Source organism: Cynocephalus volans, chromosome 4, assembly GCF_027409185.1.
Source record: "Cynocephalus volans isolate mCynVol1 chromosome 4, mCynVol1.pri, whole genome shotgun sequence".
In the NCBI taxonomy this organism is placed as follows: Eukaryota; Metazoa; Chordata; class Mammalia; order Dermoptera; family Cynocephalidae; genus Cynocephalus; species Cynocephalus volans.
In genome coordinates this window covers 63409602-63536719 of record NC_084463.1, presented here as the reverse complement: position 1 = coordinate 63536719, position 127118 = coordinate 63409602, and the positions used below count along the sequence as shown (strand labels likewise).

Genomic DNA, 127118 nt, shown 5'->3' with positions numbered 1-127118 from the left:
CGTATCTATCTCTATATCTTTTTAGTTGTCTTTGTGTCTACCTATGTATTCCTTTATCTATCCTCAATGCTAAGTGTGAGATTCACTTGCCCTGGAGCAATAGGAAGGATTTGGAGCTTCTGCCCAGAATAAATGCAGACACTACAAAAGAGGTAGTACCCAAAGTCATAAAGCACTGATACTACGGAGGAGTTCATTAAATTAGTATAGGTAAGTTTTTTTTAATATTCATTTCTTTGAAGTTAGTGAGAAGTCTCATTGAGAGCTAACACATATATACACATATAGAAATATTGCTGCCTACATGATTCTGCCCACTCCCACTTGTGGGAATAGCGAACTCCTTACTTCAGGGAGTAGAGAAAATTAATCAGGATTCCAGCAATTTTCTCGAGGCACCTACCTTACCTCTCAAATATTCCCCACCCTGGATTCAGTGCAGGAGTTCCAAAGGACAGTTCCACAGAGAAGGGAGGAGTCACAGGCTAATAGGTGTCCTCCTACCACCTCTGGCAGGTAGAAAATCAGGAATGCAAAGTTTCTTGCTTCAGGAATATTTGGTTTAATCCAATGTGGCCCCCCCAATCCAATCATCTCATTGTTTATCCAAAGAGCCTTAATTGTGTGAAGTTACTCTGGGGGTGGTATTGGGTGGTGCGGGGGGATAATGGCTCAAACTTATATTCTCTCAGGAGGGCTGCCTCCTCCCATGTTTATGGACCTGATATAGAGAGTACTGCTTCAAGTTCCCTTCTTCCCAACCTGTTCTACTTTGTATGGAAGAGGAGAAGGAAGGAATAAAGCAGGGAAGTAAAAACGGGCAGGAGGAGGTCCTCTCCCTTTCACATGGATGCCCTGGGCTTTTGCTGGAAAGCTCTCTGTTCAACCCTTTGTGCATACACTAAAGCTCAGGTGGAGTCTGAGTCTGAGGTGTCCCCTGAGGAAGATAAGCTGGAGCCTCAGACCCATGATCTTCATCTTCATCCCCACTGCTGGTGTCTGAGGAGTTCGTCCTTTGTCCTCTTTCCCACCTTCCTTCTTATTCTCTTCTGATCCCTATGAGGGATGAGAGTTGACCCAAAAAGTCTCTGATGAATCTGCCCCTGGAGCCTGCACTTCTGTAAGCCCTCCTTGCAGGACTGTGCTGATGGAGACTGCAGATCTGTCCATCCCAACTTGGGGTTCAAGCGTCCTGTCTTGGATCTGTTCTTATGCTTAGTAGAAAAAGACACTTTTCATGCAGAATATTCCTCTTGAGACAAACCTCTGAAGCAGAGGTCCAGGTCCACCATGTGCTATTTCTGCAGCTCCTCAAACAGGCTCTTAAAATGTTCCTTCAGGCTTTGTGGGATGCACTGCCCAAGTTTGCTCATCTCCACCATATGCATAAAAGGGTACATAGTTCAACTCTATACTCAGGCACAAATCCTGGTAGGACATGTGGTATCCATTCATGGGGGACTTCTTGGGTTCTCTATGGAATCACATCTTATTGGAAAAGTCATAATTTTCTGAAAAGGACCTTTTGGTTCATACACATTCCTAGAACTTCTGAGCTTTGGTTAAGTGCCTTTTAGGGATAGCATATTCTTAGAGTTCTGGGCTATATCAGGGTGGTCTTCAGTGAGTTGAGCCAGTTTTTCCTCAAACTCCTGTTTCTCCTATAAATCTTGAATATATTTCAGTTTGTATTGGGAACTCTTTGACAGGACTTTGGTCAGCTTGCAGAACTGAGCTCAGAGTACATTTGGGAGTACTGAAAAGTGAGCAGTCAAGGGCTTGCTTCTTAGAGGAGTCCCTGTTTTTCCTCCTTTTTTTAATGAATTATTAATACATTTCTTAGCTTCTAGGACTAATTCTTTTAAAGTGCAGGACTTTCTCAAATTCTGACAAATTTCTAAGCATTTGAATTTTGCCCATTTCTCCAGAAAAGTCTTTAAAAGCTATTTTTTCCCAGTCCAGAACCAACTGGGTTATCTTGAAGTGCTGGTTGTCATCAGATGGCAAGTTATTCTCCATGCATTCTAGTAGCGTCAGGATGTCCTCTTGGGACCAGCGGTTTTGGTTTCTAGGCAAAGCCATTTCCAGGCCTTTGAGCCACTTATAAGCTTCCAGTGATGTAGGGAACTCAGCAGGAGCTCAAACTTCTTCACTCTCAAGACTGAGCAGGTAAATTTTTTGAGATTTCTATAGTACATGTAGTTCTATGTTTCTGAGGAGAAATAAAATGAAAATTACCCGTCTTCATTGAGATGAATGAGAAAAATCACACCCCACTTGTGATGTCCCTTGTATAATTAATTTACCTTTAAGAAAAAAAAATTGCTTTATTTCTGAATTTCCATATGCTTCATTTTAAATAGTTAAAATCCTCATCCCCAGCCCACCCAGCCTGTCTTCTGCCAGATCTCACCAGAGCCTATCTGAAACAGAACTGAATAAGACAAATGCCAGGGCACTCACTCAAGAAACTTAAGATAACAAAAAGGTCCTGGGGATGGAAAATGAGAAAAAAATGGCTAAATGGGGAAGGACTTTCACTCTACAGTTCTGAATGTGACCACTTTCTAAGTGCAATCCAAATGACCATGACTGAAGGTGCAGTTGAGAAGCTGGAAACAGAATGAGACAAGTCTAAGAGTTCCTGCTTTTATGGGTGGACTGTGAGCCTGTAGTAAATGACTGACATATAGATTATTCAAGACCCTGTGTACGAGAGTGAAAGCTTTCTGTAGTGATTGATATTTCTTCTTTCAAACAGAAAATATTTAATGAAAACCAAATAAAATTGCAAATGTTCTATAGTTAACTGTTCCTCATGCATAAGCCTCAGTGAAAGTTTTCCCTCCTCCAGAAAATTCCTCCAAAATACCTGTCACTTACTGGATCTTGAACACATGGCAGATCTGATGGCTACAATCTTCTTACCAACCTTGGCTTTTCTAGTATAATATCTCTGGCACATGTTTCCCCAGATCACTCCCCAAATTCTCATAACTCCTTCAATGATATTTTAAAGATAATCTTCTACTCTAAAACAAAGCCTCATATAAGCCAAATTGTGTACAAATAAAACCAGATCTTGCCTGAATAGCAGATGAATAAGAGGAATATAACAAGGAGCCTTCAGGGAGGAAAGAAAAAAAAAAAGAAGCAAAAGAAGGGAAAGAAAATATCAGACTTAAGAGCAAAAAGGAAGATGAACTTCTGAAAATGAGCTTCTGAATATCCGAGAAGAGTATTTTTGAGAACTATTTGAAATTTTCAGTAGAGTATGAAAGGATATAGCCTTTGTTTTTTTTTTTTTTTTTTTTTTTTTTTTTTTTTTTTTTTTTTTTTTTTTTAAAAGATGACCGGTAAGGGGATCTTAACCCTTGACTTGGTGTTGTCAGCACCACGCTCACCCAGTGAGCGAACCGGCCATCCGTATATGGGATCCGAACCCGGGGCCTTGGTGTTATCAGCACCGCACTCTCCCGAGTGAGCCACGGGCCGGCCCAAGGATATAGCCTTTGAATGCCATTAAAAAATATTCTTCAGAAGAGCAAAGAAATTCTTTATAATAAAGTCAGAGAAATAATAATGAATGTGCCAGAAAATTATAGATTATAATATTCTGAAAAATTAATTGTATTATTCAAGTCCATATTTGAGGTAGAAACAGGGAATAAAAATAGCCCAGATATTATACTTTGATGTGAAAAAGGATTTTGAAGATTATTCCAAAATAAAAATCTTTTAAAAATAAGAGTTACGAAAGAACAAGCCTTTTAAATAAATGAAGTGAGGAGGATTGAAGAGAGAGTGAAATTAAGTTATTGAATTCTTAAACTAATTTGTTTCTGATTTTTTAAAATCAAAGTCCTTAGAAAAATTATAGCAAAATGGAACAGAGAATAATTCAGATAAAAGTAACATTTATATGAGAAAGGAAAAAAAGAATTGAAGCCAAGTTGTGTTTGAATCAAACGTATTGTGTTTATGATCACATCTTTCAAATTGCTCAGGGGAAAATGTTCTTTGCTTTAAACCTTCAATATTTTGTAAGTTATTATTAGAAGTATAATAAGATGTATTCTAACTCAGAAATGGGGGGAATTATATAACATTGACATAGATGTGGAATATTTGGATTCTGAATCTAGGTAAGAAAAATCAGTCTTTCCAATTCTAAAGTTTGTGATGATGCATGTAAAGCAATGGAAATGAAAGTACAGTTGTGTTTGTTATGTGGTACTTTTATTAGCTAGGCATTTTTCCTAAATTTCAGTAAGTTGAATAGTGTCCACCCCATTGTTTTGGAATAGAGACTTTGCAGATGAAATAAATTTCAAAATCTCCAGAGGAGATTATCCTGGATGTAGAGTGGGACCTAAATCCTATGAATAGTGCTCTTATAGGATAAAGATGAGGCAAATTTGAGACACAGACACCAGGAAGATGTGAAGACAGAAGCAATATGGAGTTATGCTTCCACAAGCCAACGAAAGCTAGGTGTTGCCAGCAGCCATCTGAAGCAGGATAGAGGTATTGGGTGGATTTTTCCTCACAGACTCCAGAGGGAGCCAACCCTGCTAACACCTTGATTTTTAATTTCAGGACTTGAGAAAAGAGAGAGAATAATTATTTTTAGCCACTCCATTTGTGCTAATTTATTATGGCAGCCTTATCAAAATAATTACAAATGTTTTATACTTATTTTCTCATTTTCCTCCCCCTAATTCTATAAGGTGGGTTTGTTATTATTATCTGTGCAGTATACCAATATTTATGAAGCAAATGTATTTCACAGGGCCTCCAGAGCCCTGCAGTTTCAGGTTTAGCCTAACTTCTTAAAAGTACATATAAAAATGTCAACCTTGCAAAAGACAGGAAAATTTCCCCAGGCTAAAAGTCTCTGTTATAAGATAAAAAAAATTGTAACACAGCAAGGTTGCTGGCTCAAGGACAGACAAGTTACTGATTAATATGTAAAGATACTGGGAAACTGCTATAGGGAAAAACAATGTTTGCTAAGATCAAGCTTTTGTTGGTGGATTGACTTAACCCTTTGCAAATTGCATCATGGAATGTCCCTTTGCTTGTTACCAGCCTCTATTGTTAAACTATTACCCCACCTATGTTCTTTTTCTGTAACTTCCTGGTCTGGAAAATAAATGTGGGGGAGAACCCCGACTCATGGTTAATTTCCCAAGGAAGGAATGCCTTGCTCTTGAGGGTTCTGGGAGATTAACCCCATTGGGGTCTCTCACTGCTCAGAAGAGATGGGCTTTGAGTAATCCTTTTGCAGCTCCATCACCCAGGGCAAGAGAGGTGACAAATCCATGGGAGGCAAAGCAACAATTATCCTATTACAAGATGGGGAAGTTGGGACAACTAAGCAAGTTTACATAAACTCACAAAGTTACAGAGATGGGAAAAATATTATTAAAAAGATAAGACTTAAAAAAAAAACACTCAGATGACAGTACTTTGTAAAATAAAAATGCCATTAGGCAAATTAAAACTTCAGTAGAATGTTAGGAAAATAAAGTTGAGAAATTAGATTAACAACTTAGATTGTAAAATAACTGTTATCAGCATAAAAGGAGGAAACTAACTCATGATTGAAGATATTGTAAATGAAAAGTCTAATCATAATGTTATGAGCAAGGTAAAGAAAACCAGCATGGCTAAAGACCCCCAAGATTAAAAATTGTAGAAAGCTATTGCCACACTAAATCTGAAATGGCAAAAATTCTCTAGATGAATTTGAGGGACCAACTGATGTGTATGGTAATCTGGAGAAAACATTTTTATTATAAAGTTTGAGGGTGCATTTGTGACAGTTTTAGTGAAAGCTAGAAAAATGAAACTTATCAACTTCAGGAAAAATAAATGTATTAAGTAACTGAAAATACAATCATAGTACATCTCATGGCTCATCTATGATCTCATTTTACATACAGACAATAATTGATAGAATATTGATTCAATCAAAAATATGACAGAAAAAACGACATTGGATTATGACACCATCATGATGATGAAACAGATAATTCCCAGCATTTTTCTCTGCACAAGTAACCATATTATAACTATTAAAAAGCAAAGACTGCTAATCTGGGACCACTAGAGCTGGGGGAAGAGGAGAAGAGACCTGCAAAGTTTGCAAAGGTGCAAGAGGCCACAGTGTGAGGGTACAGAGATGGCACTTATTGTTCTGAGCCCTGACCACTTCTGGGCCACTCTGATATGGAGGCCTACAGTAGCTACAGCATAAGCATTGATGCTGAAAAAAAGCCACAGTGGCACCCTTTGCATATATCTGCTTGAAGTCTGCAGAGGAGAAGAGAGTTTCAGAGTGCCACATACCAGACAACAGGCAATATAAACTGTCGGCAGGATTCCCTAGGGCCTGACTAGGAGTAAGCAGATGCAGCTGACTGGAGAAAGGAGTCACCCAGAGGCCAGTGAGTTATCCTAAGGGATGCATATAAGGCCTGTCCCATGGGATGTGCTTGGAGTGCAGGTAAAAGGCTGGCCCTCCAGGAGAGCATTAGACTCATCATGGGTAGCTAGCTGTTCTCAGTGGAAATCTGTCACGTGATAAAACTGCAGGGGGGCACAACCTGAACAAAGACTCAGTCCCAAGTGGAATTCCCACATAGTCCAGACTGAGAAGTGATTAACAATTTGCACCAAAAGCCTTTCCCAGAGAATTAGTGCCAAAGCAGCAATTTAGCTCAAGCACAGAGCTTAGGTTCTTGTCCCCACAGGAAGTTCCACCAACTTGGGAACTAACCACAGGACAGCACATCAATTTCAATATAGAGTCTAAGTGGTGGTGGTAATTATTCAACCACCATAGAACAGGAAAAGGGGAAAAAGGGGGACAGATTGGAGACAAATCTCTGATATTAACCTGTAAAGATCTTACACAACCAAAAATCACCTATAAATCCTAGAAGACATAGCAGTTTCCTCAAATACCCAGGCATCAACCTAAAGACCCAAAGATCAAGTAAGAACACAGAAATATGTTGCCACCAAAGGAAACAAAGCTCCAGCAACAGACACAAAAGAACAGAACATCTGTGAAACAGACAGAATTCAGAATAACCCTCTTCAGGATGTTCAGGGAGTCACAAGAAAATAAAGATAGAAAATTGAGTGATATCTGGGGAAAAAAATTCAGGAGTAGAATGAGAAACTTGATGAAAGAATAGAATTTATTTAGAAAAAGCAAACAGAAATTTTAGAAATAAAGAATACATTATGTGAATTGAAAAACTTGATAGAAAGCTCCAACAACAGACTTAAACAATGGAAAGAGTCAGATAAAACACACAAAATTATCCAATCAGAGGAGAAGAAAAAAGGAAAAAATAAGATAGAAATACAGCAAATATGTGATGCTCTCAAGCAAAATGACATAATTGGCACACCCAAAGGAGAGGAAAAGGAAAAGAGGTAGAAAGTATATTTAAGGAAATAATGGTTGAATGTTTCCCAAGTATGAAGAAAGATGATATCATCCAGGTACAGGAAGCTCAGAGGTCCTCAATCAAATTCAGTCCAAGAGGAAACACCCCAAGGCACATCATAATCAAATTCTCAAAAACCAAAGACATGAAAGAATACTGAAAGCAGCAAAAGAAACCCATAACATTTAAGGAGGCCCCAATACATCTCTCAGTGGACTTCTCAGTGCAAACCCTACATTCCAGGCGAGAATGGAATGATAAATTCAGAATGCTGAAGGAAAAACCTGTCAGTCAAGAACTCTGTTTCCAGCAAAACTAAGCTTCAAATATGAAGGATAAATAAAGTCTTTCCCAGACAAACAAAAGCTAAGTAAATTTATCAACACTAGACCTGCCTTACAAGAAATGCTAAAGGGAGTTCTTCAATCTGAAAGAAGACAGTGCTAAAGAATAACAAGAAAACATTTGAAGGTGCCTAACTCATTATTAAAGTAAGTTCACAGACAACATCAGAATACTCTAGTATTGTAAGGGTGGTGAATAAAGTGCTTACACTCTTAGTATGAAGATTAAAGGACAAACCTAACAAGCCACTAACATATACAACCAGCATATAAAAGGTAGGCAATATTAAAAGATGTAACTTGAAACAGCAAAAACAGGTCCAAAAGTAGGGGAGAATGATGGCAAACCACAGAGTTGGCTTTGACTTTTTTTCTTAGATATCAAACTTGAGTTGTTATTAATCTAACATAATTTGTTATAACTGTAACATGTTTTTTGTAAGCCACATGGTAACCATAACACAAAAACATAGAAGAGACATACTAAAAGTAAATACTGATAAGTCAAAAGTTAAAGCTAGAGAAAACCACTCAACCACAAAACAAAACAGTAATACTAGAAACAAACTAAAATCTACAAAACAACCAGAAAAAAAAGCAACATCAAAGTAACAAGTCCCTGTATATCAGTAATAACCCCCAATGTAAATAGATTAAATGTTATATTAAATTAGATTAAATGCTCCATTAAAAGACACAGGATGGCTCAATGGATTATAAAACAAGAACCAAAAATATGCTGCCAAAAAGACAGTCACTTAACTAATAATTACACACACCAGCTGAAAGTGAAGGGTGGAAGAAGATATTTCATGTGAATGGAAACAAAAAAAGAGAAGGAGTAGCTATACTTATATCAGATAAAATAAAATAGACTTCAAGACAACAAAAGTGAAAAAACAAGTTAAGGAAGGTTATTATATAATGATAAAGGGATCAATTCAAGAGTACATAACAATTCTAAATATACATGAACCCACACTGGAGCACCCAGTTGTATAAAGCAATTGCTATTGGACATAACAAGATAGACTCCCCCAACATAATATAGTTGGAGATTTTAGTGCCCCATATTCAGCAAACAACAGATCATCCAAAGAGAAGATTAACCAGGAAACATCAGAATTAATCTCTACTACAGGCCAACTTGACCTAATGCATTTATAGAACATTTCATCCAATAGTGATAGAATACATTCTTCTCAGCAGTATGGAACATTTTCTAAAATTGACCATATGTTATGACATGAAACAAGTCTCAACAAATTAAAAAAAAAATCTGTATATCAACTTGAATGACCGCAATGGAATAAAACTAGAAATCACCATCAAAAGGGAAATTAAATAAAATCCTCCTAAACAATGAATGGTTCAAAGAAGAAATCAAGAAGGAAATTAAATTTCTGTAGAAAAGTGAAAATGAAAACACAACATAGCCAAAAATAAGGGATACAGGGAAAGCAGTTCTAAGAGGAAGGTTTATAGCAATAAGTGCCTATGTCAAAGAAGAATAAAAACTCCAAGTAAACAACCTAATGTTACACCTGAAAGAGCTGGAAAAACAAGAGCAAACCAAATCCCAAATTGGTAGAAGGAGAGAAATAAAGATCAGAGCACAAATAAATGAATTAGAGATTAAAAAACATTACAGAAAATGCATAAAACAAATAGTTATTTTTTCAAAAAGTAAATGAAATCAATTTATCTAGACAAAGAAAAAGAGGACTCAAAATCAGAAAAAAAGGAGACATTAAAACTGATACCACAGAAATACAAAGGATCATAAGAAACTACAAACAACTATGTAAACAAACGGTAAAATCCAGAAAAAAATGTATTAATTCCTAGACACATAAAAAACTTATGAAAGTTGGATCATGAAGAACCAGAAAACCTAAACATACCAATATCAAGTAATGAGACTGAAGCACTAATAAGTCTTACAACAAAGAAAACTCCATGACCATTTGGCTTCACAGCCAAATTCTACCAATTAAAAAAGAATACCAGTTCTTTTCAAACTCTTCATTTACTTGGAAGAGGAAGGAATATGTCCAAACTCATTTTATGAGACCAGCATTACCCTCACACCAAAACTAGAAAATGAGACAACAACAACAAAAAAATAAAACTACTAATGAACACAGACACAAAAATACTCAAAAACACTGGCCAATACAATTCAGCAAGATATTAAAATGATCATATGCCACGATCAAGTGGAATTCATCCCAGAGATGCAAGGATCGTTCAACATAAGCAAATCTATACATGTAATACATCACATCAACAGAATGAAGAAAAAAAAGCTATATGATAACTTCAATAGATGGAGAAAAAGCATTTGATTAAATCCAACACTCCTTCATGATAAAAACACTCAACAAATTAGGTATAGGAGAGGAATGTATCTCAACACAATAAAGCCCATATACAACCGACTCACAGCTAATACCATACTGAATGGACAAATATGGGAGGTTTTGAGTTCTGGTCAAGATGGCAGAGTAGTCGGTTCCTGATGTTGCTGTCTCCCACAGAGTAACCAACTTGCAGCTATTGAGGAGCAGTGACAGGGTACCTGATATCTGCGCTGGAGTGGGCAGGAGCCACGCACCGCAGGACCCCAGTTCAGATTGCTCCCCAATGCATAGAAAAACTTTAAAGCTTCTGGGCCCACGTGCCCTGTGCCTGCCAGGCCAGAGAAGGCAGGTAGGGTAGGACTTCCAACCCAGGCCAGTCCTGCTGTAGGGAGAGACTTAAGAGACTTTGGGTTCCCACACCCCAAGCCAGCCAAGCTGGAGAAGGCAGGCAGAGCAGGACTTCTGGCCCTGTCTGGTCCCTGCCTCTGGGAGTGACTTAAGAGGCTCAGAGACCCCACACCTGGAGCCAGCTCAGCCAGAGAAGGCAGATGGAGCGGAACTTCAGGCCCAGCTAGTTCCTGCTGCCCAGAAGCGGCAGTTCCTTCAGGATCAAAGCCAGAAATCAGGGTGAAACGAGTGAACTGAGATACCCCCAGCCACAATGACAAAACACCAAAGGAAAGATACCAGAAATATGAAAAAATAAAGTACATCACCACCAAAGGTAAACAATAACTCTCAAGTGCTAGATCCTATGGAACAGGAAGTCTTTGAAATGACAGACAAGGAATTTAGAGCAATTATTCTAAAGAAACTAAATGAGATACAAGAAAACTCAGTTAGACAACACAATAAAATGAGAAAAAATATACAGCATCTGAAAGAAGAAATGTACAAAGAAATCAACGCCTTGAAATAGAATGTAGCTGAGCTTGTGGAGTTGAAGGATTCCTTCAATGAAATAAAAAACACAACATAGTTTAACCAGCACACTTGAACAAACAGAAGAGAGAATTTCTGACCAGGAAGACAGGCTGTTTGAATTATCACAGGCAGACCAGAAAAAAGATTCAAAAAATTTGAAGAAAATCTAAAAGAGACAACTGATAACCTTAAGCGCTCAAATATCAGAATCATGGGTATTCTAGAAGGGGAGGAAAAAGGAAATGGCATTGAAAACATATTGAATGAAATAATACCAGAAAACTTCCCAGGTATAGGGAAAGTCACAGATTTCCAGATTCAGGAAGCCCAAAGATCACCAAACACATTCAACACAAAAAGGTCCTCTCCAAGACATGTGATAATCACACAGACAAAACTCAAAGACAAAGAGAATATTAAAAGCTGCAAGAGAGAAGCAGCAAGTCACCTGTAAGGGAGCCCCAATCAGAATAACATTAGACTTTTCATCAGAAACCCTAAAAGCCAGAAAAGAATGGGATGATATATTCAAAACACTAAAGGACAAAAATTGCCAGCCAAGAACACTTTACCCAGCAGGACTCTCCTTCTGAAATGAAGGACAAATAGTATATTTCTCAGACAAACGAAAACTGCAGGAGTTTACTACTACACGACCAGCCCTACCCGAAATTCTCAAGGAAGTACTTGGTTTGATACCACAAAAACAACCATCACTGCCATGAATACACAAGAAAGAACAATACCTATCAGCAAAACAAAAATGTTAACAAAAGAGAAAAAAATAGTTTATCACCCCAAGAAACTGACAAATACAGAAGACAAACAGAAAATTGGAAAGAAAGGAACAAAAGATACATAAGACATCTAAACAAAAATCAGTAAAATCTAGGCCATAGCAGCATGGTACTGGCATAAAAACAGACAGGTTGACCAATGGAATATATAGTTCAGAAATCCACACATTACTGCCAACTGATTTTTGACAAAGATGCTGTCTTGGGTTGAATGTCCCCTCAAAATTTAATTCCCAATGTAACAGTTCAGGGTGGGAAATACTATTATGGAAATTGAAAGTTGAGGCCTTGAAAAGGTGATGAGATTGTAGGTCCATGCAGTAGTGAATGGATTAATAATCATTGTCAGGGGCGTGGTTCTGAGGGCTTTAAAAGGAGAGCAAATGAGAGGTTCAGCCCCCTCTCCCCCCTCTCCCCCCTCACCCCCTCCCTCCTCTCTCCCCCTTCTCTCCCCCCTCTGGGTCACTGATGCTACTACCAAGACCCTCACCAGATGGGTTCCCTGGACTTTAGACTTCCCAGCCTCTGAAACTGTAAGGAATAAGTTTTGCTTTCTTTACATATTACCCAGTTCCAAGTAATTTGTTATAAGTAACAGAAATGGACTAATACAGGTGCCAAAAATATGCAATAGGAAAAGTACAGCTTATTCAAAAAATCATGCTGGGAAAACTGTATGTACACATGCAGAAAACTGAAACTAGACCTCTATCTCACCATACACAAAAATCACCTCAAATTGGATTAAAGACCTAAATTTAAAGACCCAAAACTATGAAACTGCTAAAAGAAAACATGGGGGAAACACTATGCGAAATGGGAGTGGGAAGTGCTTTTTTGAGCAAGACTACAAAGGCACAGGCAACTAAAGCAAAGAATACATAAATGGAACTACTTAAAACTAAAAAGCTCCTGCGCAGCAAAGGAAACAATCAGAGTGAAGAGACAACCTACAGAATGGAAGAAAGTGTTTGTAAACTACACATCAGACAAGGGGTTAATATTCAGAACATTCAAGGAACTTAAGAGCAAAAAATAAAACAAATAACCCAATTAAAAAATGGGCAAAGAATCTGAACAGACATTTCTCAAAAGAAGACATGCAAATGGCCAACAGGCACATGAAAAAAAGTGCTCAACATCACTAATCAGAGAAATGCAAATTGAAATCTCAATGAGATATCCTTTCACTCCTGTTAGAATAGTGACTGAGAATAGTGACTATTATAAACATGACAAAAAAATTACTGGCAAGCATGCAGAGAAAAAAGAACCTCCTACATTGCTGTTGGGAGTACAAATTGGTACAACCACTGTGGAAAACAATATGGAGCTTCCTCAAATAAATACAGACCTACCCTGCAACACAGCTATCCCAGTACTGGGTAAATATCCGAAGGAAACGAAAACAATATATCAAAGAGACACCTGCACTCCCATATTCATCACAGCACTTTTCACAATAGCCATGAGAGGAAATCAGCCTAAATGTCCATAAATGTATGAATGCATAAAAAAAGACTGTGGTATATAGACACAATGGAATACTACTCAGCTATAAAAAATACGATACCTATCATTTGCAGCAACATTGATGGAACCAGAAACCATCATGTTAGTTGAAGTAAAGCACAAAATGACAGATATTGCATCATCTCATTAATATGTGGAATCTAAAAATGAAAGTTGTTCTCATGGATGTAGAGAGTGGAATTGTGGTTACTGGTGGTTGGGGGCAGGCAGGAGGAAAAGTGGTGGATTAATGGGTACAAAACTATTATCTACACTAAGTGAATCATTGTGCAGTATATTCATGTACTGAAGCAACATACTGTACCCCACAAATATGTACAAATTAATGTTAGAATATTTTGAATAAGAAATTATAAAAACAAACTAAAGGCTCTGGAAAATGTGTATGACATAACCCTACCGGGAAGATGAGAAAAAGAAGCAGAAATATGTGTCTAAGAAAAATCAAACACTTAAGGAATTAAATGTCATTTCTCACAAAGTCACGAACTTTTTTTATACTAAAAAGTATCAGAATAAACATGCAAGGTTACTTCAAAAAGTCTGTGGAACGACAGAATTAAAAGATAATGCAAACCTTTCAATGAACTTTTTAGAATGCTCTCATGCTATTTAAAATCATATACAGTATGATTGGGACTGTTTTCAGAAGATATGTATAGATGAAGATAATCTCTCTCTCAACAGAAGGTCACACATAGGGACAAATAAAACATCAAAAGAAAATTGCCATTATGAAGAAATGTGCAGTTGCTACGTGAGCTAATGGAAGAAATCACTTGTCTATGTTATTTCCATTTTGTCTTCTTCACCTGTACACAGAAATACTCTGTTTACCACCCATGGACAAAACAAGGTGGGAAAAATGATTATACATATAAAGACACACTAAAATTAATCACCAAAATGAGTGACCCAAATTAGCCACTTTCAATGCTTTATTTTGTACTCTTTAAAAACCCGCACCATTTACCCCAATACAAAATAGTTATTATTATGTCAATCTTGGTTAGACTACAACCTTTAGTTCAATACTCTTGCTTTTAAATAACCTTAATGTAAAGGGTATCTATTGATGAGAGAAGAGCAATATATTCTACAATCATATCACACTTGCTATCAAAAGATCATCCACTTTAGGAAATATGTAAACCCCAAGTTAAAATGACAACCAGTGTTATCTAATATATTGTGCTTATAAAATAAATAACTGGAAGTAATCAAAATTCCCATTCTGGACCAGAATGAGTCCAGGCGATTCTCTCATTCCTGTTACTTTGCTGTGGTAACCAACGCCACATTTCCACAGCCATCACCAATTTCTGGATTGCTACTGAGCACTTTAATGACCAAGGCTGCAACCTGAAGTTTCAGGAAAGTTAGTACTTTTCACATTCTACAACAAGAGTTTCCAAGGAAGTTAAGATATCACGCCAAAGAAACTACATGATATCTAGGACTTTCTCTCTAAAAATTCACAATCTGTATGTATAAGGAATAAAAATAAAAGTTACGTCATACTATACATTTAAATAAAAAGATAGAGATTAAATTTTTCTAGCTCAAGAATAAACTGAAAGTAACTACATAATTTTTATTATCTTGGCACATTACTTCTGCTTGGGAAGCTCTTAAGTATACTGAGAGTCGAATTAATTCCTCTATTTTTTATTTTCAAGGGAAGAAAGTAGGGATTCATCTACTCAGAAACCTGTACTTGCCTGATAATTGGCCTCATCAGCATTTGTAGCAAAATCCACCCAAAATACATCGAACAAGGTCTGGGGTTCTGTTTTCTCTGGGCTCTCTGGATGGCAACTGCAACTTTCTGAGGTCTTCGCAGGCCAGCCAACTCCAAATGACTCTGAGCACAACACACTTTGCTTTTCAAACCCCTTTATGTGAGGATCCTTGTAGCCACGGTGTGATGAGTTTTTTCAGCAGGTAGGACCAGCTGAAGGACCTGTCTTCTTCTTATTGATTACATGAACTCACTAGTGCTGGTTTATCCCCATCATTGATGTTTAAACAACACCCACTTGGCAAATTCTGGTCTGAGTTTCTAGAATTTCACATTCTGCTTGCATGCTCACTCTCACCTGTGACAATATTTAATATGATGTATGAATATATGTCCTTCTCTTCCTTGATAATTTCTGCCCTCTCTACACTATGTTCTAAAATAAATACCACAGAACACTGTTGTTGGATCCTATGGTAAGAATATGTTTGGTTTGGGAAATAATCACCAAATTGTCTTTCAAAGTGTCTGTACCATTTTGCATTCCCACCAGCAATGAATAAAAGTTACTGTAGCTCCACATCTTCCCCAGCATTTGGTGTTGCCACCTCTTCATATTATTAGATGTCAATTAGTACTTGTTAATAAATTATTATTAAAAAAAATACATTAAGATAAACACCATGATAATCCGGAGTAAAAAAAAAAATCAGGAATTCCAGTTGTGTTTCTTTTCAGAGCTTGTCTTTTAGCAGAAACTGTGTTCTCTTTGCACTCTTTCAAGACCTATTTTAAAATATCCTTAGTAGATAGAATATTTGAAAGCATAGGAAATTTCACAATACAAGGAAGTTTTTTTTTCATAAGTTAGAACAAAATAGAAGGTGGGATTTCTCTATCTTCCTCTCCACAACTTCACAAAATAGAGGACAAATAGATCACAAAGTAAGCAATAAGCAAGCTGTATGAAAATCACACAGAAATGATACAGTTCAAGTATCATCTTAAACTAGGGGGATTCAGGCAAGCTTCCCATTTGAGAAATGCAGCAGAAATAGATACTTTCTGACAGAAAACTTGAAAGCAAATGTAGGTGGTAATCCTTTTAATTTAAATTTGGTACTACCAGACAGGCTTTGAAATCTGTCTGGCCAAGCCCCATTTTAGAAGAACCTTTGTCAATGTTAGGATGTCTTGCCACTTAAAATAGTACCTCTCTGAAATACAGTAAGTTGTGATTCACTGTACATTCTCCTGAAAAGAATGTGTGAAATGATAATAAAGGAAGAAGAAATATTTGTTCTGACTGCTGTTGTTACAAACTTTCTGATGACCATGCCTATTTTTCTTAGAAGTTACCACACCTCTTTCTTCAGAAAGCATTAAAACAATGGAATTGGTGTTTTTGTTTGTTTGTTTTATTTTTGATCAAAGCATGATTTATTATACATAATTTGGGGGGGGTACAACGTTGACTACAATCACCTGTGTACGACATGTGTTGATCAAATCAATGTTCTAAGACACTATCCCCATTGAGTAGATTAACACAGGAGAGTAAAAATATTCTGTGAAAAAACTCTAAAGATCTGATAATAACTGATTGCACCTGAAATCAATTAGCACCACTTACGGATTTTTACACCAGGTTTGCTTAAAGCAGTGGTTCTCAAATTGTGGTCACCAGATCAGCAGCATCAACTGGGAACATGTTGGAAAGGTCAAATTCCAGAGACCCACCTCAGAGTTACTGAATCAGGCACCCTGGAGGGGAGCCCAGCAACATGTTTTAACAGGCCCTCCAGGTGATTCTAGGTTTTGCTGTCCTATTGCATGGCTTCTAAACTGAGCTACAGCTTTATGTTATATATTACACATAACTTCAAGTAATAGTACACACATACCCACACCTTTAAACACACAGATACATAAATACATATAGAATAAAGTTGAGAATTTTTTATTCAGTCCCGTCTAAAAGGCTTTTGCTTCTCTCTGGGTCTAATGCCAAGACAATGATAGTCTACAATCAAGAACTCAGTTATGATGTGTATGTATATTTTCCATGTTGCTGCAAATTGTAGGATTTTATTTTTCTTTTTATAGCTAAATAGTACTCTATTGTGTATATATGCCACAGTATTTTTTATCCATTCATCTACTAGTGGGCATTTAGGTTGATTCCATGCATTGGCTATTGTGAATAGTGTTGCAATGAACATGGGAGTGCAGGTGTCTTTTTGATATAGTGATTTCATTTTCTTTGGGTATATACCAGTAGTGGGATAGCTGGGTCATAAGGTTAATCTATTTTTGTTTCTGTGAGGAACCTCCATACTGTTTTCCACAATGGCTGTACTGATTTACATTCCCAGTAACAATGCAGGAGGGTTCCCTTTTCTCCTCATCCCCATCAGCACTTGTTATTTTCTGTCTTTTTGATAATAGTCATTCTAAATGGAGTGAGGAAATACCTCATTGAGGTTTTAATTTTCATTTTCCTGATGATTAGTGGTTTTGAGCATTTGAGTTCCTTATATATTCTGGATATTAGCCTCTTGTCTGATGTGTAGTTTGCAAACATTTTCTCCCATTCTATAGGTTGTCAGTTCATTTTGTTGATAGGATCCCTCGCTGGGCAGAAGCTTTTTAGTTCGATGTAGTCTCATTGGTGTACTTTTGTTTCAATTGCCTGTGCCTTTGTAGTCTTGCTCAAAAAAGTACTGCCGAGTCTCATTTCATGTATCACCCCTCCTATGTTTTCTTCTAGTAGTTTCATAGTTTGGGGTCTTAAATTTAAGTCTTTAATCCAATTTGAGGTGATTTTCGTGAATGGTAAAAGATAGGGGTCTAGTTTCAATCTTCTCTTAATGGATATCCAGTTTTCCCAACCCCTTGTGTTCAAGAGACGATCCTTTGCCTACTGTATATTCTTGGCACCATTGCCAAAACTCAGTTGGCTGTAAGTGTGTGGATTCATTTCCAGGCTCTCTCTGTTCCGTTTTTCTATTTGTCTGTTTTTATGCCAGTAACATGCTGTGTTGGTTATTATATCTTTATAGAATATTTTGAAGTCAGGTAGTGTGATAGTTCCAACTTTGGTTTTTTGTTTGTTTGTTTGTTTGTTTGTTTGTTCAAGATACTTTTAGCCATATAGGGTCTTTTGTGGGTCCATACAAATTTAGCAACAACAACAAAAAAGAATGTTATAGGTATAGCAGATTATTTTAGACTAATAATAACTTAATTTTGGTGTCTAAGAAAAAAAAACAACTCTATCCTTTAATGTCATTACCCCTTTACCTTTTGAAATTCTGTTGTTTCAAGTTGCATCTTTTAATATCTTTTATATAATTGTTGTATTTGTTGTTGTCTTCTGTTTGCCTTTAGTTTTCATACTAAGGATATAAGTGGTTTATTCACCACCCTTTCAACTTTATGTTCTCTATGTACTTACATTATTCGTGAGTTATGTAACATCAGATGTTTTCTTGCTGCTCTTTAGGCCTCTCAGCAAGGGCAGGAAATAAAATTTTCTGCCTGACATGGCCTGACCCATCTCAGATGCTAAAGGAGAGAAAAGCCAGGAAGTCCCAGTTCAGGGAGCTCCTTGGGTCAACTTAATTTATAACTTGCATTACAACAAAACAAAAACAACAACAATGGTAAAAATGAGAAAGAAAGAATTTTTTAAAAAGAATAACTCATATTCCCACTCTTCTACAATTTGGCAATTAAATATAGATGACCTTTTTGTTCTTATATATTTCTCACCAAATGACTCAGCTATGGGAATGCAATATTTGGAAAGAGTGGGAATTATTGTCTGCTCTTTCAATCTTCAGAAATAAATGTATATATACATTTCACATGGAAAATCTACTAAGTCTTTAAAATTTTGATTTTTGAAGGTGATCTTAGATTTCAAAAGCACAATCTCTCTCTCTTGGGGGCCTACAGATAAAAATCTCAAGGGCTTTATTTTCCAATTCTTAACCAATTTTATTAGCACAATTATTTTCTCATTGAAGTACAGAAGTGTGTATTTATTAAAAAAGTAATATATTTTTTAAAATATTAACTAGTTTTTTTTAGGGATGATATTAAAGCAATTTTATTTTATCCTTTTTTCTGTATTTTATAAAATGTTAATGAGAAGACTGTGGTATTTGTGTAATCAGAAAATAAAATATATATTTTTTGGTCCCACTTATTTGTAAGAAAATAGAATGGTTGATCCTTACAGTTTTCCAGGCATTTGGGGCTAATTTCTAGCCCTGCATAGAAGACAGACCTCTATGTTTCCTGAGGAAAATCTACACCAGATTCTACAAAGGTGATTCTATAAAGTGATATAAAGGTAAGATTCAGTTTTGAGTTTCACGTTCCTTTGAACTTTTCTCTGGTAACTACTGCTATCATCCAGGTGAAAATAAGGTAGGGCTCTTTGACAAAATTATTCTCAACAAACCCTTATCTGGTATCTTTTCCAATAAATCTAGAAACTTGAGATGCTGAAACCAAGCTCTGGGAAAAGTTCTGGGTGGTTGGGAGAAGCCAAGAATGAACAATGCTTCAATAATCTGGTTTAGAAATTTCACTTTCCTCACCTTCAGCACATGCTTTTCTGCAGTATCCTGACTTGAGGCTGCACTCTAAGGAATACCCCATGTTCGGCAACAACCACATAAGAGCAGACCAGGCAGAGCCCTCCATCCATATCCTGTGTGTCACAGAGAAAGCTTTTCCCTCTGCATCCTCCACAAGGCTTCTTCTCATTTGGGTGGCCTTTTTGAGAACTTCCCCTTTTTATGCAGATTAATATCAAAAATGATTTTGCCCAGTATTTACTAAATATGATTTGTAGATGCACAAACAAAAAGAACCTAAAACACAAAAATTATACCAAATTGGATGGTGCAATGTGGAAATATGGGCCTTCAATTTCCACTATAAGTATACCGTGCTGGTGGTGAGGTGAGAGGAAGTGTTGGAAAAAGCAGCTGCCCTGAGTTATCCTGGGCTTCATAAACCATCAGAAGGACCAGGAGACCATGTGGCTTTTCCCAGAATGGCAGTGTTACATGAAGACAGCACCTGGTGTATTATTCAGGGTTCTCCAGAGAGACAGAAACAAAAGTATATGTCTGTAATAAATATATAGCAGTGGATTTAGTAGGGGAATTGGCTCACAGGATTGTGAAGGCTGAGGAGTCCCACGATAGGCCATCTGCAAACTGAATGCCCTTTAGCGTGGCTCAGTTGAAGTGTGAAAGCCTCAGAACAAAGGAAGCCAATGGTGCCGTTGGTTTAAATGCTAGAACACAAGAGCTGAAGAGTCTTGAGTTCTGATGTTCACAGACAGAAGAGCTGAATGTATCCCAGTTCTTGCAGATAAAGAAAGATTCATCTTTTCCTCTGTTTTTTTTTTTTTCCCCCTCTCAGGGTCTCCAGTAGATTGGATGGTGCCCACTCATCTCGAAAGCACATCTTTCCCACCTAGTTCATTCAGGCCCACGTGCTAATGTCTTCTGGAAACACCCTCGTAGACACACCCCAAAATATTGCTCTACCAGCTTTCTAGCAAAAAGGGATGCTGTATATAAGGGAAATTTTAGCAACATTAATAAAGCTCACAGTTCTACCTTCATAATCCATGAATACTCCTATTAGTTCAATCACCCTGGGCACATAATGCCATAAAAATGGGGAGATGGAAAAGACATTGCAGTGAATGTCCTCCTTAACACATCCAAGAAGAAAGAATCCCTCCTTCTCGTCTATCTTATCATAACTATTCTTCTCTTTCTAATAATCATTACAGACACCAAAAGACAAATTCCAAGAGTCCCCCACATCCACCTCCCAGTAATGTCTGCCAGAGGTAAAAGTCTGCAAACCCCACGCAAGAAAACATCCAGGTTTTGGAGAGATATAGGATGCATCATGAGGATCACATCCAACACTAGTCCTTCTCAACTCTCCAGATAGGAGGACTTGACTATTGACTCTTTGAGGATCCAGAGAAACATCCACTCAAAAAAGAAAAAGCATACATAGACATATATGTAAATAATGAAAATTTAAAGCCCTGAGATAAAAGTTGTTCTACCAAAAGGTTAATTTCCTGAAAAATATAAGGTTACAACAGTGAGAATAGCTTAGGTTGTAATATCTAATAAATTATAGGGATGATGAAAACATCTACAGAGCAAACAAATCCCTAACCAAAAATATTGAAAATTTTTGAGAATTCAAATATTGAGAGTCAAATGTAAAATCAATCTCTTTCAATTCAGTTTTCAAATCAAAATAGCCAGTAGATTATCTCCTGAACTTTCTTTTTAGTTATACAGGTTAGTATCAGAAAGACATTTCTTATTTCTAAGTAATAGTGTCATCATTTTGAATGAGATGTGAAGATATTCCCTTATCTAAGAACCTCTAAGGGAACTGGAAGAAAATCTATATGTCCATATGTGCATTTTTAAATAGAACATGCAGCTTTTTATATTGTAAGCTGAAATTATTTTTGTTTTTATTACTACTTTAGTCTATAAGAAATTCCTTTTACGTTTTTACATTGTAACTCATATTTTTTACATTATATGAATACAATCTATCCACTGTGAAAAAAATTAAAAACAAACAAGCTCTAGCAAGCTATATATCCCCCCAAAATTGCTTAACAATTCAAAATTAAATATACTGAATAAATGTATAATTTTGTATGTAACATTGAGAAATTAAGCTGAAATCTGATCACTGATCCATTTATTAAAATTTTCATTTTCTATGTGTCATTCCTTTTACTAACTGTATGACTCACTACATATGAACCTGGGTCATATTTATGTTTTGCACTATCATTAACTCTTGATATTGTAAATCTGCCTGTAAGGACATACTCAGTTAAAGGATTGCATAGTTATATGATTCATTTCTGAAAATATCTAAAACCATTAACAAAGGGGAAAATATTTCTCACGGGCTCCTAACAATAAATACTAGATCACGGGAATACAGCCAATGGGTTGACACTCACCTTGGAAGTGGTTGAGCCCGTCCATCAGTCCAGTGATAGGCCCCACACTGATCTCTGGATGCAAAGGTTGGGGCGTGTGCACCAGCACTGATGTACTCCTGCAAGGACAAAGATGCAGGGCAGCCATAAAAAATATTATTCTTATATATAAGAGACTTCATCAGAATACTTTTAATGCACTAATTTTGAAATTTAAAAATTACCACCTTGTCAAATTCTTATTCACAATTCCTGAATTTTTAAGTATATTGCTAAAATGTCAGCATTTAGTCTAATTGCTCCTGCTATTGCCCAGAAATCTGTAAAGATCCTTAGTCTCTTATGCCCTTGAGCATATTCAGGAATGAAATTCTGGTGTCCATTAGCAAACTTCGCTGAAATCTCCATCTGGAAATGAGGGGTTCTCTGAAGACTGGTGTGTCTGTTGCTATCTTCACAGGGTAGAAATTGCGGAACTTCTCCAGACAGGGAGATCTGCTTCCTAAAGCAGAGCTTTCCTAGAGGAAAACACAGCTGTTAACACCTTAAGGGTTTGTTTCATCTATTTTTCAAAACTTGTGCATATAGAGTCTGTTGATATACTCTCTTTCTCTCTCTTCCTTTCTCCCCAGCATCTGCTGGCAACCTCTGTGAGGTATTTGACTTTTTCACCACCTACAAAACTCAGCGGTCCTCCTTCATACGTGTAGGCTTTGGAGAACTAAAAAAAGTCAGGAATGAAGGGACAATTTTTTATCATTTTGTTTGTTTGTTTTTGCAACATTTGTATTAAACCTGCCAAATAAAATCACTCAGCATGACACTAAAAAGATGTATACCTGGATGGGAGAGGGGAAAAGTAGATCCAGGCAGATATTGAATTAATATCCCAATAAATTATGCCATCACTTTAGTAGATCCTGCCTGATATTTGGGGAAACTCTGAAAGATCATTTGCTGGAATCCAGGTACACACTCACCTGTGCATTATGTCTCCAAAAGCCCGTGAGAAGAAAAATGGAAACAGTGCTTTTCACAAGATACCTCTTCCACTAGGTCTGGGGTAAGATTGTGAAATGGTTTCAGAAGTTTTTATTTCCCCACTGTCTTTCTTCCTGGGAAGCATTTTCTATGTCCTAACAACAACAACAACAACAACAACAACAACAACAAACAACAACAACAACAACAACAAGAAAATCAGTCTACCCTACTGTCATAAATTAATGTCCTGGTAAAATCTGATTTTTGAAGACATTCTCAGTGTGAGACAAGGGGGAGGAGGCCTGGGGAGTCTCTGTGCTCTGCTATAACTATGAATAAGTTAATCAGCCATCGTTCCCAGGCCCTAACTAATTCCAAAGTTGGTATACCCCAAAATGATAGTAATGCAAGCCTAGATTCCCAAATTGCTCCATCTTTCTATGTCCATGAGTTAACCTAAATGTCAATAAACAGCTTATTCTTTTTCAAATTTTCAAAAAGTCAAAATATATTATTAATTTTTAGGTGGGAAGTATTTCTTGAGGATGTTACCTTAACCATTCTACAAAATTCTGTTGTTCATGGATAAAGTAGGAGGGATCTCTGGTTTGTAGAATCCCTTAGAGAGGCAATGTCCTTGAAACTAAGTAGCTGCAGTTTTAGAACGATGTTTTTGGAAACAAATGATGAAAATAGAATAGGAGATGGATTTCAGTTGAGACAGAAAAATAACTTCACATGAATGTTCAACATCCTGATACCCCATTTGTCAGTCATTACCTGGAACAGCTCCATATCTGTTTCCTTCAGTTCCTCATATGTCCTTAATATCTCCCTCTTTGGAGCCATTCTGAATTTACTTTCCTTGAGTTGTTAAAAAATGTCCTTGCCCTCCTTTCATAGTCTCTCTAACTGATGTTTCTCCTCTTCATGAAGAATTGCAGGCATCTTCTGACGTTCAGCTTTGGTTGCTTCTCTCCTTAAACTCATAACCCTGCAATGACACTGGGTTAGTCAAACCATCAACCTATTTCTCCATCTCCTACGGAATCTCATTGATTCTGTTTTGTATCAATTATTTTTAACCCTCCAAAAAAATTTTATTCCAATTTTTTTTGCATTAGGATAAACATAGTTTTATCCAACCAATTACAGTCACTTAATTCATGATAAAGTGTTTTCTAAGACAGTCATAAAGAAAAATTAACTTCATTTCTTACTTGCAACCCCTATGTATGGAAAGGAAACCCAGTTCACGCTTGATAGATGGATTTTACAGCTATAGCATCTGGACTGGAATCTATTATTTAGCCCTTTTTCTGAGATTTGGGGCAAGGTACTTTAAACCATTTTATATGTGGTGACCTCAGACTAGCCTGTTCCTTTCCATGCATTTCCTCCAGGCAAACCTGTTCTATTAAGGCTTCAGTTACCATCTCACCTCCATTATCTCTCTGATCTCCTTTCCTTCAATTCTACTGTTACTCCATTCTGCCACATAGACCTCACGGTGGTTCCTTAAACCACCTTCCTACTCATGTTCCCAAATGCAATAACATTGCACGGGCTCTCTTTGCCACCTAGAATTCTCCCGCTGTGTACATGCTCATGATTGCCTTTCTCTTCAGGACTTTGTTTCAATGTGAATTTTCTATTGAGAACTTTTCTGACCCCCCATCTAAAACTCAACACGCATTTCCATGACCTACTCTTCTGTACTTTTTGTCAACTTCCCTCCTTTATTATTCTTCAAGAAACGTATCATGCTCTAACATATCATATATTTTTCTTATTTACATATTGACCATTTGCCTTTATTTAACCTTGTTAGGGCAAGGATATTTTCTGTCTTGTTTACTGTTACATTTTCTAGGTTAACAGTTGGCATAGTCTTGGTGCTCATAAAATATTTTTAATTAATATTCATTTAAATTATCACATCCTCAAGATAACCATCTACAAAGAAAAAATCACTTATTTTTAAAATTCTTTTCAAGTACTCAGAGTTCTCCTTATATTTATATATCCATTTCCATATTATGGCATGTTTACATGTACCCCTCAACATACAAAACCACATCTCTCATCATATTCCCCCACCACACATGATATGTTATTCAATTATAATTGCTTAATTTCAGGGTGTCCTTAGATTTGAGCCACTGCTCCCTCTGCCTGAGATTTTTCATCCATTTCCAAATGCTGTTTGTTCACCAGCATTCAGATCAATCCTTACCCTGCCTTTGAAGTTTCACTGGAATCTTCGATGCCTCCCAAATATCTCCTATACCCAACATTTAACCCATCCCAGCATATATGACAGTCTGTCTGATGCCTCATGTAGTTGTTGGTGTATAAGTACCGCGTTGCTTTACCTGGGAATAAACTAGCATGCTTTCGGTGATAACTGTGGCTTAGCTAGAAATTCAGCACTAGCCTCCTAAGATCTGGTTGTGGTAGTTTCCATATTCAGGTTTCTGTGATTTTCACAAGCTTTTTGCCATAAAGAGTACATTTTTCTTCATAGGCTTCTCCAGCAAAATAACCATGAATTGGAGTGCCATTGAAAAGAATAATGTAACATTCATACCCTAACATATGGAGGGGGTCCAGAATGAGAGAAAAACCAGCCCCATTGAAAATAAAGAGGTTTTAATGTTTCCCTTATTTACTTCAGATGTTCGTCATATCTGGGAGGCTTGAGGCAAAGGAACTCCAGAACAGACATTCTGAAAGGACTACACTAATAGAGTCCTCTGATACCCAAGGAAACCGACCCACAGGAATTTTATTTGTCCTTTACAGAAATGGATCTTCGGAGGCATCACTTGCCCTGTGTTCCTCAGCAGCCTACTAAGATACAGTGTCTGTGAATCTTGTGCTCCTGAGATTGACAGGAGGGCAAATAGTGTAGATTTTTGTCCTCTTCACAGAAGATCTCCTTTATCTCCTTGTGGGTCTTACACATATGTTCCTCAAAACTCAGGAATTGCCAGAGACTGGCTTTTCTGGCAAGGGAACCCAGTTTCTTCATATGAATATTGGTTTTAAGTCTCTCTGCTATGCTGATCTCTTGCATTCACAACAGTGAGCAGGAACTGAGATGTCTTGCCAGCAGAGGTAGAGACATGGCCTGCAAAAGCTGCACCCACAGCCCATGGTGACTAAGTCAATGAAGTACTTCATGCAGATGGAGCATGTGAGACCCTTCTGGAAGAATGCAAGATTCTGGGATCCATGTTTCTGAGAAAGAAGTAACAGGTCATTTCTGGGCCTGGGTTGGCGAGAAGTTTCTGAAGTTCTGTGTGCATAGTGATGGCTATACCCTCTTTTCTTAAAAAATGCTCCTTAAAGCAGGATACGCTCTATTTATTCTAGGACATAAATGAAAAACTGAGGCACAAGGAGAGCTGTCAGCTTTATAGCAGACCTTACTCTGACTACAAAACTTACCACCCCTTCCACTCCAAGTTGTCACTCCCTAAAAGAATTCACATTTGTTCAAGTATTGATTTCTTGGATGTGGATATAGGATTTGGGTTGTGGTCCTAATTGCTCTAAAACAGTCATAACTGTCCCCATTATTCTTTCCAATAAGTGATAATAGATTCGGGAGTGAGTGAGAATCTCTATTTTGGCCAATGAAATATGAGAAGAAGACGGTCAGAGGGTTCTATAAAATGTCCTTAGAGAGAGGAACACAGAAGCACAGCTCCTTAAAACACAAACAAAACAAAACAGAATACAAATCAAACCAATCTAGGTTCATTCAAATAAAAAAAAAAAGATAGAAATTGGGGTCATTTATCTTCCTGGGGATTAAATTAACTTCTGCCCGGTGCAATACAAACTCTGAACTGACTTTTTAAATTTTTTTTTAATGAACATATATTTTTATCACAACCCTAACTGGTGGGTACTATAAAGTATTATAATTCTGCTTCCTGGCAGAAAAATTGAGGCAGAGGGTTTAAGTAACACATCCCTCTAAATTTGTTTTAAAAGAGTTTATTTATTTATTTTAATATGAAATATATATAATCACATTTCAGCTGCAATATTTATTTTGGCAGTTCTACATAGTCAATTTTACTGTCCTTTCTTTAATAACACTGAAGAATTTAACGAAAGAACCAAGAATCTTAGAATTACAATTAGATTTGACAGGCCAGAGTCATTGTCAGGAACTTATTAATAGTTTAATAAAAGGAAAATCTCAAATCTAATGACAACGTGCCACACACATAAAATTATTCCTTAAAGTAACAATTTATTTGGTCTAACAATCAGGTTCTGATTTCTAAATTAGGATATTTCGGGAATCTCCCAATTTCCCTTCTAGTCACTGTTCTACATTTCTCATTATTATTTTAGGAATTTAAAATCAGTCCACCCAGCGGTCCTGCGGATGTCTCCTGCTTCAGCAGAGCTTGGACGGAACAGACCGGGGTGCTGCTTCCTCTCTCCCAGCTTCGGACTGCCCTCCAATCTCCTCTTTCATTCACAACCTCTGGCACCATGTTCTTGGCCACCTCCTGCTTCAGGAACTAATGAAGAGCATTTTTTGTGGTGAGCTCCTTATTGACAACCAATCACCAGCTCCCAGATTCGTCACAATTATTCCACCAAGGTGGAGGCCGCAGTCAACCGCCTGATCTATCTGCATCTGGGGCCTCCCACACCCACCTCTCTCTGGGCTTGTGTTTTCACTGTGAAGATGTGGTTCTGGGGGGCGTGGGCTACTTATCCTGCGAGTTGACTCAGGAGAAGCGGGAAGGTGACGAGCATCTTTTAAAGATGCAAAACCAGCGCGGTGGCCCGTGCCCTCCTCCAGGACATGCAGAGCCGTCCGAAGATGAGAGGATAAAACCCTGGATGCCATGGAAGCCACCATAGCCCCGGAGAAGAACCTCAATCAGGCCCTTTTGGATCTTCATGTCCTGGGTTCTGCCTGCAGAGACCCCATCTCTGTGACTTCCTGGAGAGCCACTTCCTAGTTGAGGAAGTGAAACTCATCAAGAAGACAGGTGACCACCTGACTAATCTCTATAGGCAGGTCGGCCCCAGCGCCTGGCTGGGTGAGTATCTCTTTGAAAGGCTCTCCCTGAAGCACGACTAGGAGCCTTGTTGGGACAATGGAATAATTTCATCAGGCCCCTTGCCTTAGGTCTGGTTGGGGGTGGTGCTGGGCATTCTTTGTAAGCAAGTTGTGTGTGGGTGGAGTTAGTGTGCACATGTGCTGAGTGCCACCTGGCTGGTGTTGACTGCCTCAGGTGTCTGCCCTGCGCAGCCATGTACTCCATCCTATGGCTCCAAGAACTGTTTTTGCTGATCACCTAGCTCAGAGACCTGTGAGTGAAGGGTTTGTGACCCAGTCTGTGAATGCACAGGAGAAGTCTGTGAGCTCCAGACCCAGTCCTAGCTCAACAAGCCTCCAGAGCCCAACAGCCTTTGAGGGGTCTTTCTGCGTCTTCTGGTATCAAGGCTCCTGCCTGGGCCTCACCTTCCAGCCACTAGGCAGCTTTTTAACCACCCTGGAGCAGCCCTTTCCTAAGCCTTGGACCAAATGGAAATAAAGCTTTTTGCAGGAAAAAAAAAAATAGAAAGAAAGAAATTAAAATCAAGCCTAAAAGCTGAAGATTATGAAGGGAAGCATTTAGAATATTCAACAATAACGTCTTCTTAGTAAATTCAAAGTACCAATATTAATATACTAATTACATATGTGTGTATATGTATTAACATGAACTCTATGTATTCACTATACATACATACCTATAGCAGCAAACTCTGAATATTTTAGAGACTTTGCTGTAAAATTACATGATTTTGATAACTATCTTCTGAGCCCTAACAATATATTAAACAACCACAGAATATACAAAATAGAAACAATTAATATCCTAATAATCCATAAAATGCTTAGTAGGAATATGAGTTACAACTGGTATAATTTAGTAAATTTAGGATAGTAGGACATTTTTAGTACACAAGTTTATTAGTTTTTAAATAACAATAGAAGAAATTTCCTTGATAGTAGGCTTGATAGATAAGCTTACCCCAGGTTCAATTAATGATTTCTGCACTGATTCTTCCAAAACATCTGTTAAGTACAGCATAAGATCAGGAGCTCACTTGACGCAATAGTAACTTTCACAAAACTCCCCAGTGCGGCCAACTCTAGGTGCAGTTCTTCTCTGGAGAAAAATGAACTTGTCTCTCATAGGTCCTTTTATTAGACTCTTTGAAGATCACACCCACCTCTTTAAAGCAATTATAGTCTCCAGGCATTTAGAAAGGTACTATTAGGTTTATGCAGTGTTAGTAACACACCTCTGCACCATTGATTAAGTTGACACTACACTTAGTTCTAAAAACCAAGGTCTAAATGGTGCATCTCACACATAAATACTCTCATATTAGATGTATGCCAGTAATTAACTAAGATTCATTTAATAATGTTTATTGAGTTTCTTTCGAGAGACACACATTCCTCTAAGTGTTCCTCTAATACATCTACAGGATACTCCTGGAGTAGACCAACAGGGATAAGTCCCTAAACCTTAAATTCTTTTCCCTTTCCCGCACTCTAGGAGAGATCATTGATTAACAAATTAATCCCGTTCTCTTAGGGGTTGGTATCAAATTTACAAATATTTTGCCAATTTCATGGATGAAAAAATGAAATTATGGTATTATTTCAATTATTTTGTCTTCATTATTAATTAGAATTAGCTTCTTTTCCTGTTTATCAGAACTTTCATTTTCCTTGTCATGAATTAGCTCTTCATTGCCCATTTTTCTATTGGGCAATCTATTTTTTTCTGCGTATAAGTACAGGTTCTTGATTGCATTCTGCACACAAATTCTTTTTAAAACAAGTATGACATACAACCCATTCTTCTTGTTCATTGTCCTTACATCCTATAAAGTGGCCATAAGCACTGTGTTAACCAATATTGAAGCATCGCTGCTATAGCTGAAATACGGATTCCATTCCTATGAGCCTTTGGCTACAACATTTTCATCCTTCAGTCAATACATAACCTTATTTTATTTGGGTTTCTGTTTAAAGACACCTTATTTAATACATATTATTAATTCATTCACATTGAACTCACAGCCAACAGCACTGTAACTCGGGCCTTCACAAAGCTTATGTGACACACGTTATTTTCATAAAACACATCACAGACTTCTTGTGCTTAGAAACACTAGACGCTTCAGCTCTACGTTTGAGGGCCATTTTAAGCAATGAAATCAACAAGAAAAAGTGCAAAATGTGGCACCTGATATACTATGAAAATGACACTTGTTTACAGCATGAAAGTTGAAATAGGAAGGCAGATCGTCACCATTTTCAAAATTAGCTGGAAACATGCCCCTAGCAGGACTCAAATTTTTGCAGCTCTGTGCATATCCATGAATAACCAAGAAAGTCCTTTGCATATTGGTTTTTACAAATAAATGGTAGTGAGTAGGCAAATACAGAATTTGAATATTGCGGGTCGACTGTTTTTTTCTTTGTATGCCAGATTTTTGTGTTTTATGTGAAAATCCAAAAAAAGAAAACAATTTGGAAAGAGGCTATCCAAATATTTACTGAGACAGTAGTTTTTTGCCAATGGAGCACACAACCTTTGGTTGAATTAGCTTCATCTGTTGCTTATAACAGGATAGTAGAACTGGGTAATTTATAAAGAAATGAAATTTATTTCTTACAATTTTGGAGGCTTGGAAGTCCTAAATCTAGGGAAAATATCTGGTGAGGGCCTTCTTCCTGGTGGGGTGACTCCCTACAGCCACCAAGAGTATCATATGGCTAGAATAAGAGTGAACTAATCTTCTCACTAGCTCTCCTTATAAAGCCATCAGAACCACACCCATGACCACCCATTAAACCATCAATGGATTAATCCACACACAATGGCACAGTCCTCGTGATCTAATCACCTCTTAAATGACCCAGCTTTCAAATACCAAAATTGCATTTCCCATCCTCTTAACCCTGTTACAATGGAGATCAAGTCTCTAATACATGAACTTTTGGGGGACGTATTTGGCCTGTAGCAATGATCAAGACAGTCATAACAGTGAAAATAAATTTATTGGATCAAGGTGCTGGCATTTGGTGAGGGTCTTCTTGCTCTGTCATCTTATTGTAAGAGGCTGAAGGACAAGACAGCATGATCCTGCAAGGGGGAGAGAAAGGCAGAGAGGGAGAACTCACAGCCCCAGTCCTTTTTATAATCGACATGAATCCATTCATGAGGGTAGAGCCCTCAAGACTTAATAATGTCTCAAATGTCCCATATCTTAAGACTGTTGCATTGGGGATTGAGTTTCCAATACATGCTTTTTGGGAGATACATTCAAACCATAGCACCCATATCCCTACATATTTATTTTTCTCTCTTTCTCTAATGGAAACAGTGCCACAGTATATATCCTTGTATATAAATCCTTGTGCACATCTGTGGGAAATTCTATAGTTTTGGTATTACAGGGTAAAATGTGTGTGTGTGTGTGTATACACTGTTAAATATAATTTTTCTTAGGAGAATAATCTGGACGAGGCTCCTGCATTAAGCCTAATAGAGTTTAACCACAGTAGCTGAGCTTTAGTTAATTATATAGGAGGCTCTGTAACCAATTAACCAATTAAGCTGTGACCAATAAATTTCTTCCTACCCTGAACTCCCATTTTCTGTAAACATTGTCAGATCCCATGATTGGTTAGAGTTGTCTGAACCTGCAGTGGTTCTGAGATCTGCCCCATCCGCAAGTCATTTTGTTTGATTTGCTTTATTTCTTCCTGCTTTTCTGTTTGTTTTATTTTTCTTTGCTTAGCTAAAATTAAAGTTTAAAACTTGTCCCTTAACAACACTCAAATGTTTATAAATTCCTCCAAATTGCCCTTTCAAATAGTTTTCATGTTAAGAATAATGAATACTTACTAATTAGTGGATAAATTCCTTTGAAATTCTGAGGTGATTGAATTTAGCAGAGTGAATATTTGCATTAGGTTTATAATGGGATTTAATGATGAAAGAATCAGGGTGTGTTGGTTGTTAATTAGCACATGGGTCAAGGGAAGGCGTGGGTATATTCAGAAGCCACAAATTTGACAGAATAAAAACAAAACATCACAATTCCATTTTAAATGTCTCTTTACTATGGTTTTATCCTCCATTTCTGCTCCATATCAAACAGCTAAAGCAGTTGCCTTGATCTTGCACCCTCTTCCCCTCTCTCTCGCTGCTCTCACTCTCTCTCCCCCTGCCATTTCTGCTTCTCCCTTTTCTTTTCCCCTCTCCTCTTGTATTTCATCCAGATTATTCTCCCACTTTTCAGTTTTCAGGTAGGTCTTTGTAGAATAACTTTATGTCCAACTATATGCAATACTTGCTCCTTTTCATGCATTCACAACACATACTACTCCAAGAAAAGTTTTCCCATTTTCTCAGCTAGCCGCATTGCTGACTCAGCCGCCCAAGTTTCTTCTATGCCAATCTGGTGAAGTTCTCAATTCTGACAGAATTATTTTTTTCCAATAAAATGTAAACAAAGGACACAGGTGTTGCAGGAACTTTTGATTTAACCACTGCTGGGATCTGGGGGCCACAGACTGAGGGACTGCAAATGCGCACGCATCACCTCTAAGGCACTGCACTCAAGAGGCAGCATAAGACGCGTACAACAGTAATGTAAGAGGCAATGATTATTTTTTAATATAGTTTAAACATAGACACTTCTGCCTATTTGTTTAAGGAATCTGAAAATTTCACTTATGCCCGATCTGACTCACAAGCTCTTTTCTCTGTGTAAAGACCAGCCACATAGGAAAGATGGGAGAAACCTTTGTTGTGCTCAATAACCCAAATATATTGAAGTTCTGAAACCAAGAGTTCTGTATTTGAAATTAGAATTGAGGAAAGCTATAGATGAAAATAAAATAATGTTGATAAATCAGAGATTTTCTTAAAGCTTGATTTTAATGAGGACATTAAAGCCAATAAATCCACAAAATTAAAGCAAAATGTTAAAATGGCATAATTTTTAAAAAATGGTAATATCAAAATGGGCTATTCCACAAATTCTGTTTACTTTTACATTTTGTAATTTTTTTAATGGTGAAAGCTTATCACTTAGTATTTGTCAGAAAGACAGTTTTCCTCTTCAAATAATATATTTTATTAAGTTCTACATTAATCAAAAAAATGCAGTCAGTTCTTAAGAACAGATTACTTGGTTTTCTGAAGGGTGGGTTGGGACACATGAGTGAGGGGGTCAGAACAGGCTGCAGGAGGTGGAGGCAGCCAGTCCAGGTGGTGGAGCTGCATCCAGGGAGGCCAGGCTGCAGGGCTGACGGGAGGGGCCACTCAGAGCCAAACTCTCATGATGCGGATGCAGGCAGCAAGCTCACTGTCGCCTGGTAGCCAGGGTTCTTCTAGTAAGGTTCTCTCTAGAGGTCATTTTGTAAACAGTCATACTAATTTCTATTATTTTTGAAAATGCATTTCCTTCCCTCTAAACTTCCCTTAAATATGAAATAGGAAATGTGCCCAATTGATGTTACTTACATGAAATTTATTTTCTTTTTTCTTTTTTTTTGTGACCAGTAAGGGGATCGCAACCCTTGGCTTGGTGTTGCCCGCACCGCACTCAGCCAGTGAGCGCACCCGCCAACCCTAGATAGGATCCGAACCCGTGGCGGGAGTGCCGCACTCTCCCGAGTGAGCCACGGGGTCGGCCCGAAATTTATTTTCTGAAAAAGGTCAAGATGGATGTCCTAGGTACCTAACTCTAGAGCTCTCTTGATTTCAGTTTTCAATAATATAACCTCTTATACTTTTTGCCAACTCCTAGTTCTACTTCCTTTCCCCATTTATTTTTTACGTATCTTCTTTCTTTTGTCCCCATTGTCCCAGTTCTGGCCGATACATATTTTACTCTCAATAGTTTCCTCGCAGTATAGAACTTAGTCCTAGAAGGGAAATATGACTGGTATGTTTCAGATTTACATAAGGAAGAGATGGCCTCAGCCCCATCACACCTTATCATGGACTCCTTGCATATTAAGGTGTACAAATGACCTTCAACATAGTTTTAGCAGCTTTTCTGATATTGTACTGCCAAACTTTTCGATGAATCCCTGTTGGTGACTTTTGGGGTTCTCAAGTTTATCAGATGTCCTGTCCCCTCTATATGCTTCCTCCTACAGATGCTGATACCCCACAGATCTCACAGCTGAGCCTGGATTGTCTGCACCAGTTCCCTATGCTTTGACATCACTACCACTAGCCTTTTCTCATTTAACAGTTTTTTGGTTTTTGTTTCTGAAGACCAAACTCTGGAATAATTTTCTTTCAGAAAATTGTTTGCATTTTTAAAATTTGCTGCACTTTCTATCAACTGCCATTGTAGCCAAGTATCTCTCCCACCATTATTACCTACAAAAATATATCAAAACAGAGCTGGTTTTATTTTTTAAATTTCTTAAGTGACAATTTGGGTCAAAATTAGGTCCATATTCCAGCCAGATTATAGGCTTCTGTGACATTGTAGACTAATTTTAATAACTTTTTCATTTCTTTTAAAGTTATTTATCTTGTCATATATTATTTATTACTTAAAATTTTTTCATTTTAATTAAATAATGGAAAAATATGGATTGGTGGGAGGTAGGAAGGACCGAATTAATCTACCATTTTTATTAAAACTACCGTGAATGAGGCATTTTACCAGCACTAATCTACACTTATAGATTACATTTATACCTAGTTCATGAGTATACAAACAAGGAGACATATGCAAAAACATAATTGTTTTAACCAATGCTACCTTATTTTAATGGTGCTCTTAGTTCATTTCGTGTTGCTATAACAGAATACCACAGACCGGGTAATTTATAAAGAAAAGAAATGTGTTTGTTAAAGTCCTGGAGGCTGGTGAGTCGAATAACAAGTGAGGCTCTCTGGTGAGGGCCTTTTTGCTGTGTTGACCTATAAGAGAAGGGCGAGAGATCAAGAGAGCAAGAGAGGAATAAACCTGCTCTTACAACAAACTCACTCTCTGGATAATTAATCTACTCACAAAAAATAAGGACTTAATCCATTCATGAGGGCAGAGCACTTATGACCTAATTACCTCTTATTAGGCCCCACCTCCCAACACTATTGCATTGGGTTTTAAGTTACAAACACATCAATTTTGGGGGACACATCCAAACCACAGCAATAACAAATTCTGAATTTTAGTACAGATCTGTCAAATTCCAGTATTAGAGCTGCTTTTTTTGGACCAAATGATGCAGGCTCTTATAGATGATGGTCAGTCTTCTCTGGTAGAACGTTAGTGTCATGAGGTCAGGAATTATAGCATTCATCTCTGTATCCCATGCAAGGAAGACAAGGCTTAGAAAAGACTAGGTGCCTAATTAATTTGAAAATCCATGCTTTAAAATCACAAGCAGATCCCCGGTTGAATTTGTGTATCTCCCTATCTAGCCTGGGTTACAGACCTTACTACCACCTAGTAGCAAAAGTGGGTTATAGTATCTGTTATTTGAAGTTAAAAGAATCATCTCTTTAAAGCTAATTTTACAACTTTAATGTTGAACAGGGCAGTAAATGGCATCATTTGTAACAGTGTTTTCCAAACGCATTCCACATTTTTTAGTTATCTAGAATTAATAAAAAAGATAATCTCTAACAGCAGTAAGAGAATGAAAGTGTATTTTTCATTCTTATCACATTACTGAAACAACCTACAAGACTCTAGAGGCAGTAAAAATATTTGACAACTTCTAGCATCATCAATGCCTTTTGCATTCCTTGCTTGCTTGTTCATTCAACATAAACTCAAACAAAATAAAAATATATTTAAAATGTGTGTGGGGGGGTGCATGTGTGTGTGTGTTTGGTAAAACTATGGTAAAACTTTCAAAGAGATTTCTGTTAAAATTTTATTTTAATTAAAAGTTTTTAAAATTATTTTTCTCTTAAGATGTTTCATTAGAATTCTCTTAATTTAGCAGAAACAATCTTATCTCTGCCCCAATCCTTGTATATTTTCAGTTTGAATCTGAAAGAAAATTATTTATTCCATTAATTTTTATTTTATTTTATGTATTTCAGATGTACAACATGATGTTTTGATATACGTATACATAGTGAAATAGCTACTCCCATCAAGCAAATTAATATATCCATCATCTCACATAGTTTCCCTTTTTCTGTGTGGTAAGAGCGCCTAAAATACACTCTCAGCCAAGTTTCATTATACAATACTGTATAATATTATTAACAACACTCCTCATGCTGTACATTAGATCTTTAGACTTATTCATCATGCATAATTGAAAATCTGTACCTTTGACCCACACAACTCCTCATTTTCTCCTCAACGCCCACCCACCCACCCCACCCCTGACCCTGGTAACCACATTTCTATTCTTTGCTTCTATGCATTTGGCCTTTTTTTTTTTTTCTAAGATTCCACATACAAGTGAGATTATGCAGTATTTTTCTGCGTCTGGCTTCTTTCACATATGAAAATTAACTTTCTATATGTCTCCTAAATATGGTACAGAAATAAACTGCTAGTCAAGGGTATGTCCAAGTTTTATATAATTATTTTCCAGCTCATCCACATGTCAAGTTTTACTTTTTGAAAAAACCAAAATTTTTGAATGCAAAAAATAAAAAAAAGGGTTACCAGGTAAATGGTAAATAACTTTTTGGGGGGGAAAAGAACCTGGGAAGTCTCAGATTTTTGGAGTAATGATTGGTAAGGATTCCTAGTGCTTTTACCTGGATTTAATTTCAGTTATAGGTGAGTCTCTGGTATTACCTATTCTAATATAAATTATGAAAGGTGAAGAAAGAGAATGCATTAAATATCTCCAGGAGCATCATTACAATAAGATACTCAGTATAATGGCTGAGAAATTTTACTGAATAGATACACAAACTGTCCCCATCTCCCCAAATCAAAGACAAATACTACGTGTCCATAAAGTGGCTAATTCTGCTTGTATGTGCTGGTAAATCTGATTACCAACTTCTTAGAAAAATTTTAGCATCAATAGAAAAGCTCAGGAACCATAGGTGAAATTAAAAAGGGATGCTGCGTGAAGTCTCAGTGGGTAAAACTACACAATCTGAAATCACTTGAAAAAAAGGTGAGACAGAAAGAAATTTGTGACAAGCTTTTTTTTCTGATAGCTAATTAAGTGCTGCATGAAATATGTTGGAAGGATGAAAGAAAATTAACTGCAGAATATATATGTGATGCTGAGTGAAAGAATAAGGGAACATTTCTGATAAATATTTTCAAAATTTGTAGAATCATCTCTGTCTTAATCATCCATTTAAGGGACTAGAAGACAAGTGAGATGTGCCTCACCACATGACAGGTCTTGAATAGGAAAACACTTGACACCTTGACAATAGTGAAAAGCAGGGTTTGCTCATTCTTGAATATTGAGATCTGGTCCTAATCTCAAGTAATAACATATGCTTTTGTTAAAACACTCTCTCACTCTTTTTTTTTTTTTTTCATTGAATGCTACCTCTTGGGTTTTCTTCTGTTGTGCCAGTCATTTAATTATTTTTTTCTTCTGACCCAAACAATAAAAATAAATTATCTTTTTCTGTGTATCCAATATTCCCAGATACATCTCACAGCTTGGTGTGTCATATGCCCAAGCTTAAACCTTAGGATGGGACCAGAAGTGATGAAGAAATCAAGTCATCCCCTTAAAATCAGATCTCCTTATTGGGTATTTTTTGTTTGTTTGTTTTTGTCCAACCTTCCTGCTAGACGGGTCATGGCAAAAAATTGAACTTTCTTACACACACAAATAAAATTTTTTGTTGAAAATATCAATATTCCCCTTGACCATGTCCAATATTTGGACAAAAATGTGAGAAGTGCACGCCCTCCAACTCATTTAAAGTTCGGGGTCTTTGTTAGATCAGATTAGCATGTGCCCTAACTAGAGCCATAAGAGCTTTCTGCTTGCTCTGATTATCTGTTAGAAATGAACTCTCAGTTTCATAGGATTAAGCTCTTTACAGATGATACAATTTCTTCACATTTTAATAACTATTTATCAGTTATTGGTTCTCTCTCTCAGGGACATAGGTATCACATTCTATTATAAAATTTTGTATTCTGCATCATCTGGATTATTCTTTCAAATATTAATTTGTTTTCTTTCTTCTCTTGCATAAGATAATTTATGCCATTTTATGCTTAGTAAGTAATTACACATGTATGCCAATTTAAATCCTGATAGTCTCCGTTGCTCTACATTCAATTTTCTATTCTCCTATCACTTTATATAGGATCTCCATCTTCCACTAATTTGTACTAAGCATCCCGAAAAGTCAAAACACTGTGGGATAAAATTATGTTCCAATTATATCAGACCACAATATAAAGGAATTTTCTTAGGCTGTGAATCTGGAAATCAACCTGTTTCTTATATTTTCATGACATTATGCGTTAATATTTTCAGTCCTATTATGTTACTTACATTTTTGAAAACTTTCTTAATGCTAGAATCAAATTTGTTTATATTAACTGTTTCATTCATTTATTTATCCACTAATTTACCTCATATTTATTGTATACTATGTTCTATATACTACATTGGATAATAGGAATATAGTAGCAAATAAGACAAATACTTTTCCCCCTTGGAATTTTCAATCTAGTAGTAATATGTACCAATAAGGGTTTGTTATGAGCGTTTGTTGACTATTATGGTGAGATATTATATTATGTTTGTAGGGTGTATAATAAGAGAACTACCCTGATCTGTGGAGTCAGAGGATTTTCCTGAAAAAAACTTGTTTGAGCTGAAATCCGATGCATAACTAGGATTTAGAGAAATGGTGAGTTTGTCAGATACTTGGATCCGCTCAACTAGGTCAATCTTGAAGAGAAAATAAAAACCCTCTTTCTGTTTAATAAGTTGAGATATACACCACTTCTTTCTTGTACCTCAACAAGGTTAAAATATGCTAATAAAGCACATTGTTTCAACATGGATGAAAAAAACTCACACACAAAAAGCCACATATAGTACAATTTTATTTACATGAATTCATAAAGATCAAAAGTAGATGAAGGGTTGCCAGGGGATGTGGGAGGGTGAATGGAGACTAACTGTTAATGGGTGTTGGGTTTCTTGTCGGAATGATGAAAATGTCTTGGATTTTAATAATTATGATGGTTGCACAACTCTGGATATACTAAAAAGCACTGAATTAAATGCTTTAGAAGAGTGTCTTTCACAATGTGTGCATTTATCTCAATAAACTCTTTATACAAAAAAGAAAAAAGCTATTGCGGATATTCTGGTAAATGCGTCATAATAAAAAAATTATAATAATTTAATAAACAAATTTATACACTCGGTATAGTTATCTTATTTTGTAACCATAAAGTAATTATGTTTCCTTAAGTTACAATATGTTCGAAGACAGTCTGGCACTGTCCTGTTACCTCACATAAGGTGGTCTCAGGACCTTAGTTTCCTCCGACATGGGAACTCACAAGTAAATCATCATGAAGCCTGGCTTTCCACGGGGAAGCAAGGCAAAGGAAAGGCGTAAGAGGAGAAGAGAAGAAGGAAGGAAGGAAACTGTATATGAGGGAGCTTTTGTAAACATCGTAAAAGCTCACGATTCCATTGTCGTAATCCAGAAACACCCCAACTCGGCCCAGAGGCCTTTTCACATACTGAGTTAAGGGTGGGGAGTTGGTGGAGAGACTATAACGATCACCCCTCTTAAAAGAAAATAGTAAAAATGATTCTTCAGAATCATGAATGATATCAGTATCACCTGTCCAGGAATCTTTACAGACTCCCAGAATCCAGCTGGAGGAGTGAGCCAGGTCCACCTCCCAGTAATGCCTACCAGAGGTAAAGGCCTGAGCCCCCCATGCCGCAAAACTCTCCACAGTCTGGAGCTCTCTGGATACAGAGTGATGGTCATCTCCAAATATCATACTTCTGACATTTTCAGAAAGACTCATGTAGCAACTGGCTGTTTCCTTCCTCAGAGGATTATCCACTGCAGAAAGAGGCAAAAATTAGACCAACAAATGGTATCTCTACGTCCTCAGGGGCAGAGGCTTTCTGCCCAGTTATTCACCTCATTTTCCCGTCCTTCAAGGGGAGTTCAGACTTACTCATCTTTGAAGAGGATGGGTTAGTAGGACCGCTACAGCACACAGAAATTCTTCAAGTCATAGAGAAAAAGAGAAGATAACTGAAAAGCTGGCCATACCACTGTATGAAGCAGTGATTTCATGTCCACTTTTAGATAATTTGTTTCAGTACACACCTAAAACTATTTCCCCTCTACTTTTAGTAGAAAACTCTTCTTTTGTTGTTTGTCTTTAGTGGCATTCATCAATAGACATCACTTTGCTGTGATGCAGGTATTTATTAGGATACATGCTGTGCCTGGTACATTCTCAAACATCAAAAAAATTGATAGAAATCGACATGCACAATTTATGTGTTTCTGATAAGAATATTCTGGCTTTACATTATCTTATTTTTAACTATTAATTATTTTTAACAAATAATTATTAATTATTTACATTATTCAATCTAATCCCTGTCAGCTCTCTGCTGTTCACACCTGCTCTCTAGTATGTGCCTAACATGGCTACGCTGTGTGCACAGACCCCTTGACTTTCATTTGTCTTGACATTGATCTGATAGCATTAGAATTGCTCTGCTTATGGCAATTTTAGTCATTTTTTTGATTGGACAAAGCTTTCTGATTTTATAAACAAAATGTTATTTGTACAATGCATGATAAATGCATTTGGAATATCCAACAAATCAAAAACCACCAATGCCACATTGTAAGTATTTACAACTGGAGGAAAGTATTTAAAACTGGAAAAAAATGAATAAACATACAATATTTCTTGCTTCTCTGAGAACTAAGCCTTGTAACTCTTCAAAACCACATGACCTGCGTGAATACTCTTTCTTCTCTTCCCTATCTTGTGTTGGATATAATATGTGTCTTGTTAGGCATTGTCAACAAAGTGTAAGTTAAAAGTTCAGTCTTGATTATCCTAATATAACTATGCAGAGAGAGAAGATACAAAAGTTTTGGAAATCACTTACTACTTTCATGTCAGAAAAAATAAAATAGAAATGGGGATGGCTCATCGCCAGAAATCCACTAAAGAAAGAAATTGAGGCCTGATTGTCAGAGGGCTGACTCTTACCTCTGAAGTGGTTCAGCATGTCTAGGATTCCAGTGATGTGCCATGAATTGAGCTCTGGGTTCATTGGCTGGGGCTTTTGCATCAGCACCAGCTCAGTCCTGTAAAGAATGGCACCAGTTATACTTTTGGACTAAAAGCTAATCACATGGTTATTACAAAGATAGCAGTTTTTAATCCAAGACATTTCATCAGAATTCTCTCATTTTCAGTTCGTTGGTATACATTTTATTGTAACACTCTTGAGGATATAAGTAATGTTCATTTTTTTTCCTAAATGTAACATATCAAATTCCAACTTCCCCATTCTTCTCAGACATTATTCAATTTCTAAAATGATTGAGTGCCATTTCCTCCTTCCACCTCTTACTTTACCTCAGGTAATGCAAAGATCTTGTGTTTACCATAGAGCAGAAAATTCAGGCAAAATCTTTGGGACTTCAGTCAGCAGTAGTTACCAATGATGCAGTTAGTGTCTAAAAGGGAAAGTCCATTGAGCCAGAGGCTTTGATATTTTCTGCCAAGCAAGAGAATCTGCATCCTGCAAGACAGCCCTGATCCTGAGGGTCCTGAGATAGCCATTCCCCTCTGAGTTCCTGCCTACAACTGGGGCACGCTGTGATGAGCCGGGAATTGTCATTACTACTCATGGCGTAAACAATGCACTCTCACTCTCATGCTTAGGGAACCTCTTTCCTCTCTTTTGTACCTTCTACTTCTCTAGGGTAGGGGCTTCCTCTGTGATAACTGAGAACAATCTCCTTGCTAAGATTTGTTGAAGTGGGCCCAGTTGGAGAGGTCGGGGGGATTGTGTGGAAAAAAACCCAAAATAGCAAATTGATTTTAGGTATATTTGAACTTGGCCACATAAGAAGGAAATTTCCAAGAACAAGGAGCAAGAGTCCTTATGGACTCTTTTGAAACAAAATGGAAAATAGCAACAAAGAACAATGTTAATATCTCAACACATTCACAACAACTTCATAAACAAGAAACAATTTTCTCAAAAATCAGAGATCTTTACCATAAACTCACCTTTCCAATATGTTTCCAAAGTCCTGCAAGGAAAAATAAGATAAAGTAAATAAAAAATAAGATAAATTAAATAAAAAATAAGATAATCATGAAATTTTCATCATTTTGCATTTTCCCTGGTACTTTTCCTTTTTTTTTTTTTTTTGTTTAATAATGTGTTTTTTTTCCTTGTTCCTCTCTAGGGAAACATCCAAGGCTATGTTAACAACAGAACCTAAACTAAACTACGAGGGGCTTCCTCAGTGTGCGTTAAGAAGAAAGGAACTCAAGAAGAGACCATGCAGTGTTGCAAGAAGATCCAGGTTCCTAGTTTTATCACCTCCCAGTCTACTTCCAGGGAGAGGTCTGACCACTTATGACAATTGAAACAAAACAGGGAAATATATATATAATAGACTGCATTAAAATTGATTACAGAATTCTGTAAACCTTGAGTTGACAAGAGGCAAAGCCTCAATGTCTTCAGCAAACTGATTTTGTGTGGGACAGCAGAGAGCGATGATCGATTAGGGGACATAAATGGAGCATTACCTCAGCAAAGTTGACTTTCCTCGGATCACACCGGTTGGCTGTTTTGTATAATCTCTCTGTGTGGATAATACTCCCAATCTCCTGAAGAGCAGTCTATCCTATGCTATTTCATAAAATGGCAAAACTCGCCCGGGGATTACCAGAATATGCATAAGTAAGTGATTGAACAAACATAACGATGGGAGACAAGGAGCACATATCACTCAGCTGAGAGAAATGGCATATGCAGGGGACATTTCAATGTCTGGACTGCGTTGCCAAGAAAGCATTCCCGTGTCTCAGGATGGACCCTCCCCCTCACCTGGAGCAGCTCCGCGGCAGGCTTCTGGCACGTCTCAGCCAGCTCTCTGTGCATTTCTTCTAGGTGTTCTTTCTGTTGGGTCATCCTGACTTCACTGTTCCTGAGTTGCTGGAAAGTCTCCGCTGCGTCTCTGTCTATTGTCTCTAGATGGAGTTGCTCCTCCTCGTGGAGAAACAGATGTATCTTCTGACATTGAATTTTGATCGTCACCTTCTGTAAAGCCACATAGTGCTGCAGAGATATTCAGTTAAAAAGATCACATGTCCTCATTCTCAACAGAAAACTTACAGCTTCAGGTATGATTTCCTTACAACTTACAACTTCAAATATATCAAGCAAATCATTTCTAAACTTTCTGCCTCAGACCTTCAAAGGGTCTTGAATATTTTCCAGTCTTTTCTGGCCATCCTTTATGTTTCCTACTCACTCTTCCTATTTAAATCAAAATTTACAGAGTCTGAGCTTCTCTCCCTACGATGCTTCTACATAATTCTTACTACACCAATTACTTTCTCTACTTCCTGAATCTTCTTACTTTCCTGTTGTTCCTTTGCCTGATTTTTCTAAATATTTCAACATATTTAAGTATACACCATATTACATAGATTTTAAAAAATTACTCTATTTTTCTGCTATGTACTATTCTATTTCTCTTCTCTCCTTCACACTAAAACTTAAGACAGTTCAAGGCTGTCTTAACCTCAGTGTTGGAGAAGGTTTATCCAAACCTTCAAAGTTGAACTATAAATACCTATCACGTCCCGTTTATCCAATATACTAGTATTCTTTGCATTAGTTTGTGTTGATCTGTATACTTGTAATAACTGATGTACCACTTGAAACCACTACTTTTCCTGGGAAGAAACCACTATCCTTTAACGTGTAATTTGACTTTAAATAGTATAAGCCAGCATTATGTCAATTTGCATAAAAACAAATAAAACATTTTCATTCTTACCGCTAATGAATGGATTTTACTAGTTTCCTGAGTTAGATGGTTTTGCATCTCCTGAGTCATTTTCCGTAAGGTGTCCATTTTCTTTAGAAATTTCTCCTGCAAAATAACCAAGAGCTTTAGTGACAAAGAAGATATTGTAGATTTCATCCCATTATCTATAGGAAAATCTGTGGTTGAGCGAATAGTAGTCTTGAGTTAGAATGGAGTGGTCAGGTTTTTCCATGATAAGCAATTTGATTCTAATATTTGGGATATTAAATGTGACGGAAATATTTAATAGAGAGTTTTAAGTCACCCTGCAGATAATGTAATCCATCTCCTGAGAAATTTGTTTTTATATAATCTTTCTATAAAGGAGTTCTGCTTGCAGCAGAAGCCAGTATTCCTGCTACTAGCCACCTGCTCCACATCCGCACCAATTCCCCATATTTGGACAATGTTCCTAAGGAAAATTCCCTTACTGAGTGCTAAGCCCAACCATGATTATAGTATCACATTGATTAGCAACATGGAAAGGACATATCGATAGCTTGGGATTTATATTGAAAAATGACCACCTCCAACATCTCCATTCTCATCAACTTCATTATCATAAGTCCTCATCTCTCTCTCTCTGATTTAGAATCCTATAGATTCCAAATTTGCTTTAGGGGTATCACATACCCGGTATTCCTCCGCAGCACATTCTATCGAACTGTGGCTGCGAGCCCTGTGCTCCAGTGATTCAGAGCAGGGTCCACAGAGCAGGTTTCTGTCCACTTCACAGAAGAGCCCCTTTGCCTCCTTGTGTGCCACACAGATCTGGTCCTTAGAGCTGTCAACGTGACAAGGTCTGGCTTGTCTAGCAACTGAAGCCAGCCTCTTGAGTGCAATATTGGTTTTGAAGTCTGGCTTCTCTGATATTTCCCTGCACTCAGGGCAGCACATTGACGTTTGGGCTTCCTCCCAGCAGAGGTATAGGCAGGGCCTGCAAAAGCTGTGACCACAGTTGATGGTGACAGGGTCTATGAAGTAGTTTATGCAGATGGAGCATGTGAGCTCACTCTGGAAGGCTTGCAAGGTATCTGAATCCATGTTTCTGAAAATAAAATCGAAAAAAATTTAAAGAGAGAGAGAGAGGAGATAAAGTTATTCTTGTGGAAGTTATTCTTTGGAAAAAAGCTTTTGGATAGTTCTATTTGTCTGCTTGAGCTCTGTCCAATCTACACATTAATTTACCCTCAGTAGAAACCTAGGCTTGATAAATGTAGACAGCCTGGATTTATACTGTGATACAAATGAGAACGTGAGATGAGATAGCCCTCTCATATCCTTTTTCTTTATAAAAAAAAAAAGCAGTGTTCTCAATCATACCTAAATTACTTGGACAAGCTTAAATCTTGGGGCAGAGGGTAAAAGTTGGGATGATACTAGAGTTATTTGTATTAGCTGATTAATCCAGAAGCACTTCCAAAATCTCTCTGTCTCTCTTTTTTTCTCTCCCAATGACTCCATGATTGTAATAAACAACACAACTCCTAGTCTCTCTGCTAATAGTCCATGCTCTCTGCCTCCTATGTCACTGATGCAGTTTTCCAAAGACGATGAAAAATTGATTCAGTTTACTCTGATTTAATCAACGTTAACTTCAACTTTCAATGCCTAAAACTATAAACAGTTGAATTTATTCTTTTAACTTAAAAATCAAACTCATCCTTTCAAAAAAAGCAAAATGTAAAAATTATCTATTATTTCTAGTTTAGGAAAACAGTTTTCCCAGAGTCAATTCAGACCATCAGAGAGAGTACCTTTACTTTCGGAAAAGGTAAACATTCATCCTACAGTGATAATCAGTAACAATTAATCAATTACCTTTTAAAAAAAATAGATAAACACAGGACTTTCTGCTCTACACTAAAGAATGCAGAGATAGGTTAATGAACCACAAATTAATCTTTATTTCCAATATTTCCTATGGTGATCAATGCTACTTCTTGGGAGCCCTTACCAGTTGGTTGGATTGTTTTTGAATACTTTTCAAATTTTAGTCTGCAAACTGAAGAGTTTAAAGAGACAGCAAATAGGAATTTTACAATGTTTTGTAATGAATTCAACACATTTTATGTTAATGTGTATAAAAACTAGTATATTCACACATTATATTGAACATTTTAGGTGGTTATGGGTTTCATAGTTGCATAAAAACTGCAGAAAATTATTTTTAAGGCCTAAAAAAATCTTATATAGAAACTAATGGAATAAAAATAAATCAAATAACTTAATATAACTCAAACCATATATTACAAATGCTCTAGTTACAGATACTTTACATTGATGTCATTTAAAATAATTAGGAGCTACTTATTTGATTAACAAGACCCAAATGGGCTGACAGGTAAATTTAAAGTATTTCTGTAAAGGAAAGTAAGCATGAAGGCCTTTACTCTCAATTCCATACGCACCAGAGTCTACTATGAGCGGTCTCACGACTGGAACCTCTGGAAGATCTGTTGATATCAAGGTCAGCAGTAACTCTCAGCTCTTCAACACCTGGCAGCTGGAAATTCTGTCTTCCCTGGAGAAGAGGTCTTCTCTGCACGAGTGTGCTATTTAAGTGATTAGATTCACCTAAGACCACACCCACTTCTAGGAAACAGATGATTAAGTTATGCAGAAAGGTGTGAAACTCCTGATTGGATTTACAAACTATAAAAATCAACACCGGGGGCTGAGAGTAACAGTAGAGGAGGTTTGTGGTGAGACTAAAAAACGTTGACCTGATGCAGGTTTTTCAAAGAGATATTTTAAATGAAGCAATTATTTCATTAAATAAATTTTTATTCTATAAGAAATGACCTCACAATTTTTAACATTTGGTTTGTTACTCTACTTTTAAATTTATAATTATTAATTAAGTTCCCAGCCATTCTTTATCTGAATATGTCCGACAATAAAACATTAACTGAGATAAACAACACATCTGACTGTGTAACTGTATCACTTTAAAAAGTGCATCTAGAAACACAATTGTATTTTAAACTACTGTATCTTTAATAGTTGATGGAATTACTTATAATAATTAACTTGTAATGATTAGTTATATAAAAATAAAATCGATTTTTGGATTCATTCACCTTGATGCATAATTTGAAATCAGATACTTTACACCTGTATATATACATATATGTGTGTGTTCATATATGACATCCACCACAACGTGTGTATTTATATTAAAAGTACTATATGAGGCTACTTCAAAAAGTTTATGGAAAGACTCGTACATCTCTTAATTCATGTCTCTCAATTTTTACATAAACTTTTTGAAGCACTTTCGTATATAATAAATAATTATTTAAACAATGATTATGTATATAATCATCTTTAATAAATAACATTTAGAAAATTATTTACAATAGGTGTCCCACACTACCTATATTTTGTTGTCACCTATCAGAGTTTAAGAAATTAGCAATGCTTATGTATAAGTTGTGTCAATAAGTTATCTAGCAACTGGGGATTTATATCCTTTTTAGAAACCTATGAAAATAGTTTAATCCTGTTAGAAATTGGAAAAGTGAACAACTAAATAAATGTCACCATTTAAATATAATCAGATTGAAAAAAATTATAAAAGCTAGCATATCCTAGAAAGAGATGAAGTGTTTGTCCTCTTACCAATATATAGTGATATGAATTAATAAGTTTTCTTAAGTGTCATCTGACCAGCAATTATTCTTCAAAAAAAGGTATCCTAGGAGATTAAGAAAAGGTTATCATATGTGTGGACCTTTCCAAAAACTTTTTTCTTTGAAAACTGCCTCAATCATTTCTTACAATGTTGCATATCATCCACGTAAATAGAGAGAGGAAAGACATTCTAGTATTCTCATTTTTAAGTAATTAAAGGGTCAGTGGTATAGGATACCTTCCTTTAGTGTTGTTAAATGGAGCTTCCCCATAAGAGGGACTTATCCAACATTTGCTTACAACATCACAGTTGTCCCCCAGTATCTGTGGGGAATTAGTGCCAAGACCCCCCTCAGGTACAAATTCTGAGGATGCTCAATTTCCTTATATAAAATGGAGAAGTATTTTATATAACTTATGCATATCCCCTCATATAATTTAAATTATCCCTAGATTAATTATAATACCTAATAAAATGTAAATGCTATGTAAATAGTGTAATACTTTGTGTTTTTATTTGTCTCATTTTTTATTGTTCGATTTTTATTTTTCAAATATCTCCAAGCCAGGGTTGAAATGAAGGGCTAAAATGAAGGGCTATGCCAGGATCATGTATTGAATACACAATATGGTAAATATGTCAAATCTTCCCAAATAGACCTATAGAGTAAATACCTTTCCAATTAATGGTCATATAGAGCTTTTTAATGCACGTGTGTGGAAAAGGAGAATTTGATTTATAATAGTGTATGTGTGACTGGGGCTCTTAGAAGATGCTTGTACTCTAGAGTGTAAGGGACAGGCTGCAACACTAAAAAGGAATTAGTGCTGCATTATCAGTCTTATCAACTCCATTCTTTCCGTACCTATAGACACAAATGAAACTGCTACTACATTGTTGCAAATGGCAGAGTTTCATTTTTTATGGCTAAGTAGTATTCCATTTTGTATATATATATATATATATATATATATATATATATATATATCACATTTTATTTATCTAATTATCTGTTGATAAACATTTAGTTTGGTTCCAAATCTTGCTATAGAGCCATGATAAACACTGGAGTGCAGGTATCCCTTTCACATGTTGATTTCCTTTCCTTTGCATAAATACCCAGCAGTGGTATTGCTGGATCATGTGGTAGTTCTATTTTTTCATTTTGTGAGGAATCTCCATACTGTTTTCCATAATGGCTGTACTAATTTACATTCCCACCAACAGTGTATGAGTTTCCTTTTCTCCACATACTCACCAGCATTTGTTATTTGTCTTTTTGAAAATATCCATTCTAACTGGGGTGAGATATCTCACTGTGGTTTTGCTTTGCATTTCCCTGATGATTAGCTGCTCAGGTCATTTGTCCATTTTTTAATCAAAGTATTTGTTTTCTTTTTTCTTTTTCTTTTTTTTTTTGAGTCTTAGGTTTTTCCGTTAATGAGATCGTGTCTTCTGCAAAGAGGAACAATTTGACTTTCTCTTTTCCAATTTGGATGCACTTCTTTACTTCAGTTCTCTCTCTTGCCTAATTGCTCTGGTTAGGACTTCCCGTACTATGTTGAACAAGAGTGGTGAAAGTGGGCATCGTTGTCTTGTTTCTGTTCTTTCTTGGCCTTTGTTGTGTTGATTCTTTTCTTCTATAGCTAATTTGTCGAGTGATTTTTTTTTATCAAGAAGGAGTTTTGAATGTTATCAAACGCTTTTTCTGCACCTACTGAAATGATCATATGGTTATTGTCTTTAATTTTGTTGATGTGATATATCACACTTTTTTATTTGTATATTTTGAACCATCTCACCCACAAGATAAATCCAACTTGATCATGGTCTATAATCTTTTTGATGTGCTGTTGAATTGGGTTTGCTAGTATTTTGTTGAGGATATTTTCATCTGTGTTCATCAGGGATAATGGCCTGAAGTTTTGTTTTTGTTGTATCTTTTTCTGATTTCAGTTATCAGGGTGATTCTGGCCTCATAGAATGTGTGTGGAATAATTTTTTCTTTGATTTTTTGGAATATCTTGAGAATATTTAATTCTCCTTAAGAGAGGTTTTAGGTTAATTATGATAATACATATTTATTACAAATATTTTTCTCAGTATGCTGTGTTCATTTTGTTTACATATCATTTACTTTGTGATTTTTTTTCCTTAGGTTTAGTTGATCCTAATTCATTCATCCTAAAACATACCTTCATTCCTTTCTGATTCTGTGGTTGTATTCTTCACATTTAACTATTTATTTTATCTGGAATTTAATTTGGTATTTGACTGTATTTTACCACTGAATTGAATTTAAATTATTTAGAGATTTAACTATTTGGCATCTGAATTTGATTTCTGTCCAAATAGTCCTAAATGATTTATTGAAATATACAGAAGTGTTTGATTTACTCAAGTGAATGTAGTGGATAGCATATGAATTGAAATATTTTTTAAAAACCTGAGTGATAGTCCCTGACAATCAGAGATGAAATTCCATATCCATTGGACTTTATAATCCCCTTCAGCCTTCCAAAGTTGCATATGTTTTGTTAACATTCTTATCAGATGAGTATAAAGTATTAAACCTGTGGATTAATCTAATCCATAGAGTTACATGGAGAAAGACAGTAGTGTCCTAATACTAGAACGTAACTTCAGTATGTACAGATGGAGCATCCCTAATCCAAAAATCTGAAAGCTGGAATGTTCCAAATTCAGATATTTTGGAGCACCAACATGACACTGCAAGTTGTTCATTCGTTGGCTGATGATGAAATAGCCAAAATGGTTCTGAGTCAAGGTGATTATGATAATAGTAACAATGGAGATGAGTGATTACACTGCAGAAAAAGTGCCTATAGACAAAATGGTGAAAATGTGTGATGGGCTTATTGGAGTCCTAGTGCAGCGTGCATTCATAACAGAACAAGAAGTGATGTCAGTTTATAAAATCAGAGAGAGACTTCTAAGACAAAAACCATTGTTAATGAAGCAGATGACTCTGGAGAAAACATTTTTAAAAAAATCCAGTAGAATGTCTCCTCATCCCTAGAGGACGCACTTCCTGGTCTCTAATGTTCTTCTGATGTTTCTTCTCACTTAAAAAGCAAATAAGCAAACAAACAAAACAAAACCAAAAACAAAAAATGCTGTACGGTAACATTTAATCAAAACACACTAAAATCCTGCCCTTGTTTGCTGTTGCTGTTGCCTAAGAGCTGATACAGGCATTCTGGCAATGCTGCTGTGGTGCTTGGGTGAGCTTTACGTATATAAGGTCAGTAATACCATTCCATCCCAGGATAAAAAGAACAATGAGGAATACTTCATCTATTCCATAGAGGCCCTTAATTATGCTGGAAACTGGATGTGTTCTCCTAAGATTCCTCAGAATACTTTCTGTTAAATCAGCTACAGACAGGCCAATGACCCCCAGATCACAACCTGACATTTTCATAATCTCATAGGTGCTGGCAATCACTTCTTTGTGGATATTTTTCTATTGATCAGGATCTTTATCAGTTATTATATCTGAGTTCAGCTCCTTCAAAGAGACACCAGCAACGTGAACTCCACTCCACACAGGAACACTTGAGTCTCCATCTCTCCAAGGATCCACCCATGACAGCTTTCATAGTGGATGCCAAGACTGTGCTCAATCAAGAAATGGAAATGAGCAATATCTAGATTACAGCCACTTCCAACAACACGGTTTTGGGGAAATGCACTCAACTTCCTGGCTACATAGGTTAAGACATCCACTGGATTGGAAACAACAATCACTTTGCAGAGGGGGTTGTATTGGATAATACTGGAAATCATTAATTTAAAGATGGCCACAATTCACTGGACTAGAATAGATTAAGTCATGTTTCTCCTTTTGCTTGATATGCCCCTACTGTGATAATATGATAATCACTTGGCTGGAATATGCAGTGACAAAGTAATCTGTGCTGCAGACACTATTTGGCATTTTCATGAAAGGACTGTCAAGTTGAAGATCCATAGTCTCACCCTTCAGTTTGCCCTCATTGACATCTATAAGGGCAAGTTCATCATCACTCAGGCCTTTTAATAAGAGGTTGATAGTACAGACGAGGCCAGCTGACCCGTTCCTGTGCTGGAATCTTATTATGATGAACAGACTCCTCTGAAGTGAAATTCGTAATGAACTGACACTTCACAATCTCCATCTTGGACTTGGGGGTGAAAAGCCAGGCACCCCTGAGCAGGCCTGGAGCTGCCTGATGGGTACACAAGGCCATGCCCAGGTACAGGAAATTCGATCCCACCATGCTCACTCTATGGCTGGCTCGCAGGATGCTTGCACCCCCGCTCATGGCTGCTCACTCAAGGGCTGGGAGAAGAGAATGGAGGAAGGTGCAGTGATGCTGGTCGAGACGCCGAGTAAGTCTGACCACTGGACGTGCCTCCACTGTGGCTGCACAGTCTCGGCCTCAGCCCCCAACGCAGCTGTGTGGCCCACCCTCAGCCTGAGCCTCCAAGTACTCTTCTGGTCTGCTCAGACTAAGGCAGGGCTGCTTCTCCAGCAAGTGTATCCTGGAGGTAGTTTAACAATCATGTATCCTATTAGACAGTTGACAGGTATAACAGGCCAACCCAGATTCCTGGAATAATTAGTTTTCTACTTTTAGTATGTACCCCGAAGAAAAACGCTTCTCTGAACTATAGATGAAAATAAGGTGAACTCCTCCAATCCATAACCCACCAGGAAGTGTGAGGTGCATGTGCTTTGTCTCCCAAAAGCTGCCCGCACCACTTCCCAGGGCTGCAGGAAACATGGGTTCGTGTGTTCTGGTGTAGCCAGCTGGAGGGCCTTCTACTGAGAAAGGATTCCGGTGCTTTTAAGCCAGTCCTGACCATGACCCACATCTGGGAGGTCTGCAGAAGCTTGACAGCAGGAGAAGGACCGACTGTGACTTACTGCAACACTAAAATCTCACCAGAGAGGATACAGCTTCTTGTGCCAAAGGAAAGCCTGGGATTGTAAGTCCCAATTAAAAACGATTCAAGAAGATAGTGATGTCACTCTACTGTGAATTTCTAAAGCTTGCCACACTGCAAAGCTGAGCACACCCACCCCACACCCCGCATAAAGTGAGACCCAGCCCAGAGCCCACAAAGAAAGACCTATTCTCTGATAAGGCAGCCATGGCTACTTTCCTGATTAAATCATTCGGGGCTTTTCTTTTTAGCCAGTGATAATGTTGTAATAAATCCAGCCACCATTCTACTGCAGCAACAATACCAAGGAAAATTCCACCTCTAACTAGGAAAAGTCATTCATCCCTGGATCCTGGAGCTTCCAACCCAGAGGAGGGTTCCCCAGTCCCAGCGCCTATTGCTGCCATGTTTATACCATAACTACTTTCAAGATACCATTTTATACCCATTTTAGAGATTTAGAAACTTAAGAACAAAGTGCCTTAATAATTTGCCTGTAGTCATACTTTGAGTAAGTGGGAGCACCAGGGTTTGAACCCAGGCAGTCTCTTTTCTAAAATTGTGCTCCTATCATCGCACTACCTCTGTGAATAAGTTATATTAAATGGTTGCTGAAGTATGTTCTTAAGCCACAGAATTACAAAATGCTGTGGGGGAATTCGTAGTGCATGCTTGCAGTACTGACTGAAAGTTCACAAAGATTTCAGATTTCAGGTATTTTGTGGGTCTTTGTCTGTTTTTTTAGAATGTTAATGTTCCCCTTGTCCCATGTCTATCATATTGTCCAGCTCTCTATCAATGACATCAAAAAAGGCTTTTAGCATGCTCAGTCAAACCTCATTACAAAGGCATTGCTGAAGTCCTAGTGCTGACACTGCTCCACTTTGCCAAGTACGTGATTTCCCAGACAGAGTCCCATATATGCACGCTACTCTGATTATTTACGAAATGAGTGTCTGATATGGACTCTGCATAATAGCCGGGACTGGAGCCACAACTAAATAACAAACTTTGTCCCTAAAGAGCTTATGGACTAGCAGAGAATACCAGGGAAAAGACAGTCATCCTGGAAGTCCTCCTAGAAGAGATAAAATCTAATCTGAAACCCAAAGGATAAGAAGAGGAGTCATTTTTTCTGAGGGTGAAGTCCACATGACGCAGCCATTATCATGAGAAAAGATTCAGGTTCTGGCCTGTTGCTGGTTTGGTGCCCCCATCTATACTTAGGCCAGAATACTTTCTAAAATGTAAATATGACCATATCCCTACCTTGCTTAACCTTACTATGTGACTTTTTATAGACTACAGGAAAATAGTTACACTCCTTTGGATGACTTCCCAAGCATGACAGGATGTATCTGATGCTTAATATATGGATGCTTTTCCCCACACTCCTTGGATTACAGTAACAATGAGTTCTTTGAATTTCTCTAACGTGAGACACTCTTTCATAAATCTGTTATTTTTTATAACATGATTACTTTGCCTGTGGGAATATAAATAAATAAAATCACTTTGAATCAGTTTGGCACTGCCCAGTAAAATTGAAGATGCACACATTTTACAACCCAGAATTTCCACTTATAGATAGGTATTGCCAGGAAAGATAATCTCTCGAATATTTACATTAGGAGACATGTTCATAGGAGTAAAACACAGAAAACATTCCAAATATCCACCAGTAGAAAAGTGAATAAATATATTTTATGCGCCAGTTATACAGTGGTTCCTCCACTCCAAAGTCACTCTTTGATTGTCTGATTTTCATAGAGGGATCTGGGCCCTCCATATATTTTTCCTTTCCCAAGTGGTTTGATGCTAAACTTTGTGAGTAGAAGGCATTGGAGAGACATTTCAAAAAGGGGATTTTTTTTCTTGCTTTCCATTGGCTCACTTGGCAGGCTCTGCACTGCAAATGACTTCTCCAGCATGGCCCCTACTGCATACATGGCTGCACCAGTGCCCAGATCTTGCATTGCAGGCTGCTGCTATAGTACCTGGTTCCTGCAGTTCATGGTGGTCAGCAGAACCCAGCAGCCAAGAGCTTCTCCTGACACTGCCCTTGGGAAGATTTGTAGTGGAATGCCTCTGGCAAGACATTTCCTCATAAATAGCTTTCCACAGTTATCTAGAAGTCAAGTTTCTGGGGGCGTTCTGGAGTGAATTTGCAGCAAGATCTGCTAGTGAAGCACCACAGTGGTTTCTCTACTACCGAGTGTGGCCCATGGAGTGGAAGGAACTCTTCACTGGCGGCTCCAAATCAGCCGTAAGGATAGTGGCTACTCCTTTTCTCTGTTATTCATTTTTTTATTTAGAGTTCTCCTTACCTTTTGATATAAAATAGTTCACTGCTCCAATGCTGTTATAATTAATTAATCTTTATATAAACTTGCCCTGTTGACCTTACTGTGTAGTTTCTCTGTCTTGATGGATCCTGACTGATAAATATTACATTCAGACAAGTGAATGCTCTATATTAAGGATCTGTTGAACTCTGGCCACAGTGATACACAGATGAAACATCAAAGGCTAATGAAATAGTCAAGTATCAGAAAAATACACGTAGTATGATTTTATTTATAAAAAGTTCAAAAACCACAGGAAGCCAAAACACGTAAAGATACAGTAATGTGTGCTAAAAGTATAAAGAAAAAGAGTAAAGATAAATCTGAAATTTAAGAAAATGATAACCTCTGGCAGAAAAGGCACAATTTATCAGCAGTACGTGGGGGATCCAAACATAATGGAAATGTTTCTTTCTTAATCTGATTATTGGGTTTACAAATGTTCATTTCTATTAGTTTTAACTGTACACATATGCTACATATAACCGTATATATAAATAAAATGTTTCTTAATTTAAAAATAATAATCTCTTATGGAAAAAAATGACTACATTTACCAGGAGTGTGATTAGATCAGAGTTTCCCTATTAATATGCTAAGATAAGGTTCTTGTCAGCTTGGGGTGGCCAGGCAGGGCCTGAGGAGGCCTCTGGCTTGGAGCAGCCTTGTGCATTTTCCTCAGTGTGCTCTATAATAAACATTATTTTCTATGTGTGCAATCACATGAATAGAATTGGAAGTGCTGTAGTAGAGTTGATATCCTAATAATTAATGCAAGGTAAGAGTTTTACTATGTTAGTCTGTTCTCTTTAATTTTAATACTTAGTTTTAATTCAACTTCAGAATAACCTTCTATAATTATAGAATAAAAAGTCTTTTTATCTACAGAGAGAAGAAAAAAGAATGGGCAAACAAACACGCGCGCACACACACACACACACACACACACACACACGAGGGTACTTCAAAAAGTTCATGGAAAGATTTGTATTCTCTTTTAATTCGATTTTTTCATAAATTTTTTGAAGTACCCTCATCTTTGTTTGTTTGTGTGTATATCCTTCAACTTTTTCAGTTAATCGATATTACCCGTCATGATTCTCTCTGAGTGATATACCACACAAATTCAACTCGGGTTCTGTAAAGAACACTTTTAGGCTACTTCTCTCAAAGTTCCTGCTGCAGCCTGTACTGTAAAGGATGCAATAGAAATCTGTCTCTTCACCTCGCCCCAAGCTTTGGAAGGGTCCACTTTGCTTTCAATATCAAACAGAGCATCATAAATTCCTGGGAAGGATTCCCCTGCATACTTGTTGTGGCTGCTTGGAGCATAGATGATATGCCTGTTGACAAAACAGTTTGCAGTCTATTAGTTGTCCAAATGACACACAAGAGACAAAGAGGACTCTATAATTCCTGGATTGCATATTTCTAGTTTTATGATTTGAATAAGCCACTTGTCAACCAAACTTCCAAGTTCAATCATCTCCAAAGACTAATCTACGAAATTTGTGTTAATTAATTTTGACATTAAATAGATAATTTAAAGTGGCTCAGAGCTACAACAACAACAACAGTAGCAACAGCTGCTGATTACCTATTATGGACGATGCCTCGTATTTATGAATTTACCTACGATTTTTCTAATCCTTATAAATAAACTCTATAAAGTTGATATTAGTATTTCAGAGGAGGAAACTGTGGTCTGAGCAATTAAGTGATTAAACGATTTGTCTCAAGGCACACTGCAAATAAGTGCTGATTTGCTGCTATACCACAGTAGCCTCTGAATTATACCGACAACTGTGATCATTAAAGTCCTGTTTGCTTTCATCACACTTACTCCTGTATTTTTTTCTTCTCTTTAAAAAAGTCACAACAGGATGCTAGAATGCTTAGCTCAAAGCATGAAGAATAATTACAAACAGTTTTGTGATGTTCCACATGACCTAGTCAGAAAACTGTTTTATTGAAGCGTCTAAGGCAGTTCATGCAATAGCCCTAAAAGAGAAGGACTATCTCCAAAGTAAAGAGGTGAAGAAGTAAATAAGCACATTCATGCTGCCATTGGCAAACCAGCCACCCTGCTTGGACGTCCTTGCTCCCAAACCCTTTGAGAATCCCTAGACTGAAACATGAGGCCATTTCCAGCTGTCTAATTATCAATTCATTCTGCAATACTTATTAAGAATAGCCTGGGAACAGTTGATGTTTATCAGAAATAATACAATTATCACAATTTAGGGGGAAAGAAAACCTAGATGTCAACATTAGGGGAGTGAGTAAATATCTATTTATTATATATTTATATATAGATTTATTAAGTGTTATGTGAATACATAAACACAAGTATATTTACCATAGGAAAGATTAAAATTATATACACCAAAATATAAACAAGATTTTATATTTGGCTAATGGGAATGAGGAGATTTTTATTTTATTCCTGTGACTTTCTGGATCTTTTAAATTCCCTAAAATGAACATATTTGTCTTTTATAAGAAGAAACGGAAAAAAGATACTTAAAAAGAAAGATATTCAAGAATCTACATGAAGAAACATATATTTTTTACTTATTGCATATATTTTGAAATTTTCTATTTGCAAGAAATCAACTATAATATTTTTCTAAAGTGCAAAAAATAAAAAAAAGTGATGTTATAGCAAAGAGACATACTATTTTTCTTACCTATAGAAAGGCCTGCCTGGTAACCCTAAAGGATCAATAAATGCTCGTTCCAGAAACATCAGTTGATCATTCATAATTCTCAATAATATTGGGCTAAAGAAGGAAATAAATATAGTTATAACTTCACAAAATGTACGTACTACTAAGCAAACAAAATTTAAAGCAACACTAAAATATTTTAAATTACCATAAGCTAATTAAATAACATACATAATTACCATATTTTTAAAAATCCTATAAAATATTATTCTGCTATTTTGCTTACTTCATGTTTTATTATAAGTATTTTATATTATATCGTCTTTGTAATCATCAATTTTAGGGTTACAAGATGTTGAAATTGGTGAATATTTAATCTAGTAAATTCTTTCCTCCTAGGCATTAAGGTGTTTTGAATTATTTGCTGTTACAATTTTATAATTCATATTTTTCTCTGAGCAGTCTTTTTCCGTCCAAACTTGAGACTCTTTCTTTAAGCAAAAATTCAAGAAATGGAAATACTAGGTCACAGTATCAGAATTCTATGATGGCTCTTGAAACCGCTGCAATGTGTATTTATGCCTTCCAGAAAAATGCGAGAAAAATGCAAGAGCCCCTGCTTCAGTATACCGCCTGGAGCAATGAACACAACCAACTTTTAAGTTGTTTTTAATTTAATATGAAAGTAATACAATAGTATTTTCATTTGTATTTCATTTTTTGAATTATTAGTGAACTAGAATATTTTGCTATATGTATCTTCTTTTTGAATTATTTTTCTTGTCCATTAGCAATATTTCCAACTTTGTTCTTTTGGAATTTCTTACAAAATAAGTTTCCAACTCTTTTCTCTTTGCTTTTTAGTATTAATTTTCATATTCTGAACCATTTTAATCTTTGCAAATCTAATGGCATCATTTTCCATTGCTTTTTAACTTGGCATCTTTCCTTCAAGAAATTTCCATTTTTAATAAATAATTCTTCTACACTTGTTTACGTTTGCATAAAATGTGAAGTGAGAGTCTGAATTTACTTCTTTTATTAATTTCTAACAGAGATTATATAATATTATTTATGAATAATTCTTTCCCCATTGATTTCTACTATATCCTTCATTACAAATACTTTCTTAAATATCACTGACCCTATGTCTAAAGCATCTATTATTATTTTTCCATGTATTCTTGTATCAGTACCCAAGGATTTGATATTTCTATCATGATATTATGTTTAATACACAGTAGATGTTCATCCTCATAATTCTACTTTTAAAAAATTTTCCTTAGTGTTCTTACATTTTTTTCTTCCATCTTTATATTTGGCTCAAAATATATTTTATGTTTGTGATTTTATATAGAATTAATCCTAAATGATTAACATTTCCAAAAATAATGGCTTCACAGTATTTACCATTCTATATAAATAGAATTTAGGCAGCTGAAAGTGGAAATGAGGAATTCTATGTGGAGATAATGACTTCAAGAGAAGGTAGTGGGAAATTATGCTCTGAAAATAAGGCAATTTGCTGAAGTATGATGTATTGATGGTGAAGGAACAAGAGACAAAACTGGAGAAAGCTGGGGTCACACAGTGGAGAATCATCGATACTCAGGTGGGCATGTTGTAACAAATCCGTTGGCATGGAGGAGCCATTGCATTTCTGAGTGGCACAGTTCTCATTCAGAATGTTGGAAGCAGGTCTTTGAGAGATATGGCAGACCTGTACAGGATTTGTTAGAGGGGAGACACAGAAAACAGCAAAAAATTTCCACAAATATTTCAGCAACAAAGAATGTCAATTAGTATTTCCTTTCAAGCATATCTATTATATGCACAACTTACAAATGTAGAACATACTTGGTTTTCTTGAAGTCTTGTAGTCTCTCACTGAACTGAGAAGCAATTTCTGTAAAATTCTTTACTGCAGAAAAAAGTGAATCTGAAACAGAATTTGTGGTCATGAAAAGCTTAAGAACATTTCTAATGGAATTGTTCTACAGTTCAAGAACAGGGAACAATACAGAAAGCCATGTTCTTTTGTGTTTTACAAGGTATCTTTACTTTGTGTATCATAAGATGTGGGAACTTATGAAATGAAAAAAAATATTTATAGACAAAATATTTGATTATATGGAATAGCAATAAATAATAAATGAGCTAAAAACAAGGTGGGTCATTACACTTCAGAGATCAACAGAAACATATAGATAATGAAGTTGAAAGAGAAAGAGTAACATACCAAATGATACACCATATGTTTTCATTTCTTGTGGATGTTTCATTGAAATATTGTAGATTTTGTCAGCATACTTTCTTAAAACTACAGCATAATCTCGACAGTCAAAAGGGAGCACTACAGAATTGGCTAGTTCAAACACCATCCCTCCTCGAACCTGGGCCACAGTAAGGTGATATTTAAATGTTGGGTCATAGAACTTTTCCACCAATTCATACGTTTCATAGACACTGTGATACAGTGGATAGCTGCTGAATTTGTTTGTTTCCTACAAAAAAATAACAAAATACATCTCTTGTAAGATAGCTTATAAGAAAATGCCTAGCGCCATGTTTACTATTGATATCAGTAAGAATGTTTGGTCAATGGTGATTAAAGGAAAGTACTTAAGCACCTACTTAGTAAGCTACTTACTAAAAGACTAATATTATAGTATTTAAACACACTTTAGGTTTGTGCCAATTAAACTATATGTGTAAATAATGTAAATAATATTATAAAAACTTTTTAAAAAAGATACCTAAGAGGCTTGCCTTTAAAAATATAGATATGGAAATGTTTTTAAAACTCTGAATAAAAGACAGAACATTATTGCAGTTGAGTAAAAATAATTTAAGAAGACAGATAGAGAACTTTTAGAGGCAAGTAAATAAGCATTATGCAATATTATACAGGGGAGTACAATAAATCGTTTAATCACTGAAATTCTGTGGATAAACGATTCTCTGACAGGCAGTTTGCTGAAGAGTGGAGTCTGAGAGATGAGGGGTTCAGCAGTAGATCTGAAATCTCACTAAGGACAGAGAGGGGATACTAAGACAGGTGTAAGGAAAGCCAAGAACATACAAAAAGACAAGGAGAGGACTTTTCAAGCTGTGAGTTGCTGATTTATGTCTTTGACCATTTTTAAGATGCTCCTTTTTTTGTTATCGATATAAAAGAACACTTTATATAGCAGTGTGTTGAGGAGACTGGAACTCTGAAATTATCTTTACAGGGTTTGGATCTAATCTTCAAGACTTATTACCAAAAACTTTAGGTGTTCACTTCACCTTTCTTAGCAGTAGTATTCTCATGAGTAAAATATAGATAATATCAATATCTACCCTCACCACCACCAGTATATTAGCCCAACACTCAATCTCCATGGCAGGAGATTAAAGATTTACAGTCTGAGAAGAATAACTTTTCCCCAAAAAGACCTAGAGATACATAACGTTGGCTGTTAATCCCCAGCGGTCTTTGTTCTGTTTGGAATTGAGTTCAATCTCTTTCTGCTGTTATAGTATCCCTATTGCAATAGTCTTGAATAAAGTCCTTCTTGCCATTATAATAAGTGTCAGAAGATTTTTTTTCTTTAACAACATAGAACTGAAAAGTGAAGTTGCAGTGTAAGCATGTTATTTATAAACATAGAGGTAGGTATCAAAGAAACCAATTTTTAAAAAGTTAAAAGAGTTCATTTGATTAACAGAAATTAGTGGTGGAGTGACCATGCAAGTGAGATAATGAACCACTTTTTTTAATCATAAGCTCTTATGGGAATGACATTTTATAAACTATGTACATATGATACCTGATGAAAGTTAAAGTATAAAAGTTATCATTAACAACAACAAAAGAAATCATGAATTTTATGTGTTGACGGTGTATTATGCTACTTATTGTTTAATGATTTGCTGTTTGTTTAATGATGGGAGACACAATAATATACAAAAATTCAAATATGTTTAGGTCTGTATACTGATTAATTTTGAATGATAATGAGGATAGAGGAGTCATAGACAATTCCTCCATTTCCAACTGAAATGAATGAGTGAATACATTGCCATCAAAAGAAAAAATATATATATTTAAGGGAGTCCACGGAAGTTCAAGTTGGCAGACGTGAGTATTGGTGCCAACTGACATGTCAATATAGGGCTCAGGATATGATATGTGGGAACTATACCATGCAGTAGGAGCACCATCAACCTCTGAGACATTCTTCTGTTCACAAATTCCTCTATTCCTCTAATGTTTGAGTCACTTCATTGGAGTCAGAATTGTTTGTTTAATATATATTTATAAATATGGCAGAAAATTTCCCAAGCATGGAGAAATATGACAGCAACCAGATACAGGAAGCTCAGAGGTTGTCAGTCAAATTCACTCCAAGGAGGAACACTCCAAGACACATCATAATCAAATTATCAAAAACCAAAGACCAAGAAAGCACACTGAAAACAGCAAGAGAAAAGAAACACATGACATTCAACATAGCACCAATACTTCTGTCAGTGGATTTCTCTGTGGAGACCCTACAGGCCAGAAAAGAGTGGGATGATATATTCAAAGAGATGAAGGAAAAAGACTGTCAGTCAAGAATTTTGTATTCAGCAAAACTAACCTTCAAATATGAAACAGAAATAAAGTATTTGCCAGAAAAACAAAACCTAAGGGAATTCATCAACACTAGACCTGCCTTACAAGAAATGCTAAAGAGAGTTTCTCAATCTGAAAGAATAAGATATAAAGGAGCAGGAAGAAAACATTTAAGGTACATAGCTTATTAGTAATGTAAATTCACAGACAACCTCCAAATACTCCAGTGTTGTAAGGGTGGTGAATAAACTGCTTACATCCTTAGTATGAAGACTAAAAGACAAACCTAACAAGTAAATAACATATACACAACTATATAGGACACAGGCAATATTAAAAGATGTAACTTGAATCAACACAATGTCAAAAAGTGAAGGGGAATGACGCCAAAGCCTAGAGTTGGCTTTGTTTTTTTCCCTTAGATATCAAAATTAAGTTGTTATTAGCCTAAAATAATCTGTTATACCTATAACAAGTTTGTTTGTGAGCTTCATGGTAACCATAATACAAAAACTTAGACATACTGAAAATAAATAGTGAGTAATCAAAATACAGTACTAGAGAAAACCACTCAATTAAGATCTTTCAGTAAGATCAGAAAAAAAAAAAATCAACAAATCAACCAGAAAAAAAAGTAACAAAATGGCAGAATATATATCAATAATAATTCTACATGTAAATGGATTAAATGCACCAATTAAAAGACACAGACTGGCTCAATGGATTAAAAAACAAGAACATCAACTACAAGAAAATCACTTCACCTATAAAGACACGTACCATCTAAAAGTGAAGGGATGGAAAAAGATGTTTCATAAAAATGGAAACCAAAAAAGGAGCAGGAGTAGCTATACTTATTTAAGATAAAATAGACTTCAATCCAAGGAATTAATATATATATATATTTATATAAGGAATGTTACTATACATTGATAAAGCGATCCATTCAATAAGAGGCTATAGCAATTCTAAATATATATTCACCCAACTCTAGAGAACCCAGTTGTATAAAGCGATTACTATTGGATCTAATGCGAGAAATAGGCTCCAACGCAGTAACGGTTGGGTGTTTTAACACCCTACTTTCAGCAAAGGACAGATCATCCACACAGAAAGTTAACCAGGAAACATTAGAATTAATCTCTAATCTAGGCAGATAGGATGTAACAGACATATAGAACCTTTCATCCAATGACTGCAGAATACACATTATTCTCAGAAGCACATGGAACATTTTCATATGTTAGGTCACAAAACAAGCCTCAACAAATTTCAAAAAACTGAGATCATATCAACTACTTTGTCAGACCACAATGCAATAAAACTAGAAATAAACATCAAAAGGGATATTAAAAACCATGCAAACACACAGAAACTAAACAACATGCTCTTAAACAACAAATGAGTCAAAGAAGAAATATAAAAAATTCCTAGAGACAAATGAAAATGAAAACATAACATACCAGAACCTAAGGGATACAACAAAAGCAATTCTAGGAGTCAAGTTTATAGCAATAAATGTCTACATCAAAGAAGAAAGACTTCAAATAAACAACCTAACATTATATCATGAGGAACTATAAAAATAAGAACAAACCAAACCTAAAATAAATAAAAGGACAGAAATAACAAAGATCAGAGCAGAAATAAGTGAATTAGAGATTTAAAAAAATACAAAAGATTAATGAAATAAAGAGTTGGTTTTTTGAAATGATAACGAAACTGATAAACCTTTAGCTAGACTAAAGAAGAAAAAAAGAGAGAAGACTCAAATAAGTAAAATCAGAAATGGAAAATATCACAGGAATACAAAGGATCATAAGGTATTATTATGAACAACTATATGCAAACAAACTGGAAAATCTAGAAGTAATGGATAAATTCCTGGACACAAACAACTTACCAAGGTTGAATCAGGAAGAAGGAGAAAACCTAAAAACACCAATAACCAGTAATTACATTGAATCAATAATGAAGTCTTCCAACAAAGAAAACCCTAGGACCAGACATCTTTACTGCTGAATTCTAACAAATATTTAAAGAACTAATTCCAATTCTTTTCAAAAGTCTTCCAAAACATTGAAAAGAAGGGAATACCTCTAAATTCATTCTACAAGGCCAACATTAACCTCATATGAAAACCAGAAAACATACAACAAAAAAATTGCGAGCAATACCCCTAATGAACACAGCTGAGAAGATCCTCAACAAAATACTAGCAAACAGAATCCAACAACACATTAAAAAAATCTATCACCATAATCAAGTGGGACAGACCCCAGGTATTTAAAGATGATTCAACACATGCAAATCAATAAATGCGATACGGCACATCCACAGAATGAAGGGAAAAAAATGATCATTTCAATAGATGCATAAATGTATTTAATAAAATCCAGTATCTCTTCCTAACAAAAACACTCAACAAACTAGGTATAGAAGAATATATCTCAACACGATAAAGTCCATATATGAAAAACCCACAGCTATTATTATACAAAATGGACAAAAATTGGAGGTTTTTCCTCTAAGATCTGGAACAAGAGAAGGATGCTCATTTCTCTCACTGTTACACAACATAGTACTCGAAGTTCTAGCCAGCACAGTAAGGAGATAGAAAGCAACAAAAGGGCATCTAAATTGAAAAGTAGGAAGATAAACTATCCCTATTTGCAGATGCCAAGATCATATACATAGAAAACCCAGAAAACTTCACCAGAAAATTATTAGAATAAATAAATGAATTTAATATAATGGCAGGATACAAAGTCAACACACAAATATCAATAGGTTTCTTATATCCAAATAATGAAATCGCCAAAGAAGAAATCAAAAAGTAATCCTATTCTCAATAGCTAGCAATTAAAGTAAATACCTTGGAGTAAATTGAACCAAGGAGGTGAAAGATCTATAAAACACTGGCAAAAAATATTGAAGAGGATACAAATAAATGGAAAGATATCCCACGTTCATGGGTTGGAAGAATTAACATTGTCTAAATGTCCATATTCCCCCAAGGTATCTACACATTCAATACAATTCCCATCAAAATACCAATCACAGAAATGGAAAAAACGATCTTAAAATTTGTATGGAACTACAAAAGACCCCATACTGCTAAGGCAATCTTGAACAAAAACAGCAAAGTTGGAGGCATAACATTTCCTGTCATTAAAATATTTTATAAAACTATAGTAACCAAAACAGAATGGTTCTGGAATAAAAAGAGACAAATATGCCAATGGAACAGAATAGAGCCAGAAATAAATCTGCACACTTACAGCCAACTGATTTTGAACAAAGGTGCCAAGACTATAGAGTGGGGAAAAGACAGCTTTTTCAATAAGTGGTGCTGGGAAGACTGGATATCCACATGCAGAAGATTGAAACTTGATTCCTATTTTTCCCATGCACAAAAATCAACTCAAAATAGGTTAATGACCTAAATTTAAGACCCAAAACTGTGAAACTAACTAGAAGAAAACAGAGCAGAAACACTATGCAAAATGGTAGTGGTCAGCACTTTTATAAGTGAGACTACAAAGGCACAGGCAATTAAAGCAGAAATACACAAATGGGACTACATCAAACTGAAAAGCTTCTGCACAGCAAGGGACACTATCAACAAAGTGAAGAGAAAACTTACTGAATGGAAGAAAGTGGTTGCAAACTACACATCAGACAAGAGGCTAATATCCAGAATATATAAGGAACTCAACTCAACAGAAAATAATAATAATAATAATAACAACCCAATTAAAAGTGGGCAACAGACATTTATCAAAAGAAGATATACAAATGGCCAACAGACACATGAAAACATGCACAAAATTACTAATCATCAGGGAAATGCAAATTAAAATTGTAATGAGATATCATCTCACCTGAGTTAGAATAGCTATTATCAAAAAGGCAGACAATAACAAATGTTGGCGAGGATGTGGGGAAAAGGGAACTCTCCTCTTTTGTCAGTGGGAATATAAACCGGTACTGCCATTGTGGAAAACAGCATGGAAGTTCCTCAGAGAAATAAAAATTGATCTACCTTATGACCCAGCTATCCCACTACTAGGTATACATCCAAAGAAAATGAAATCAATATATCAAAAAGACATCTGCATCCCCATATTCATTGCAATGCTATTCACAATAACCAAGAGATGGAATCAACCTAAATGCCCATCAATGGACGAATGGATAAAAACCTGTCATATATATTCATAATGGGATACTATTCAGCTATAAAAATAAAAGTGATATCCTATCATTTGAAGAAACATGGATGGAATAGAAAATTATCATGTTAAGTAATGTAATTCAGGCACAGAAAGACAAATACCACACAATCTCTCTCGCATGTGGAATCTAATAAAAAAAAATGTGATTCTCAGACTCATAGAAGTAGAGAGTAGAATAATGGTTACCAGAGGCTGGGAGGGGAGGTGGGTGGAGGGAAAGAGATTTGGTGGACTAGCAGGTAGAAAACTATGCTATCTACCCTAACTGAATCATTGTGCAGTATATGCATGTATTGAAACAACACTGTATCCCACAAAATGTACAAGTAAATGTTAAAATAAAAAACATATATATTCATAAATAATCTTGAAGAAATTATTGATAGACTCACCCAATTTTTTGTATAACGTGCTCTACCTGAAGGAATTCCAAGTCTTTGGAAGAACACCTCAAAATCATTGCCAGATCCTAATTTGCTAATCCTATTAGGGGTAAAATAAGAGAATTATTTCAGAGTAATTTCTTCATCAAGTAAAGATTAAAAATCAATAAAACTAAACTTTATTCTTACTATGACAAATATAATTTTTAAGTGTACAACCTTAGACATGCAGCAAATAACGGGAGAAATATTAATTCTGATCACAAAATACCTAAGTCTGTAACGTAATTTTGTGTAGAAGTGATATTTTATGTCATTTTTTTTAGAGATTTCTTAAGTTGGAAAATATTTTCCTTTAGATTACTTAATTCTTCTTATCATCTAAAGTTATTATACATGATAAAGTAAAAAGAATCAACTATTTTCCAGATAATTTAGAAATGTTATGCCCTTAATACTTAAAATTATTCATAATGTTGACATCTACAATCTCATACTGAGATATTTATTCCTCTTCTCTTGCTTGTGTAGATACACAGTGCTGAAGTGATGTTTATACTTTTATTAGAGTAACCACATTTCTTAACTGTATGATGTTCAGAAAAAAATAATTACAGAGTGATGAGGGGACTGAAATATGAACAGAATTACTTTCCACCATTACCTCCATTATAATCTTTTTAAAAATCTCCTATGTGTATATGTTACCTCTTGTAAAGAGCATCAGTTTTTGAAGACCTACAGTTAACTTCAAAACACACAGTAACATTTTATTTGTAAACCTAAGAATTGTTTTACCTTTATGAGATTTTAGAGCATTATGAATGTTAATTTTTTAAATTATTGATTGAAATAAAATACTCTTTTATTTTCAAAACAATCGCAGACTAAATTCTGTAGAAAGTTTTGTTTGTTTACCTGGGCACGCCACTGAACTCAGGTGAGGAACTTTTCTCACTCCAGCTCTCATAAAGAGATTTGCCTTCAAAGCCTTCATCAGGGCTTTGCAGCTACACAAATTAAAACAAACAAACAAATAAAAGACAACACTTTTAAATCAGATGTATTAAGACCTAGATATCCATTAGACTGGGAGTGAATGGCTAAACTATAGATTAGCAAAACAAGGAATGTGATCCATATATTAGCAGTCACTAAGAATTGCAGTGAGTTTCTGAAAATATGGGAAAATGCTCATGTTATCCTGTATAGATCCTGTATAGGTGCAAATACATTATAAAAATAAATGCATGAATACATAGTAAAGAAGGCTACACCAACTTATTACCAAGCCATTGTTTTTAAGTGAATGATCATATTGTATGATCTTTTGTCTGTTTTTCTATTTTCTACTCTCAAAACCATATATTCCTTCTCCTCTTATAAAAAATAAAATGGAAAGAGGCAAACTGGATAAGGGAAAAAGCAGTCCTTTCAATATTATTTCTTGCAACTAAGGGTGCCAAAGTCTTAAATAATATATAATAAAGTACAATGTTAGTAATAATGTATTTAATTAATTATTAATGGTAATTCTGTTAAGCATTGGACTTCAAATAAATTTTCTGGTGTTACAAATGAGAAAACAAAGGGAGTAAAATATGACCTATTATTGAATACTATACACAGAGAATTAAGTGTTGTGCCAAAAATATTCAGCAAACTAAACTGTAGTTAATACCCCATAGTTATTTACAGGAAACCAAACAATACATGGTATAAAATGTTTTTATTTTATATTTTAAAAAGCACTATGTACTATTTTTCCATGAACTCAATTCAGAAAGTTTATAGAGGAGTATCTATACTGTTTAATACTTTTTGTAGATACCAGAGACAGAGATAAATAAGACATATAGCATACTCTCTAATAGAGATGATTAGTATGTAAGTAAAAATGTAGAATTCAGACAGGAGAGGCACCCAGGGAGGCAGGAGAACAGGCCAGCCACCTACCTAGCCCCACCCCACCTACACAGTTGGCAGGACCCCATGCACCATGCCACAACCATGAGTCTTCACACAGCTTCTGTGGAGGTGGTGCACAATAGCCATGAACACAGGTAATATTGTTGCAAGGATAGCTCACTGCCTTAGTAACATCCACAACTACTGTGCAGGTGGCCCACCACATATTCAACTTCATTGTCACAAGGAGAGTCAACGGAGGAGTCTGGAAAAAGAGGAAAAAGTCTTTCTCCTAAAGTCTACTTCAGAGTAACAGAAGAAGCAACTGATCTACCAGATGAGCAAACATCAACGTAGAGATACTAGAAATATGAAAAAATCAGAAATATGACACCCCAAAGGAATTCAGTAACTCTCAAGGTCAAAGAAAGAATCCTAAAAGCAGCAGGAGAAAAGCATCAAGTCACTTATAAGGGAGCACCCATCAGTCAAACAGCAGATTTCTTAACTGAAACCCTACAGCAAGAAGAAAATGGGATGACATATTCAAAATACTGAAAGAAAAAAACTGCCAGCCAAGAATATTATATCTGGCAAGGCTATCCTTCAAAAATGAGAAAGAAATAGAGTATGTCCCAGGCAAGCAAAAACTGCAAGAGTTCATCACCACATGACCAGTCATGGGAGAAATACTCAAGGGAGTCCTGCAATGGAATCCAAAAAACAATAATCATTACCATGAATACACAAATAAGAACAAAATCCACTAGGTAAAACACAAATAAAAATGAGAAAGATAAAAGAAACTAAATATTACCACCTCAAAAAAAAAAAAGAAAGAAAAAAACCACAAACATTGAAATCAATAATACAAGGAGAAGAGAGGAACAAATGTTACTCTCAAAACATATAAACATAAAGCCAAAAAGTGCCAGGAATACAACAATACCTCTCAATAAAAACCCTAAATGTAAATGGAATAACTCCCCACTCCAAAGACACAGACTGATGGATTAGATAAAAAAGCAAGACCCAACTATATGCTGTCTTCAGGAGACTCATCTCACTGGTAAAGGTGCACACAGACTAATAGTGAAGAGATGGAAAAACATATACCATGCAAATGGAAACCAAAAATGAGCAGTAATAGCTATTCTTATATCAGATGGAAAGACAATCTATGCTCTTGGCTTAGGAGAACTGACGTTGTGAAAATGTACATACTACCCAGAGCAATATACAGAAACAATGCAACCCCCATCAAAATACCAATGAAATTCTTCACAGAAATAGAAAAAAACAATCTTAACATTCACATGGAACAACAAAAGACCCTGAATAGCCAAAGCAATGCTGAGCAAAAAAATATTAAGCCGGAGGCATCACACTATCTGACTTCAAATGATACTAAAAGCTATAGTAACCAAAAAAGCATGGTACTGGCATAAAATAGACACTCAGACCAGTAAAACAGAATAGAGAACCCAGAAATCAATCCACAGGCTTATAGCCAATTGATATTTGAGAAAAGCAACAAGAACATACACTGGGGAAAAGACTGCCTCTTCTGTAAGTGGTGCTGAGAAAACTGGATATCAATATGCAGAAGAATGAAACTAGACATGCACCCCTCACCATATACTAAAAACAACTAAAAATGGATAAAAGACTTACTTAAGTGTAAGATCTGAAACTACAAAACTAATAAGGGAAAATGCAGGGGAAACACTTCAGGAACTAGGACTGGACACAGATTTTATAAACAAGAGTACAAAAGCCCAGCAACAAAAGAAAAGACAAATAAATAGGTTTATATCAAACTAAGAAGCTTCTGCACAGCAAAGGAGACAATCGACAGAGTGAAACAACAACCTACAGAATGGGAGAAAATATTTGAAAACTATACATCTAACAAGGGATTAATATCCAGAATATACAAGGAACTGGAGAAATTACACAGTAAAATAAGTAAATAAATAACCCAATTAAAAAATGGGCAAAGGTGTTGAATAAACATTTTTTGAAGGAAGACATACACATGGACAAAAGGTACTTGAAAAAATGCTAAACATCACTAATCATCAGGGAAATGCAGATTAAAACCACCTTGAGATATCACCTTATCCCAATTAGACTGGCGATAATCAAAAAGACTGAAAATAACAAGTGCTGATGAAGATGTAGAGAGAAGGGAACACTCCTACACTGTCGGTGGGACTGTAAATTAGTACAACTACTTTGGAAAACAGTACAGAGGTTTCTCGGCTACAGGTAGATCTACCATATGATTCAGCAATCTCACTTCAAGGTATGTACCCAGCGGAGTGGAAATCATCATTTTTTTCCTTTTTTGTTTTTCTTTTTATTTTTTAATTTTATTTTCTCGATATACATTGTGGCTGATTATTGCTCCCCATCACCAAAACCTCCCTCCCTTCCCCCTCCCCCCCTCCCCCCCAACAATGTCCTTTCTGTTTGCTTGTCGTATCAACTTCATGTAATTGTGGTTGTTATATCTTCTTCCCCCCCACCCCGGTTGTGTGTGTGTGTGTGTGTGTGTGTGTGTGTGTGTGTGAATTTATATATTAATTTTTAGCTCCCACCAATAAGTGAGAACATGTGGTATTTCTCTTTCTGGGCCTGACTTGTTTCACTTAATATAATTCTCTCAAGGTCCATCCATGTTGTTGCAAATGGCAGTATTTCATTCGTTTTTATAGCTGAGTAGTATTCCATTGTGTAGATGTACCACATTTTCCATATCCACTCATCTGATGATGGACATTTGGGCTGGTTCCAACTCTTGGCTATTGTAAAGAGTGCTGCGATGAACATTGGGGAACACGTATACCTTCGACTTGATGATTTCCATTCCTCTGGGTATATTCCCAACAGTGGGATAGCTGGGTCGTATGGTAGATCTATCTGCAGTTGTTTGAGGAACCTCCGTACCATTTTCCATAGAGGCTGCACCATTTTGCAGTCCCACCAACAATGTATGAGAGTTCCTTTTTCTCCGCAACCTCGCCAGCATTTATCGTTCAGAGTCTTTTGGATTTTAGCCATCCTAACTGGGGTTAGGTGGTATCTCAGTGTGGTTTTGATTTGCATTTCCCGGATGCTGAGTGATGTTGAGCATTTTTTCATATGTCTGTTGGCCATTTGGATATCTTCCTTAGAGAAATGCCTGCTTAGCTCTTTTGCCCATTTTTTTAATTGGGTTGCTTGTTTTCTACTTGTAAAGTTGTTTGAGTTCCTTGTATATTCTGGATATTAATCCTTTGTCAGATGTATATTTTGCAAATATTTTCTCCCACTCTGTTGGTTGTCTTTTAACTCTGTTAATTGTTTCTTTTGCTGTGCAGAAGGTTTTTAGTTTGATATAATCCCATTTGTTTATTTTTCCTTTGGTTGCCCGTGCTTTTGGGGTTGTGTTCGTGAAGTCTGTGTCCAGTCCTATTTCCTGAAGTGTTTCTCCTATGTTTTCTTTAAGAAGTTTTATTGTTTCAGGGTGTATATTTAAATCCTTAATCCATTTTGAGTTGATTTTAGTATACGGTGAGAGGTATGGATCTAGTTTCATTCTCCTGCCTATGAATATCCAGTTATCCCAGCACCATTTGCTGAAGAGGCAGTCCCTTCCCCAGTGAATAGGCTTGGTGCCTTTGTCAAAGATCAGATGGCAGTAAGTGTGTGGGTTGATTTCTGGATTCTCTATTCTATTCCATTGGTCAGTGTGTCTGTTTTTATGCCAGTACCATACTGTTTTGGTTATTATAGCTTTGTAGTATAGCTTAAAGACCGGTAGTGTTATGCCTCCAGCTTTATTTTTTTTGCTGAGCATTGCTTTGGCTATTCGTGGTCTTTTATTGTTCCATATAAATGTCTGGATAGTTTTTTCCATTTCTGAGAAAAATGTCTTTGGAATTTTGATGGGGATTGCATTGAATTTGTATATCACTTTGGGTAGTATGGACATTTTCACTATGTTGATTCTTCCAATCCAAGAGCATGGAATATCTTTCCATCTTCTTGTATCCTCTCTAATTTCTCTCAGCAGTGGTTTGTAGTTCTCATTATAGAGATTTTTCACCTCCTTGCTTAACTCAATTCCTAAGTATTTTATTTTTTTGGTGGCTATTGTAAATGGGCAGGCTTTCTTGATTTCTCGTTCTGCATGTTCACTATTGGAGAAAAGAAATGCTACTGATTTTTGTGTGTTGATTTTGTATCCTGCTACTGTGCTGAAATCATTTATCAATTCCAACAGTTTTTTTGTAGAGGTTTTAGGCTGTTCGATATATAGGATCATGTCATCTGCAAACAGGGACAGTTTGACTTCCTCTTTTCCAATCTGGATGCCCTTTATTTCCTTCTCTTCTCTGATTGCTCTGGCTAGTACTTCCAACACTATGTTGGAAATCATCATTTTGAAGGGATACCTGCACTCCCATGTTCATCACAGCTTTATTTGCAACAGCCAAGATATGGAACCAACCTAAATGTCCATTGACCGAAGACTGGATGAGGAAAATGTGGTACATATGCACAATGTAATATTACTCAGCCATGAAAAGAATGAAACTCTGCCATTTGCAGCAACATGGATGAGCTTGGAGAAAATTGTGTGTGTCAAGTGAAATAAGCCAGGCACAGCAGAAAAAATATCACATATCTTCACTCATAAGAGGGAGCTAAGAGAAAGAAGGAAGGAAGAAGGTGACTTGGACTTGTAGAGGAAGAGAGCAGACCTAGGCTTGCAGAGTGGGGTGGAGGGGTGGAGAGAGGTTGGGGATTAACCGGGTTAGGGACATGGAGAATAACTGCAATTCGTGGTAATGGGCATGCTCATAGTATTGACCTGGCCATCACATCTTGTGCACAAGTGGTGATGGTCAGCTTTGTACCCCATGAATATGCATAATCAATTTTTAAAAAGGTAGAATTCAATTAGGTGCTATAATAGATATATATGCAAAGTTCTATCAGGACAAAAATTAAATTTGCATAAGCATGAAGAGAGATGCATAAGCATGAGAGATGTTATGTCAACATCTTAACTTGTAAAATATGAATGAATGAAGCAATAAAACAATTTGTCATGTTTATAAATTTACATGAAACTTTGATACAATGGACAGCAAAACTTCATTTATTCTAAAAAAGGCAAATTTGAAATAGTGTGAAAGTATACTACTAAATTTTCAGTCTATGAGCAAAATTCGAAATGTTACAAATCACTATCCTAAAAGAAACACAGCAAAATAAAACAAAATATAAAATTACAAGCATCACATAATTTCAAACCTGACCTACAGTGCAATATTTTTGCAAGTCACAGGGTGCCACCAACCCAGCTAGTAAATAAAAATAACTGCGAAGCTTCTTTAGCATTCATCTTAAATTACATGAATGGTGGAAATTCTCTGGAATACCATGTTTCAGAGATTTTAATTTTTATACATTGCATGGTAATTGATAACATTGAAGGCAAATTATGAAGCTCTTAAATAACTAGATAGATATTTTCAAATTAATTTTAATTTTCCTCTAAAAGAAGTTAAGATATATGATTAAATCCCATGCTTTTGAAACCAAGGCTTAATGGCATTTAGGTTTTATTTATAATCCCTATTTGAAGAAAAAAAATGTGCTTTTCTTGGTAATTACATTTTAGTTGGTAATTTTATCATGTTGTGAAAGTTGTCAGAATCGAAATGATTCACTGTGTCAAACCCCGACAAATAAGAGTTGGGGAAGGTCATGATGGGAGGGTTCTCACGCATAAATGCTTGATGACGGGAACTATTGCAAAAGACTCTGCAAAAACCATAACCTTGAACAGAGTCCATCACAACCTTACACACACAAAAATTCTTCTGGAAGGACATATGCCCAGCAGCTGCCTGTCCAACCTCGGAATGTTGCCACCCTTGTTATTAATCCTTGTAGCCTAGGATAATCCCCAAACCATCATGTAATGCTCTGCATTTTTCTTTTGTCTTCCTTTACCTCTCTGAATACCCACGTAGTTTACTACAGCATGTGTATTCTCACTGCAATGCCCTATTCCTGAATAAACATCATTTTCTTTTAGAAAGCCTCTCTCTGTAATTCAGTTTGACATAAATGGTGTTCAGAAGCAGGACCGAGTAAGCTCACCTTGGACAAACTGGCAGCCCCTGGATCTGAGTGCTGTGTAAACCAAGCCCTGATGCTCTACATTTCTGAGGTCACCTTTTCTGCCCTGGTGAATCTTCTCTCAGATTCTCAGACTTCCTCCCTTTGGTCAGTTCTTTGACATTACTTAGGGTTTGGTACAAAGTCACCTTATTGAGACCAGGAAAGGTTTTGTTTTTTTTATTTATTTTAATTTTTTTGGCAAGCCTCTTCTGGTAGAAAGACAAGTGTCCTGCTGGTTTGAGAAATCTGGTTTCTACACAATTTACGTTCTGTCTGTGAGGCCTGTCCTTTTTTGGTGAATTTGTTTTCAGTTCTGCACAACTGATTTATTATTTTGTTTGGTCTGCGTGCCTGGCTTTTTTTTTTGGGTATTTTGGGTCCTTTTTGGTTTGGTTATGCGTGTCTTTAAATGATGTGGATCATTTCTCTTGCTTGTTTCTGAAAATACTGTAAGAGCAAAAATAAACATTCTAAATGATGAACACCGATTAGCTGATTGAAAGCCACTAGGGTGGTCACCACCATTAAAAACACTGGTCCAAAATCCTGACATTCTCTGACAGGATTTATAACATTTTCTTTGCTCTTCAGAGATTAGTAAGAAATGGAATGAGATCCTCAAAATTCTAAAGCAAACCAAACCCTCTAAGGACTTCAAATGGCTATTCATTCAGAATCTATGGTCTATTCTTGTGCAGATTTCTAATCAATGAACAAATTACACCAAGGATAATTTATGTCAATTAAAGGGATCACTCAAGCTCTTCAAATTTATTTTTTCATTTGTTTATTTTTCCTTTGGTTGCCCGTGCTTTTGGGGTCGTATTCATGAAGTCTGTGCCCAGTCCTATTTCCTGAAGTGTTTCCCCTATGTTTTCTTTAAGAAGTTTTATTGTCTCAGGGTGTATATTTAAATCCTTAATCCATTTTGAGTTGATTTTAGTATACGGTGAGAGGTATGGATCTAGTTTCATTCTCCTGCATATCGATATCCAGTTATCCCAACACCACTTGCTGAAGAGGCAGTCCCTTCCCCAGTGAATAGGCTTGGTGCCTTTGTCAAAGATCAGATGGCAGTAAGTGTGTGGGTTGATTTCTGGATTCTCTATTCTATTCCATTGGTCAGTGTGCCTGTTTTTATGCCAGTACCATACTGTTTTGGTTATTATAGCTTTGTAGTATAGCTTAAAGTCAGGTAGTGTTATGCCTCCAGCTTTATTTTTTTTGCTGAGCATTGCTTTGGCTATTCGTGGTCTTTTATTGTTCCATATAAATGTCTGAATAGTTTTTTCCATTTCTGAGAAAAATGTCTTTGGAATTTTGATGGGGATTGCATTGAATTTGTATATCACTTTGGGTAGTATGGACATTTTCACTATGTTGATTCTTCCAATCCAAGAGCATGGAATATCTTTCCATCTTCTTGTATCCTCTGTAATTTCTCTCAGCAGTGGTTTGTAGTTCTCATTATAGAGATTTTTCACCTCCTTGGTTAACTCAATTCCTAAGTATTTTATTTTTTTGGTGGCTATTGTAAATGGGCAGGCTTTCTTGATTTCTCCTTCTGCCTGTTCACTATTGGAGAAAAGAAATGCTACTGATTTTTGTGTGTTGATTTTGTATCCTGCTACTGTGCTGAAATCATTTATCAATTCCAACAGTTTTTTTGTAGAGGTTTTAGGCTGTTCGATATATAGGATCATGTCATCTGCAAACAGGGACAGTTTGACTTCATCTTTTCCAATCTGGATGCCCTTTATTTCCTTCTCTTCTCTGATTGCTCTGGCTAGTACTTCCAACACTATGTTGAATAGGAGTGGTGAGAGTGGGCATCCTTGTCTAGTGCCTGTTCTTAAAGGAAAAGCTTTCAGCTTTTCCCCATTCAGGATGATATTGGCAGTGGGTTTGTCATATATGGCTTTAATTATGTTGAGATACTTTCCCTCTATACCTAACTTATAGAGGGTCTTTGTCATGAATGAGTGCTGAACTTTATCAAATGCTTTTTCAAATGGGATTATATCAAACTAAAAAGCTTCTGCACAGCAAAAGAAACAATTAAAAGAGTTAAAAGACAACCAACAGAGTGGGAGAAAATATTTGCAAAATATACATCTGACAAAGGATTAATATCCAGAATATATAAGGAACTCAAACAACTTTACAAGAAGAAAACAAGCAACCCAATTAAAAAATGGGCAAAAGAGCTAAGTAGGCATTTCTCTAAGGAAGATATCCAAATGGCCAACAGACATATGAAAAAATGCTCAACATCACTCAGCATCCGGGAAATGCAAATCAAAACCACATTGAGATACCATCTAACCCCAGTTAGGATGGCTAAAATCCAAAAGACTATGAACGATAAATGCTGGCGAGGCTGCGGAGAAAAAGGAACTCTCATACATTGTTGGTGGGACTGCAAAATGGTGCAGCCTCTATGGAAAATGGTATGGAGGTTCCTTAAACAATTGCAAATAGATCTACCATACGACCCAGCCATCCCACTGTTGGGAATATACCCAGAGGAATGGAAATCATCAAGTCGAAGGTATACCTGTTCCCCAATGTTCATCGCAGCACTCTTTACAATAGCCAAGAGTTGGAACCAGCCCAAATGCCCATCATCAGATGAGTGGATACGGAAAATGTGGTACATCTACACAATGGAATACTACTCAGCTATAAAAACGAATGAAATACTGCCATTTGCAACAACATGGATGGACCTTGAGAGAATTATATTAAGTGAAACAAGTCAGGCACAGAAAGAGAAATACCACATGTTCTCACTTATTGGAGGAAGCTAAACATTAATATATAAATTCACACACACACATACACACACACACACACAAATCGGGGGGGGGAGGGAAGAAGATATAACAACCACAATTACTTGAAGTTGATACAACAAGCAAACAGAAAGGACATTGTTGGGGGGAGGGGGGGGAGGGAGAAGGGAGGGAGGTTTTGGTGATGGGGAGCAATAATCAGCTACAATGTATATCGACAAAATAAAATTAAAAAAAAAAAAAAAAAAAAAAGAAATAAAAATGAAAAAAAAAAAAAAAAAAATTTATTTTTTCATAAATCTTCCCCAGCTAATTCTGGATTACCTATGGATGTTAATTCTACTCAAGTAGCTTTTAATCCCATGTTTATGAATAGCCATTCTTGAGTGGTTTACAGCTTGTTAAAAGAGCTCACACAGAACGGTTAACTATGCCAACTCCTCATTTAATCAACTTAGCAAATCTACTTGCCTGCACCTTTGAGGACGCCTCTCAGGAAAAAGAAAACCACTAAGAATTTTTTTAAAAAAATTATTCGTTATGAATATTCATGAGATACACAAAGCTGATTGTCACCCCTCATGTCCATGATGTGGGGGCCAGATTCATACTGGCTGTATACCCATTACCACAAATTGCATTTGAACCCCATGTCCCCCACCCAATTATCCCCAATCTCCTTTCCCCTCCTCCTTCCCTCCCCACTCCACTTTGTAGCCCATAGAATGTTCTCTCCCACTGCAAGTCCAACGCACTGCTGTCGTCTTGCTTTCCTTCCTTCTTTCTCTCTTAGCTAACACATATGAGTGAGCACATGCGGTATTTATCCCTCTGTGCTTTGCTTATTTCACTCAACATAAGTTTCTCCAGGCTCATCCATGTTGTTGCAAATGGGAGTATTTCATTATTTTTTTATGGCAGAGTAGCATTCCATGATATATATATTTCCTTATGCAATCTTCCATTGATGGACATTTAGGTTGGTTCCATGCCTTCATTTACAACAGATCGAAATGCCCAGACAAAGCATTAAGTGGAGACCCTCTGGTCTCTGCCACGATTGAAAAAACTAGGTCACTGGAAAAGAGATTTCCACAATAGAAAAAGGGCCCTGAAATTTTTTTCTCAACTTGCTCCATCCCCACCAGAAAATCAGTCTCAATGAAATGAACACTTCCTAAGAGTCATCCCTTTTGGAAATGTAAATTTAGGTTTTTCTAGCTAACAATTGCTTAAGGTGATAGAACAATTAATTAAAGGATTGATATTCTAAAAGTAAAAGAACTAGATAAATGTTTATAAAAGTTAGGCTCTGAGATCAAACAGGTACAAATCTTGAGCTCAGAGAAAAAGTATAAGTAATTTCTTTCCTGCATAAAAATTGTTTTGTCTGCCACTCAAGGAACAGAAACAAAGCAAAAGAGAAAAAACAAAATCATCCGTAAATGGCTTTGTTTTTTTTGTGTTTTTTGGTTTTGAAAATACTTCCCTGTCCACACCCACATTGACCATTTCAACAAACCAGACTGGGAAACAAAAGAAAAATGTGTTGTTAAAGATTCAAGGCTGCTTGAATGTTTTGGTTTTCTTATACAATTCAGCTGCTATTAGCTAAAATGTAAACATTAGAAGTTTAACACTAAATTCATTTGAAAATGAAAAAAGTGTTTTACCTATTGGGGCAAATAAAGTTTATCCATGTAAACAGGTACCATGTTGTCAGAAGTATAATTTAAATCTAAGTGTCTTTATAAACCAGTGAGTTTGTATTACTATGTTCTACTGTTTCATGACTAAAATTAAAAAATTAAAACGAGGAAATCTGCTTCTATCCATGTGTTTGTGTATTTGTCTCTATGATTTTATGCTGTGTATGTAATATTTTTTATCAAAATATATGAAAGAGCTATGATTATTTTTTTAATGTAAACCAAATATTTTATCAAAAATGTAGTAACTAACCCAAATGTTTTTAGTTCATGTGACTTAAGTAAATCTTTAGTAAATAAGCTGGTTTTTAAATTTGTGGATAAAATTTTTTAAATGTCTTCAGAATGGTCAACATACATGTTTGCCTGGGTTTACTGATCAGACGATTTTAAATTTGTCTCTGTTAGACGTTTAAAGTTGTCAGGGTTTGACACAAAGATTATAAAACTCTTAATCCAGCCTAAAACCAGAAAGATCTTGTTTAATATTGTTGGTTTATTGACCACAACTATATCTTCTGAGTTACAGGCAAAATACCCATATTTTTTTTAACTTTAAGATTATTGTGTAGGTGAACACCTGATATTCACAGGCTATAATGATGTCTATCAGCGAAATAATTTGAAATGATGACTAGCTTTGTCTGACATCTCAGTTTATATGAGCAATCTAGTTATAATTGATAAAATAAATAAATTAGGTGAATGTGAATGAGTTAATTTACAAATGAACTTTTCATGTAATTTGAAATTTCAAAGTTATGTCATGTTAAATTAAATGATTGATATTCATTAAATGTCTGTGTCATTTCCAAATAAGTAAAATACTAATATGTGGCAGACAGTTCAAGATATCTTGATTTCTTGGTTTTCACTAGATATTAAGGTTACTAAGAGTTAAAAATTCTAATTAATGTCTAATTTTCTATACAAAATGTATTGAAAAATTAAGGTGTGTTTTTGATAAGAAAAATTATAAGAATGGCTTAAAATATGTCTTTATTAAGGAAAATAATAATTTTATCTAAATTCAGAGGTTATTAAAGTGACCTACATGGTCACACCCAGCCTCTGTCCCACATTGATTTGTCCCTGGAAATCAGCACCTGGTTTTCTTATGTATACTCTTCTCAGTCAGAACTCCTCCTGTGTCTTTATTTAATTGGTACCACTATAGTAAGGAGTATAAACCAGGGTTAAAATTAAGGAAAGCCATAGGACCAAGTCATGGATCAGCTACTGTACAAGTTGCATGACTTTGGTGGTTGATATTCTTTCAGCTTGGTTTCCTCATTTTCAATATGACGATGGCAGACATAATGCTATTCAAATGCTCAGATACTGACTTACTGTGACATGGAGAGGAATGAAGAAATGTGTGTGAACAGTTTGTTGCATTTGATGCTCTACAGAGTGGATATTTATTATATGAAAAAATTAGTTATAAAACAACGCCAATGTGTAACATAATAATGGCACCTCAAGAAAACATCATTTGTAGAATTTAGATTTTCTTAAATTATATGTAATCATTTTTACCTCTTTTGTTAGGTTATATACCAAGCTATACATCAGTGGTGTACAGTCAACTCTCAGAGTGTAGTTTCCTGAAAAATAAGGAAATAGAAGATTGCTTTTTATTTCATTTATTTCTGAAATTCTTTTATTCAAAGACCATTGTTAACTCCCTAGCCAGAATGATCCTCTTAAAACCTAAATTCAATTAAAACTCTCCAACAGTTCCGCATATCACTCTATAAAATCCTCATCTTCACCATGGCCCACTGTGCCACATATGAAATGACCCCAGGTCACCTCTCCAAATCTTCATCTCTTTACTCTGCCCAAGAATTCTGTCTCAGGGTCTTTGCACACACTGTTCCCTCAGCCTGGAACAGTGTTCTGCATTATATCTGTGTGCCTTATTCCTCCTCTGATCTAATGTCACATTTTCTAAGAGGTTTCCCCTGACCACCCTACCATACAGCACACTCTTCCCCACTCTCTGTCTTAACCACTCCATTTCTCTCTTAACGTTGGCTTATTTTTCTCCATATTACTCATTTAACTAACATATCAAGTACATGTCTTTTTATTATCTGTCTTCCTACTAGAAAATAAGTTTCATGGGACTAGGCGCTCTATTTAACTTGCTGCCATAGCCCAGTGCTTTAAAACAGTTGTAGCATTTAGCATTCACCTAATACATATTTATTGTGAAAATGAATTTGTGAGCCAGGAGCCTTCTACCTGGTTCTGAATAGAGAGCAGACATGGCATTCCCATTCCTCAGGAGTTCAAGGGCTGGCAGGTGTGAGAGTCAAGAGAATCAGCCAGAAGAGGTGCTCTTGGGAGGCCTTGGGAGCACAGGGACGGGAGGCCAACTCAGGAGGACAGTGTGGGGGAGAGGAAGTTAAGACAACTTCACCAAGGGGGTGACTCTTGTACTGAGTTTTCTAGAACCAGAAGGAGACAGCTGAGCCAAAAGGAAATGGTACTTTCAGCTATGGGCATAGCCTGTACAAATGCCCAGAAATATAACAGAACACGATACACTCAAAGGATGGCAAGTAGCTTTTATCCCAAACCTTAGGATCCATGTTTGGGAACAGAAAAAGTTGAAGCTTTAGAAATAAATAGTGACACACTAGAAGGATTGCTTATGGAACTTGAAAAGTTTATTTTAAAATTCTAAAATTCATCTGGAGGAATAAATGTGCACAAATAGCCAATGCAAGTTTTAAAAGAGAAAAAGTGCTTAAAAGAATATCAATTAGGGAAGAGGGTAGATTGGGAGCAATTCTACAATTTAAATGCACATATTGCAGGACCAAACAATTATGTTTGTAGCGCTCTACCGTCCCCTCTCCTTATATAGAAAAAAGCATGCAAATAAAAGGATATTTACTGCAACAAACTGAAGCGATCTGACCATCAACTGGAGAATTGGTACAAAAATTGTCCTATTGAATATATTGTGGCATGTTTCTTTGTTTTCCAGTGAAATAGATCCATATTTATTGATATGAAAAGTTTTCCATAATATGTCGCTGAATGAAAAAAGAGCAGATGCAGAACCGTATAGCTGTAATATGATACCAAAAACGTGTAGAAAGGAGTGAGAGGCAATAGAGTGTAGTGGTTAGAAGGAAAAAGCTGAAACAGACCAGCTTGATTTGAGTCTAAGCTCAACATTACAGTAGCTGTGTGACCTTGGGAAAATTAATTTACCTTTCTGAATCTCAGTTTCCTCTTCAATACAAAGGAGATAATAAAGCATACTTACCTTACAGGATTATTGTGAGTATTAAATAAATTTTTACATGTAAAGCATTTAAGACAGCACCTACTACACTTTTGGCATTCTATGTAAGCTAAATTCTGTACTGTATAATAATGTCAACATGATGGAATCAATCCAAACAGAAGACATAGTACACTTGGACAAGGGATTAAGTTTAAGAGTGGTTTGTGTTGGGAGTGCTATGGTTTGACTGTGTTTCCCAGAATTCATGCGTTAGAAATTTGGTCCCTGATGTGGCAGTATTGGAAACTGCAGCCTTTGAAAGGTGATTAGGTCAAGAAGCATTACTGCCACTTGCATGCTGGACTGGATTAATTCTCACAAGAGTGAGTGGGTTCTCCCTGTCACATGAGTGGATTAGTTCTCACTGGAATGATTAGTTCCCTAGAAAGCAGGGTGTTATAAAGCAAGGACACCCTCCTGTTTTCCCCCTTTCTCATGCGCCCACTTTCCCTTAGCCAGTAGCCCGAGAGAAGGAGGAAAAGACAACTGAAATGCACTGTGTAAACTAACTTTTAGGACAATGTAGTTCAGATGTGTGGACAAAGAAGACAGTGTAAATGTCAAAATGACTCCATCAAGGTACCATGTCCCAATTGTTGACATGGAAAATGTACTAATACACTAAAGAAAATATTCTGAAAGTCCACCCTGCACTCACATATTCCTTCATTTTTTTGCATCCATGCCACAAATATTCACTTAATGAAATACTCCATGCCACAAATATTTACTTAATGAAAAACTAGAAATCAAGGAGTGGACAAGCTAGACGCTGTCTGTTCCCTGCTGAAGAATACTATCTATTGTGGGAGGCAGTTTATAAAACAAATAATTTCTTGATAACGATAGCAATGAGTGCTATGAAAATACAGCTTCTCTGAAAAAGTGACGTTTCAGAGGAGACTGGAAGGATAAGAATCAAACAGGCAGAGAGGTACTGAAGTGCAGTCTGAGAATAGAGAACAGCAGTTGCAATGGCTGGTACGCTGCATTTGGCCACAGAATAGAAAGATTAGCGGAGCTGGAATATAGTGACAATGGACTCTTTCATTTTAGTGAAATCAACTTGAGATGTCCTTTAGTTCACCTTTTTGCTTATTAAAACCGTATCCATTCTTCTGTCTCAAATTCCTATTCCAATGCTTAAGCCTTTCCTGAAGTTGCTATTATTAATTCCTCTGAACTCCCAGAACAGTTTGATTACATCCCTCTTATAGCACCTCTGTATATTATAATTCAAGACTCATTTATTCTACCATCTATACTGAGCCATAAACTCCTGAGTATAAGATCATTCCCTGCTAACCTCTGACTCCTCTGAATCCCTGGAAAAGTACATTGTGCAGAGAGGAGCTCAGTAAATTTTGTTAGAATTAATAAAAAAATTAAAAATAAAAATACTAGATAATAAATGAAATCTCAGAAATCAGTTTTTTTTTCAAAATTGGTATGCATGATATTATGATGAAACTGAGGGTTAAATTTAAATGCTATTTTTCTACCCCATTCTAAATCATAAAATTATTTAGATCCATGACTTACTTATTCAACAGATAGTTAATACATTCCTGCCATAAAAAGGTAATCTGCCAGATGGAGCAAATCAAAAAATGCTGTTGTACTGAATTAGCACTCCATAGGGCAAAGCACATAAAAATTTTAAAGAATCTTTCAACTAGGGCTGCCACACGGCTGTGAGTCAGGGGTAGCAACCTGACAAACCAGCAGAAGATTCCCTAACCATACATTAATAGAATGCCTCCTGTGTTAGTGCATAATTTATGAACTAAACTGCTTATCATAGCATGATCACATCTTTTTTATGAGACAAATTATATTCACCTTCTATAGATGAATCAGCATTAATATAGGCCACACCACGCTCTTGAAGGAGTCTGGAATTCTCCTATAATAAAAAGATAGAAAATTAGAAACATAAAGTTGTAACCCACCCTCTCACCCCCCACACCTCCCTGCACATCCACATTTACTGTATGCAGATTTCTGATTTAGGCTGATCCATGTTAAGCAAAAATTTGACATGTAAGATTCTCAAAAGAGAGTTAGTTTGAAAGAATTTCAATAAAGATTATTGTTAAGAAACAACAGGAAAAACTTTTTTAAGGCTAGCATTTAAGGTGAAACTGTTCCTACACTTACGATAAATGGAAAAGGAGTGAATTTCTTATCCATATTGTTGTTTATCCTTCAAAAAATTCTCTTAGCAAACATGAACGACTTAAGAGACTTTTCAGTGAAAATCTTCCCATGAACATCTTTCTATTTAAGCAAAAATTCTTGCCTGATTCACAGGGAATGAGCTACTTCAAATTTACAGGTTGAAAAATGTATGAAGTTGATGTCTCAGTGCCTGGAACATGATGTCAAGTTCTCCTGTGGGATGCTACCACCTACTGGTGAAGATTGATAATTGCACATTTTTAGAAAACTGACAAAAAGTGTATTAGTTTTTTTGAGATATCAATGTGGATTCTGAGTCTCCAAAACATGCAATTCCTAGGCATTTTGAGTGTATGATAGAAAATACAAAAAATATATTTTATCAAGTCTAAGTGATAAAAATAATTTGAAAGATACAAATCAAAGCCTCAAAATATCTAGGCTCCTTCTAACATCAGCATAAATCTTTCCTGTAAAAGCTTCAAATAGGTCTACAGGAGCACTGTTTTTTTGTTTTTGTTTTTGTTTTTGGTTTTTCCCAAACAAAATTGAAGTTTACAGGGTTTCACATAATACGTAGAGTATAGCAGGAGCCAAATAAATATTTGCAGCATGACTGGAAATAAATGGAATAAATATGAACCTTGCATGTATTTACAGCTAAAGCTTCTATTACACAAAGCCAAAAATACATGCAGGTAAAATCACTTTTCAAGGAACGTAGTAAATATTATGTGATGGGACTTTCTGCCTCACTTTTAACATTATTTAATATGGAGCAGGTCATTATGATATAAGGAAGATAAATTTGAAAAGTATACCTTATTGTACAAGTTCAAGGGGCCTTTAAATGAGGTTAGCTTTAGAAGCTATTTTGGAAAGAATAATAGAATCATGATAGAAATCAAACATGTTTTGAGTATATTGTCTAGTATACCTACTTATTTGCTACCACGCTTCTGGGAAATAAAGATAAATTAATTTTAACAAATGACATTAAGTGCCTCTAAAAAGCTCAAAGAAAACTTCGGTGACAAATGGATTTTTATTGCTGATTTTTGAATTAGGTTATATTGCTTCAGATTTTTTGGCAAAAACTGAATATTTTCTCACTGGATTCACTTGTTATTTTTACATGCTTTACAATTAAGCCCTAACTTTTATTATGAAAATTTATATTATAGCAAATTATCCACTAACCTCTGCCCACTCAGTAGAACCAAGAAGACCAAATTCTTCTGCATCCCAGCTTGCAAACAAAATTGTTCTTCTAGGCCTCCATCCTAAAATATGTGCATACATGTAAATGCTGAAAAAATTAATCATATACCCCAGACATTACTAAGCCCAAGTTAGAAAAAATAAAAAACAAACAAACAAACAAAAAAACCCAGAACAAAAACAAAGCCTTCACTGGTTGTTTGGAAGGAGAAAATTGTGGTGAGAATCTTTACTTATATAATTTCCTTTTGTTTATTTAAAGCTGATTTGGCAATAAAAATAGCACAATTGTATTGAAAACTGAAAAAATATATAGACATAGTAAAGCTCCTGCAAGGTTATAAAATATTCTAATAGGTGTATAATGATTGGCTATGAACAGGAAGCCATTGGGGTCTACAGCTGCCTGGAATAAAAGAAAAAATTGCTAGATGCAGTCAGTGTTCTGAGAGCAGATATAGCACAGAAAATCTTTGAGAACTCTTCCCTATTGTTCTGATATCACAGGAACAATTAATTGTTCAAGCTCAGCTGGTTGAGTGATTCAACTCCATTCTCTGCCAGAATTAGACAACAGGACTCAGTTAAAATAGAATGTTTGCTGCTGCTGAAAACTATGGAAGTCAAAAGGGAGGTCATAGGCCTTAGGGGTTGTAAACACTGACTTTGGAATTAAAGAAAAATCTTGTTTAAAATCCTGGTTTTCTCACGTACCAGTAATGTACTGAGGAAAAGTTATTCAAACTTACTAAGCCTCTGTTTTTTCATCTGTATTCCGTGTGTACTGGGAATAACAGAGGAAGGATGAAGACATCACTTGATAATTGGGAGGACTGAGTGGAATAATGTTTATAAAGCATTTAATAAGTGCTCCAAAAATTGTAAGTTGTCATTAAATATTTCATGTGTTCTTACTAAGTGGCTGTTGACTCTAGTGTTTTACTTTTGTCCAGTTTAATAATATTATTCAAATTTTCTATTCATTATTATTCATTTCTTTTGACTTACTCTATAATTGCCACAGTGATGTTCTGTATTTCCCACAGAAATTTTCTTGCAAAATCATAAAACTTTTTGTAACGAGTTTAAACCCTACCTATTGCATGAACTATGTACATTCAGGTCTTCATTGCTTTGATTTCTTAAAATATAAGGTGGCTGTGGGGAAAAAAATTAAGCGCCTTTACATTTTATGTTACATGAAGACATCATGCTTTGGTGGACTAGTAGCCATAAATTTGACTTTAAGCCCTGGTTCTCTCATTCTGCCACACACTAGCTATATTATCCACCTGAGCAAATTACTTGATTCTCTTATCTATAAAATGAGAGCAGAAATAACTAAGGCAACTTTGCCCTGGTTGTTATGAGTTGAAAAGAGGTAACACATGTGAAAACACTGTTTCTCTGAGAAAAAGTACCATGTAAACTTTCCATACATTTACCATTGTTTTTACTGTTGCTAAAAATATATTACATTTTACAGCCCCAGACACCTTGTCTGCAGGGTCAGTAAAGAAAATGGACTTTCTGCTCTCAATGTGTAATGATTATTTAAGAAAATAACCACTTGAACTGAATTTTATGTTGGTTTTCACATGAAGATTCTAAAATGACGGGAGTGATGATGCTATGAGTATGAACTTAATTTGTGGGAGAACAAACCAGGGCTGGGGGTGTGTGAACACAGATACTAAACTTCTGACAGGATCGTATTAGGCAACAAGATCAGTATTTTTCTGAATAGAGAGTGTATCTCCTCAGCTACTTAGTACACTTGACCTGAGGTGTGAGGCTGGAAGAGCCTGAGGAACTTCTGCTTGCAGTTCTCTGACCAGGGAGCTCTGGTTTATGACCTAAGCCTAGTGTGTCCTTTCTAGTGAAGAAATCCATCTTCATCTCCTTAGTTGCCAAAAGCAACCAGTAAGAGTATAAATCCTTGAATTTAGATTAAAATTTAATATGTGAGTATCAATAAGTATTGTAGAAATAAATGCAAACATAAACAGTATAATTAACTAACCAACCTAAGTACTAGAGCTACTATTTATTGAAAACTGCTTTATGCTACAAAGTACTCTGTGCTACTAAGATGATACAGTTTATACATCCTCTCAGTTCACTCTTTACGCAAACCTATGAGGTGGGTTTTTTTTACACTCACTTTGCACAAAATAAAATTGAGACTGAGAGTCTGGCCTTTCTACTCTCTTTATATTACCTTCCTTTTTCAGTGTTCCAAAGCTCCTCACAATTTCATGAACAACAGCTGCTCCACTCTGAGGGTCAATCCCACCAAACACCCATGAATCTCGGTGACCTCCAAGAATGACATATCTGTCTAGAAAGTATCATTGCAAGATTATTGGTCATTTCAGGTCAATAACAGAGTAAACTGCAAGTGACTCAACGGCACATAAACACGGAGCACTCAATACTCAAAGAAAAATAGCAAGGTTGCTGAAGACTTGTGCAAATATATTATTCCTGATTTTAAGGTACGTTTCCTCTACCTGAAAAAAGTATGAAGGAAATAAAACAAACATATACTTCAATATATTATTTGTAATTATAAGTACATAAAAAATTATAAGAAAGTATAAAATTATCCTTATCCACACTTTACATAATTCTCTATTACTCCTCTCACCTTACTTACCACTTTGTTGCCAGTACTCAGAGAGAACGTTAGTGGCCACACAGTAAGTTCTCCACTTCCTACTCTTTCCATTAAATTTTCAAGGTGAAGATCAAAGAGTTTCTCTCTCTATGAATCTTTTCTATTTCCTATAGGAAGAAGGGATTTCTCTGTCTACCCAGCTCTCATGGCAATCTTTTCACATGTGTGGAAGCATTTCTCACACTTAAATGTATGGCTTCCCTCTGAAACTGTGAGCTCCTTGTTCCTGGTCTGTGGTTTTTTTGTTTTTTTTATCCCTCCATTTCCAATACTTAGCAAAGAGCTGGACAAAACAGGAACTCAATAATATATAATAAATAGCAGTTGCATATTGCTTAGTACTCATTAGAAGGATATCAATATTCTTGAGTCCTACAAGAAAACATTAGCTGCTTGTACCAAACACATAAAATTTAATGGTATTTGTTCTGGTGAGAAATATAAAGCCAAATATTTTCTAAGGAACTGAAACATAAAGAAAAATTAAAACTATATATAAAATGTATTAGTCAGCAGGTCATCTGAAATCATGTGTCTATGTGGTTAATCAATGACTTTACTTGTGGAAAATAAACTATGTAAAGAATTTATTAATTCAAGGTTACCTTAATTTTATGAGTGCTATCTTTTATATAGATGTTTATAGTTTTCACGAAGATACTTCCTTATGCAAAGTGCATTGTAAACAAATCCAGAAAATTCAGAGAAAAAAAATTCCCAAACTCTCTCCCCCTGCCCTGCTTCCCTTGATCCTCTAAGTGAAACATCAACAGTTTATCTCTCACCATGGTCATCCACCAACCTAGCCCAAACATTCACTTTTCTTCACAAAATGTATTACAATACAAGTTAACCTCATATTTATCTATTTTTGTTCCATAAGGGCAAAGTGTTGCTTTTCTTTATTAACCCTACACTCCCAGAGCTCAGATCAGTATCTGGCATGTGAAAGTTGCTCATATTTGCTGAGCACATTATTCATTTACCTGGTTCCACTGCTCCCCTGAGAGTGCCAATCACATTGTAAATTCTTGTCACTTTATTGTTAGAATGGATGTGCATCTTGACTTTTCTAATGCAAAAATAAAGGATACATTTTAAAAACAACTGGTTAACACATCGACACTCGCAATTTTAAAATCATCCATCATTGTTTAAAGTTTTTCGTTGTACACAGGCAAAAATTACATTGCCCAATTTTAACGATGTAAGAGTATTCCCCTCTTAAACCTCTGGTTTTGTTGTCTGCTGATATTAGAGAGATTGCATTTTTTCTCTCATCCTTTATGTTCACTTTTTTTCCCCCTTGAAAAAAGCTTCCCCCTAAAAAGAGTTAAAATAAAATAGCCTCTTAACTGTGTAGAAAAGTTTCCAGTAAAGCCAGGCCCAACATTGTAGGGCACTTTGAGACTTCCTTTCCAGCTGCTGTCTGGTGGTGCTGAGCCGCCCATTTTTCTGTTGGACACAGAAGATATTATTGGATAAAGAAAAATCTTGATATAGCAAGTTAAAATGTCAATTAATTTGCTTTCTTGAGCTTCTGCTCATAATAGCTTCAGTAAGTCAGGAATAGTGAAAAGTGCTTTGCACATAATAAGCCATCTCACCCTTACTACAATTCTTATGAGGTGTTATTACTTCCACTTCACAGATGAGGAGCATGAGAGATTACATAACCCACCCAAAGTCATGCAACTGGCAAGCAGCATAGCTGAGATTCAGTGATTGATAAGAACTGGTCTCTATGTTACCAGTATCCAATAGTGAATCATGTTAAGAGTGCTCTCCAAAATATGCCCTGAAGGAAGAGCTCGATTTGGAATTTTCCATTATGTTATTTCTCCTACAGATAAATATATTCCCAAATATGTGTATGATCATCCTTTACAAAGTACTTTCGCACCCATCCATTTGCAGGACAGGGAGAGCAAAAAAAAAAAAAAAAAAATGGATTTCACTTCAACCAGCAGTCCCTAAAAGCTTCACACTGTTTGGTTTTATTTTTAATGAAAAAGAATGATTCAGACGAACCAGCCAGTACATACCACACCACTAGCCTCTGGTTCTCTCTCAAAAGTGACCAAGAAAAATAATACAGTAATGATTATGCAATGTTGGGGTTCTTGTAGTTTCACTTCAACATATCTGCCTTTACTTTATTAAGAGCACGTTTTGGCTTATTCTTGATTTGAGCATGGGAATGAAATATACCTTCATTAAATAACAGCAGATAGATGAATGTGGTTCCAACAAATTTAAGACACTGACAGTTCTAAGTGAATATTTTCTGCTTTAACTATAACTAAATTTTGATGCAAATCAGCTGTCAGGCAGAAACAGACTTGGTATAAGATGATTAGGGTACCCTGAGAGAGAAGCTTGAAAAGTAGTGGAACTTGCTTCTGAGAAGATGCCGAACATGTGGTATATACCCTATTCCTCCTGCTAATTACAACTAAAATCCCTAGGGTGGGAAGTGTGTGTGTGTGTGTGTGTGTGTGTGTGTGTGTGTGTGTGTGTGTGTGTGTGTGTGTGTGTGTGTGTGTGAGTGTGTGTGTGTGTGTGTGTGTGTGTCTGTCTGACAGAGAGAGAGACTCTGAAAGGTGGGGAAGAAAATAAACCAGCTAGGAACCTCTGGGCACAAGGAATGACACAGTGGTGAGTTCCCTGGGTTGTCTTCTGGCTCGTATGTGCAGACTTGGTGCTGCTGAAGCTGGCAAACCAGAAATGCTAAGTGGCACATTTAAAACACTTTACTCAACAACACACAAATCCATATTCTCAAGTTCGCATGGAACATTTGTCAGGGCAGTCTATATATTAGGCTCCAAAAAAATCTGAATATATTTAAAAGGTTGAAATAATACAATCCCTTAAAAAAAGGAGAAATCACAAGTACAATTAAAAAATACTTTGAAATTAATGAAAATGAAGACACAATATACCAAAACTTATGGGATACAGCTAAAACAGTGCTCAGAGGGAAATATATAGTTGTAAACATCTATATTAAAAAAGCAGAAAGATCACAAATCAATAAACTAATTTGCTGCCTTAAGAAACTGGACAAAAGAGAAAATGAAACCCATAAGGCATAAGAGAGGAAATAATAAAGAATAAAAGAGAAATAATGAAATAGATAATAGAAAAAAAAGAGAGAAAAATTGGTGAAACAATTTTAAAAAGATAAAAAAAAATTGACAAACCATTAGTTACACCATTAGTCAGGGGAAAAGGGAAAAAGACGTACTGCTAAAATTGAGAACACAGGAGGAGATATTACCAGTGATTGAACAGAAATAAAAAGGATTATAAAGGGGCCGAGCCCCTGGCACACTCGGGTGAGTGCGGCGCTGGGAGTGCGGCGACTCTCCCGCCGCGGTTTCGGATACTATATGGGAATGGCCGTTGCACTTTCAGTGCTGGTCACGAAAAAGACAAAAAAGAAAAAAAAAAAAAGTATTATAAAGGAATACAACAAACAATTGTATATCAACAAATGAGATAACCTAGATGAAATGAATAATTCCCTAGAAAGACATGAACTATCAAAACTTACTCAAGAACAGAAAATGTGAGCAGACTGTGATAATCAAAGAGCTTGAATAAGTAACAGAATCTTTTCGAAAAGATAAGCCCAGTATCAGATGGCTTTGCTGTTGAATTCTACCAAAAATTTATAAAATCAACACCAATTATTCACATATTTTTCCAAAAAAAATTATAAAACATTTCCAAACTTATTCTATGTGTTAAACATTACCCCGATACCAAAATCAGATAAAGAAATCTGAAGTAAACTATAGACTAATATCCCTTATGAACATTGATGCAAATATCATCAACAAAATACTAGCAAACTAAATTCAACAGTATATTGAAAGGATTATGTACCATGTCCAAGAGGGATTTATCTCAGGAATGCAAGGCTGAAACAACATACAAAAATCAATCAATGTAATATTCTACATTAACAGGAGCAAGAAGAAAAAACACATGGTATTAATTAGTGCAATAAGTAAAGAAATAAACCACAAAATTTACTAAATTCCACCCTATTTTATGATAAAAAGCTGTCAGAAAACTAGTAATGTTGAAAGAAAATACAAAATGAGACTGATATTTTGTGATGACAGAACCTAAGGGAGTGCTTACAAAAGTTTGAGAAGAAACTATGTTACTTGTATATTGCTAGTAGGATGCAAAATGGTACAGCCACTCTGGAAACAGTCTGTTAGTTTCTTATAATATAAAAGTAAAAATTATGTTATATGACCCAGCAACTGCACCCCAGATAAACGAAGACTTATGCTGACACAGGAGTCTGTCCATAGTTATCCGCAGCAGCTTTATTCATAGTAATCACAAACTGGGAACAACCCAGTTGCCCTTCAACTGATGAACTGTTAAACTGTGGTGCCACCATATGACGGACTATTCAGCAATAAAAACAAACTATTTATACACACAGCAACTTTCACAAATATCCAGAGAATTATGCTGAGTAAAAAAACAAAAACAAAAAAAACTATCCCAGAAGGTTACATAGATTATTCCACTTATATAACATTCTTGAAATGACAAAATTATAAAAATGGCGAACAGATTAGAAGTTGCTATGAGATAAGTTCAGAGGATATAAATGGGGGAGGCAGTGCAGGAATTAAGTGAGTGTAGCTATAAAAAGAGCAACATGAGGGAAGTATATATTTTGTATATTGACTATATCAATATTAACTGATACCTTGGTTGTGATATTGTACTATATTTTGCAAGATGTTATCATTGGAGGAAACTCGGTAAATGGCATATAGGAACTTTCTGTATTATTTTTTACCGCTTCATGTGAATTTGCACTTATCTCCAAGTAACAAGTTTAATTCTTTAAAAAGGAGGTGGGAGCCAGATGATGAAGGGCATACAATGATGTGCTAGAACTTTGCTATTTATTATGTAACCTCTATTAAGCTGTGAGCTTCTGTGCTAAATTGTGAGGCTCTTGAGAACAAAGCCTACAGGTAATTCATCCTTTTACCTCTGTGTCTGAAATATAAAAGTTATTCCATGAACGCAAGTTGAGTGAATGGGCTGTGGGCAGCTGTTAAATGTTTCCTGAGTACAGACATAAGAATGACACAATGCCCTGACTGACAGAGGTGCCTAGTAAATGCTTGTATTCTTGAGTAGAGAATAGGCAATGTTTAACAAAGCTGTCTTTTGCAGCACAAATAAGTTTGGGTCCCATCTCTATCACAGACTCTCTGAACTTTAGTTTCCTTATCTTCTAAAAAGAGTGTCACAATACTAGCTCATATAGTTGTTTCATGGATTAATTGAGAAAATGTATGTAAAGCATTTAGCACAACAGTAAGTGCCGGAACATAATTAGCACTCTATGCACGGTAGATGCTATTACTACTGTTGTTGCTATCACTATCATACTAGTAGTTACTCTAGAAGGCAGAAAAAAACCATGTGATCACACTCCCTTTAGTACAGATATAAAAAATAGGAGAGAACACACATGGCATCCCCTTTTTTTCCAACCGAGTCAACATGCAGTTTTATTTTACTATAACTCATACTTCTTCAACTTTTTATTTATATTGTCAGCATTCGTAGGCCATTGTATGACTTTATATCTTTCCTCTTCATCTCACATATTTAATAAGAATCTTTCTGCTATGGATTGAATTGTGTCCCCCCAGATTCTATTTATTAGAAACTTAATCCCCACTGAGACAGTGTTAAGAGGGTGGGAAATCCTATTATAATAATTGAAAGGTGGGGCCTTTAAGAGGGTATTAGATTGTGAGGACTGCTCCATAGTGGCTGGATTGACCCATTCATGCAATAATGGTTGTGGTTCTGATGGCTTTAGAAGCAGAGCAAGTGAGGAGCTGGCTTACTCTGGCTCAGCTATTTCACCACACAATACCTGGCATCGATATAGAGTCACCACCAGGAAAAGGCACTCACCAGATGTGTTCCCTGACTTTGGGTTTCCCATGCTCGGGAACTGTAAGAAATAAATTTTATTTCTTTATAAATTACCCAGTTTCAGGTATTTTGTTATAAGCTCCAGAAACAGACTAACACAGAAAATTTGTACCAGGAAGTGGAGTACTGTTTATAACAAATACTTGAAAATACAGAAGTGGCTTTAGCACCAGGTGTTAGGCAGAAACTGGAATAATTTGGAAGAGTGTGCTAGGAACAATCTAGAGGCTGGTGAGAGTTTAGAAAAAAGACCAGGAAAAGTTTACAATATTTTAAAGATTGGTTAAACGCTGGTGACCAGAATGCTGATAGAAATTTGGACTATAAAGACCATTCTAAGGAGGTCTGAGACAGAAATGCGGAAGACCTTATCAGAAACTACAGGAAGAGTCACCCTTGTTATAGAGTTGCAAGGAACTTAGTTGAATTCCATTCAAGCCCCAAAGCTTTATGGGATGCAGAACTTAAGTGTTATGAACCAGAGTATTTGGCGAAGGAAATTTCTAAGCAGCAAAGCATTCAGGAAGATTCACAGATACTTCTAACAGCCTACGCTGAGTTATGGTGGCAGAGGAATCAGGTAAAGATGAAATTTATAATTAAAAAGGAAGCAGAGGGTAAAAAATTGGAAAATTCTCTGCTTGGCTGCATGAAGAGTGACAAAGTCTACTGGAGAGAGGAACCACAGGTGTAGCTCAGCAAGTTTGCTAAAGAGATTAGTAGAGAAGAGAGGCATTATCCAGAGAATGGATAAAAGACCTTGAAGCCGTTTTAGAGATCTTCGAGCTGCCTTTCCTATCACAGGCCCAGAGGACTAGGGAGACAGAATGGCTTTGAGAAACAGGCCTGAGGCACCCTCCTTGAGTTTGCTACCTAGGGCCACCTCGGGATGCTGCTCCCCACACCCTGGATGCTCCAGCTGCTCCAGCTGTGGCTAAACAGCCCTTAAATTGGGTGCAAACCAACAACATTCTGGATTTCAGCCTCCTCACCTGAAAAAAATGAGGGCTTTGCAATAGGTCAGAAAGTGCTTTTTCACAGACATTAGAATAAAATGATTAAGAATGCCTTAAACTCAAATAAGAAAAGAGACTCACTGGACAGATGCTTTGGTCTCCTTCAGCTTTACTCTCACAGAAGTCCATATTCTCTCCTTCCAAAAGAATAATGGTGAAGGAGGAACGTGCTGATGGGATAAAGCAGGAAAGGAAAGGGGAAGGAGTTCTGATGATGCCAGGTTAAACAGTAACAAATGTGGGGAAGTTTCAACAATGAAAGCAGAGAAGAGGCATAGAGATGAAAATAAAATGGAAGTTCCCAGAGTATGTTATTCTGGGTCCTCTGAGAAGTAGACAGTAAGAGGAATAGATAAGAGGTTTATTCGGGGAAAGGCCTGTGAGGGGAATAAGGGGGTTGCTAGGGAAGGCTGAGACAGCCTCAGACTGCAGTGTAGGTTTGATACTGGGTACAGGAGAAAGGAAAGAAAGAAAAAAGAGAAGGAGCATTGGATGCAGCATGTATCTGAGCAACTCCATCAGGAAGCCATCGAGTCAAAGTTTCTCACCAGAGGAGTCCTGTGCCTCCCAGGAACAGGCCTGTCCTGGTATCCCTACCACACTCACTCGCTGCCTGACAACACCCACGGGAAGCATGGCCTGAACACAAACAAGATGATGAATTTCAAAGCACAGTGGCTGGAGCAGTGGGTCAATTATGCTCCCTGCAGTGGGAGATCTGAAAGGCTCATTTTTATGGCTGTCATACACTGGATACCCACAGGTAAAGTAAATTCCAGAATAGAACCACTATTCCATAAAATAGTGATAAAGTTGCACACTCCACCCATCTCAGAAAATCTCAGTATCAAATAATGGAAATAAAAGCATAGCATTTGAAAACTACCCATAATGAGAAATACCCAAACGGCCATCCATTTGTTTCTTACAAACTTACTCTAGGAGTTTCTGTGCATCGTAGTATCCAATTGGATGAACAGGAATATTTGGAAGACCGACAGCCTCTGTAATTCCATGCCTATAAGCATATTCTGAAAAAAAAAATGTTTAATATATTTCCAATAAAATTCATTCCCTTTCATATGGTTCTTTGTAAAGCACATTAAAGACATTCTCATTTTGCATCTACTGGAATTGTTAAAATAAAAACAATTGACAATTCCAAATGTTAGCAAGAATGTGGAGCTACTGAAACTATCATATATTGCTTGTGAAAGCCTAAAATTGTATAATCACTTAGAATACCTTTTTTGGAAAGTAATGTTAAACAGAAATGTGGCACAGTAATTCTACTTCTAGGTATTTACTCAAAAAAGATAAAAACATAGGTCCACAAAAAGACATGTACAAAATTGTTTATAGCAGCCACATGTATACTAGCCAAATATTAATCATAGTCCAGACTTCTGACAATAGAACAATAAATAAACAGTCCATAATATGATAAAAAGAAACAAACTGTTAATACACATAATAATACAGAAAATCTCAAATCACTACACAGTGAAATAAACACGGTGCAAAAGAACATACACTGTCTGATTCCATTTACATGAAGTTCAAAACCAGGTTAACAACAATATATGTTGCTCGATATCAAAAAGCAGTTGCTTCTGGGGGCTGCAGTAAAAATTGAAATCAAAGGGGCACAAGAGTACTTTCTGGAATGATGGAAATGTCCTTATATCTTCTGAGTAACATAAACGTATAAAATTTTCAATTTATTGAAACGAACTCTTAAAATCTGTGCATTTTATTGCATGTAAACTCTAAATAAGAACACACATTCTATCATTTCTTCAGATTAAAAAAAAATTGCAGCAGCTTTTTCCTTTTTTCCCCCAATTTTTAAATTATCTAATAAGAAACGTAATTGCAAAAGGTTATTTTTTTATGGTTAAATGACATAGTCATATGTTGTGTGGGATTTGTTTTCAAATCCTCCAGAATAATAACAAAAAAGGAGGAAATGAATAAAATGAAACAAGATTGACAAAATGCAGATAACTGTCTCTACTTTTGTATATGTTAGAACTATCCCATAATAAAAAGTAAAATTTAAAGAAAGAAAAAAACAAATAGTGCACCAAAGAAAATTTGATGTTAGCCCCAAAGGGATAAACGTAATTTTTTCCCCCTAAAATACCATCATTTAAATTTGAAGATCAACAGAAATATTCCAATTAATCTCATTTTATTTTCACAATTTTAGCTTTGTATAACTATAGAATTATGGTAGAAGTCACATTTTTTAAGACTTGGGAATAAAAAAGTAGATAAGTAAAACTCAGGTAGATTCACGTGCTTTTATTATAAGGTAATAAATTATTGTCAAATGAAAGAAAACAATCTATGACAATGTACTATGAACTAAGATTTACATAGACAACAAATACATAAGCTTTAGATGACTCTATAATTTGATAGAAAAATCAGATGAGAAATAAATATGTAAATGCCACAGATACTTTGGGAAACTATTTTATCCAAGTTATACCATTTAGGTACTTTTAAACTACACAAACTGAACCCAGATATTTGTACATGTCATCAGATAGCTGAGTACATGCAAAATAAATTAGCTCCCTTTGTTAATGTTTTACAAGGGAGCATTTCAGGATAAGACAACTATGTAAATGCGGGAGCCAGACTGCCTAAATTTCAATCCCAACTCCTCCTCGCTTAGTGGTGTGCTGATCTTGGGTGGATTGCAGATTCTAGTGTCACTTTCCCCCCTGTCAATTAGGGATAATAATAGCACTTAGTTTATATGGCTGTTAATGCATGTAAAGTGCTATCATTTAGGAAACACAACTTGATAATTATCACTGTTATCTTTACAGAGCAACAAAACAATATGCATTTTCTGAGCTCTATATTCTAAATATGCTATTTAACAAATTTATAGAATTCTGTTCTCCTATCCCTTATTCATAACTGAGAAATCCAAAAACCTGTGAAAACCATAAATTTGTGGGGAATTTACTTGACAACAAAACTTAATCTGACCTGAACTCCTTTGACAGCAAAATCTCACTTGAGCATACTTGAGTGCATTTATATTCCTTTTTACCCTCACTTTGTATGTTCATATACACTAAGTATGTTCATATATACTAAGTATACATCACACAGTACCTTCATATATCGCCACAAAAATATTTATATGCTTGTTTTCTGCATTCTGTCCCAGCCCTCATGTGAGTGTTACATGATATATGTTATACGCAGCTTATTACTTTTTAAATATCTGAGAAAGTCTGAATTCTAAAATTCATCAGGCCCAAGCATTCCAAATAAGGAATAGGGGACTTGAACCAATAATTTTCAGAGCTTGAGATTCTTTAATTCTCAGATGCAAAGAGAATAAGGAAAAGACATACAGCACGTTTCAAAAACAATACTAAAACGTAAGTTTCCTGTGATATTTGAGGCTCATCACTCACCATTTGCTGGATAACCTGGTGTGAGAGGGTCCCCTGCACCATTCAGATTTAGGATATTTCCACGCTGGACTCCACCTCCAGGAAGATTCCAGCCATCTGGATAGGGCTCCACCCCAGGAGCAAAGTAGTCAGCAGGGTCTGAGTACAGAATGATTCCTGTGGCCCCTGCCAACTGAGCATTTTTAACCTGGAAAACAGTGTCTTTCATTCTTACTTTATGTTGGTTGTTCCAGAATTGGCAACATCAGTTTTCAAAATTACACTTCAGTGAGTACTTGAACTTAATCTTCAACCCTTTACTGTTAGGCTTACAGTGAAGGACATCTCGCTGAGAACTGGCTTTTCTTCTTCCTACTATAAGCTTTTCAAAAACTGAGTCAGCCCTCAGAGCAGCAGATTTGAGAAATTTCCATATTAGTGGTAGCAAGTATTCGCTGTTTCCTTCAACTAGTCTAGAAGCACCAGCAAGTAGACTCCACAGGCCAGATTCCTATTTGTTCTATGGTTGAAAGGGAACATTTTGAAGTTCAATTTCCCACAAAAGGTAAAAATATGTATATTAACAAATCAAGTGATAGTAATTTTTAAACCTGCTATGTGTAAATTTGTTTCTCTCATTATCTATAATAACTATTTCATATTAACATTTGATTTAGAAAATATTTTTGGAGATAATATTGAAAACAAAGGCAAAGAAAGTTAGCAACAAACCCAGTTCATGCTTCTTTGGAGGCCACAGGCATAATTTGGAAGTACAGAAAAATCATCTCTGTTCATCCTGACCTTTTACACTGGCCAAATGCCAATGACCCAGTTTAAAACCATTGCCTATAGGCTAGTTAATGTGTTCTTCCTATAAGTTGTCATGTTACTGAATACAAGAGGATCACAGTCCTCAAAACTTTTAAGGAGGTGCTTCTACACACGTAAGATACATTGTAACTCCCTGTACTGCGGGGGGGGGGGGGCCGGTGGAAAGAAAAAGATGACTTTTACCTTATTTCCTCTGAAAATTTTTCCATATCTGGCAATCACAATTTTCCCAGAGCAATTGATTTTCATGTCCCGCTCCATTTTTAAAAAGTCTTCAGTCCGTGCATAGTTAACATACACTAGGTCACCCTGTTGAAATAGGAATAATTTAGTATAATTTATAATACAAGGAGGTTGCTCTGTGTGAGGACTATTTGACATCTCTGGAAGAGGGAAGAGGCAAGAGCATGTAAGAGGGACAGAAAAGCATGAGCCTCAAGTAAGTTTCAAGGGATAAGTGAATTTAAACTGAGAAAGCAATTACCTGGGTTTCAGACATATGAACTGAATAATGAGTTTTGTTTGTATTTGTCTTTTATTTAGTGGCTATGAAGCTTTAAAAGCACTCTCCCAGAAAAATGCACATAAATATACACATTGCCGCATACAATTTGAAAGGGGTCCAGGAACCCTAAGTTAAGAAGCTCTTGATGAGAGTTTTATTCTCTTCAGAGTACATTCACAAATAGTAGCTTAATGGGTCTTCATAGCCACCACATAAGGAAAAATGAACAGGTAATAAGACTTCTGTGCAGGTCTGGTTTTAATCACTAGTATGATTATGTTCAAGTCTTATAATATCTCTGTCAATACTCTCACTTGTAAAATGACTTCTTAGATTAAATCAGTGATCTTCCAACATTCTTTGCTTACTTAGTCTCTAAATTAAGTTTGCAAAGCAATGTACCCCCACATATATTTCAAGTTGACATCCAAAGTTTTTATCATAGGGCCGAGCCCGTGGCGCACTTGGTAGAGTGCTGCGCTGGGAGCGTGGCGACGCTCCCGCCGCGGGTTCGGATCCCATATAGGACTGACCGTTGCACTCACTGGCTGAGTGCCGGTCACGAAAAAACGACAAAAACAAACAAACAAAGTTTTTATCATACCTTTAAGTAGCTACAGAGAATGAAATTTCTGGCATACTATAAATATTAACATTTTCAGAAGCAATTTTACACAACTTTTTATATGTATCCAAAGGAATTTAAATACTATATTTATGATTCGGTATCATCTATTTAAAAAATACATGAACACACTCCTCTACAATCAGAATTTTATCATTTATTTTTCTCTTTGAACTTGTATTTTGTCCCCTTTCTCCCACAGCATTTTACTCTAAAGTAAAATATATTTTTGCAGGATACTGGGATGCACCACCCACATTCCCACTCAGTGAAGGACTTCTTGCCCCAGCTGCGGGGAAGGCTTTCTGCAGACAGCCTTCAGCGATCAGCCCCTCAGTTACTGTCTCAGCTGCAGACAGCCCCTTGCTCAATGTCATACACCTTCTTAGGGTGCCACACATTCAATGACTGATGTGAGAGTATAAAGACCTGCACATCTCATTCCAATGAAGGACAAAACTGAAGAACTATTCCAGAGCTCCCCACAGGGTCAGCCAAAGCTCTAGAGCTAGCTAACCCAGCTTCCTTCCCCTCCCTGTCACAGAGGTTGATCCCAAGAAAACATTCCTTAATTATCATCTAGCACACTAAATTCCATCTCTGTTTGCATTTTCTAGAAGCTGGGTATGCTTGAAACTCTTTTACTAATCCTTGCCTAATTTCCTTGAGTAAGTATATGGATGTAAATCAGAAATTGTCTTATTTATTGAAACATGATTGTACATACCTGTGGGGTACAGCAATGAATAATACCTGTGTGCAATGTGATCTCAAATCAGGATAATTAGTATATTCAACATCATACAATGTAATCATTTTTTGTGGCCTTTTACCAATTCGTCCCTTACCCCCCTCCAACTCCCCCTTTCCCACTTCTGGTAACCTCAGTTCTCTTCTCTTCTTTTGAAAGTTCAACATATTATTACGATTGTTGAATCTTACTTTTTAAAATTATTTCTTTATTTTGTTCTGTTTTGTTTTAGCCCCCACTTGTAAGTGAGGACATGTGATATTTCTCTTTCCATGCCTGGCTTATTTCACTTAACATAATTTTCTCGAAGTTCATCCATGTTGCTGCAAATGGCAGTATTTCATTCTTTTTTTTTACAGCAGAGAAGTATTCTATTGTATAAATATACCACATTTTCCTTATCCAGTCATCGAATAATGGACATTTAGGTTGGTTCCAACTCTTGGCTATTACAAATAGAGCTGCAATCAACAAGAGAGTGTAGGTATCCTTTTGGCATTATGATTTCCATTCCTTTGGGTATACCCAGAGTAGAATTGCTGGATCATGTAGCAGTTCTATCTGTAGTTGCTTGAGGAACCTCCATACCATTTTCCAAAATGGCTGCACAAATTCATAATCCCACAGAAAGGGTAGGACGGTTCCTCTTTCTCTGCATCCTCACCAGCACTTGTTATTCTGTCTTTTTGATAACAGCCTGTCCAACAGGGGTGAGATGTTATCTCAAAGTGATTTTTATTTGCATTTCCCTGACACTTAGCAATATTGAGCATTTTCTCATGTGTCTGTTAGATGTTCATATATAACAGATGGTGTGTGTTAAGAGAATTCCTCAGGAGTAAGTTATCATTATAATTATGAGTAGTACCAAATTAAGTCTAACAACATCATTGCAAATTTTTATAAATAATGCATAAGCAAAAAATTTAACCAGAAATATATCTTTTAATACAGTGAATAGGAAAATAAAGCATTATCTTATGCATCTGTGAGTGAGTGAATTATTGCTACAATGAGACAATGATCAGCAACAATTGTATTCACATTCCTTGTTTTACACATTAGTTCTGAGTAACCTTGGATAGGAATTATTTAAACTTCAAGTTACAACTCAAAAATCACACATTGATCTATCCTCCAAGTGATTTTCAATGATGTCAGCTGGACACTTACTTGGGCTCACCTCTAACTTTAAGTGATTTGCCAAAGGATTTGTTGGCCAACTATTAGAATTGTTGATGATGTTAATATTGAAAGCAATATTTCTAATTGTCTCTTTTTTGGAGCCCCAGAGAATTTTGCTACTCAGAGGAATACTTTATATTGTGTTTTAGGATGGGTGGGAGATGTCTTTCATTTGTAAAGTAAGAGAAAAATGATTGTAAATAAAAAGGAGGGGACAGAGTACCAGCTGGACCTCATCACAGGCTAGTTCTTAAATCCATGAAAGAGTACACTGGGTAATTGATGATCTGGAAACTGATTTTCTTAAAGTGATACCATGCCTGCCCTTGAAAGGTCTGTATGCACCCCAGTCTGAAACTCCTGTCCTAGATGATTTCCAATATTCTGTAACTTTATTTTGGTTGTTTTCTTTTTTTTTTGACTACATTTCTCATTGCATGTACACAACAAATTCACATCAGATACTAAAATAGAGTTGTTTACAAGTTGATTCTATGACTCATTTAGCAAATTGGTTGAAGATCTGCCATTAGTGCCAGGCAGTGTTTTTGGCCATACAAAAAATTCCTGCCTTGTAAGTTGCTATACAACTTACACTGATATGGATGGGAGAAAGATAAGATAATAAACATTACATTTAATAACTAAGCAAATTATGTAGTATATTAAAAGTTGATAAGTGCCATAAAAATATCAAAAAAGGTTTAAACAGAGTAGGCAAACTGTGAACTAGTGCTTGAATAGGTGAAATTTTTAAAAAAATAGAATGAGGAAAGTCTAATTGAGAGGGGTGCATCTGAATCTTCGCTTTAGTAAAAGGATTTCTTTTAGAACTTGTATTTCTTCATAGGACCAGTACATTATTAATACATTATTAATGATATCACTATGTCTGATTTATAATTGTTACCTTTCTCTGGAGAACATTCATTCTATTTTAACTGTAGCTACAGTCATTAAGCAATTTGATTTCAGAAAAAAAAAATTTAGTGTAAGTGTCCTATTTGAAATTTATCCTTAAAAAATGTCACCAACTTAGGGGAGACTATTATTTTTTAATGACTCTAAATGGTTTCTTTCTTTTGGTAAATCAGCATTCCTCACAAAACAAATTATAATGGAGAAGGGACTGGAGAAGACATTAGTTTAAAAATCATAGTAGACTTTGAAAATGAAAACCAGTGCGATAGATATGCCCTCTCAGCACTTCTCAAATCCAGGCTGTCACCGAGTTAGAAAAAAGCTTTGTTCTCAGATAATTCCTTTCTTGTATAATTTACACTGTACCATTGTTCTATGACTGTGAATAATACAATGTTGTACTAACGGCCTGGAATTTTCCATTTCCTGCAAGCTTCACTCTTCCTACCCTTGTTAATAGAGATAGAATTGGGAGGCAAGACCAGTGGTCCTCAACCCGTGGTCCTTGAACCCTCAGAAACAGCATCACCTAGGACATTTTTAGAAACATAAACTCCCGCCCAGATGAACTGAAACTCAGAGGTGGGAACCAGAATCTACGTTTTACAAACCCTCTGATACTGTGATACATACTAAAGTTTGAGAACCACTAGATTAGATTATATCATAGACACATTGTAAAATTGCTGATTTCAAATAGACTAAACTAGAGTCCAGCATTTCACATTCCAGAGGATTCAGATGTAGATTCAGTGATTACTGGTAGTGAAATATCTTAACCACACATACAGACATACATATTTTTAGAGAATTAACACTTCACTGGCTGGTTACAGGTGATCCGGCGAAGCCCGCCAGCCAGCAGACGCATCTAATATTTGAGCATGAACAGCAAACCCACACACTATCACATGCTCCTTCCGGCCTGCCACTGATCTGACAGAGTTTAAGTCTACTGGAAAGAAATAAGAGACAATCATCTCTATGACTCTTTCTTATGAACAGAATAATTGTGTCAAAGTCCAGAAATTATTTGGGGGATTTTAATTGGTTACGCAATAAACCTGTAAATTAATAGGAGTGTAATTTTCTTCTCATAACATTCAACGTTCTATCCTCCTTTCCGGAAACATAACGTTTTTTTAATACATAATCTTTTTCCTGCTCAATACCTTTCACAGTATTCTTTGACTAGTGCATACTAGTCAAAGTGCATTTTATATTTTATAGCTATTTTAAATTAAATTACTTTATTATATTTTCTGCTATCATATATCATTTGTCTAAACATGCTTAGCTCAAATCTGGTAATATTAATACCATTTTTGCATATTCTGCTTATACAGACATATCACGGTAAATAATGAAGGAGAGAATTAATAAAGAAGACACATAGTATAGAAACATAAGAACAATCTGACAATATCAAAATTAAAGATTTCTGTTCAATAAAGGGCAACATAGGTAAAGTGAACAAAGGATTAAAAATTAGGAAAATATGTTTGCAATATCTAAAACCAATATGAGATGAATAATTAAAATATTTAAGAAACCTCTACAAATTAATTAAACAAAGGTTAGAATTCAACAGGAAAAATGAAAGGCTATAATTAATCATTTCATAAAGTTATAAACCAGAATAGCTAATAAATAAGTATGTATAGAGATGAATAACCTTATTTATAATCAGAGAAATGTGAATTAAAAGAACAAGAAAACGGTCCGATGGGTAAAAATAATTTCAAATGTTGGTAAAAATATGAGGAAAGAGGCACATCATACACTGTCAGAATATAAACTGCTACAGGCGGGATCCTGTGAAATTAAATATTCGCTATAACCCAGCGATCCCCTGCTTGGCTTACTGTTCACACAGGAATCCTCACAAGCCCATAGGGAGACTCTGATACTGTTTGTGGTAATGGGGATTTAGAGGCAAACTACGTGTTTCCACTAAGAAAATGGGTAAATTACTTGTGGTATGCATGTAAGATGAAATAATATGCCACAGCGAAAACAAATAACTACCCAAACATAAAGCAACATGGACAGATTTTGAAAAGACTGTTGACTGAATATAGTAAGAAATGAAGGGGGACCTAAAGTATAACCCTATTTATGTAAATTTAAAATACATCAAGTGCAAAACTAAGCCATGCGTTTTCAAGAACACGTACGTATATAAGGACATAAATACAATAGAGTAGGTGGGGAATGAGGAAGAGAGATAGAATTGAGAATAAGAATAAGAGATGAAAAAATAAAATAAATGACCTCATGTGGACCCATAATGCTAGTATGCCTTAACTGAAAAATAAGCCTAAATGAGTTCAATACACCTACGATCTAAAATATACTGATGCTTCATTTTCAACTTTTTTTCCCTTATTTCTATTTCATGTCAATTATGAAATGAGTACTATGATTGCAAGCATTTTTGGTATGTGCCAATTTTTAATGAGAATTTTTCTAGTATACCATTAAATATGTTTACTGTTCATTTGCAATAAGTTTCATACAATCAATAAAAATATTCTTCAATTCTAAGTTTGTGAGACTTGCAAAAATTAAAAAAGTTAATAAATCAAATACATTTGAAAATCATAAAACTAATACATATTTTTTACCTTACCTAATAAAAATATGGCATAACCTGATATCAAATCATCATTATGTTTTTACAAAAAATTCTAACTGATTGGTGAAGATAGATTTTAAAACATCAATTCAATTCTAAATACAAACATTTTACTTAGGATTTTTTCAATAATAGTTAAGCTCTTTCTTCTCTATTAAGTTATAGTCCAATATATTCAACTATCAGCTAGCAAGTTATTGTGAATATATCCTAGGCAACTCAAACTCAACACATCCAAAATTGAATTTACTTAATGTTAAGTCTTATATTAGAAGAAAGATCTTTTTAAAAGATACTAATAAATTATATTTAACCTCTTCAGATTTAACTTTCTCACTGCTATGGCATGAATGTCTCCTCCAAAATTTAAGTGTTGAAACTTAATGGCAAATGTGATAGGATTAAGAGGTGCGGCTTTTAAAAAATGATTAGGCCATGAGGGCTCCTCCATGAATGGGATTAAGGCCTTTAAGAAAGAGGCTTCACTTTTAGTATTTGATCTGCATGCCTTTCTAACTTCTTCTGTGTCTTTCCCCTCCTGAAGATACAGCACAAGATGCCAACTTGGAAGCAGAGAGCAGCCGTCACCTGACACTGGAAACTGCCAGTGCCTTGTTCTTGGGCATCCCAGCCTGTAGAACTGTGAGAAAATAGATTTCTGTTCTTCATAAATTACCCAGTCTGTGGCATTTTGTTATAGAAGCACAAGTAGACTACGGCACTCACCAAAAGCAAAGCATTGTGTGCGAATCTGGGGATTGATTATAAAATTTCAGATGATACTCATGCACAGTATATTAAGTAAACCAAAATTTTCTAGAATGGACATTCATGCTCTTCACTTTGAAATGAAAATACCTTTATTCAAGCCCTTTCAAAATTAATCAATGTTACGCAAGTATAATAAAATACATAGGATATTCATACAATGGCAATTACTCAGCAATAAAACGAAACAAACTACTGATACATTTTAAAATATACGAATCTCACAGACTCTACGCCTAGTGAAAGAACCTAGACCCAAAAACTTACATGCCATACAATCCTGTTTATAGTCACATGCCTCATGATTATGTTTACATCAACAGCAGGCCTCATATAAGACGGTGATCAGAGCGATAGGCTGTACCATGTAGCCAGAGCGTGTGGTAGGATATTCTATCTAGGTTTACGGAAGCACACTCTATGATGATTCCACAACAACAAAATCAGCTCAGGACACATTTCTCAGAACGTATGTCTGTCGTTAAGCAATGCATGACTTATGAACATTTAGAATAGGCAAAATTAACCTGTAGTGGCAAAAAAATTTTAAAAAGCTGAAGAATGACTGCCTCTGGGGAGTTGATTAAGAAGAGGCATAAGTAAACTTTCTGAGGTGATGGTAATATTCTATACATTGATGAGGTTTGGATTACACAATAGTATGCATGTGTCAAAAGTCAATAAATGTACATTTGAGATTTGTGTGTCTCATTGTAGTAAATCTTATCTTGAATAAACCACAAACAAAAAAAAGTCAATATTCCTTTTTCTTACTAAGAAATTCTAGTTTCTTAAATGCGACAAGAGAATGAATTTAGATTACATCAAAAATCCCCTTATTACTCTTTAATTATTGCCTGCATGTATAAGGGGAATGAGGGCTTTCGTTTGTCATTTTTATTTTATTGTGTTGCATTTTTACCTCTGGCAATCCTTGTGGAGAGAAAGCACTGAAAGGTGGTACAACATCTGAGACATTTTCATACCCTGGAGATGGTGGTTCAAATAATGATGTGTTGAAAATCTAGATAAAGAAAATACAATAATCAAAATAAATCAGTTAATGTTTGATTACTACAATCAAACAAGGAAAAAAATGTGCATTATCTCTTCGGTCAGTAGAGGGTTAATCAATCCTTTGGTATTTTGATAATACATATCAAATATCCAGCACTGTGCTAGAAGCTGTGAGGAATTCATGAGACGAATAAATGACAGACCCTGTCTTCAAAATGGTAAATCTACTTAGGGAGACAAAGCTAAAATCAAAACAAAACATATACAATAAGAATGCAGAAGTAACCTAAATACTGCACACAGGGAATTTCAAATAATGCAAATGGAAAAAAAAAAGATTAAAAAACAGTATGTTTGACTAAATAAAATCAGCATGTACCATTTTACAAGGAGTGATTTAAACATGGGCAAGTTTGAAACTAAAAAAATTGAAAAAGAAATACCAAGCAAATGCTAACTTAAAAAAGAAATTATTTTATAACATGAATTTTAGCACAAACTCAAAGAATCTTATTAAGAGACAGAGAAGGCCAAGAATTCTAAATTTGTTTACATCGGATAATAGAGACTCAAACTATAGGAAGCAGTAATTGACAGAATTACAAAGAAAAATTTTTTAAAATACACCATTATAATGAGATAATTTAACATTTCTTTTTCTGTAATTAATAAAGAAAGCAGTCAAAATGAGAGCATATGAAGGATAAAGGAGATTTCAGCCAAATAAAACTCAAATGAATGAAAATAAAACATTAAACCAAACAACTGACAAATACATATTTTTCCAATGAATTACAGAACATTTATAAAAATTGACCACATATTAGGCCCTTAAGAAAGCCTCAACAACAGTCAAAGAATTAGTGTCTGCAAACCACATTATCTGATCACAATACATTTAATTTAGAAATCAGATAAGATAAGGAAAATCATACTTAAATTCAGAATTTTAAAATACTACTAAAAAGTTCCAGGATCAAAGAAGAAAATATTTGAATTAGAAAATATTTAGATATTATGATAACTAAAATACTTCTCCCCCAAACTTGTGAGATCTAGCTGAAGTGGTTCTTAGAGAAAAACTTAGGGCTGTAAATATTTATATTAGAAAAAGTTGAACATCAATAAGCTAAGCATTCAACTGAGGATGTTATAAACAAGAGCAAAGTAAACACAAAAAAAGGTAAAAGAGGAAATTCTAAATTAAGAACAGAATTAATATAACATAAATCACAGATATATAAGAAAAAATTGTCAAACAGAAGTTTATTCTTTAAATACACCAGTAAAATTGGCATATCTCTTTTGAGATCAATAAAAAATATAGTAAAAGCACAAATAAATAATATTAGTTATAGAAAAAGCAGATCTACAGATATGCACAGACTAAAAAAGATATGAAAATACTAAGAATAACTATGACCATAAATTTGAAAATATAAATAAAATGGAAAAAGGCACGTTAAAAAACTTGTAAAAACTAACACAAGAATATACAACCTATCAGAGAATATTAAAAACTCAACTTATTTTATAAAAGATATACTCCAGAAACTACGACCCAACAAGTAAATTATAAAAATACAGACTAATCATGTGATGAATATAAATTGAATATATATGGATAGGTAACTTTAAAACCCTAATACTGACTAATATCACAAATTTCAAAAATGTAAGGATAGTTTAACATTAGAATATCACTTAATGTCATCATCAGATTAAGAAAGAAAAATCACATGCTCATCTCAGAAGAAAATGTGTTGTTAATTCAACATAAATCCATAGAAAAAGGTCGTAGTAAACTTGGAAAGGAAGTAAATTAAGTTAGCCTGATAAAGATTACAGCAAATATTAAAATTAATGGTGAAACACTAAATGCATTCCCTTCAAGACCAGAGGTCAAGCCTACTCGCTATCACTACTTCTTCTGACATTATACTATAGGTCCTGGCCAGTGCAATGATACAAAGATGATGGGAATGGGAGTAAATCTGGGCTGACCTTAAGTACAGCACCAGTTATCTCCCTTTTCTGTGGCTGATAGAACCTAAAATAAAACCAAATCAACTACTACTCCCCGAAATCCTCACATCTTCCAAATTTCCTATACTTATTCTGTGATCCACATACGGGACCAACTCATCTGAATCACTGAGAATAATGTTAAGAGAAACTGAGAAACTATGCTAAGGTGCAGTAAAAATCTATCTAGAAACAAAGTCATTATATCAGCAAGTCTTTCAAGCAAGGGAGTATTCAAGCTTGTCTCTCTTGATTTGCCTTTATACTAATCTTCAATTTTACAGCACCGCTGTGCAACAGTAAATTTTACAGCAAGTTTATGAGTTATTCTAATAACCAGGAAAAGTTTTTTTAAGGTCAACGAAATAACTTTTTTCATTGACTTTATCAAAGGTAGAATATATAGCAGTCTTAGAGCATTATTCACTTTCCAAAATTCACTAGTAGCCTCAAATTATGTATCCTGAGTATATCCAAAGCAACTTTGGTTTACAAATTTCAATTTACTTATTTTGACATAAAAAAGCAATATATAGTTCAATGTATGTGGTATATAATCTCTGCATGAACAAAGGTGAAACAATGTGTCTATATACATTAAAAATATCTCTGATAGGATCCACAAAATACTAATAACATTTGTTGTCTATGGGGAGGGGAACTTTTCTGTATCATGCAGGATGGTAAAAAGAATCAGTTTACCACAAAGCTCAGCTATGAATAGTCAGTCATAACATTTAAACAACACTGGGAGATGGGAGATAGCAAGAGAGCACTGGTGGTTGGACAGAGGGATGGACATAGAGAGAGCTGAATTGCCATAATGTCAATAGATAACACCTGAATCAGAAATAAAAGCAACATAGGCTTGTTACTTATAGAAATATAGGTAAATATCAAAAGAATCAACTGATAGTTCAATAGTGATTGCCTCTGGAAAGGAGAAAATAAGAGAGACAGCAAGGCTCTCTAAAGAACTATGGGATTATGTGTATGTGTAACTAGGATATAAATTAAAATGAACTAATAATATAACTTAAAAATTAAGAATCTTAATTCAGGAAAATATCCAACATGAAGCTTCTACATGATCCATTTTGTACTATGTGACAGGCTTTCACAAGTTTAAAAACACTTGTAACAGCAAAAATAAATAATGAAATAAAATAATAGAAGCAATAGTACAGTCAAAATTGAGAGGTGAGGAAGAAAAAAATAAAAGGAAGAAAAAAATAAAAGGACGAAAAACAAGTCTTCTATTTTTCTCATTGTAAATAGACAATCCCCCAAATCTGATAGATCAAGACAGAAGTTTGAGTACTTGTACATTTTTAACATTGTCAATATTTTATGTCATACTTTTAAAGACCCCTTAGTACTTAACTTAATTGTATAAATATGCCACCACTTATTTTATGTTATGAACCTATGTGATATGTACTGCTATTCCCCATACCTTTTTAAAAATACTTTTAAATTTTGAAATAGTTTAATAATATTTTTAAAGTTAAACTGTTAACTACTATGATTTAAAATAGCAGTTATTATATAGTAAGCTCCAAATCATTTTTAAAATTTTGGCATGCTATTATATCACTGACTGCAAGATATAACAGCATATTAATCCGTAAGCATATGATTCATCTTCATATGGATATCTAGCCCGTACCTCTCGCCCTATACCAAAATTAACTTAAAATGGATTAAAGACTTAAATCTGAGACCTGAAACTACAAAATTCCTAGAAGAAAACATAGGAAAAGCACTTCAGGAGGTAGGACTGGTCATGGGCTTTGTGAATAAGACTCCAAAAGCACAGGCAACAAAACATAAAATAAACAAATGGGGTTATATCAAACTGAAAAGCTTCTGCAAGCAAAAGAAATGATCTACAGAATGAAAAGACAACCTACAGAATGGGAGAAAATATTTGCAAACTATACATCTCACAAGGAATTAATATCCAGAACATACAAGGAACTCAAACAACTTAACATTAAAAAAAATAATAATAATCCAATTGAAAAATGGGCAAAGGAGCTGAGCATGTATTTCTCAATGGAAGACATACAAATGGCCAACAGGAAGAGAAATATCACATGTTCTCACTCACTAGTGAGAGCTAAGAAATAAGTAAACAGAGAAAGAAAAAGAAAGAAACAAACAAACAAAAACAATCATAATTATACGTTGAACTTTCAGAAAGAGAGGAGAGACTGTGCTACTACAGGAAGGAAAGGGGGAGGGGGTTAGGGAGAAATCAGCTAATGAATACAAAGAATGATTACATTTTGCAATGACCAATAGGCTAATTAACCTGTCGATCATCACATACTGAAAACAAGTATCGATAGTCAACTCTAAACTGCACAAATATGTATAATCAATTATATTTCAATAAATAAAAAAAAATGAGAGAATGATTCATTAGTCATTCATTAGCCAATAAAGGGAGGTCGACTTTTTAAAAAATTTAAATAAATATTTAAAACACATGACAATTTTAGTTCACTGATTAAGCTGAACATATTTGAAGCTATATATAATTTGTAAGGCTCAGGAATAAAAGGACTGAAGGAAGCTCTCTAAATTGAAAAGGACTATTCTAGAGATGGTTGCTCTAAAACTAATGTATGCTATATATCTAAAAATACATGAGTTGTATTTTATGAGTTTTCATATTGCATAAATCAGCATAAGAAGTATCTCAATTATCACATTATCTTCTCTTTTTCAAGTATGTGCTCCAACTTGAAAACAAGATCGTAAATTCTTTAGAGTAGATACTCTATACACCTTGTCCGCAAACACTCTTCCCTTCCAAATGTCCACACATAATTTCTTGGCACACAGCTGTACACATGGTCATTTGAGACAATCATTTTTATGCTTTTTTAAAAATGAAATATATTGATTATATGTATTTGTGGGGTACAGAGTTATATTTCAATACATGTATACAATGTGTGATGATCAAATCAGGGTAATTAGCATATTCACCATTACAAAAGTTAGTCATTTATTTGTGATGAGGACATTTGATCTCTCTCTTGGCCTTAATCATGTACCAATAAAAACCTGCCAGTTCAGAACTGGCCAGCCCTCCCCATCCCCCCCAAAAGAAAAGAAAACCTGCTGGTTCAGACTGCACACTGTGTCTGTGAATTTCCTAGCAACCCCAAACCTGGGCAGTGTCTTTTCAGTCTAAACCTGTCAAAAATGTATCTATTTTCGTTGCTTGGAAGTTTACTAAGTATATAATATTTGATATTGGTGTGCAATACTAAAACATAAAAAATAACAACTGTCATCAAGCATTATTGTTTCAGAATCTTTCCAATATCACATTAAATTGAAACATCCTAAGAAAGTAGTTGACACTGATAATGAGATATTAAAGATATTATCCAGAAGTTTTAAATAATATTGATTTCTATCAATATTTGGAAATGGGATAGGGCATTTTTTTCATAGAAGGTATTTGAAAAGTGCAAAGACTGGGAGGGGAAAAGGTTTTCTTTATTCTTTTGTTTTTTTTACCTCATTTCCATCTTCATCAATTATTGAGATATAGTTAGGATGAGTCTTATTTGGGTAGGACAACAGGACATCATAATGGGCTAACTCAACAGAATCCAGGCCAAATTCTTTCCACTGGGATCGAATTTGCTTTGCAAGCTGAAAGTTTTGTTCTGTTCCTGCTAAATGTGGTATCCGTGTAAAATTACTGGTGAACAAAAATTGAAAGTGGTTAGAAATTAATCTTTAGTCAGCCTTTACCCCAAATCAACAACAACACAAGGCAGATTTATACGAAAATACTTTGAAGTGTGATATGTTGAAAAAGCAATGCGGTACTACAGGCATTCTTGCAACAAATAGATTTGCAAAGTCTGCTTTAAAGTTTATACCGTAATTTGAACTAATTCAAGAGAAAAATTGGAGAAACTGATCTTTGCACAGTATCGCCATATGCAATCCTACGGGTATATCATATCCTTTCCTGAAGATCCATGCATCATAGAAGTTTTATGGAATGATATGTTTATTTCAGTGTATGAAATATATTTGATAGAGGAAAAAATATTTTATCCAAAGACCAAGCTGTGACATGGCAGGAATTACTAATAATTAAATATATTTAAATACCTTAAATTACAGGCAAGTGAGGAATTTTTTGATTAGGAGCCATTTATAAAGTATCTTCATTAAATAATCTGAATATATTGATACAAGCTCAGACTGAATCTCTTGCAGTCCATCCATTATGCAGAGTAATATACTTAAAATCAAAGACAAGAATTTATCTGAAGAGGAATATCTTTAACAAAGAAACTATGTGGCCAAAATTTGGCTACTGGAAATATTTTCATGAGTAGAATAATATCTCATTTAACACATCTAGATCCTGGCACTTTTAATTTCAAATGTTTCATTCTACTGTGTATCTTAATTTTTTAGTTTGGAAAATCAACTATGAAGGGAAATAACTCTCAGTATTGAAAAGAGAAATGGATTTCTGATTAGTTTACTTTTAATAATTATATTTAAATTATTTAAATTTTATTTATAAAAATAGAATTCAAATCCTCATTTGGTACATTTTTAGGGGTGTAATACCTGACATGGAATTTCTAATGTTTATTTGTAAAATTTGGTAACAAAAAGGGCACAAACTTAGGAGGCAGTTAGGGAGTCTCTATACATCCCTTCATCCATGAATACTTGCAGAGAAAACAGAAAAACAGCCAACATGTTGCTATTTTCTTCTACATTACACAAATCACAAACCACAACATAACCAGGACCCATACTATGCATAATTCCCAAATTAACAACAATAGCTCTATTCCTACGTGCAAGAAGAGTTGCATGGGGGATCTTGAACCTACTCACAACAAAGGGGGAGGTGATCCTTTTCAGAATTTGTTATTATAAGTGAAATACCTTGTAACAGCTTTGTCACTAACAACTAGAACACAACATTGTGTTATTATCAGGGTTGTGACCCACTAATTTGGAGCAAACAGATTGGAAAAAATGAGTAGAAAAACGGTGTTTCAAATGATAAATAAATTAATTTGCATATATTATATAAGTGATGTATTACAGATATGTCACTAACTTGGTGTGGAACCCTAGCTATGTCTTAAACTTTTCATCTATACATGGAGAAAATATCACTATCTCACTACTTCACAAAGCTTTGAAACTCAGTAAGATAACTGATAATAAACAGTAGTTCTTAACTTTTTAAAATCACTTGAGATGTGTTTCACAAGTAACTTGTTAATCCTATTAGAATATCAAGGTTTTTTTTAAAGTTAAAAAGAGTAAGAATAATAATTTACAAATTTGTCAAAATAGCAAAAGTTTGTTCATATATCCCTGTCTGGCTGATTTAAATAAGTCCAAAGTATGGTCACATTATCTAAATTCATAAAAGGAGCTATTGGTATTCCTGTTTTGATACATTGTATCTGATTTACAAGTGATGGAGCAGTGTTTAGAGGAGTTACATGATTTAAGGGCAGCTAGTAAAAGGTGGAACTAGAATTCAAAAACACACCAGTAAAATTGAGACCAAAAGTCTAAAATGCTCTTTTAAAAAACCTTGTCTTCAAAATAAGGCAGAGAAGGAAAGTCTCTCTGGAGATGCAAAATAATGAACAGACCTGTCAATTCAACCGGGTGCTTACAATACAGAAGAGAAAACCCAGGACAACACTGCACTACAGACAGATTGAAAATGCTCCTCCTAATTAATCCTCCTGTCCACTACTCGGAGGATAGGACAATTACTTCACTCAGAGACAGTCGGTATCTTTAAAAGCACAACAAAAGATTATAACAGGGAACAAGATAGAAGGTCCCAGGCTTTCATGGCCTCTGATCCTTGGGTTTATTTTGATCGGAATCTCTCTGATGGACAAATGGAAAACTGGAAATCTGAAGAGCCCTGGAGTCCTCTGGAAATTCTTGCATCCTTGGAGAGGTGAGTGAGAGTTCTCTTAATCTCTTTCTTTTGTTTGTTAATGATAACATCCTTGAGTTCTAAACAGCTTGATGAGCTTGGCTATAGTAAAGGAGAATAAACAAGAAGCTGATTGCTTAGATCTTGCTTGAGAGTTCAGAAAAAGAAACAAAGGAAGGCTGTCATTTTTTTCTTTGTTGGTCAATCCACATAACAAATTAGGAAAGGAAGCTGGTAGCAGGGGCAGCAGCTGTCTAGAGATAAGAAGACTGTATCTTGCCAGACCTACACTTTTATTTTACCTATTCTACATGATTATGGTGGAATAGATGCAAGAGGTGTATCCACAAAGATAAAAATGTTTAAACTTCAGGATCTCTCACTTGAAAGTGCCCTTCCAAAGACCTGGGAAGTGCCCTAGCAAATTTTATTCATAGTTTTAATTCTATTGTAATCAATATACAGGTGTTTGTATGTGTACACAAGTCTATGCATATCTATGTACATATAATGATCTTTTCACGCAAAGTTACAACTTGCATTTACTAGGGAATCCTTCAGTCACTAGAAGAACTTCAAGTACTTTGAACACATGCACTAAGCCAATTTGTAAAAAAGAAACAACAAAAAAGGACTTTATGTTTTGAAAAAACTAAGCATTCTAATCAGTTATATATAATGTAGGAAATTGCAATAGAAAAGTGTAACTTTAACCTACACTATTTGCCTGTATAATTTTAACCTGCACAAATTGTAATAGAAAAATATAGCTCTAACCTGCACAATTCTGCAAAAGCTTGCTAAAACGGGGAAACATACCTAAAGGCATTTTAAGTAAAGAGTTCAAGAAGAGGTCAGGCAGATTTAAGAGGTCAGAAGAGGTCAGGCAGGTTTAAGAGTTCAAGAAGAGGTCAGGCAGACTTAAACACACATTCCAGGAAGCAGTTGGTCCCAAGGACTAAACCAGCCCCCCCTTATCTTCAAGACACCTGGCTGGACCAGGGAAGATAAACGATTAAAAAATGTATCATCTCTTATCAGGGTGCAAGCCTGTTAAGGCGCCTCAGTTAATTAGCAGTTATTTCTGTTATGAAAAACTGTCTAAAAAAACTATAAAAACCTTGGTGTTAAAAAACTCAGGGCCGCTTATGACAAAGCGACCCAGCATGCTGAAATAAACCTCTTGCTTGATTGCAGCGATCTCTTGTCTCCTGGTCTTGGTGAAGTGAGCCACCCTTGACGTGTGGGATTTGTGCTTGGTGCACGGGTCTTACAATAATAATTTTATAGAAGTGTTTTTAGTTGTAAATTATTTTTAAATTTACTCATTTATTTCTTTTGTTCTACACTGGAAATAGCTATTTCAGGAGGCAGGGAGCTAGATTTTTTTAAAAATATGTTAAATATATGTTCTCCAATTTTATCCTCATCACAACAATATCATTATCTCCATTTACCGATGTGGAACTGAGGGTTTAAGAATGTTAAATATTCACCCCAAGTTACTTTGTCAATGGGCAAAAATGGAACTTAGACTCGTTTGTCTGACTCCAAAGTCTTATCTTATTTTTTTCACTAATAAGTCAGCAAATTAAGTTCCACTGGCCAAATCTGGCCCCCTGCCTGTTTTTGTACTATTCGCAAGCTAAGAAGTTTTGTAGTTTTTCTTTTTTTTAAAATTATTTTACATTTTAAATAGGTAAAATAAACAAAAGAAAAATGATAGTTTGTAATACATCAATTATATAAAATTCAAACTTCAGTACCCAAAAACAAAGCTTTAAGAGAACTGACTCACTTACTTGTTTCTGTATTTTCTTTGGCCTCTTTTGTGCTACAATGGCAGAGCTGACTAGTTGTGACAGACATCAACTGTCCTACAAAGGCTGGCTCTTTTACAGAAAATGTTTTGCTGATTCCTGCTCTAAAACTTCTGCAACGATAAAGTTTACCTGAAAAGTATAATCCTCTCCAGAAGTAATGTGACACAAGATCCTCAACAGACAAAACTTAATAAAAAGCCAGTTTCTGTACATAACATTGGATTAAAACTTTAAACAGAATGATAAATTCTTTCAACGAACTGTCCATGTAGACTCTCAAGTATCTGCTTACTGTAAGAACTTCTTGATGTTCTCAGCTTTCAGTTCATCCAAGAATGCCTTCTTTACGCTGTGCTGTGGAACAACGTAAGCAGCTTCCCTGGAGTATTTTATAAACCACCCTGTAAAATACATACAAATGTAGGAGTGAGATATGAGTTTATAGACGAGTCTTATTTTTTATTGTTGTTTCTTTCATATGAAAAACACAGATTATTAATTACCTCTGGTGTTAGCTGAGATTTTCTTAAATTTAACTTCTCTTGCCTACTTCCAATGAAAAAATATCATGCAAACACATTTTTAAAATACAAACCAATTGCAACATACTTGTTATCCAATTTCAAGACAGGTGTTTTTATTATTCTAAGAAATGTTTAATAAGGAAATCAGCACTAAAATTAAGTATTGTATAATGTTTCAACTAATGGGGATAAATAAGATTTTTTGAAAGTGAAAGTAAAAAGTAGATCCACCTTTCTCTATAAAGCTTCTGTCTTCAGTGGCTGCTCCTCTGTTGACCCACAATAAGCTTTTAATAAATATCTATAATGAAATCATTGTGAATATATTTCAAGTACTTGAATTATTTCAAAGTATTGAAGGCAACTCAGACATCTAATTTGCTCTGGTTCTGAAACTAAAACAAAATGTGTTGAGATTCTTGTGTTTCCAGTTGAATAGGCTTCAGAAATTCAAGTTCAGAAAGCTACAGTAAAGCTACAATTTGCCCAACATCTCCACGAGACACCCAGTGCACACAGGAAGCCAGAGGCAATGGATAGCCAGGTCGGGTAGAGGCATTAGCCCCTGCAGTTGGTGTTTAATCTGACAGAGATACAGCATCATTATGGGATATTTTTAAAGAAATTATGTGATCTGGAAATAAGATTGTTGCAAAGTCAAGGCTCAGCCAACTTTCATGGAGCTTTCCAACTATTAATCACATACATACAGACACACACACACATATATGCGTGCATATTAAAATCCAGGACTCTACCCAAAGGGATATATGATTCCACCTGTGCATAAACAAAAAGACTTGTATTACACTGTGGATCAGGGAAGGACACACTGAGGATGAGATGCTTGAAAGGTGGACAGGATGAAAAGGATGAAGCCTGTGGAGGAGAGGAGAGCAGAGAATCCTAAGAAAAAAGAAACAATAAGAACCTCTTCTGCGTCAGCCACCGAGTAGTGAATACAAGGTTGGGGGTGAGGGCAATATCAAGAAGAATAAAATGTCTTTAAGAGACCCAGGAGATTTTAATCCCCAAGCCAACCTTGCCAAGTCTACTTCCCGTTTCTGAAGTGGAAGAAATGGAAACAATTTGAAATGTATCCTTATTGGGCACTTTTTTAAGTCCCAAAACAACCCCAGGTGGTTACTAACAACCACATGTTAGGTACGAACTGTGTGGCTCAAATGTCTCTTAATGATGCCAAGGTCATACAGCAAATTAGAAGAGGCTAAATTTGAGTGAACCCAGATGGGCCAGCCCTGGTCTTTTAAACTCCAGAAAGGGGATACAAATTCAGAGCAGGAGTGAACTACCTGGCAATACCTTTCTTAGGCTAATCCTGTGCATTAAAGTCCGATCAGGCTCATCTCCTTTCCAAGAAGAAATAAAGCGCCCAAAGCCCCAGTACTGTGCTATTTCATTTGCTATTAGTTATAAGCTGTAGACAGCGTTATCCTTGTCATGAAGATAGGGAAACTGAAGCTAAGAGGCTCAGTAATTTGTTCAAGGCCATTAAGTGGCAGAATCGAAATTAGAATTTAAGGGCCCGAGTTTGCCTGTGCAAACTTGGTGAAAATCGTGCTGATTTTCTTGGAGAGTTGGGTTAAATCTGTAAATCAGTACACTGGGAACAACACAAAACCTGTCGGTAAAGATCTGGTCCGAGCGCTGACAATAATTCACCCAGTTCCCAAATGTGCCTCTGTTACTACCAAGGACTAAAGAATGCGAAGAGAAAAAAGATTTCCTTTGCAGCAATGCCTTGCATTCTACCATACACCGGAAGCAGCCCCAGGTACTGTCAACGACTAGATAAAAACCCCACGCAGGTAAGAGAGGCTTTTTGCAAAACTCCCTGGGCGACCTGGTTTAACAGCCCGCAGAGATCTGCCGCTTGTACCGAAAGTGCAGGGTTTGGCAGGGTTCGAGGGGGCGAAACCTTTCTAAGACCAGTTTCAGGTTCTCTCCATTCTACGCCTTGACCTGGGTGACGCCGTCCTACAAGCAGCCGGTGTAGAGCTCAACCCTGCACCGCCCCCCAGGCAACGCTGGCACCACCTAACTCGCGGGGGCTCCTCCCCACGCGGCCCGCGCCCAAAGCGCCACCCCTCGGGAAGATCAGCAGCAGGACCCCGTCGGCAGCCGGCCCGCGGGTCCCAGGGCCGCGGAGCTGCTGGGGAGGCGCCGAGGACCGCGGGGAGCGCGCCCCTACCGCAGAGGAAGCCGAGGCTGAAGAGGCCGCCGGCCAGCACCAGGGCCCCAGCGCAGAGCTGCCACCGGCGGCGCCCGGCGACCGCGGCCGAGTCGGTCTCGGGCAGCAGGTTCCACATCCCGGCGCCCACCGAGGCTCCCGCGATCCGCGCCTCGCTGCGGCCCCACGGCGCGCCCTGGACCCGCGGCAACGTTCGCTCCAGCCCTGGGCTCTGGTTCCTCCGCCCTGATAGTCTTTCTAGCGGACTCTGAACCAATCCGAGAGAGAGGGAGGCAACGTCTGCCTCCAGGAGAAAAGAACCCGGCCCATTTCGAGAGGCGCTTCCAAAAAAAGTTATTCTTGAAAACGTCTAGCTCTTGCGTACTTAAAAATGAGAGAGACAGAAAGGGACAGAGAGAGGGACAGAGAGGGACAGAGAGCGCGCTACTCTCATCTCTCCACTCCTGTAATTCAGTAGGACGCTCCTCCTGTCTTCCTGGGAAAATACATAAGGGCCTGGCTCCAGGCTAGTTGTTAAAAAAGACTAGATCATCTCTTAACTTTTTCTCAGTCTGAAATCCTGTAAAATCCTTCATAGTACTATACAGAGTAAAGTCAAGCAGAAAGTCCTTGCACTGTTTTGGAAAGTCAGGGAGGTTTGGCATCAATGTATATTACCACCTTGCTCTTTCTCATGATAAATATCATTGTTATTTTTTTTTTTAAAGTAGGGAATTATCTTCTATTTACATAGCAAAACCGCTTTTAAAGAAATAACATTGGGATTTGTCTAAGTCAGAGTTCATTTTCATATCCCAGCAGTGTTTGGTCTCTTTCATTCTACAGATATGAAATCAGTCTCTATTGAATTAACCAGAAGAATCAATCACACATAATTTTATCCCCATTATAAATTAATAATAATAATAATATCTAGAGAGAGAGAGAATAATTGCATGCTTTATAAAATCAAGTGTGTTCTCATAATCCATGAGGGAGACCATGCATTGACTAGGCATTCTTTTATGAAAGCATTGATTTTATCAAGATAGTGAAGTGCTGGTAGGATCTGAACAAGACAGTGAGGGGCAGGTAGAAGATGAGAAGAAACATCAGGGGCTGGGGGCCAGCAGAGTAGACAAAGGCCAGAAACTCAGAGTATATTCAGAGAATAGCTAATAGCTTACTTTAGAAAAGGGAGAGAGCAGGATGAGAGTGGGGAAAGATGGGCTGCATTATAGAGTCTTGGGTACTTTGACAAAGAATTCCTAAGTAAAGAAATGTAGAAATGTGGGGAAATTAATCTGTGAACAGTTTACTTGAGCAAGAGAACTTTTACATAACATAGAACAGGGAAAAACGGAGTTTCTTAGTCCTTTTCTAACAAAACCCTATATTTATTATATCTTTCCTAATGTTCCCATTGTCAAATCTAACCAGAAATGGCAGAATAATACTAGCTAATATTTACTGAGCATTATTATGAGTGATGCACTTTATATACATTTTCTCATTTAATCATCATGGGAACACTTCAAGGTTTGTCCTATCTTTCCATTTGACACACGGAAAAAATGAAATTTAGTGAGATTAAGTAAATCATCCAAAGTCATCAAACTAAGATTTAATATGGTATTTGTCTTACTCCATACACTCACTATACCGCTCCCATTGATCTAGTGTACATTTACTGAATTTGCCTGTAGTATCAGAAGAAGCTTAGGTCTTGGAGTCAGATGATTAACTTAAAGTTTGGATCTAGTCCTGTCTAAGCTGCCCACCCTTGCTTGCCAAGCATGCAATTTACCAGAATATATTTCCTCATTGTAAAATGTGGGATTACCCAGTCACATTATCCAGTACAGTTGGTTAATGAAGATGTTTTGAAAGTCATAAGTAACTATACATGAAGCAAATGTCAATTAAAAATAAGAAAGAATTTTTGAATAACAGAAGAATTACCTAGTAATTGAATTAATAAGGCTCTATGGTTAAGAGGATGCATTTGAAGAATTCATGGAATGAGTGATCATCTGTCAGATAGTAGTTCCATGTGAACTTACAGTTTAGTGGGGAAGATGTGCCTTAAATAAGTAATTAATAACTAACTTTATGAGCACTTTCTATATAGTAGATGCTATGCTATGTGCTTTATATGCATTAGTGCATTTAAGTCTCAGGATTTATCCTGAAAGAATTTAAAATCTCTGGGAAGAGATTAGGCAAACCACCTAGATATTTTTCTTGTCACATTTATTATTATTTATGTTTTACAGATAAGAAAATTAAGGTTTAGAAAAATTGATTAATTTTCTCAAAAAAATAAAATAAAATAAAACCACAAAACTGGCAGATGTTTATTTTCTGAACCCCCTGATACTCATTAGGCCACACTTTACTTCCTTGTTTAACTATTGGGGAAAGAGTGAAGATGAGTCTTTCTTCATATCAGGATTTGTAGAAGCAACCATGAACTAAATCAAAGTATACACTCACTTTTTTTGGTCTGTCCTTGGCAAAAAGAAATAAAATAATTTTAGCTGCTCTTATTTCCAGACTCTAACACGTAATTGCTTTGGAAAAATAGTTGAACTTAGTCAGGACAAAAACATATTTTACTCTTCTCTGGCTTCTTCTTAATCTGCAAACACAGCATTCCTTCACTCTAAACTGCACACTAAATAGCATAGCTCTAGGAGATAAAAGTTCTAACTCTCTTTCCCAAGTGATTTGATATTTTTAAAATTACAATCTTTTAAAATTGGGGGTTAGTTACATAAGCACATACATTTGTCAAACTCTTAGTTTTACATTTAAAATCTGTGCATTTTATTGTACATAAATTATAAGTGAAAAAAAAATGACTTAAGCAAAAAGATAGGGCATAGATAAATGAGAATGTTTCTTAATGGTTTGTCCACTTCTTCAAAGTAAATAATTCTCGGTCTCATTATGCCTAGTTGCCCTAAACTAGGGAATCTTTGTGGAGAGAATCTTTGCAGACAAGGTTCTTTGCCTTGGAATTCTGAGAAATAGAAAATTTAGCAATACTCTTTCCAATTTAATGATGGAAAGGGATAGTAAAAGAACATATTTTCAGGAAAAAATGTTTTTAACATTTAAATCAAATGTAGATTTTTTCTCCCTTAATTTTTATTAGTAAGATAAAACTAGCTTATTATTTTTTTAAATGTATATAGAAGTGTAGGAAGTAAGAAGCTCAAGTATCATTTTATACCCTGCTAGGGTCTGAATGTTTGTCCCCTAGAAAGCTCATGTAGGAGCTTGATTCCCAGTGTGGCAGTACTGAAAGGCAGAGCCTTTAAAAGGTGATTGGATCGTGAAGATTATGGTGTCATGAATGAATGCATTAATTCATCCATGGAAAAACAGGTTAATGGTTTTAATGGGTTATCGCCAGTGTGGACTGGTGGCTTTATAAGGAGAGCAAGTGAGCACATTAGCAAGTGCTCTTGCAAGGCCTTGCTGTGTGATTGCCTGTGTCACCAAGGGACTCTGTAGAGAGTTTCCACCAAAAGAGAGCCCTCATCAGCTGGGCCTTCTACACTCTGGTCATCTCAGCATCCCAAACTGTAAGAAATAAATTTTGTTTTCTTATAAACTACCTAGTTTTAGGTATTCTGTTACAAGACAAAACGAATTGGTATACATCCCTTTGTCCTTCCTCATACCATATCACCCTCCAGATGTATAAACATTTTGGTACTAATCCCTCCAGATATTTTTTCTATGTGTACAGACAATGCTTTTAAAATACAAAATAAGGTTATGCTGTGCCTTTATTTACTCATTAGTTTCAAAAAAGCTTTTAATTAACATATATATACATACAGTACACAAGTCATAATTCATTTTTACAAAATGAACACGTCTGTCATTTAGCATCAAGGTCAGGAAACCAGATCACCAGAACTCCAGAAGCCCTCCTCCTGTTCTTTTTACATCACTGCCCTTCATGATGAACGATATCCACTACTGTCGTCTTCTGAATTCTAACACCAATGCTTAGTTTTGCCTCTTTTTGAAATTTCCATAATTGGAATCATACAGCATATATACTTCTGCGTTTGGCTTCTTTTCCTCAGAATTATGTTTCTGAAATAGATAAATAGTGTGCTAGTAATTCAGCTCTGTGAAGGAGGGTAAAAGCACTGATCTGCAGCATTTACTGATCTCCATGACACAAATTCTCCCACCATGGTAGATTTCAGGCTAACAAAATGCACTGAATATGCACTTGGGAAGAGATGCCCATAGCTGCCCCTTGTAAGCTGGTAGGTGCAGGATCCAGCACACCACTGGACCATATCCCTCCATGTAGCAATAGTCCATTCATTTTCAGTGCTGTGGACTAATCACTTGTACAAATACACCAAAGTTTATTCATTCTCCTCGATAGATATTTAGGTTGTCTCCAGTTTTTGTCTATTAGAAGTTGCGCATCTATGAATTTTTTTGTGCATATCTTTTGGAGATCATATGTACTCATTTTTGTGGGTATATATTTAGAAGTCATAGGTGTGTATATATTTGGCTTTAGTGGCTACTTTTACAGCTTTCTAAAGTGTTTATTTATCCCTCTTACCAGCAGTGTATGTGAAATTCTAGTTCCTCCACATCCTTGCCAATTAACTAGTATTTCTCTGATGATTAATATAATGGAGGAGCTTTTCTTGTGTTAGTTTGTTTGTTTGTATTCCTCTTTTTTGCTCTGACCAAGTGTTTTCTCCCATTTTCTATTGGGTAGTCTGCCTTTTTTTTTTCTTTTCCTGGCCAGTCAGAGGATCCAAACCCTTGACCTTGGTATTATTGGCACCGTGCTCTACCAAGTGAGCTAACGGTCAGCCCTTGATTTTTTCTTCTTGATTTATAAGAGTTTTTACATATACTTAGGCTTATAATTTTGTAATTTGTTTATTTTACTCAATAATGCAGCCTTTTACATTGGTACATAAAAATATCTACCTTATCTTCAGTCTCTATAGTATTTTAAAGAATAGACATGAAAAAATGTATATTTTATTCTTATTCATTCCCCAAATTTCTATGTATAGCTGATTCACATAAAAATTTAATATATTGAATCAAATCAAACATCCATCCTGGAAAGTAGCACCAGAAATTGTATTATGAAGACTGACCCTTAAAGGACACTTGAAAAATGAAAAGGCATTCTTCAGACAGGCGAAGTATAAAGGACCTTTTTGTTCCACAAACAGTATAATCACAGAATGTTAGTGATTCTAATGTGATAAGAAACAAGGTGGTGTGATTTGTATGGAGCAAAGTGAAAACTGTTGAGATTTGTTTGGAAAGTAAAAGTAATAACTCAACCAGAAGCTGATTGGGAATAAATGCAGTCTTGGCAAAGGGCATTATTTTGAAGGTTGTAATGGGAATTCTGAGCAAACATATCACGACCTAAACTGAAGGGGACTGAGTGAGCCTGTATCTAAAGAAATGATCTGCTTCAAAGCTCCTCAGAAAATATGGAGAACAGTAAACTGAATGTTCAATTAAAATGTAGTTTTATTGGGGAAGGGAAGGAGTATGGATTGAAAGGATATATCATTATTTATTTCAAACCAGAAACTAAAAGCTACAATCTCTGCTTTAAAAATAATTATTTTTTAAAATGCATAAATATTCACACATACAAAGCACATCATGTCAAAGTTGTGGCTTTGAAATCATACATACCTGGTTTTAAATCTATATCGGTTACTCATATTTGCAACTATAGGCAACTCATTAATTTTATCTCTTTT

At 35.9% G+C, this 127118-nt stretch overlaps 2 protein-coding genes and 3 pseudogenes across 4 annotated transcripts; 1 reads left to right on the top strand and 4 right to left on the bottom strand.

The window, feature by feature from the left end:
* Positions 1-20748: 20748 nt before the first annotated feature.
* LOC134376163 (tripartite motif-containing protein 51-like) lies at positions 20749-27354 on the bottom strand (annotated as a pseudogene).
* A 230-nt stretch (positions 27355-27584) lies between these two features.
* Positions 27585-28295, top strand: LOC134376162 (ferritin light chain-like; annotated as a pseudogene).
* Positions 28296-39718: 11423 nt separating this feature from the next.
* LOC134376161 (tripartite motif-containing protein 64C-like) lies at positions 39719-45342 on the bottom strand. The gene is made up of 7 exons (XM_063094811.1): positions 44932-45342; positions 44823-44825; positions 44269-44364; positions 43311-43541; positions 42479-42501; positions 41447-41544; positions 39719-40266 (listed from the first exon to the last, which is right to left on the bottom strand). Exons 1-7 carry the CDS (start codon positions 45340-45342, stop codon positions 39719-39721), a joined length of 1410 nt encoding a protein of 469 aa, XP_062950881.1.
* Positions 45343-51134: 5792 nt separating this feature from the next.
* Positions 51135-52239, bottom strand: LOC134376160 (L-lactate dehydrogenase A-like 6B; annotated as a pseudogene).
* Positions 52240-56386: 4147 nt separating this feature from the next.
* On the bottom strand, positions 56387-121468 carry LOC134375158 (glutamate carboxypeptidase 2-like). 3 transcript variants are annotated; one of them, XM_063093364.1, is made up of 19 exons: positions 121351-121468; positions 118907-119015; positions 114358-114544; positions 108698-108799; positions 100566-100691; positions 99570-99756; positions 97061-97154; positions 90464-90562; positions 90094-90179; positions 88649-88768; positions 86407-86489; positions 84868-84931; positions 81258-81325; positions 68042-68133; positions 67133-67223; positions 60142-60406; positions 59760-59841; positions 57924-58016; positions 56387-56576 (listed from the first exon to the last, which is right to left on the bottom strand). In XM_063093364.1, exons 1-19 carry the CDS (start codon positions 121466-121468, stop codon positions 56387-56389), a joined length of 2256 nt encoding a protein of 751 aa, XP_062949434.1. The 3 variants fall into 3 exon arrangements, with proteins under 3 accessions (XP_062949434.1, XP_062949435.1, XP_062949436.1); XM_063093365.1 differs by lacking the exon at positions 57924-58016; XM_063093366.1 differs by lacking the exon at positions 90464-90562.
* Positions 121469-127118: the final 5650 nt, after the last annotated feature.

Coding starts and splice junctions, on each gene's coding strand:
- LOC134376161 (XM_063094811.1), bottom strand. CDS start 45,342: ATGGATTCAGATACCTTGCAAGCCTTCCAGAGTGAGCTCACATGCTCC. Junction 42,502..43,310: donor CTGCCGCGGAGCTGCTCCAG/GTGAGGGGGAGG, acceptor TTTTCCTTGCAG/GACTTTGGAAACATATTGGA. Junction 40,267..41,446: donor CATGCTGAACCACTTCAGAG/GTAAGAGTCAGC, acceptor CTCTTTCTGCAG/TGGATAATCCTCTGAGGAAG.
- LOC134375158 (XM_063093364.1), bottom strand. CDS start 121,468: ATGTGGAACCTGCTGCCCGAGACCGACTCGGCCGCGGTCGCCGGGCGC. Junction 100,692..108,697: donor CTCCACAAGGATTGCCAGAG/GTAAAAATGCAA, acceptor CTATTTCAACAG/GGTGACCTAGTGTATGTTAA. Junction 67,224..68,041: donor GAGTTCAGTGGCGTGCCCAG/GTAAACAAACAA, acceptor TACCCCTAATAG/GATTAGCAAATTAGGATCTG.